This window comes from Denticeps clupeoides, chromosome 1, assembly GCF_900700375.1.
Source record: "Denticeps clupeoides chromosome 1, fDenClu1.1, whole genome shotgun sequence".
In the NCBI taxonomy this organism is placed as follows: Eukaryota; Metazoa; Chordata; class Actinopteri; order Clupeiformes; family Denticipitidae; genus Denticeps; species Denticeps clupeoides.
The window spans coordinates 35,214,935-35,359,113 of NC_041707.1; the positions used below are offsets into that span (position 1 = coordinate 35,214,935).

The 144,179-nt window shown below is 44.3% G+C and overlaps 4 protein-coding genes across 10 annotated transcripts in view; 3 read left to right on the top strand and 1 right to left on the bottom strand.

Moving 5' to 3' along the window:
• Positions 1-25,577: 25,577 nt before the first annotated feature.
• rbpjb (recombination signal binding protein for immunoglobulin kappa J region b) lies at positions 25,578-72,337 on the top strand. Of its 2 annotated transcripts, none has more exons than XM_028998859.1 (11): positions 25,578-25,683; positions 53,877-53,915; positions 62,032-62,127; positions 65,561-65,726; positions 65,939-66,113; positions 66,872-67,009; positions 67,283-67,395; positions 67,585-67,725; positions 69,823-69,978; positions 70,553-70,656; positions 71,851-72,337. In XM_028998859.1, exons 1-11 carry the CDS (start codon positions 25,664-25,666, stop codon positions 72,191-72,193), a joined length of 1,491 nt encoding a protein of 496 aa, XP_028854692.1. In that variant the 5' UTR covers positions 25,578-25,663; the 3' UTR covers positions 72,194-72,337. The 2 variants fall into 2 exon arrangements, with proteins under 2 accessions (XP_028854692.1, XP_028854698.1); XM_028998865.1 differs by lacking the exon at positions 25,578-25,683 and adding an exon at positions 38,218-38,275.
• Positions 72,338-77,754: 5,417 nt separating this feature from the next.
• On the bottom strand, positions 77,755-86,422 carry cckar (cholecystokinin A receptor). Of its 2 annotated transcripts, XM_028998882.1 has the most exons (6): positions 86,277-86,422; positions 85,793-85,863; positions 82,647-82,898; positions 80,758-81,019; positions 79,954-80,081; positions 77,755-79,763 (listed from the first exon to the last, which is right to left on the bottom strand). In XM_028998882.1, the coding sequence occupies exons 1-6, from the start codon at positions 86,318-86,320 to the stop codon at positions 79,138-79,140; spliced, it is 1,383 nt and encodes a 460-aa protein (XP_028854715.1). In that variant the 5' UTR covers positions 86,321-86,422; the 3' UTR covers positions 77,755-79,137. The 2 variants fall into 2 exon arrangements, with proteins under 2 accessions (XP_028854715.1, XP_028854709.1); XM_028998876.1 differs by lacking the exons at positions 85,793-85,863; positions 86,277-86,422 and adding an exon at positions 84,996-85,781.
• Positions 86,423-88,117: 1,695 nt separating this feature from the next.
• Positions 88,118-110,520, top strand: tbc1d19 (TBC1 domain family, member 19). Of its 2 annotated transcripts, none has more exons than XM_028998837.1 (22): positions 88,118-88,198; positions 88,583-88,759; positions 88,843-88,915; positions 88,990-89,035; positions 90,029-90,104; positions 92,137-92,211; positions 92,628-92,691; positions 93,611-93,657; positions 93,891-94,001; positions 95,451-95,523; positions 96,892-96,930; positions 99,322-99,434; positions 103,889-103,963; positions 104,584-104,646; positions 106,040-106,124; positions 106,173-106,250; positions 106,368-106,400; positions 106,937-107,046; positions 107,624-107,715; positions 108,019-108,134; positions 108,287-108,357; positions 109,227-110,520. In XM_028998837.1, exons 1-22 carry the CDS (start codon positions 88,133-88,135, stop codon positions 109,299-109,301), a joined length of 1,758 nt encoding a protein of 585 aa, XP_028854670.1. In that variant the 5' UTR covers positions 88,118-88,132; the 3' UTR covers positions 109,302-110,520. The 2 variants fall into 2 exon arrangements, with proteins under 2 accessions (XP_028854670.1, XP_028854678.1); XM_028998845.1 differs by having other exon boundaries at positions 106,206-106,250.
• A 2,310-nt stretch (positions 110,521-112,830) lies between these two features.
• Positions 112,831-144,179, top strand: part of stim2b (stromal interaction molecule 2b) — a 39,476-nt gene continuing 8,127 nt past the window's right edge. The window contains exons 1-8 of one of the 4 annotated variants that reach the window (XM_028974266.1): positions 112,831-113,965; positions 133,304-133,434; positions 137,715-137,826; positions 138,895-139,006; positions 142,272-142,387; positions 142,466-142,643; positions 143,715-143,892; positions 143,995-144,021. In XM_028974266.1, the coding sequence (XP_028830099.1) occupies positions 113,848-113,965; positions 133,304-133,434; positions 137,715-137,826; positions 138,895-139,006; positions 142,272-142,387; positions 142,466-142,643; positions 143,715-143,892; positions 143,995-144,021 (972 nt within the window). In that variant the 5' untranslated portion in view covers positions 112,831-113,847. The remainder of the gene's footprint in view (positions 113,966-133,303; positions 133,435-137,714; positions 137,827-138,894; positions 139,007-142,271; positions 142,388-142,465; positions 142,644-143,714; positions 143,893-143,994; positions 144,022-144,179) is intronic. The other 3 variants (XM_028974257.1, XM_028974286.1, XM_028974275.1) reach the window with 3 other exon arrangements.

Sequence of the window (144,179 nt, forward strand, 5' to 3'; positions counted from 1 at the left end):
CTCGGTGGAGCTCTGCAGAGGTGGTTTTAAATTTATTTACTTACTTACTTGCTTATTTTTGTACAAGTTGATGGTGGGGGTGGATTGTAGGCTGCTTTTTTGTTTCTTTTGTTTTTTTTGGGTGTAAAATCTGTATGTGTATGTATGTATCTATATATATAATAATTTTTTTTTCTCTTCTGTTTGGTTGGGTTTTTTTTTTATTGGGGTCTAGGTTTTGAGAGTTTGAGCTGCTTTCTTTTGTAACCTTTTGAGAATATTGTTATTGCCTATGCTCTAATTCTAATAAACAAAGTATAAAAAAATATATATATACATACATATACATACATATATATATATATATGTATGTATGTATATGTATATATATATATGTATATACACACTAAACTAAACCATACTAACTAAAACTAAAGCTTAAATACTGTACAGGTTTCTCTACAGGAGAAAAATAGAACTTTTCTGTACAATGAACAGGTCGAACATAACATCGTGTAGGATGCTTGTGAGTGGATATGTTGGATATTTCAAACAGGACACACAAGATGAACATGAACATGTGCAAAAAGAGCAGAGATGTGCAGAATAGAATGAGTTGAGATGTCAAAAATCAGGTGCATAAGGCTGGAAAGTGTTGTTGAGTTTAACAGTGTTCAAGTTCTTGTTAGTGCATTGAGAGCTCTTGCAGTGTCTAGCAGTTTACAGTTCTGATGCTGCAGAACCCTCTGCCAGACGGTTGTGGGAGAACAGGGGCATGTGAGGGGTGGGTAGAGGGTCCTTCATTATGTTCTGGGCTCGACGGATGAGGTGGTTCTCGTAGAGCTGCGAGATGAGTGGCAGTGGAACGATGATGCGCTCTGCTGTCTTCACTGTCCGCTGCAGGGCCTTCTGCTCAGCGGCAGTGCTGTTCCCGTATCAGACAGTGATGTAGCAGCAGAGAACACTCTCAATGGTCCCCAGGTAGAACAATGTGAGGATGGGAGGAGAGAGGTTGGCCTTCTTCAGCTTTATGAGGAAGTGCAGACGTTGCTGGGATTTCTTGGTGGTGGAGGTGGTGTTGAGGCTCCAGGAGAGGTTGTCTGTCATGTGCACACCCAGGAACCTCATGCTGCTGAAGATCTCAGCAGCTGATCCATCGATGTGCAGTGGGGTGGAGACAGTCGGTTTCTTCCTGAAGTTGACAACCATCTCTTTGGTCTTGGTGTGTTGGTCCCCTGTTGCGTCATGTGTGGGACATGCAGTGACAGGAACAGTCACATTAACAAGAGGTGCCTGTTGTAATATTGATCATCAAAACGGGGCTGATCGGATGTAAGACTTTGTGTGGGTCATGTGAGCACTGCGCATGTGTGGGTTTTTTGGGGTGGAGGGATCTTCTGATTTGTCATGTTTTCGTGTATTAAAAAAGATGCATGCATGTTATTGCTTCTGTAAATGTGTGTTTCCAGACTTTTCCAGACTTCATATGCATGTTTTTGGCAGTGGCCTAGCAGATAAGGAAGCAGCCCCGCAATCAGAAGGTTCGAATCCCAATCCTCCAATGTGCGAATGAGGTGCACAAAGCCCCGTCCCCACACACTGCTCCCTGGGCACCTGTCATGGCTGCCCACTGATCACCAAGGGTGATGGTTTAAAAGCAGAGGACATATTTCGTTGTGTCACCGTGTGCTGTGCTGCAGTGTTTCAACAATGACATTTACCTCACTTTCACATCTGACGTTTAATAAAAAAGTCCTAATCAGATAAGATTTTTTCTCATTTTTAATGGCTTTAAAAAATGTGCTCTTTCAATTCAACACGTTTTTGATTGTTCTTTTCAGCTTTGTGAAAAGCGCATTACACGTGGATTGGCCGGCAACATTTGAATGAAGTTAAAATTTGGTTTAAAGGTCACTGAAAAAATATTTGAGAGGTTTTTAATCTCCAGGGAATACAACCTATTAGTCTTCTTTTAGCTGCTTATTATGAAACCCAGTGAAATTCTGCATACTTTTATATTTTACATAGAAATGTGTGCTTGTAGTAATTGAAAATTGTGCCTGTGAGAGGACAGCTAGGCCTAGCTAATATATTGTCCTGTGGGAATATATATTCACAGATCATAATTGTTCACATTCATTTATTGTGTGTTTTATCCTGCTCTGTTTGTGAACGTGTGTTCTTTTTTATTCGCGGCCTGCCATGCCATCGCTCTGCCAGCAGGGGCGCAATAGAACCGAACCCGCCCCTCCGTTCGAATGGTTTTATTTAGCGCAGAATGGATGAACCGGCTTGGAGTGACGCTCGGCGTGTTGTTTCGGCGCGTTGATCCGTTGTCTCTTTTTTTTAGTACGCCGGCATCAATTTAAAGGAACCGGCTACGCTTGACCCTTGACCCGGAAGTTATGGGGGAAGTGCTTCCGCAACTGCCAAGGAAGAGAGCGGCTGACAGGGCGGCATGTCTCGTAATAGGAGGATAACTCTGGTGTTTGCGGGCTTCGTAACAGCAGTGGCCGCCGCCTTCTATCCATATTTTTCCACCCGCTGACGCATAAAGAAGAGTACAGTAAGTGTCCTGCGGAACTAGCTTAGCCTGTTAGCTAGTAGTTTGTCCATGCGTTTGTGGTGTGAAGGACAAATCATTAACTGGCGAACGGACAGGGGCTTTTTTGTTTAACTCCACAAGTGTTCATTCATAGTTTTGATGCCTTCAGTGAGAATGTAAATGTTCATGAAAATAAACACATTGAATGAGAAGGTGTGTCCCAAACTTTTGGCCTGTACTGTATATATAAATATATTTGGAAAGTTTTGGAATGTATGGCTTGTGTTCTGCAGCGGGCTGACATTTTCAGGGAGCTTTACACCGAAGTTTACCAATCACCAGTTGTTTACTTAACCAGAGAGCAGTTTGTGCATTTCTGGGCATCTGGTTGACCTTTCTGAACTGAACCACTCTCCCACTCCTCACAGAACTGACTCAGAAGATCAACCGAGCTGGGATCCACCAGGAGGACGTGCAGGCCTGTCGGTACTGCTTCTGCTCTTTCATCTGCCACGTCTTTAGATCAAAGCCAGCCAGTTATTCTTTTTTTTTTTTTTTTTTTTTTTTTTTTTAAAAAGTTAAAAACCATTCTGTTTCTACCTGTACTTCCCCCAAAAGGCTTGAAAGTCTGGTCCGATCCATGCAAGACAAATAGACGGAGGGTAAGGAGGGTGAAGGAGTAGAAGAAATGTCCATGTGGAGGCCATGCGTTAAACATTTGGACATGAAGATGACACGTTGTGGTACTTTGAAATCCTTTATCCCACGAATAAAGTTCATTTCATTCATGCTTTGAAAAAACTGAAAGATCCTATTGTCTCATAGTGAAGGTGCGTTTTTTTTTTTTTTTTTTTTTGTTTTTTTAAACGTTCAGATGGTAGTAACCTTTTGTCGTTCCCTTAAATCAACTTTATGATTGACTTTGGTATATTGTCACATGACATAATGCTTGAAACCAAGTAGTTATCTAAATAAAAGCCTGATTATATATTTGAACCATGTGCTTTTTCATGTTTTTACACCATATTTGAAACATGTTAAAGTTTTCACAATTTCGTGAGCCTGTGCAAAATTGCACCGTACTGCTTTTCTAACACAGGGTGGCGCGCCTGAGCTTTGCTACCCAAATACAAATTTAACAAGTTGGAACAGCCCACTGAACAACAACATTGTTCTAAGAATGCCTTGAGACGTTTGAGACACGTCCTGTGTCCGAGACCTCATCAGTATATGAAGCTGTAATGACTATAAAGCTCACTTGAACTTGAAAAGACAGACAAGGTCCTTATGCCATGATTACAGGAAACTAAATGGCGCCACCGTTAAGAACAGGCATCCCCTCCCTCTGGTCCATTCCACGTTGGAAGCACTTACCAGTACCTTGCCCTACAGCCTCGCCAACGCACCAGCCTTTTTCCCGGAGATAGGAATGAGGTCTTCCAGGACATGCTGGGCATTACGACGCGTCTGGTCTGTTTTTATAAGTGATAAAATGGGAAAGGAAAATCTGCAAACAGATTTGGGAACCATGCAACCATGTCGAACTGATAACCTTGTCATGACCTTGTCCTAAGAATAAGGTCTAAATGGGTTTTCTTTACAAGTGTTCATTGTCTCTTTATTGAGGCGTTAGGAAATGACAAAGCATCTGTTATTCAGTTATTGACATCATACTCTGCACATAGCGAAACATGTTAAATTAATGATCATGTAACAAACTTGCGCTGTATTTCGATTCTATCACATGGTGGCGCTCCTGCACTTCTGAGGGGATGAGCTTCTCTGAGGTCGTTTTCTTTCTGCCATTATTGTGTATATAAGCCACAGCAACCCTGTGCACACAGTGATGTGATGCCATCTCTTCGTGGAACCCACCCTGTAAAGGAGCAGTGGGCGGCCATGACCTGCTCAGGGCGGAGGTGGGACCTTGCTGGATGGTGCCCCCACTTCACAGGTCCCAGCTCTTCCACTTCACATGAGAAACTTATTTTAGAAATAAAAGAAAACACAAAAAAAGTAGGATGTGTGACAGTTGCCCTTTTGAATGATTGTCTATTATATTGAGAAGTTTCGTGCTGTTGCCACCATGAACATCAAACCGGACGACAGAACGGCATGACAGTGTGGTGACCTATAAGTGACAAAAATACCAACATTCCATCAACAGTGGAAACACTGACAGTGTGCTGATGTCTCAGACAGACGACATGTGGAAGTTGGAATAGCAACGTTGTTATGAAGAATGTGGTCGGAAACCTGAGACACAGGATCACCTCGGAGCGCTGTGTGTTGCATCTCCATGACAACAAGAATGGGCCTGCACCTGTGGACTTAGCCCCGCCCTCACTTTACAAGAATGCTGGGCGTCGGTCAGCCATGCATCGAAATTCTTAATACGATTAAATTTTTTTACAAGCCCAGTACCAAAAAAAATTCACATGAAACACAACGCAAACCTTGTGAGTCTTTAAATCGAGACAACATACTCCAAAAAGGTTTTGGACAGGGCCACCACGGTGTTGGAACATCTGGAAACTGGAGCTTTTGGGAGAGGAACGTCGTCAGAGGTCCTGGGCCTTGGCCGTATCGTTCGTTTCATCATGCACCAGAGGTTTTGAACTGGTGGACAATCTGCATGCAGGCAGATACAGCGCTCAGACTGCTGCTGTATTAGATGGCAGGTGGCATCGAGTTTTCTTGGAATCTTCAATGATATTATATACAGTATTATATACTGTTTATGTTGAAAGTCGCAACATAACCTCAGCCACACCGTGTGGCTCCAGGACGTTAAAATTAGTCTCAAATATTGCAGCCACAGCACACAGTAGTAGAATTCTATTCGGGTGATTTGATCCTGGTGTCTTGCCATTTGGTTCGTTTTCACATTGCTCCGCCATCAGGAGCTGCAGGGCATTACCCATGATCCAACCGGGGGTAAATAAAGACCTCATCGCCAGTCCCAGTTTTGAAGGCTTTATTATATAGTTGCTTTTGATGAGTTTGATTGCCCGATATGCTCATTCCCCTCATTGTGGTTGGTCGTGTAGCGTCGAAACACATTGAAAACTAGCTGAGCGTTCTCTCGTTCATTCTGGCATGAAAAAAGATGGGTTTACTGAGACAGAATCGCGGGCCACGGCACACAGAGCCCATCTAAAACATCCCGCTGGAGTCGGCCCGAGGCCCAGCTGCCAAAGCCAATAAGACTGAGCCAAGTGACCCCCCCCCCCCCCCAACAAACCAACACCCTCCTGGTCTCTCTGTACCCCCCCACCCTTTCTCCCCCATCAACAAACCCCATTGTTTACATGATGTTGTTATTGTTGGTCGGGGTTCAAAAAAACAATGAAAGACCCCGGAGGGCCACGGCTGGGCAGGCGAGCAACTTCCAGAGTGGAGGGGAGGGAGGAGAAGGGGGTCTAAATTATTTGGGAAGGGGTGGAGGGATGGGGGGGGGGGGGGGTGTTGAAAAATTCCTCTCGTGCCTCGCTGGTGTTTTCCAGATTCCACCTTGGTGTGTGTGAGGTAACCAGCGAGCGGCTGGACAGGAAGAGAGCGACACGCTACCTGCTTACTGCCTCTCACAACTGGTCTGAGATCAGTTTTAAATCTCGTCGTCTGTATCTACTGGTTGGAATTTTCTTTGAAGATCAAACCATATTGAACTTCATGGATGGAACATCATCCAAAGATGTCAAAACGGGGTACAAATGATCAGACTTAGTCTAAATATTTGGACTGAGTTTGCTACTTCCTCATGCAGGGTTCGCACCACCAAACTTCTGGACCAATGGACCAAGCAAAAACCCGGGCTGCAGTGGGAGCTTCTCCCAGTTTAATGTGGCTGCTGGTGCCGATTGTCAAGTCTGTAAAGCCATATTTGACGAAAAGGGAGGATCATGCTTATTGTTTAGACGAAGGAGAAAAAACAGTAAGGGAGCGTGACTCCTCATCTAAGAATGTGGTTCTGGACAATGAAGGATCTACTGACAAATGACAAAGATGATGGATTTCAATTTGCTCTTGGAAAAGGAGGGGTGACGGAGGGAAAAAATATTCTTTTCCTATGGTTTAAATAATCAATTATCTTCATGAAGGGAAGGGTTCATCACAAAAGGAACATGCCATGGTGAAACATTTAGTCCCTGATGAGTGTGTTCCAGGCTGATGATGCCTCAGTGAGTGTCACTTAATGGTTTTTGAGTGTTAGACGTATGTTCATCGTATCTCGACCCAGCTGAAAACCGATCCACCGCTATTCTTACAGCACCCCAGGGTGTCACTGAACCTGTGGAGAACCTGTGATGAGCAGTTTTTTTTCCTTTTTAGTAGATAACAAAAGGTGAACATTTTCCCGGTGACTAGAACCATTGATTGGAGGACATGGGAAAAACGAAAAAGACGAATGGTCGGGTCAGTCAATGGGGGGCTGCTGTCAAGCTGAAAGTGAGGTACCACTGTCGCTTGAAATGTGATTCAGTAATTACAGTCAAGAGGTGTTTTGTGGCCTCATGTCTATGGGGTAGAGCTGGGCCTGGGCTGAGAGCAGAAAGACATTTACAGCGGCATGGAGGCGTTGATGTGATGTGAGGGAGGCTCGAGTCCCATTTGCATATCCCTACGTGAAATATACTTGATCGGAATTGCTTTATTGTTCTTTTTTTCTGCCGCATGGCCTTGAAAGCGATCTCGGATGCAGTGCAATGGTGGCGTCCTTCGGTGACTGGTGTAGTGGAAACCGATATTAGTATTTAGCATTGTCTGGAAAAGATGATCCAGGAGGATGTCTTTCAGCCCCATGACAGTGTGGGCCGTGGTGGGTTAATGTTACAGGACCCTCACGGTGGAGCACAGGGGGAGGGTGTCTACTGAAAAAACAAATGAAGGTTTTCTTTCTTTGTTTTTTTTTGGTAAGTCATCATCTCAGAAGCATTTGGCTCCCTGGCAAGAAGTCCTTACTAAATGCGAGTATAGATGTCCGCTGCTACCAAAATTGTACTGCTGTCGCAGCCTCGTACCATCGCTGCCTGAAACATATGTCCTTGTTCTGCAAGGACAAAATTAAGAGAGACAGTTCATGCAAAGAATGAGGCACAGAGGAAGAAAAGTGGTGGTGAGCGAGAGAGATGGTTCTGCTCTGCTAACAGGTGCCCCTTTCACCCTCCTGGAGCAGCTGTCTTTTCCCCTGCATGCTGTCACCAAGTGGCCGAGATGGGGCCGGAACAATAAGAACTATTGTCTCGCACCGTCTCCTCTCCTCTACTCCTCTATCCATCTGTCCTCACTAACTAGAACCAACATCTATCTATCTATCTATCTATCTATCTATCTATCTATCTATCTATCTATCTATCTATCTATCTATCTATCTATCTATCTATCTATCTATCTATCTATCTATCTATCTATCTACATGCTTTGGGTTATACAGGGTGGGCCATTTATATGGATACACCTTAATAAAATGGGAATGGTTGGACACATTTTATAAGTGGTCAGAAACTTGTAAAAAGCTCATGAAAGAATGAGTTACGTTAAAGTTACGTTAAAACCAAGCACACCATTGGTTTTTTTTTGTGAAATTACCAATAAAATGTGTCACATGACCCTCTTCCTATTGAAAAAAACAAAAGTTGGATCCAAGATGACCGACTTCAAAATGGCCACTATGGTCACCACCCATCTTACAAAGTTTGCCCCCTCACATATACTAATTTGCCACAAACAGGATGTTAATATCACCAACCATTCCCATTTTATTAAGGTGTATCCATATAAATGGCCCACCCTGTATATAAAAATATATACTATATATATATACTATAGATATACATTATTATCAATCAGATGTTGTTTAAAACCAGTAGATGCTGACATTATATACAACAAGCATTCATAAATCGTAATCTATAAACTTTTGTATAAAGTTTTTATAAGACCAGTTTTGAGGCGATCACATTATCAAAATTGTGGGATCAGAGGCACATCAGCAGTTGATCACTATGTGTGAACGTAGTCAAAGACACTTGTCAACTCATCTTGGACTTGGACCAATTCCCAGTAAGGTAGCACCATCAAGTGGTGATTCCTTACATAGCTCTCAATTCCATTTGTCAGCACCTGTTTAACTCTTATTTGGAAAATGCTTATTGCATTGATCAGTTTTCTGATTATCAATGCATTATTCTGAGGCCTACAGCTGTCAGCCATTGATGAATTCTTTTCAGGCAATGTATCATGGTGAACGGGCTGCTTTCACACCGCGTTCCATTGCGGTGCATGCTGGGTGCACTTGCACGTCGCATTTTCTGAAGTGGAGGCCAAAGCCAGTTTTCATTTTGAAAAGAAGCCTCTTGTTCTCACATCCACCATGATCTTAGCTCTGGGCCTTATTCATCACCCCAAGAGAGAGGCGTTAATGTGCCTGTTCGGTTGGGGAAAAGAGGAACAAAAAAAAAAAGAGAACAGACATGAATGTGATTTACTGGTGAGATTAAAAGCTGACACTTTCAGTAATGAAAATTGTTCCATATCAAAGCCATCTTCCATTCTGGAATCCTAAGAGAGCCCATTGCTGGCTGTCATTTTATTGCTTTCATCACCGACTTTTATTCACATTTCCTGGCGACGACTCAGGGCACGAGCTCAAGAACAAAACAACAATAAACAGGAATCCCCCCAGGGCGACTTGTAAGAAAACGCAAGAGCGCCGCTGGGATCTGTGTGGTGTATTTGTCTAATTGCAAAAATGTACTAAGGTCTTTGTGCTAATCCAGAACCAACATCCAGAACCAAAAACTTCTCTTGACACTTCTGTGTCAATTTTGAGTTCAATATAATTTAGAGCAATGAAAAATGGAATGACAAAAGCGAAATCGAATGAATCAAATCATATATGACACACATACCACTTAAAAGCACTCATTTGGTGTTTGTGCTGAGCATGCGTACAGACAAATGCACATGTGAGCTTTCATTAGAGCTCACAGGATGACAGCACAATATATGACTTGGCCAAGCTTGAGGATTCTGGGTAAGTAATGGAACTTTGGAACTGTTGACGGAACACAGACTGTCTGCCTTTGGCTGGCTAGTTGAAGGAACCCTTTTCCCCCATGAGCACAGACCCGCACTGGTCCCTACGCTTTTGAGAAATGAACTGTGACACAACTGTGGTTTCAGGACACGGCAGGACGTGACCCTGCAAGATTACACGTCGACACAACATTTGTCGCGCTCTTTTTTTCAAAGGGGGCGTGTTGAGCTAGATACACTGTGTGATTTCCGAGCATTCTCGTTTCACTCACTCGCGCGGTCATTCCTGGAGCGAATCGCAGCCTGATTGTGCTTTGTGTAGTAGACACCACACACTTGCATCAATTCACCCCTCCTGACCAGCCAGAGAATATAGAACCTGGTTGGGCTGGTAGTGGCCTAGTGGGTAACACACTCGCCTATGAACCAGAAGACCCAGGTTCAAATCCCACTTAACCCCAAGTTGCTCCAGGGGGGGGACTGTCCCTGTAACTACTGATTGTAAGTCGCTCTGGATAAGGGCGTCTGATAAATGCCATAAATGTAAATGAAATGTAATGGTTGAAAACCGCCGCCCGTTGTGAGGTTTGTCCTCAGTGTGCATGTGTGAACACAGAACTAAAGTACAAGCAGCGGCGCTTGGAGGCCCGGCTCATTGTAGTAGCGTAGTGTAGCTGTGGCAGCAACACACACAAGGCTTTTTATTCTGGAGAAAAGTAGAGAGAAGATGTTTCTAGTGACAAGTCGAATAAATTTTTTTCCTAAAGTGAATCCATACGTGCAAACACCTATTTTGGCCAAGGCAGGGCATTTTGCTATGTTTATTCAGCATCGCTACTGATGCTTTCTTCTTCTTCCGACATGCTCATATTGCTTGCGTCAGCAGTCAGGTCACAACCAAGCATTAGACCGCATTGTACGAACATAAATAGTGAACTTTTTTTTTCTTTGCATGGCATGTGATTTAGTCGCACAATTTGAGTTGGGTGTTTACCAAAGACAAGATATTTCTCCGGCCACATTAAATAAAAAACACACACAGACAATGTGTCATTGTATGCGGAACCAGAAAACTGTCCTTCTACGCTAAAAACATTCCTATCTACAGAAAATACCTGTGGAGAAACCTGAGTAGGCAGGACTGGATGTAAGACCCAACAGAAGACCACAGCACGTTTTTTTCAAGAATAGATTTAGAAATACAGTTTTAGATGGGCACATTTGAAACATTTTTATCTTTTCATGAAATTGTTTGCCTTCACCCATTGTACAACAGATGTTTTGGTACCAGTAGAGATGTCTAGAACCAAAATATCAATTGAACAAATCAATTGAAATTTTTACAATGTTGCTCCTATGTTTGATCCTAAGACAGCTCTGAACAGATATCCTGGGCAAACTGCTTCTTAGTTGAAACATGGCAACCCATTTTCTACAATAAAATTCACCTTGCCCCTACCCCAACCCCTGTGCTTACCTTATCCCAAAGAGAAACGTTTAAATGCACTAAGTTACTGCCATACTGTTACCTAATAGCAGCCATTGCCACAGTGGGATTGTGCAGTAAAGATAGAAAAATAAAACAATGTGTGGTGTTCCACAGGGATCAAGTCTTGGTCCACTTTTTGCTACATTTGTATTTTTAAGTTGAAAAAAAAAATGTGTCAGGGCGCTCGACCTCAATGAGCTTGTACACTGTGGACTTTGATGTCATCCCTCCAGCAAGCACTTAAATCCAAATCACCCACAAAGTGTTACTCCTTCAGATGTTTTGTACAGAATGTCGTTGATGGTAGATTGTTCTGATGTTCTGAGACCGCAAGAATTACACAAAGTATAAATAAAGGTAAATGATTGTCAATGTCCAGATAACATATTTTCCTCCTGGCAACATTATGCAACACATAATGCATTAAGGTTGAGCAAATACATTACAAGTTGATGGAAAACCACGGATCCTTCACTGTTCATGTAAGAAGACCCACACGGTAGACATATTATTTCATTATTCTGTCATTTTCAGTCACCATCACATCCTGGCCTGTTATATACAGCATGGCTGTGACCACAGGTCCGGCTCAAAGATTTGACATTTTGATGTAGTCGTGCTCCAGTCTTTATTAACTCACAGCCGATGTCTCTCAGTCCCATCCAGGTTTGGGCCTGGACCAGGCCACCATCCTGCCAGGATCCTGCCACCCTGCCCCCACACCCATGAGCGCCATCACCCTTCCCTGTCCATAATTACAGGCCTGTGCTTTGGACGTGGGCTTTGTTTGAGAAAATGGTGGTGAGGGAGGAAAAGATGGAAGATTGGATGGAAGAGGGGGGAACTGAGGGGAAGGGGGAAGATGATGTCATCTCTGGTTTGGAACAGTACGGCTTGTGGTCAGAGCCCTGGTGTTGGCTTTCTACACTGTGTGGCCTGACAAAGCATAACATGCTGAGATGAACTGGGAGAGAAAGTGTGAGGGAGCGAGAGGAACGGAGGGAGCATGTCCTCAGGGTTTGTACATGCCTATTGCGGGTTTGGAGTGTGTGTGTGTGTGTGTGTGTGTGTGTGTGTGTGTGTGCGTGGGTAATTCTAAGTGAGCGCAGACAGCTCACACATGTGCGAAAAGACAAAATTCCATGCCGTATGTATTAATGTCAATTTCTGAATGTTTGTGTTTCCGTCACCATCCAAACATTTACAGCAAAACACGGAAAATGGCACAACTGTGTGCTGCAATTCCACGTTTATTATTGTTTCCTTGAACAATATTTGGCCGAATGGCCACTGAATTGGGGGCAAGTTAGAATAATAGAGATTAATGATGCTTGGGTAATCTCTCTTGTTCTTGTGGCGAGGTGCCGGTGCCCATGTAAACGCCGAAGAATGACTGGCTGGAACATTGCGGTGAAACATGAACGCCGTTTGGGGAATTGAGTTTGGGAGTGTGACCCGGTTTTCCAAAGTCTTTATCTGCAGAGCTGCGGAATGCGGGATTTGCCGATGGACGAAGTGCATCTCCGACCTGGCCCGTCCACTCTCGTGCCACAACTGCCACCGTTTCTTCCTGTCTGGTGAGGGAAGGGGACTAAGAAGAGGAGAACACTTGACTCTGTGCTTTTGAGGAAACACCCTTGACCTTGTGGAGGGTTTGGGAACGATCCTCAATTTTCCGCCTCCTTTCACTCACTCTCCCTGGGATCTCTGGTACGTCAGTGTTCAGTAAATGTCTGGGTTGTTCACCACCATTTAAAACTCTATATATTAACCTTCATTAAAAATCATTATTAAAGATGTTCCTTTATTGATCATTTTTTTTATTTCTGTAGACATTACGGTAGCAAACGAGCCCCAAAGCATGGCGTGTAGCCCTGTTCTTAGTGCCAGCTTGAAAATAGTGCCCTCAATGTACAATCTTTTGTGACTCTGAAACACACACACTTACAGTGTTTGCACATTCCTTGTGCTTGGCAAATAAAGTGGATTCAGATTCTGATCTCCCGTGTGGTTCCTAGTGCTTTTCCTGCCACCATGCTGGCGGTCAGCCCGGCCCAGCCTCCTCACCGCCACACAGCCACTGGCCAGCCACCTGTACTCCGTGTGTGTGTTTTCTATGTAAGAAACTGAGAAATGGAACAGGTTCAACGTAACCCTAACCCCATGCGCATGAATATTTTGCATGTGTGTGTGTGTATGCAAGTGGGCTTTGCGGGCAGATGAAAGTGTGTGTGTGTGTATGTGTGTGTGATGCAGGCAAGGATGTTTTCAATCAGACAACTTGATTACACAAAATGGCTTCCTCTCTGTTCGGCTTGGTTGGGGAAAACAGGAGCCAGCTCAGGAACTGAGCCTTTAACTTCATTAAGTGAAACCAGAGAGACGAAATAGCAAAGGAGGAAATTTTATCAGCTCCCCGGCTCTGTGGGGATCTCTGTGTCACTTTTTCCATGTTATGGTTAACTGCCCTGCAAGCCAACTTCCATCTCCTGCTGTATGGCGGATGTGGAAGAGCTTCGTTTTTTTTATTTATTTTTGGTTTTATGTCTTTAGGAAAACCCCAAAATGCTTTAAATGCTCCCTGACACTTGGCCGCCATCGGTCAGGGGTTTTTGACAAACAAGGCAACATTCTGAAGAGGAAAAACAGTGTCGCCGAGGACGCCCGTCGCATGCAAGCTGGGGACACCAACCCACAAAGATCCGTGGTTTTAAAAACTAAATGTGCAAAAGTGAAGGAGCCAAGGCACAATGTTTCAAAACTTTTTTTGTAGGAAGGAGGAGGAAAAATAGAACGTCGCCTGCTGAGTATTTCGGTGGTGCAGGGGACAGCGAAACTGATGGGATCTTCAGGACTCCTAAATCCGTCATCTACACACAGACACACACACCACAACGCTCATTATGCACAGGAAAGCCCAGTCCAGCAGGCCCGCCATTGCCCACGCGCTGGTGTCAGGCTGCAGCTGATCCCCAGGCGGCTGGGATGTGACCCCGAGGCTGACCCACTGTTTGGCCAAGGGACTCTGGAGGATCAGAGTGGCCTCCACAGTGGCCTCCAGTCTTTGTAGCTGTTTACATTGCCGTGCTCTGCATTCACACATCGCAAATTGCGTCGGGCAGAGTTTAAATGCATTCCCCTTGAATTTCTGGAAAATTTTTATTGTTTTTTTTCTTTTCTGCACTCTTTGCACATTTTTCATTCGCTGGATCTGTGTGTACGACCCCAGTTGTGACATCCCCCCTCCCATCCACCCGTCCAGTGCACCCCCACTCCCTCTGTCTGACCTCCCAACTGCCCAGCTGACTTGCGTACTGTTGTTTAAGATACCAGCTGGCTTTGACCTCTCGACCCTTCTGACCTCTGACCTCTCAGTCTGTTCTTGGACGGGCCAGCGCTGGAACAATCTCCTCTCATTTGGGAGAGTCGGGTTGCTGCTTATGACATTTTCTGTTTGTTTTTGTTTTCTAATAAAGACTTTTGTAGATACGTATAATGATGTTTCTAGAAATGTGTGTACACTAATGTAAAGGCAACATGCAATGTGGTAAAGTTAAGGTCTAGACATTCAAAAAGTGAGATGCGTTATCAGTACATACTCATTGTGGGTCTTTAACTCATGGGAGGTTATGTAGTAAACACAAAACATTTTTATATATATACTTTATTAAATGCATCAGGCTTTTACTGAGGTGACTGTGATGCATTTGACAATTGTTGGCTACTTCTTTCCTCCACGCATGTTAATCATCAATTCATGAAGCTGTTTATGATTATGACAATAGTGTGCCAACCAGTCATGAATGGAAAGAGCGAACCGCGCACTGATCACCACTGCTGTTATCAGCTCGAACGAAGGTAGCACAGATTTAGTGGCAATGAAAACTGTGACTAGTTTGTCCTTGTCACCCTGTGAGTGCTGCGCAAGTGTTTATTTTACGGGGGGGGGGCGTGGCGGTGGAGGCCGTCTGACAGGTTTTTTTTTTTTTCTTTTTGGGGTGGGGGTTTTGGGTCTTGTGCTCGCGTGCACAGCAGGAGAGGTTGGGGTGGTGCCGTTGGTGTGGGTGGGTGGGAGGGGGACGTGCTTGTTTCGCCCTCCAGACGAAGATTAAAAGCTTTAGCCGGGGGGCTTTACTCGTATAACCATCAAACAAATAAACTATTTATGTCGTCCGCAGGCAGCTATAAAAGAGAGAACCGGAGGGAACGCGCGGTTGTGACATTTGGCCCTGTGTGTATTTATATGATAAATCCTCCGGATGAAAGCGAAGGAAGCAACATGGACAGTGAGAGATGAGTGTCTGTCCACCGTCCTCCGTTGCTTCCTCTCCAGACAGTGAGGTCCTGAAGATCTTTTGGCTCTCTAAATAAAGGGCATTCTACTACGTGGACCAACCGCTAATTTTCTTTCTTTCTTTTGTCGTGAGATTGGAAAATTTCCTGCCATCCCTGACCACGCATGCACACAGACGTTGAGTGTGCATGTCTTTTTTTTTTTTTTTTTTTTTTTGGGGACGGGGAGGGGGGTGGGCTAAACGCAATCCAACGGCAAGCTCAAATTCACCCTGGCGGGAAGCGTGGGGCTTGCCGGTCTTTTGTAATGTATATCAAGTGCTGGGGGCTTTTCACCTGACAGGGCATTGTTCTCTGTGTGGCGGTGGAGCCCCCCCCCCGCCGGCCTCCTCCTTTCCTCCGGGAGCAGGTTGGCTGCATTGTTCGTGGAGGTGCAGCGCGCTAGGGGCTGGACGGGTGTCTGCGGTGGGGGGGTGGGGGGCGGAGGGCTTGTTACTGGGGTGGAGGGGAGGCGGAGGGTTGAGGCGTGACGCCGACCCTGGCGAGTGCTCTGACCTCAGCAGATGGGCAGGCAGGGGTGTCTGTTCAGCCAGAATTAATAGCGTGTGCCGTGTCACATTGTCTGAGCCGTACTGTCCAAAAAAAAAAAAAAAAAAAGCCCAGCCCCTCACCCCAGACCTCTGCTCCTCTGCCCCCTCACTTACTTCACCGTTTTTTTTCTCTCTCGCTGTATTCATCTGTTTTGTAGCATCTCTTACTTTCTTGAGATGGCAAATAACAAAGTAGTAACAACGTGAGTCTCTTTGCTTGACTTGACTGTTCCGTCTTTCTATTCACTAATGTTTCGCCTGATCCAGACATAAAGACCAATTTTACCCTAATTAGAGAGGATTACCGAGCTCATACAAACACGCATAGAAAAGACAATCCTATTGGTGCATCCTGACATGACAACCGAGACAAAACAAGAGAAAACAGGCGGCCGTTCCAGCCTGGTGTGTTTAGGCCTAATGTCACCATGTCCACTTTGTTTTTTTCTCTGCTTTGTTTTGTGCCGAATACACTCATCGGTTTATGTCTCTTTAGAATTGCTTCAATACTGCCCACAAGCAGTCCCATTTGATTGAGTCTTTTCTAACACAGCTCCCCACAGCTCTACGTGAGTGAAGATTGTGTGTACGCTTGCGACCTCTGTCTGAATGATGGCCGTGGTTTAGCTGCTTGACTGATCACCCGGCAGCTGCCACGTGACTCCCGCGACCCCTCCACACGTTCACCCGCTCGTCCATTCATTCAGCAGCCCCAGCTCACCCCCTGACTCAGTCTTACGCACTCGGCTTCTTACCAAACCACCTGCTAAGTCGCCATTTCCTCCCATTTCCCCAAACTGTCAGTCATCCGATGCGTCGTCTCTTTTCGCACCACTGCTCTCCACCAGACTTTCTCAATGACTGTAAAGTTTCCCCTCGTACTTCAAAAGCCCTCCATACCTGAAGCCTCATTAACCTTAAGAAAAGAAAAAAATTAACAATAATTTGTAGAACAAATCAGAGCGCGCAATGCAAATCTATTACACGTTGAGAACTCATTATTATCCTATATAAGGGACATCTCATAAAATATAAATATTGTGTAAAATCTGTCTTTCATAACTCATTTTTAAAAGGAAAACCCCTTAATAGGGTCCAAGTATTGACTATAAATGTATGTGACTATCACAGGTAATATTTTAATAATTGTAGATATCGAATTTTCTAGAAATATTGGCAAAAGATTATACTGCATAATGTTTTTTGTTTCGTTTTAGATTAACTAAGTCTATATATCTGTTCATGCATGTGTGTTAATCTTCCCAGGCAGGGGTGTGGATCTTTCCGGGGCTTCTCTGGATCTCCTGCCAAACTGCCAGTGAGGGGTCAGGAGGTCGGCCGGCGCTCTGAGCTCAAAGGCCCCTTGTAATCACCAGCGCTCTTCCTGCCTCTCTGGGTACGGGTTGTGGGGTGACGGGGTCAGGGCCCGTGTACCACGAACGATGTGTGCGTGACTGTGCCGCTGCCACGTGTGTGTGTTTTTTGTGTGTTTTGCGAGCGATAAACGGAGAGAAGAAACAAGACAGTGTGCCCTTGCACCGTGTGTGTGTGTGTGTGTGTGTGTATGTGTGTATATATATATATATATTTATCGGCTGCTGTGCATGTCAGACAGAAAGATCTGGGTCAGGGTTTTGACAAGTTCACTTGGCTGAGGTCTTCTTCCACCCACCCTCAGGCTTGGGAAGCAGCAGAATAAAAAAAAAAAATATCGCTGCAGTCAACAAATTCATGCAGTCTATGTAAACTATCTCCCACAAACAATAGCCACTGAGGACGGCCATACGGGCCATGAAATCACAATCGTTTCCACATGAAAGTGTGTTTATTTGGGGATGTTTGGACAAAATGAGCTTGTACAGTGTTGGCGGTGGGTGTCCTTGCAACTCAACAACCTTTCACTTATCTGGGCTCCGTCTGCAAAGGAGGGCAGGAATACAACTCGTTTTACATAAAAGAAGAAGGGGCTTCGTGGAGCAGTTTCAATTTTCGACACGTAAAGCTTTCACTTGGAAATAAACTGCTGTGCAAGTTATTTTTAGAACTCTGCCTCATCTGACAGTGAGTGTAATTAATAGGACGCTGCACATTTGTAATGACAGCCTATAAAACCTTGTCCCCGTCCCTCTCGACCCTGTGATTATGCTGTCAGGGTACACCACGCACCGTGGTGTAGCGTTTAAACAGGTCCGGGACAAACGCGTGTGCAGATGATGTGCCCCAAAACGGCACAGGAAGCCCCAGGCCAGAGCCTGTGGCCTTAACAGAGTGGCTGCAGTTTCTAGAATGTTCCAGAACATGCCTCCATTTGAAAAGTGGAAGTAATTTGCTGATTACACTGGTGTCCGCAGGTTGCCTTGCCCAGGTCAGGGATTACAGGAAACCAGCAATCTTGAGGCAGGACCAAACCCACAAACAGGACACCCAGTTTATTACAAGATGAACACACACACTTCAGTTCACCTGCAGGTCTTCAGATCTTGGGAAGAATCTGGAGCACCAGGAGAAATCCCACGCAAACAGACATGCGGAGAACACCCAGGCTGGGACTTTTTTTTTTGTGTTGTGCTGCATTCCATGTACCTCAGAGCTGAAAATGACGTCATGCCCACAGCACCATTATTAAAGTGCCACCAAGCTATTGTCAAATATGGCATAAGCAGATGAAACAAGAATCACTACCAAGCTGTTCTTGTTTTATCTAGGCATGTAAATTCAGAGGATGTCTGACCTTATACTTACATTTACATTTACAGCATTTATCAGACGCCCTTATCCAGAGCGACTTACAATCAGTAGTTACAGGGGACAGTCCCCCTGAAGCAACATAGGGCTAAGTGTCTTGCTCAGGGACACAATGGTACTAAGTGGGATTTGAACCCGGGTCTTCTGGTTCATCGGCGAGTGTGTTACCCACTAGGCCACTACCACCCCATACTTATACTTGCAAACAAGTGCACTGTGTTTTGCACCAGTTTGAAAATAGTGCCCCTTAGGTTGCAAGTGTACCAGTCAGAAAAACCGAAGGAAGCTGCTGACAACCTTTCCAGTTGGCTAAAACTTATCATTTCTGTCCACAGAGCACACTGATTTAAAGAGGACCAATGAGCCAGAGGTTCTAATAAACTGCACATTTACACTTGGGAACAGTTTATTTATGTGTGCATCCCCCTTGGTTTTTTGAGGTTAGGGTTTGTAAAACTGGCCCTCGGATTTGACTTTGTACAATTATCCTTTGTACATTATAGCCTGAAGAAAGTGGCTTGCCAGAGAGGGTTTACCAGGACTCTCCTTTTGCCGGCATTTTCCTGTTCTTTTGTAAGGCTGTGTTTACAGCAGCTACTTTGTTAAAAAAGATGCTGCCCGTAAGTGGCCCTCAAACCACATCACTGCTTGGTGAGATTTGAGTGATGCTAGCATAACCAAAGCCTCATGCAAACAATATGGAAATCTTAACAATTTTGGGACTTGTTCATGTTTGGGGTTTTGTGTCAACAAAATACACATTTGACTATAAAGTCAAGTCGATTCGACCCATGAAAGGAATTGCAAAAAGTGACTGGTGAAAGGATTTGACAAGGAAATCAAAGTACGCTCACTGTGTACTTTTGTCTTGGCGAAGCTTTAAACATTTCTTGCTAACACCGTATTGCAATTAGTCGACAACTGTGACCAGTTTTTTTTTTTTCCACAGTTGACCTTTGACATAATGGCACGGCATGAAAGAAATTTCTGAATCTGCCAAAAGGTTACATTTTCCTTAAAGGAAAAACAATCTTGAATCTTTGCCAGGGGCTCCTCTCGAATCTGTGAATGCTCTGTTTTGTGCTCCATCGCACCATAATCCAGTGCAGCCAGTCCTTTTTCTTTTTTAAAGGGCGCACATCCCCTTCATCTTATCTCTACGGATCAAACGGTAGTCATTTGACACAACGACTGATCCACCATGTAGGGTTTAACTCGGTTCAGTTTCGGTGAGGAGGGCCTGGACCCATCTCAAAAGTCAAAAAAATTCAAAAATTTCTTTAGTGTTCATAGGGTAATAAACAACATTACAAAAAAAAAAGAGACGGAGATGTGTATTTTACATGGCACCAAGACTGAAACAAATGAGACACAAGGGGCATGTTTGCCTCCTTCACATTAAATATATCTTATGGGTCTTTTGGGGAAAAAATTAGCTGGTCCTGTGGTGTGTTTCCCAAATCTTTCTTTAGCAACTTATATAGCTGAAGCTGCATAGTTGCAGATAAAACCCATCAAAGGGGGCACTCTAAAGTAGGACAGGATCCATAGACTAGCATTTGGTACAAAGGACAAGAATTTATTTTAAGCTTGGTGCTGATTCATCAGTCTCATATAACCATTATGCACATGTCGCCAATGTTAATTTAGATCCAGTAAAAAGACATGTCCTGTTCATGCTAAGTTAGCATTTATGCGCAAGCATTATTGGTTCAGTGTTAGAATTCTCGCCTGCCATGCAGGAGGCCTGGGTTCAATTCCCGGCCAATGCAGCCTAACTCTTCGGGCAGTGGTGGCCTAGTGGTTAAGGAAGCGACCCCGTAATATGAAGGTTGCCGGTTCGAATCCCGATCTGCCAAGGTGCCACTGAGGTGCCTCTGAGCAAAGCACTGTCCTGCTCCGCGGGCCCCTGTCATGGCTGCCCACTGCTCACTAAGGGTGATGGTTAAAAGCACATTTCACTGTGTGCTGTGCTGTATGACAATCACTTCACTTTACATAACGTTAACACTTTACATAACGTTTTTAAAACACAGAGGAATATTTCAGGCCCGTTTTATCTGCTTATCGAGTGTGATTCGTCAAATCTGTTGCTGTGATGAACACGTGAGTTCCAAGGGTGCCTTTTCATGCATCAGACTTAAACCAATGAGAAAAACACTGGAACTTTTGTTGACTAACCGCAGTGTAAATTACGGGGGAGCTCCCCTGAAAAAGGATACAAGCGCTGTTGAAAGCGTCCATTGAGACTTCTGAAATCCTCCATCGAGTTCTGAAAATAGTCTGCTTTATGTTTTCATTTTTGTACTTTACTGTTCCTTGCATAAATAAAACAGTATGAAATATGTTAGTCTTGTGTGTTCATTTCATCATTGCATTCCATTTTCTGCCGCCACTAACTAACTCAACTTTGAGTCTGTTCCTGCTGTGGCGTCCATGCATGGTAGCGTCCAAGTTTATACGCTCGCCGACTCGAATTGCTAGATTTACGTAGCAACCTGAGTGAACGCGCCCTTTGAATGGAAGGCGCGTCCCCAGGAAGCCACTGTGTAATTTGAACCCTGCTAACGACAAAACTTTGTATTTTAACGGCGGTGAATGTGGCCTGAACTAACACAGGGAGGCGTGGAGCTAACCGGTTAGCGCTTACTAGCTAGCTAGTATGTGTGTTTCAAGCTTGTTAGCTCAACACACGGTGGTAGTTTGATATTAAGCCGTAAGTGTGAGCCTCAGAACTCGTTGCTTCAGGGAGCTTGTTCCTGTGGTTAGTCGTTCAAAATGCTCACATTGGACACATTAATGAAGTGAACGCTGGATTTAATTAGACATTTTTACTCATCTGTCCTGGTTACGTGTGCTTTCGAACATTTACCGGCCTCCCCCAGTTGCACAGAAACAAAGGTCCTTTCTGATTCCCATGTTTTATATACTTTCTTGGGACCTTGTGTTCGGTTGCTCTCGAACTTTTGCCAAGGGCTCGGCCTGTTCTCTCTGATGTATTCCACAGGAGCAGCCAAACCATTCTAACAAGCCCTTGTTTTGCTTTACGACAATGTATTGCTTTTCTAGCAATACATTTACATTTATAGCATTTATCAGACGCCCTTATCCAGAGCGACTTACAATCAGTAGTAACAGGGACAGTCCCCCCCCCTGGAGCAACTTAGAGTTAAGTGTCTTGCACAGGGACACAATGGTAGTAAGTGGGATTTGAACCTGGGTCTTCTGGTTCGTTACTCACTAGGCTACAACCACCCACAAAGCCCACAAAATACAAAAATACAAAGCCCACACTGGTCAAAATCTAATCAATAAATATAATAAAATGCTACATTATAAATAAATAAATAAATAAATACACACATAAACACACACACACACACACACACACTTTATGCATTCAGATCCAATAAAAAGTGTTGATCCATGCACTCTGAATTTAAAGAAGCATGCTTTACAAGCAACAACCAGGTATGATTAAATTTAACCTAGGAATAAAACTTAAGCTTTCATCCTCTTGACTTGCTTCACCTACGTAAAACCTACCTTATCAGCCAGGTCTCTAGTATGAATAAAGTCCCTCTCCCTATAAGAGTCACATGGATGAATAGGTTGTTTTGTGCTTGGAATTTTGCTGCAAAACCAAAAACTAACACTTGAAACGATTCCTTTGTGTGCAACTGCCTTGTAAATGACTACACATTTTATAACTGTCTTTAATCAGGGAAATAAAAAAATGTAAAACATATGGTTGATTATGGAAAAGAGACGTTCGGGGCTTCCTGCAGGCTGAAGGTGCTTGCTTGCCTATTCCCTTGTTAAACCGGAGTCTTGGTTCAAGCCTGGGTCAGAGCTCGGCCCTTTGAAGACGAACTCTCTCTCCCTCTGGGTAGCACGTCCTCCCCATTAGTCAAACTGTCTGCCCCGGACTCCCCTGGGTTTCCCGAACGGGCACGGAGGGACCACGTCGCCCCCGCCGCCCTTCCACCCAGTTCACTTCCAGCACAGTGAAATGTCAGCCGCATCCCATGATGCCCTGTGGTTTTTCATTCATGCACTTAAAGGGAGGTTATCTGATTGTCATCTCTGGTGCTATGCCCGAGTGGAGGGTTATATTCATTCCGTGCACCATTTCTCCCGTCAAATATTACGAGCAAACTAAAACGGGCACTTTTTTTTACTGATTCTAAGCGCAGCACTAATCCTCCTCAGAATTTATAGAATTGACATAAGACCAATAATGATGGTTGCACGTGAGACGTACTAAAGGTCACGGGTCATGCAGAAAGAGGAAGTAGCACGTGTGAGGGATATCAATCATGCTTATCAAAACTTGTTACAAGTTTTATCATCTTCTGAGCGATAAGAAAAAAAAATTATACTCCAAAAAAAGGTTATTTCTTGTTTTATCTAGTTGATTATATAAATCCATACAATATGACCATGCAATACCGAACAAGACACACGCTTAGCATGTAGCTACATGCCTAGCGCCAGCTTGGGGGGGAAGAGAAATGGCCCTGTATCTAATTTCTGAATCAGAGACTTGTCTGGTCGCAGCCACGTCACACGGCGCACAAAGCAATTACCCCTATGTACGGTTGTATAAATATATGTCACCCAAAGCAAGCCTTAACAAGCCACCCCCTTGTTGTCCCCCCACGGGCACGAATACGCAACGCCGCACACTCCCGCCCGAGTCCGCGCTGGAGTGACAGCGAAGCATCTGGCTGGGGAGGCCAGATCAGCGCCGGTGAAACGAGACCAATCTTTCTCTTGGCAACACACGCAGGCCGTCAGCAAAGTGGATTTATGGGCCGCGCACTCGCGGCTTAGTCACGATTGCTTGAATTGGCGCCTCGCGCAGCCGTTTTATTGAGCTCGAGAGAAGGGCCGCCGCCACTGAAAATAATCGTTTTACACCTGAGAGCGCACGGGCGAAAGGAAAGTGAGGAGGGAATTGACGGATGAGAAGGAAAGGAGAGTTTGATTGAGGTAAACGTGGTGGAGTAAGGAGACTGGTGACTTGGTCCCGCCAAGTTTAAAAAAAAAAAAAAACTTCACATCCAGCCTAAAGAGTTACAGGGCAACCCGAAGGGCAACTTTAAATCACGTCTTTGAGTGGTAATAAAAATATCTAACAACCCTGAGGTCAGAGGTCAAACCCAGGGGGGGGTGTAGTACTCTTTATTTAAAATAAATTTCAGATTTATCCGAGTTCTCATAGCACTTTCTTCAGCATTTACTCTTTTTTGGAGTTTTGAAAGCCTTTTATAGTCAGGAGCAGTAAAACATTTAGGAAACTTTACACTTCCTATAAACCCAGGAGTAACTGGAGGTCCGGGCTGGATTGTAAATTGGGTGGAAAAGAGAATGGAAAAACGATTTCTGGGGGCGGGGGTTGAGGTCTTTTCGGTGTGGGCGATGGTCCAGTCGCCTTTCCCCACTCTCCTTGCGTCCCCTCTCTCTGTCTCCGTCTCACTGGCGCTAATAAAAATGAGTAACGGCGCTGAAGGACACGAAATGCATGGATTTATGCGAGAAGCGCCAAGGTGATCTGCATCTGCGGCGCTGTGGCTCATCGGACTGGAGAATGGAGACCAACTGTAGAATCAGGCTTATGGCCTGATGGCCAGAAGACCCAGGTTCAAATCCCACGAACTACCATTGTGTCCCTGAGCAAGGGGGACGACGACGGACGGACTGTCCCTGTCACTACTGATTGTCAGTCGCTCTGGATAAATGCTGTAAAAGGCTCATCCCCACTGGTCCCGAAAAGAGAGAAACTCTTTTGAGACCCTTCCTGGCCACGAATGGCTCTTTTTTTCCCCAGCGTAAGTAAACAGGATGTTTCAGACAAGCCCCATTGTTGGCCTGCAGCATATGCAAACACGCGGCCGCAGTTAATTATGCATTAGCGCATTCGCGAGGGGGGTCCTGTTTGTGGCTTTGAAGTCCGGGGAGGTACAAACGAGTTACAAAAGCCCAAAGACATTCAAATGTGTGGCGGGTCCAAAGAGCCAGGTGCAACAAACAGCGTGGAAGGCAAAAGGGACTCGTACCCCTGCCTCTCAACCCTCGCAGACCCGTGGTGTGTTGGGGAACCTTCCTCCACACGCCCCCCTTTACCCCGACATGCACGCGGAAGCGTTCGAGAGGGTGCGTGTGTGCGCGACAACGCTCCCCTCTCGGAGCCGACCTTCACGCTGCAGGACCGCCGGACACTCGGGCTTCCCCCAAAGACGTTGCGCACTGCGCATAACTGCGCTCTCGCACCAGCAAACATTGGGGCGGGGGGGACGGGGACGGGACACAACTGTCCAAGTGTGCGTCGTCGGCGTATTGAGAACGGACCGATCGCGCACGGGTCGATGCGTAAGCCCCCTCCATCTACAGCCAAACAAAAGCAACGCGACGTGTAAGAAATTCCCCGAGCGCCGTGAAATTAACATGGAGGAAAACATGCAGCCGGTTGTTCCAGGAACCACTGCGGATTTAAGACGGCCTGGGGAGAGAGAGAGAAAAAAAAAAAAGAGACTCCCGCTTCCTCGCGACATCGTGTGAAAGTTCGTGCCAGACTCCGTCTCGATCGGCGCTAGTAATTTATTACCACGTGAACACGTGGGAACGGGGCTTCGAGCCGCTGTAAGACGAGCCGACGGCGGCGTCCCGCGCAGGTCTCGCGAGACCACGGCCACGGCTCCGTTCAAGTCTATTATGAGAGTTTTTCAAGTCTCGCGTGATCTCGGAAGTTTCCCACGCCTGTTGTTGTGGTGTCTGCCCTTTTCTCTCACTCTCTCTAACCCACCCACCCTCCTCCCTCCCTCCCTCCCTCCCTCCGTCCGTCTTCCACACCCGCCCCCCTTTCTCTCTCACTCCCTCTCTCCTTCATCTCCAGTCTGCTGCTTGTTGTCTCGGCGGCTCGTTGGTTCTGGGGAGAGGAGCTCTCGCGAGCATAGGAGTTTCGGCGAGAGTTTGCGGAAGATGGCGCCTGTTGTGACAGGGTGAGTCTGAGATTCAGCGCCGCTGGCGGCGACGGGGCTGCACTTAAAGTGGGTTCCGAGCAACGGCGGCCGCGCTCGAGATGCCGCGGGAGCGGGACCGCGCGCGCGCGCCCGTTACCGAGCACTTATTTTCCGCCCGCGGCGCCCGTTCCTCCGCTATGTGTATTGTGTGCGCCTTTTTTTCCTCTCCCCTTTGAGCCCCTCTGTACTGTAGCGCCGTGTTGTGGGTCTGTGGACGGAGCTCGGCGCGGGGTTGCCAGTCTTGCGCTTTTTACGCGGCCCCCCCCCTCCCCGAGCGACGGTTGCAGTTGGGAGCGAACAAGGCGCCCGGCGACGGGAAGTGTGGCCGCGGCCGAAACGAGACGCGGATCCTGAAGAGGCTACCGAGTTTTGGGCAGAGCGCGGGGGCTCAGCGAATCTGCCGAGATTCGAGCCTAAAGTCGCACTTCACACAACTGTGCTTAGGCGCTCAAGAAAAATAAAAAAAAAACTACCACATGTACGAGCCCGGTCGCGTTCCAACATGAATGTGCGGACGCGCGGTTTGTCGTTAGAAGTCGATCCCGCGTGCGTTTTCGTTGGGAATGTTGTCGGGATTATGTGTGGCAGGACGTGGCAACACGCAGTGCTAGGCTAGCCACCAGCTACCGCGGTCTTATTGTGCGCCGCGAGACAACGATGCCAGCGCGATAGGCACGGAAAACGATAATGCGATTCGCGTTTTTTCTTCATTTAAAAAAAAAACCTCTCACACACACACACACACGTATATTTAAAGTTTCCGCTCCGATGTAAGAACCAGCCCTCGCGGTGTTATAAATGCAAACTGGCGCTTTGTTTAAGACGGTGGCTGCTTTGCCCCCCATTTCTCTGTTTGTATTGTTCACATGTGTCGTTTTTTTTGTCCCTGGACGTGTGTGTTTTTTTTGTGTGTGTGTTAAGTGTTTACCAAGCAGCCCGGCGGCTTCCCCGGTGCAGACAAATGATTTTTTTTTAATGCCGAGTGCAACAGTAAATCCCGGTTACACCAACCCGAGGAGAAAATGCAAATTTGTTAAAGGAAAAAGTCAAGGAGCCTGTTTTAATGGCCAGCAAATGAACAGCACGTTGTTGTTTGTTTTAATACGCGCGTCGGTCATTAGCCCGTGTCACTTGTCATACGATTTCCTATAAATTAAATGCAACCACTTGTCAGACCCCCGAGTATAATTAAATATGCAAGATGTGTGCATTGCCTTCTAGTGTAATTAATGACTGAAAACAAAATCCCCATTATTGCAAAATCCCCATGAACCTAAATAATCGTACAACTGTATTTTCGATATTGTTTTAATAAGGATCTGTCCCGGTCACACATTAATACCCATGAAACCTTTTAGTTCTCCTTCGTGACCTTTATTCATTTGTCATTAATGATCCAGACCAGAAACGGCAAGAGGTGAATTCCCTAAGATTCCCATCGTTGTGTTTTTTTTTTTTTTTTTTTTTAAGAAAGTGTCATCAGGCTACGGCCGCTTTGTGACTGTCTGGGTTCGGAAATGCCCCTTGCCGGCTGCTTTTATTTCTGCTGGGACGAGTGGGTAATCCTCCCAGACAGCCCAGTGGGTGACAGACACCGGATAGATTATTATTTTTTTTTCTAAGGGGAGGGGCGTCCCGTGTTTGTTTGGGGCTTTCCAGCAGCAGCAGCAGGCGGCGGGACTTGTTCGATAGGGAGGTGAGGGGCTTGCTAGACCGGCCACCTGTCCAGATGATTTTTGTGTGAGGGGGAGAGGGGAGGGCGATCGCATGATTTTGAAGGAGAGAGAGACTGGGGGGGAAATAGAGTGCCATAAGGGCCCTTTATTAGCATGTTGGAGGCCATTGCTGTGTCAACGGCCAGCGGCATGCTGGACAGAAAAAGGGTTTTCTGTGTGACAGTTGAGCGGCCGGCTCCGCGATTGGGGGGCTGCTCCACCCCCACCCCCCACACGGACCCACACACCGTCTCCCTGTCAGGGCTGGAGGGTCTTGGGCGGTGGAGGATGAGAATTAGCACGCACACAAGGAGGGGAAGGAGAGGGACTGTGACTGGGAACTCGCCCAGCGGGGAGCCAGCTGGATTTAGTCCCGGCTCGGTCCACTAGTCTGGTCACTGGGAAGCGAGCCGGCATGAATTTGCGTGGTTTAAAGAGAGGGGGGGTGACGTTTATTTAAAACCTGAGTCCAGAAAAAAAGCTCTCATATGTAGCCTGGAGGCAGAAATGTGGCTAATCCATATCAAATGAATACTAATATTTTTGTTATTCATTTTTTATTTTATTAAATTAGAAAATTTTGGATATGTGAATTGGGAAAAATCCAAGGAGACGCCACAATTGTTTCTTTCACCATACTGGATAAACAGTACAAGGACAGCTTCTTCACTTCCAGTTCAATTCTGTTTGCAATTTTTGCATTGTGTATGAAATTAATGCATCAACATAACATTTTAGCAGCCATGGTTTTGAATTCGAATTCTTTTGGGCATTAAGTTAAGAGTGGTTTTAGTTGTCCTCGGCAACCAGATTGAATCCGGTGATGCACCACTCTGAAGTTTTCTTTGGGCCCCTCCCAATTTATTTTATTTAGGGATGGACCGATCTGATATGTCTTTTGTATATCACATCAGATATCGGTAACCGTGCGCTGATTTATTAAACTGATCTATTCAGTTAAATTCTATATATTCTATTTTTAATGCAGTGTGTTGGTGTTATGTTTTGCGACGTGAAGCACGGGACGAAAGGCGAATGCAGCTGAATGAGAAGAGCGCTCTGTCTGTCCGAGGGGCCGTGCTGCAGAGTAAACCGAGTTCAGACAGTAAAACGAAGTTCGCTGTGCTCATAAGACAGCATCCCAGGAAAAACGCTACCCTCTTCTCATTGGTTGGACACATCCCTCCGCTCAAGATGATCTCGCCTTACATGTGTACAGATTTGGAGTTTTCCAAATCCCTGGTAAGGCAATAATGGGGCTTCGCAGGTCTCTGATCTTACCCAGAGACTGATAAGATCAGCTTTTCCCCCATTCCTGCTTTTTGTTTGTATCTGTGTGTTTCGAACCCTGACCATTGCGCATGCATGAGCGGAACCGATTGGGCAAGCGCTTCGGATTTGGAACTGACAGCCGCCCCTGCGCCATGTAGACCTAGAAGTTAAAGGGGTTTCAGAGCAAGTAGCAGCGCATGTCTCGTTTAGTCTGCATGTACCACCCCACGAGTCTAATCACGTTGCGCTGATATTCCTGTGTGATAGACAGTCATTCTCACCAATCAGATGTGTCCCATGTTAAAGCCACACCCACTTAAACGCAAGCAAAGATGTTTGCTCTCAACTGGGAGTTTTGTGTTTCAATGTTTAATGCATGATGTAGGCGCCAAATGTTGTATTGTTAAAGGTTGTAATATCTTAGGTGGAACACAGGGTGGCGCATGCAACTATTCAGGTTTACATTTATCAGACGCCCTTATCCGGAGCGACTTACAATTAGTATTTACACAATGGTAGTAAGTGGGATTTGAACCTGGGTCTTCTGGTTCATAGGCGAGTGTGTAACCCACTAGGCTACTACCACCCTATGCCGCCTATGTTGTTGGTAGGTGTTTGACCCGGAAGGGCAAAAAGTTTTTGACCGCTTACACAAACGCTACGGCAGCTCCTACGGGACTGCTTGCACGAGAGCTTACACCAACGCTCAGGCAACGCCTAAAGGAGGACTGTACTGCTGTACTGCCTACTATGTGCTGTATTGGAATAAATGGACATTTTGTATTTGACATCAAGACTCGTTTAATTGTGTAGCTTATAATAGTAGCAGAGAGTTTAGCAGTGTTACATGACGCGCGTCAGCCAGGCCACATCCTGTGTCAGGCGCCTCAGCAGTTCGGTAATAGACCCAACTCCTTTAATACATGATATACTGAAGTTGCAATTGCGCTGTTTGTCAAATAGCTTAAGTGATCATTTTATTCTTAAAATCGTTCAATCCTACTTGCTACACCAACGTGTTCCATGTCTACTTGCGAAATATGCAGCCCTAGTCTTCCGGGGGCGGCAGAGGCACTGCAAAGTATAAGACAACCTATTCATTTATCCATGTCTAGAAACATCCTGCAAAGCAAAAGTATTGGACAGTTCGAAGCTGTGTTTGTGTAATTATATTGTCTTACTAGGAAAAAAACTGTTTAGGTCAAGAATTAGGTCAAGTAATTCCAGTTTCCTCCACATATTAAGACAGTTTATTTGTTAAATGCTAGCATCTGTACTTGGCGATGCACACACCAGGTTTTGGTATTGGAACTGCGAAACTGCGAAAGCTGTGTTGGTGCATTACTAGTTTTATAGTACGGGATTTACTGCTGTTTATATTATATTTAGTAATGCACCATATGAAACATTTTTCATTTAATTACATGACTGATATGGTCATCGATCCTTTAAAGGTGTTGTCCCCAAACACCAGACGATGGAACATTTTAGGGCCCTTTTTACACCTACAGGCTTTAGTGCACTTGAATCAAACTCGGCGCCTGGTGTGGTTCGTTTTTACCAATGTGAACACCGCAAATGCACTCAAATGCGCATCAAAACAACACCGAAACCCACAAAAAGAGCTGGTCTCTAGTGGTGAGAGCGCGTTCTGGACCAAAATAGGACCAAACACTATCACATTGCGTATTTGAAGATTTGAAAACAGTGACGTACGGGAAAAAGTTGAGGTCGTTTTTCACAGTTCAGTATGATTAATTCGTAACCGCGTTGCATTTTCAAAATGTACGTTTTGTTTGAAGTGGTAAATGCATGTCCAGGCAACCGAATCAAGATGAAAATGATGCCACGTTCAAAACTGGCCGACCGATTCGGACCAAAGCTAACAAACTGGTGCAAAAGCGCCCTAAGATCGCCTGCTTCTATCCTGATCCCAGTAGTTCGGTTTTGTATTGTCAGTTGTAGGAACAACTGGGGGATTCTTTGTTGCCTGATGAAGCCAAGTCCTACGTTTTCAGAGACCTCGGCCCTCAGAGGACAAATGGCTATTTGATACAAATGTTTTCAGATTGTTTAATGTTAATTTTATTTATTTATTTTTTTATTCTCTCCCAGGTACAACCCCACTTTTGTGTCTTGTCCTGAGGCGGTTTCTGTGTCTTGTTTCAGATAGATTGGCTGAGCAGCAGCGCATGCTTGGATCTTTCCTCTTTTAGCACTTTGCGTTGGGGGAAAAAAAAAAAAAAAAAAAAAAGACAAGAAGAAAGAGATTATCGCAAACACGGAGCCCGAAAGAGCGTTTTGGATCTACTGACAGACAGACTGAGCCAACCTGTTGTTCCGAGTTATGTGCTGTAACTGTATCACGTATCGCAGGATGCCAGCCCGGAACGTTCCTGGGCTACAACCTGAGCTCTGAAAATGATCCTTTCTTTGCCAAGGGGGAGAAACACAACTTTATCTAGCAGGGGCACGGCATATCGGCAGCGCCTTATTTGAAATAGCCTCCGTATCGCACGCGGTGATAAAGGCCTGAATCACTTTATAACAACACATCGCAGGCGGCACAATGCTTAGCCTGAGGGGATGGGGTTTGATTTATTTTTTTGTTTCAAATAAAACTGTAGCGGTGTGCGTTACGAGCTGAAGTGAAGCTGGACTCCTCTGGGTGTGCATGATGACACCGCAAAGCCTGCTGGGTCATGATAGCGGTGTGTGTGTGTGTGTGTGTGTGTGTGTGTGTGTAAGAGAGCGAGGGGGGAAGTTCCCTGAAAAGACGAGGTGAGATGTGTTAGAGGAGAAACGCTCCCTCGGGAGTTCTCGTCTTCCCTAATGCCTCTTGTGAAAGGAAGAGCTCTGAGAGTTGGAGAGCGAGGGGGGGGGAGTCGAGCAGCAGATGTGAAGGCCGGGGCTCGCAGGTGTCGAGTTAAAAGCGAGCACAAATGCCGATTCACCTCTCGCAGCCCTCCCCCCTCACATACCTGGCCGCAGGTAAAGGGTGACTGTTTAACGCCGACAGCCGGCCACTGTGGCCTTTGCGGCATTCAGAATCGTCTCTCTTTTTTTTTTTTAGGTCATCATACAGCAGGGCAACTCTCGTAAAAACCCTGGGACTCAGGTTGTTAGACATGCGCCACCGTTCAGACGTTTTAGGGTACTGATGTCATCGCTTTCTATGAAATGGGTTTGAGTAGAAGAACCAGTTTTGAAATAATGATTTTATTGAAATAATCATTTGCTGTAATTTCAGTTTGGCAGCAATTGTTGCTGATAAAATTCCTCTCTACATGAATGCAGATGTCATCATATGACAGAGCAACTCTAGTCAACACTGGAATTCAGGGGGTTTAACGTGCACGGCGGTTTATGGTCATGCAGAAATGTCATTGCTTTCTATGAAAGGGGGAAAAAAAAACATTACACGAGTTTTAATAGAAGAAGCCGTTATTAAAGTTAAAAATAGCGATTTCATTTTTTCAAGACCAATAGTTGCTGATAAAGGTTTTGCCTACACGTCTGCAGATGTTCCATCACTAATAGACATTTCCAGCTTTTTGATCAATTTGATGTAATTGGTTTTGGTAGCTATCTTGAAGAAGGGAATCTAACTACCCTTTAAGTTTATGTGTGGTTTATTTCTGTCACTCAGAAGACGATCTTTAATGATCTTTCAATTAGCCTGTGCTTGGAGCCGGTTAGTGCCCGATACCTGTATCAGTCTGTATTTATGTCTCTGCCTAAAGTATCTATTTTACCGTAATCTGTCCTAATAAATGAGAAAATGTGGTCCAGTAACTGCTTTTTCACCTGCTGCCAGATTTGAGAGGGGAAAAAAAACCTACTGACATTTTATATTATGTTGTGGCCTCAGCTGCTCCTGTTTAGTTGTAATGTAATGTAATATTGCTGCATTGTTGTATCAGTAATACAGATCACGTTTCATTACATTTACAGCATTTATCACTTACAATCAGTAGTTACAGGGACAGTCAGGGACTGGAGACACCTAGGGTTAAGTGGTAGTAAGTGGCTTGAACCTGTGACTTTGTGCCCTTCTTTCTCATAGGTGAGTGATGATTGATTCTGTCCCTGCTCACTGAAGCCATATCAGAATGAAACAGGTCCCAAACTTAATAACCACTTTTCGGTTTGCGTGTGGTGACTTAACTTTTGGTGGAATTGAAGGATATCCGCCATGCGTCCAGATATTGCAACAGTGCTGCGTGTTGCATCAGTTTTTGACTCTTGACAGCTGCCGTTTCGACTGTACTGCAGGCGTGTGCAACCAGTTGCTCAGAAGTTGGAGTGCAGAACAGGCAGAATGTAATTTAGGCACATTTTGTATTTGAGTAAATAGTAAATCATATTTTTGTGTTTTTAAACAACTGCATCAATAGTGTGTTGACGTGAAATGGCTCTTAATATGACCTATTTTTGCTCCAGAACTAAGCCCATTTAATCAAGCTTACTGTGAAACATTTATGATGTACATGAAAAAAAAAAAACTATGAAATACATCTTCAGAAAGAAAGGTTAACCTATTTGACCTTAGTTTTTATTTAAATTTTTTTTTTATTTAATATTGGGGTATAACATATTTAATATGTTATACCCCAACTGAGTACAAAGGTAAAAAAAAAGTAAAAAGAAAATATATATATATTCAACCCGCGAAACTCAGGCTTCAGATTCCGCGAATGTCCAGGAGACTTTGCACATACACAAAAGATGCACATTTCTGCCATTTTATCAATTCCCGACAATCAATCAAGATCATAGCCCTATAACACGGGCTACAAATCAGTTAGCACCCTAAAAATACGAAACCTTGTAGATGCTCCGAGTCCACTTAGAGAAGTGCAGTCACGTGAGGATGCTTTTATTTTACTTGCTGCAACGTTTTAAGCACACCAATATCTTCGTTTTGCATCAGCAATACAGATCATGTTTCAGTGCATTAACAGATATTGATCCTCGGTGATTTAAATTTTTTGAATTTGAATACATACCAATTATGTGCTTAAGGTGTATATACCCTTGAGTGCGGAAGCTGTCCTTACACATTGCCCCCTCACGGGATGGGACAAACGCAAGGGCCACATTTTGCAGTGTGCTGTGCTGTGTTGTGTCATGTGTCACAGTGATAAATAATCACGATTTGAAACCCTTGGGTATTTAGTGCTGTGCAATTTTTTTTCAACCTGTTGTTCTTTCTAAGATACCCCCAAAGTCTTAAAAAAACACATTTCTAAGCATCATCTACTATTGTTTAATGTTATAGTGATTGTAGCAAATAACAGGGGCTTTGATTTATGATGAAGGTGATGATGAGTGGTGACTGTATTTGGTTCTGAAAATGATGTGGAGAACTAGGCCAAATGTGTTGACATTCAAGGCGCAGTAACCTTAGACGGCCTCTTCCAGCAATCTGTTTGTCCTGTTTGCAAACTGATACGGGTCCAGATGTACGATGGACAGGAATCTTACAATGAGTCACCCCAAGACTTTGAATGCGCCATTTCTGCTCTGTGGTTGGTGACTTAAAAAGTCAAGTCACATCTTTCCCAAGACAAATCGAAATGCACTCTTTCAGCACCACAGAAAAGCCTAAATCCTGAGTTCAAACACCCCATCTTTTGGGCCATTAAAATAAAAAGTTGAAATTTGGGTTGTGGTAGCATGTTCGGGGAACATGAGCCTGCCAAGTGACACCACGTCTGGTCAGGTGCTTTCCAGTGAGTCTGTCTCACAAAAGGACCTATTCCATTGTATGAATTTAATAATGATTTTTATTGGTGGAGTTTGAGTGGAGTTTTTTTTTTTTGTTTCCCCCCCAGATTCAGTCTCACCTTGGATTTGCTCAATAGGGGTTTCGAGCACCACATCTCATTCGTGATGTGCACTCAGTGCCAGTGTTTGTTTTAAGATAGGTTGATTTGCTGATATATCATCGCAACAAATCATGACCCCACGTGCCCACTGGGGACACACAATCTCTGTGGAAACGTATTGTGATATAAATGCGATGAATTATTAATTCGCTGGCATCTAGAGTCATATATATCCAAGTGTAAGTTAGATGTTTAAACATTAGAAAGAATTTATAGGACTGACATATGAAATTTTTTTACGTTCGAAATTGTATTGTTTTTCTTCAGTTCTGCATTATATAGGTTATCACGGACAATAGTATATTGTGTTGCATTGTGCACCATTGGTGGCTTGTTTACTTACTTTGAAACGCACGTTTCTGAGGGATATAAATGCCGGCGGTTCAGATCCCTCTACCACCACTGCACATTACCCCGTTGTGCTTCAGAGGGGACGGAACATGTAATTACAGGACCAAAGTCGCTCAGATAGCAGCGTTTGACAAATCGATCAAACGCCAGCGAAGATGTCTACCAGGCACCTGCCGGACAAGTGGCGCGCCGGATTAAAAAGGCAACAATTCCGCTGTCATTGGCACTCACCGCCACATGCAACATGTTTAAACATTTTTACAAAGGGCCCCGAGTGGGTTTGGGTTTGGCAACGTCCACATTTTTTCCTTCATATCCATTTTTTTTTGGTTACATTGGAGTTTTCCATAGTTAGTTTTTTTTTTTGCTTTTTTTTTTTTTAACGTGTACCGTTCTTTTATATCCACCGCCTCGGGACTAAGTTCTCCCGCCGTTTCCTTGCCAGGAAGGGGATTTGAGGTCTGCAGCAAGCTTAACCTAGTGATGTGAGAAGGCATTATATGCTTGTGTGAGCTCAATATGTTTTCAATACACTTAACTTTATCTTGCGGGCGCAAAGCGTCGACGTGATTCGGGGAATGAAGACGTGCAGCCTTTTTCTTGGAGTGGCACGGTTGGATGCATTGCCGAATTTCCTTTTTTAATTTATTGTTTTAAAACTTGGCGCAACTTGGGGAGGGATAAAGGAAAAATTGTGTTTTGTTCGTGAACTGGCAGGGCCAAAAGTGCCCCCCCCCCCTTCCCACCGGTCCCTCAACATTCAGGATGTTTCATTCAGAAAACATGAAGTGCCCGTCTGTATGTTTTCGTTCACTTTCTTTCAGCTCATTTTCAGCTAAGTGGGATGTTTTGGGAGGCTGGCGGCCACAGGAAATGAAGGCAGAAACTGCCCGAATCGGGGAAGGAAAAAAATTATTTATTTATCCTTCTTTTACTCTGAGATGAATTTCCTCAGAAAGACGAGGGTCCCCTCTCCACATAGTTTGACAGGGGTGAGGTGTTGTGATGCCGGCCTCTGCTTTTATTACAGGCCAGATGAGTGCAGGCGTGTTGGGGAACATCTAGCCGTTGTGTAAAACTCGGTTTCCCCTCATTTCTCTGGTCAGGAAAATGAGTTGTTTATTGTGGCTGGCTGTCGGGACCCTCATAGCGTGGAGCATCTGTGAGTTGGAGGTAAAACATGAGGACCCCTTTTCAGGGCCAGACCTACAGTACAGGCCAAAAGTTTGGACACACCTTCTCATTCAATGTGTTTTCTTTATTTTCGTGACCATTTACGTTGGTAGATTCTCACTGAAGGCATCAAAACTATGAATGAACACATGTGGAGTTATGTACTTAACAAAAAAAGTGGAGAAATAACTGAAAACATGTTTTATATTCTAGTTTCTTTGCTCTGATTACTGCTTTGCACACTCTTGGCATTCTCTCGATGATCTTCAAGAGGTCGTCACCTGAAATGGTTCTCCAACAGTCTTGAAGGAGTTCCCAGAGGTGTTTAGCACTTGTTGGCCCCTTTGCCTTCACTCTGCGGTCCAGCTCACCCCAAACCATCTCGATTGGGTTCAGGTCCGGTGACTGTGGAGGTCAGGTCTCCACTTTTTGTTAAGTACATAACTCCACATGTGTTCATTCATAGTTTTGATGCCTTCAGTGAAAATCTACCAATGTAAATGGACATGAAAACAAAGAGAACACATTGAAGGAGAAGGTGTGTCCAAACTTTTAGCCTGTACTGTAAATGGTGCAGCAATTCCTGTAGGTTGTACGCTAGCGACCTGACTATACAATGGGACCACATCTGTGTCAGTTGAATAAAAGCATTGATAATCTATTTGCATCAATGTGATCATCTGTCTAGACGTTCCTAAAATGACCATTGCAGAGGTTGTAATGCCTACTGACTGCACTCTGAATAACATGTATTACGAGAGTAAAACAAAGGAGGAAGGGGGCTGACAGTCAGTCTTGCCAGATTGGGTGGTTTTTGACTGATATTTTTTTTTGGGGGAAATGCTTGTTTAGACAGCAGTTAAATATTTAACACTATGTTCAGAGTTTGGTTTATTTTTTCTTTTAGTCACATATCTGGCATCGTAGGATTCCACTAATTTGTGTGAGGGTATGTTGATTTGGAGCTGGTGTAAAAGAGCAAGTGTTCTGATTCAGAAATAATAATAAGGACTGGGAGAGTAGTTAGTTCCTCCTCTCCAACATAGACACAAATAGCAAGGAGTATTTTTTTTTCCGTAAATCTCAGACATACTTGGTTTTTAAGTTAAAAGTTGTTGGAATTAAACTGTTATAAGTCTCGCCCTTCATTATGAATTGCTGTGAGGCGCACAAGGAGTCTGAGTGTGTTTTTTTTATTTTTTTTTATTATCCTATGTAAATGATATGTGTATTTACTTTTTTTTTTTTTTGTCATGGATGCAGGTTTGATTAATAAACCAGAACGACGTTCTGTGGTGAGGTAAATGTATCCTCTGAGTAATCACATGATAATTTTTGGTGTATTTTAAGTGTCGTGGTAAATACTGACAGGTGACGTGATGGTGTTCTCCAAACCACACGTGACAATGACTGAATATTCGGATAATTAAGGCGGGGAAAAAACATTTAGAGGAGGTTTGCTGGCCCAGCACTGCTGTCTCAGGGTGCCTGGGTTCTCTGAACTGCATTGTACGTCAGTCTTGTCCCGCCTCGTCCTCCTTCGCTGAAAAAGCCGTCCCTGGTCTCGGAGGGACTGAACTGGGTTGCGGACTGGAAGTCCCCACAGCGTGGAGGAGACGGCCCTCTGTAGTCTTACACTCTATAATTAGCATCGATGACAAGCAGTCGTAAGAAGCGAAGCTGGGTGGATGCACGCAAGAGAAAAGACCAAATTTTCAACTATTATTATTATTATTATTATTAGAATCATCTTGTCAGGTCATGATTAAAATATTAAACTGGGCTGATATTATTGAAAAGTCAATGTGACTTCTAACCTTTGTCTTGACCACCATACAACAAATTATTGATTAGCAGTTTCTGTTTTTTAATTAGGCCTTTAACAGGCATATAATACAAAATATTCCTTCTAACTGTAAATTCTGTTGATTCTTTTTTTTTTTTTTTTTTTTTTTTTTCCCTGTACAAACAGGTTCGATTTCAATATATATCCTGGTATAAAAGCGCTGCTGTCGTACAGAGTGCCAGAGAGGAAGGCGTGGCTCCCGCCCCATAAACAAACGTTTTCATGCCTGATCTTGCCACGGGCTTTGTCCTTTTGCAATAGTTTCTGACAGCATCAGGGCATCGTGATTGTGCCGATTATTTGGAACAATGTTCTCTGGATAGGTGAGTCGAGACCATTGAAGTGCTGCAACAAAACATTGTTTGCCTGTCGTTAACCTTTTAAAGGCTGTTTTCTTGTAGACTTGCGTGTTCCACGGTCAATAGGGAAGGTGTGAATAGAGGGTTGTGTAATAATACTCTTTCAGCACTATTCAAAAGACAGAAACTTTTTTTTTTTTACCTAATGACTTTCGCATCATTGATTTGTATTGGTAATAATCCTATTACAATGTGCAAATATCATAATTGGCAATCAAGATCATTACCTTGTTAAGACCGTTTGAAATAGTTCCGGACAATACATACAAATTTTTGCCGAGGCGGTAACGCGGTCTAATGAAGTTACAGTTGAGCTGAAATTATTGGGGAGTAAAATGTATTATTCTGTTACAGAGGCATCCACACACATTTGCACAAAAACCTTTTGTGCACCGTTTGTAAGCATCCCGGTGTGACGGGAGCCACTAGGCTACTAGGGTGGTAGTAGCCTAGTGGGTAACATACACGCCTATGAACCAGAAGACCCGGGTTCGAATCCCACTTACTACCATTGTGTCCCTGAGCAAGACACTTAACCCTAAATTGCTCCAGGGAGACTGTCCCTGTAAATACTGATTGTAAGTCGCTCTGGATAAGGGCGTCTGATAAATGCTGTAAATGTAAATGTAGATGAGGGACCCTCCCTTCTGCTCCGGTCCTGTTGCACTCTGCAGACTTTCAGACGGGTGAAAAAGGGGAACGAGGCGCAGTAGCAAGATGCCTTGTCCCACCCCCCCACCGCCCCCCTCTGCCATTACAATAACCGAAACCAGACAGTGGAGTAGAGGTGACACAGAACACATCCTTGACACCCACCCGCTTACGCCCCCGAGCCCCTGAGCTTTCGTCGGCTGCTGTGGCTGCAAGTGGACTAAAGGTCACAGAGAGGATTTTTTTAATTTTATTTTTTCCTTGTTTTCTGATCAAGGTGAAGACAGTGAAATATCAGCCCCTCCCCACTCTCCTCCCACCTCGTTGAAACGTGGGTCGCTGCGCGGGATGGTTAGAATCCGAAAGTCTGCCCGCGGAGGGAAACCGTGGTCATTTTGTGGCTCGGCGCTTTCGCAACGAGGCAGTAAGAGCGCACCAGCGGCTCGTGGGGGGTGGAGTTTTACGTTCCCAGGGCCACTAATTCGATAAGGATTCGGGGGGGGTGATTTATTTATTTATTTTTCCGGCGGGGTCTGAGGGGGTGGGCGGCAGGCGACTGAGTGCTTGCTTTACACCATGACCCCCCCAACCTCTCTCCTCAATCCATTCCGGCCTTTCTCTCCAGCATCTGTGAGTCATCGCGTTGCTCTTCGGCCAAGTGCTGAGATGGAGAGGGAAAAGAAAGAGGTCATTCAGGGTGCATGATGGGGGGGGGCAGAATTTGATACCGTGATTTATTAATTCCAGCTGTTGTGATTGCAAGTAAATGCATGACCTCACTTTACTTTGCAATTTGAAAGGCAAAACGAGTCTGAATAGAAAATATTTAAAAAAAGTGAGTTTGAAATATCGGCGTCTTTGATGACTCTGTGGGAATAGGCAGGGCAAAGCGTTGGCTTATTTCCAATTGTATTGTCATTGCAAAGAATCTTATTCTCATTACCCTCATTAAAGCGCTGTATTAATGACCTTGCAAACACATCACCTCTGGAACGAATTTCCTCTTTATATAAAACTTTATATAAAACCTCTCTACACTTTTGCAGCTATAAACAGCGGTTACAATTTTTTTGCCTTCTCAGTATGACGAGCTGGTTGGACAGCTGGGACTGGGGCTGTGGGTTTGTTGGGAGGTTATCATATTATGTTGTGTTTTATTTGTTCTAGATGTTAAAATGTACAGAAGATTTTATTGCCTCTTTAATCAGTATGAGTGTTTCAAAGGATTTTCTATTAAAAGTGAAGTGATTGTCATTGTGAAACACTGCAGCACAGCACACGGTGCACACAACGAAATGTGTCCTCTGCTTTTAACCACCACCCCTAGTGAGCAGTGGGCAGCCAACCGGCAACCTTCTGATTACTGGTCAATTTCCGTACCCGCTAGGCCACCATAATAATCAGTGAACCCTACAGTACAGCCCACACGGAACCCTACAGTCCCCCCCACAGTCCCATCTGCAAGCCACTCTTAAAGACCCACTAAGCACACCCAACGTCTCCATCACACTGTACTTTTGCTTTTTAAATGTAAGGTTCTCTGCCGTTTAATAGGTCTTGTGATTGTATGTAAATTAGCTGATAGTCTGTGTTGAACTGCAGGTATGCAGATCTAATGTGTACGCGGATCTTCCATTTCCCGCTACCATTTACATCATGAAAAATGTCCAGACAGGGTTTTTTTTTTTTACTAGTTTCATGTTTTTAATGGATAAATAAAATTTTATTTCTACATGACCCTTTACAATTGAACAGTGGTGTGTGTGTGTGTGTGTGTGTGTGTGTGTGTGTGTGTGTGTGTGTGTGTGTGTATATATATATATATATATATATATATACACACACACACCAATTTTTTCTCTATTTAATTAGCAAGGATAAGAGCATTTTTACCACCCTATGCCGTATGTTATCTAGTATTTATTTAAATCATGTGAAAGAAGAACATCAAAACAGTAATATTGCATGCACGTTATTGCCAAGCATGAGCATCTTAAACTGCTGGTTTAACTGGACACTGAGATATTAACACGGCATATGCCTGTACTGCAAAAATGCAGTTGGGGATCAGCTGATAATGTATTTAGTGTAACTGCATTACTGCATTATAAATTTCTCCTGAAAACCTTTACACTACCCTGCCATGGGGTGCATCTGAACGTTCCGTCTCCGTTTGCAGCTGGTTCACACGCAGGCTTAAAACAAACACAGAAATGTAGACCTAACCTCAGATGGCCTGGACGGGCTTCAGTGCAGCTCTCTCATGGGAAATGTTACCCAAAAGCTGCATTTTTATTTATTTTTTTTATTTTTAACATTTTTGTTAAGCATATGGGGAGGCAGGGAGCGGGGTAAGCTGTCCAGGCCATCGGGTGTCACGTGACTACAGCGAAAACCCTGCAAGGGCTCTGCCAAGTGTTTCAGCTAATGGTTCCATCATTTGTTCTGTCACAATTAAAGGCTTGTTCACCCGGTGTTCTCTGATCAGTGCCTGGTGGAGCAGGTGGTGCTGGGTAGTCACTGGCGGCGCGGTTCAGGTTGGCGAGCCCTGGCTGACTCCAGGCCAGGCGTCTGGGTCCAGCGTGCATCCAGTTCTGGTTAAATTTAGAAAATGCTGTTGCTAACTAAGGCATAACTAATGCTGCATGTAACTCGTATCTGCGCAGGCTTGCAGATTTCTTGACTCGACTTTGCAGACACCGCCACACCAAAGCATGCGGTCCTGCCCCCTTTCAGCATCCCTTAAGAGCCTAGTGTAGTGTTTTATTCACATGCTGTTTCTTGCTGGAATCTGAAATGCTTCGTATCTCAGAACATCCAGGGTGAGATTTAAAGCCTTAGTTTCAGGGCAGTGGGTCTTTACCAGCACCACTCTGTCTAATTAGCAGATTAGCACTGATCTGTGGAAAGGCTCAGATTTTTGTGTCTGTATCGAGGTTAAACACTGAGCAAAATGTAACATCCGATTCTAGTGGATGTGTTGTCGAATGGTGGGAAACACAAAGTGTCCTCTCTGTTTTTTGAACACTGTACTCATCACAAAAAGTATATACTGGTGTACTTTTGGCAATGGGCATCACGATACTAATAAGAAAATGAACGGAGAAAAAAAAAAAAGTCTGTTTTTATAACTTAATAACTTTATTTGGTTAGTTATGTCACATATTTCACGTTAAAAAACATGGGTTCATATGTAATTTTTGGTGTGCACAAACCAACCAGCCAATCAGAATTGAGTATGTTGCATTTTGTATCTTTTTTTTTTTGTATTACACAATTGTAAATTTTTGTGTCAAAGTATCTGATAACGCTTTTGATTGCACAAAGCCAGCAATGTAAGAATGAACCTCCAGCCAGATGTGACCTTGCCATGATATGTTTGTGAATCATTTACGTAAGATTAAAATCTTGACAGTTTGTGTATTTATTTAATTTCTGTTAAAGCGAGTACCCTCTTGCTACAGACCTCCCTTTGCACCCATATATCCTTTCTCTCCACCGGTCGGTCTTGCATTGTCATACTTGCTTCCCCCCCAGTAATTGTGAAGTATAAATATTTTTGACGGAAATACAGAGTCGGTTGGACACATGGATGCTTTGCCTGGTGCAGTTTTTTTTTTCTGCAGCTCCTGTGTTATTTCTCATTGTGGCTGTTCCAGAATGGCTGACTTCCTGGATTATATTTGGTCACTTTAGCTACCACAGAGTCTGCTTAGTGGATCTAGGTACATACGAAATGGGCTTCTTACACAAAAAGGCAATTTTTGGCGTTTTGTGTGGCTAGTTCTGTGTTTGAGACACAAGACCCATCCCAAAGAAATAGTTATGCTGCATTTTGCTCTTCTGAGCATTATGTGTTGGTTTGAGAAAGAACATGGGAGGAGGGAGTGTGTGTGTGTGTGTGTGTGTGTGTGTGGACCGAAAGGGATTTTGAGTGTGTTGCATACGTCTCGTGTGTTTGCGTGATTGTTTCGGGCTGGTGTCCAACTGTGAAATGGCTCTCCAGAAAGCCCCATATGGAGCTGCAAGGGCCTTCCTTGTTGTTGAAAGTGGCCAGAGAGAGAGGGAGCGAGCAGTTTTTCTTTTTTCCCTCCCAACTTTTCCCCTGTAATTAAAATCTCCCCATGTCAGAGGAGCGAGCCCTTCAGTTCTAGCCAGCACCAGATGGTCCTTGCTGGCCTGTAGTGATGCTACGCGGCCTATTCCGACCAAACAGGACCTCCTCCAATGCCTCCGTTAACCCCCCCCAACACACACACACATGCAAATACAAACATTTTTTTTCATATTGTAAAGTATGGCTAGAGATTTGTGCCGAGTACAAACTGGAATTGCATTGCATCTGACTTCCAAGAAAACTGAAATTGCATTTTACATCCCTAAAAATGTAGCACAAATTCGCTTCTCCTAATTACAAGTTCTGACAAGCCGTATTGCATGGGGAGTGTTTGAGTACATCTCCTGGATATACAGACATAAACGAATGTGATCAGCCTATAAAGGAGAACAAATTAATCACACATTTTGCTCATTTTGAAGTAGAGCTGCACAATTAATCAATTTTAATCTCAATCACGATTTTGGCTGTGTTTCAGACCTGCAAGAAAGTGGCCCTCATTTGGGGTTGAAAAAGTTGGCAACCCTACTGGATATATACACGCAGATATATACGCTAGATGTCGCATTCAGCCTGTCAGCATGAGTCAATACCGCCGTCATTTTTGGAACCGGTTCCAAGATCATTCAATCACGCTTCTCTGACCGTACGAGAGAAAATGCTGGACTTTTGCAACACGTACGCTATAATCAAAGCGAACAAAGAATCAATGCATAACATTTCAGAAGTAAGATTTTATTTTATCATCATGTGTTTTACAAATAACATTCTTCATGTTACAGACCAGAGCATTCCCACCCCATAGGAAATACACAGCTTCTGTACTGACACCTGTATATATTGTAGAGAGAGTTCAACTCGATACAAAATGCCTCTCTTTATGGACCAAATAAGGAGGTAAATGGATGTTTATCTTTCATATTAAATATAAAACAACGTTGACAGGCTGGACGTCAAAAATCTGAAAGCCTTGTTCACTTTTTGTTTAAAATAGAAAGTGCCATAAAAATGTGTTTTACCTAAAATAATTAATAATCACGATTAATAGTATATGTAGAGGTTCCTAGAACAGCACACAGGAAGTAAACAAGGGAAGTGATAAATATTGTTAATGTGTTAATGTTAGTGTTAAATATTGACCATTGATTTTTGTATCGATGAACAACAAAACAGGACTGCTTGGTGGTTGTCAGGTTTTTTTTTTTTTTTTTTTTTTTTTTTTTTGAGCCACCCCCCTCCTTTCTCATCCTTCCCCCTTTTTTTCCCCTGTCATTCTTATAGATGGGAGCCTCAGTAGACCTCAGACTTTCAGATACATTAGCAGTGCTTTTAATTCAACAATTCTGAATCTTGAGTGGGATCTTAGCAAACGCTCCCTGTGCGCTCCATCTTAAATGGCACCATGAAAATATGGCCCTTGGAGCCGTAGATTTTCTCGCCTACTTTGTTTCCTCCGAGTGTGTTTTTGCTGACATTATCCAGGTTGTCATTTTTCTTCCCAGCCTGTCTCCGGAGTAAAACACCCGCTCTGGCTCTTTTGCTCTCCACCTTCTCAACTTCTCTCTGTGTTTCCAGTGTCTGCTCCTTTCCTCATGTTCCTAATCCTCATTTCCTTTAATCCAGACTTGGCGACCACTCAGGGGTTGTGGGAATGTTTGTACTGAGTCTGTGCTGTAGGGTAATGTAGGGTTGGCAGGCGCGGTGGCACCCGTTGGCACTGGGCTTTTCTTTTTCCCTGTGTGGCTCAACGCCTCAGGATTTCAGGGGCAGAGGAACTGGCAGTGGGTTCGGCAGCGCCAAGGTCTTAAAGGGTGTATTTTAACACTGCTTGCGGCACTGACGTGTCAGCACTGGTTTGCTTTAAACATGTCTGCAGCACGTTTTTTGGATCCAAATAAAAAGTTAGTTCACTTCTTTTTGTAACTATTCCACTGCTTGTTATTGTGGAGTACAGAACAATTTTAAAATTTACATTTACAGCATTTATCAGACGCCCTTATCCAGAGCTACTTACAATCAGTATTTACAGGGACAGTCCCCCCCCCCGGAGCAATTTAGGTTTAAGTGTCTTGCTCAGGGACACAATGGTAGTCAGTGGGGTTTGAACCTGGATCTTCTGGTTCACAGGTGAGTGTGTTACCCACTAGCCATGAATGGGTTGGTAACCACGGCTAGCGTTCATATACAAGATCAGTTTAATCTCCACGCATTGTACCAGGTGTAATTATTATTTCTTAAATGAAACGGCACCCTATAAAGCGGGGCTTTAATAACCACCCTGTGATTGACTCATCTTATGACCTTTTGACCTGTACCATATATATTTATTTTTTCTTCATATTTATTCACAGGATAAGCTTGCGTGGCTCTGTCTTTGTGGTATGGCTAATTTAGCATAGACCACAGCTTGCCAAGTGTAGCCGCAGGTGGTGTGTAACTGTGGGTGTGAGTGCTTGTCTGGTGGGGGCGCGATGCTGTTGGGTGAGTGATATCAGCCGGCTGGTATTTCTCGGTGTGCCGCCGCATTCATTTGGCTGTGCCGCGGCAGAGATGTCTGAGGTCGCGGATCGAGAACACAGCGTGTGCGCACAGTCATACCTTTCCGTCAGCCCCGCACGCACGCATTCGCTGATTTTTCCACCGAGGGCCGCGGCGACACTCCAAATGACATCATCATCTACATCAAAGAAGGAAACCGAACGTTCCCCTCTTGTCCCTCCACGCTCTTCTAAACACACGTATGCGTCCGGCTCCTGACTTTTACCATTTTTTTTTTTTGTCCTTTGTCACCTTGTCACTCTCTCTTCACTGCAGCGCGAAATATTTCGCATGCGAGCGTTGCCGTGTACGTTAACAATGCAAACACCCCCGAACACTCAGGTAATTATAGTTCTGCAGGAGCGGCGTCCGTATCCCGTGTCCACCCCCTGGGGCTCCTGAAATGGTAGACCCTGCTGCCTCAACACTCTCACCCCCGGTGTTGGTATCCCCCATCTCGTCGCTGTCACTGGACCCAACCCCCCCACCGTCCCTGCTGGGGTGGCCGGGTCCCTTGTGCAAAAGTGCCCATCGTCCTGCACGTCTCGTTTATTTGTCGCCTTGTTTCAACAGCCCAAAAAAAAAAAAAAAAAAGACGATTTTTTTTTACCCATAACCCTGTGCGACGCACCATATGGGGTTTCCTTATTCATTCAAGCTGCTCGTCGTCAACCCCAAAAATCTGACCGCAGTTTCCATAAACTAGACAGCGCTGTCAGGTGAAATAAGGGAGCCCGGGACAGTTGAGGACATTTTGAGTAATTTGGGGTTTTTCCGAGGCGGCTCGCGTTTGCCAGGCATCCTGGGGACTTTTTTTTTTTTTTTTTTTTTCCTATCGGAGGTCGAAAGGCAGCAGCCGGGCACACAACATGTGACCTTTGACACTATCAAAATTGGGGTGGCCATACGAAGCCTTGGCCTGTTGTTGCCATCTGTGAATGAAAGGGGACACCAGAGTTACAGCTAAAAGGTGGTGGTGGGACGGAATTATGCTGGACTGCTTTACAATTTGAATTTAGAACTAAGGTTGGACATTGAATCTCTATATTGTGGTTGTTTGTTTTTGGTGATAGATTATTTCTTCACGTTTATTTCACAGTATTGCAATATTTTTTCCCATTGTGCTCTAAATATTTACCTGTATTTTACTGTGACTATCGGCAACTCCCTGCAATTCAATTTTCGCAACGAGCCAATCATTTGTGAGTTCATGGTGTGTTATGTCCGGACTTGAAATCGCTCTTAACCAGGGTTCTCCGACCCAAGGTCCAGGTACTGCTCAGTTTCGCTCTTTCCCCTCTACATGTGAATCAGTGGCCAGTCAGAAAACAGGGCCTGGATTTGGATTCAAGGTCCAGAGGTAAAAAAAAAAGCACCCCTAACTGAAACCGAAGCTGCTGAGGGTCACCAGCCATCTAGCCTGACTTCCCAGAGAACCATCTCAGCAGAACACAGTTGAGGCGAGAAATGATGAGGTGGTGGAAGAGTTTGCATCATTGTTCCAGTCACTCTCTCCCTTCCCTTTTTTTTTAAAAAATTTTTTATAAACGCTTCTCAGAAAATGGCAATCGCGTGCATATCTGGCTCTCTCATCTCGCTCCTTTTTGGGCTTGTATGGCCTCACTCATGTGGCTTTCTGTCTGTCACTCGTTGTGTCATGTGGCATGAAGTGACTCTCAGTCTCCGCAGATAGGCTGTATTGTACTGTACTGGATTGGCAAGCGTTTCATCAGCATGATGTGCCGGGATTTTTGTACAGTTTTGCCAAAATGACTCATTTAGTTGAAGGTTGACACTTTTTTTGGCAAACGTTGTCAAAGGTCTTAAATGAATCTAAAGGTGACCTATATTGTATCAGCTATTATGGACTTTGAGAACTGCTTGGTAGTTCTATGTATCTTCACAAAGAGAGCTTAACTGGCCTTTTTGTTGCCGTGTAATTATTTGTCAACCAGATATTTTAATATATTTTTTTTGTTAATTTGAAATAGGAGACTGATACCTGCTGTTTGATCTGATGTCGTAGTTCCCGCCCATCAGATATCTTGCATGTGCATGTACGACAAAACGCATTTAACGGTCAGGTACCTGAGAAACCCCAATGATTTGCAAGACCATCTGATTAATTTTGAAGGTCGTGTGGTAAAGATGTAGGTCACAGATCTCCGGCTGGCTGGTGTGCTGAGGTTTTTGTTTGTCAGGACGTAGACCCTGCTATTCTTTTGGTAGATGTCAGGAGGCCAGACGGCAACAGAAAAAGCTGGCCATCAGGGTTGAGGATCTTTAGTCGCCGAACCTTGGTTCCTGGCTCCAAACGAATGGAAATGACCTCTTGTACACGTTCCGGAAAGCACCATTCTTCGGACAATCACGTCGCTAGAGCTGTAGTATTTGTGACCGACGTCAGGCCTATTTGCTTCTCTCTCTCTTTTTTCCATAGAAACAGTCTCTCATTCACACCGACACCCCCCCCCCCCCCCCCCCCCCCCAAACACAGATCTGAATCTGGACTCGTCCTTGAAACTTGTGTTGGTACAGACGTGGCTCTTTTTGGATTGTGAAACTGTCATTGTCACTTCCCCTTGAAATGACACAGTGCATGTTTTTCCTGCACTGTTTTACTGAATATGTTAGCAGTTAAATCTGTAACCATTCTTAATTATTGAAATTGAAATGAAACCTCAGATGTTTCAAGATTTAGTCTATATAACAGTAATAATGCCATATTTAAAGGTCCCCTGACATGAGAGTTTCGCTTTGTGGGATTATTTAACATTTAATACGAATTCCCCCAGCCAGTCTGTGGTCCTGCAGTGGCTAGAAATGGCGATAGGTGTAAAGAGCACTTTGCCCATTCTGCTTCGCAGCTCATACGGTCGAATCTGGAATTTATCCCCTTATGTCCTCATAAGGGGACAGGTTACACAACTTCCTGTCTGCGCCAAACATTATGGTTGGTGAATGGTGTTGACTATGTCATTTCCGCGAATGTCCCCTCACTTCTATTGACTGCTCTCCTCCTCGTCCTGCCTTTCTCCTCCTCATTAGCATTTAAAGCTACAGACACCAAAACGGCGTATCCCGGGGAAATCTCATTGTGTGACTGGATAACAGTGGCTGTAATTCTGCACCAAGGCTGGGACACTAAGGAGACACTAACACCAATATATAAAAGCCAAAAAATATATACATATATGTTCATGCGAGGGTACCTTTAAATCCTATTCACATGCAGGTTATTGCTCAGGCTGATGTGCCATACGTTACACAACTCAAATTCTGTATAGAATTATTATTCATTTTCAAATGTGTCCCCACAATAAGGGGAAATGCATTGTCCCTTGCATATTTTGCCATTTTTAACATTTGACTGATCCAATCATAAAACAAACTGGTAAATGGTGTGTGTTAAATTAATGCAAAGTAAATGTGATTTACCAGTGTCCGGTGATTCTGGGGTCAACCCCTGGGTCATGTCCTTTACATACAGCCACAGTCACAGGGCTGTAACGCGGAGTCAGCGTTAATTCCAACGCGAACGACTTCCGCTCTTCTGCTCAACCCTCGAGCCCGTCTGCACGCTTCGGCCCGGGACTTGTTCCACTTTCCTCTGAAGACGGGATCAAGCGAGAGGGCAGAGTGGAGGAGGGAGGAAGGAAGGAAGAAAAGGGATAATGGCCGAGAAAAACAGATTGAGAAACAGTTCCGACAGGACTTCCTTTTCCTTTATTGAGTTCCCCTCGCCGGCGTTCAAAAGACGGAACGGCGGCGGCTGCTGACACTTCACTCCGGATTGAGTGTTTTCCCTCTCTTTGTTCTACTCCCTCCCTCTCTCTCTCTCTCTCTCTCTGTCTCTCTCTCACAGTTGTGTTCTTTTGTTATATTTTTTTTTTGTGATTTTAATATTTGCCGAATGATCCATAGCTTGTAATGCTTTGCAGCCGCCGCACATATTCATGCAAATCTTTGCATTCTATTAATTAAAATTGTGTAAGCGATCAGCTAAGCCTTTAAAAAAATCTACATAAGATATGTTTAATATCAAGACATTTTTGAATTGCGCCATGTGCATGAAATTTAATTGATTTGGTTGTATAATTTTTTTTTTAAATAATTTAAATAAATTAAAATTGAGTGGCTATCCCAATGTTTCATTTAACTTTTTTAAATCACATTTTATGTAGGAGGTAGAAAATCCGAATGAACAAAACCGGTTCGACCTTTCACCGGTGTGTGATCCACGTGCGTTTGTCACTCCAGTGTGGCACGGCGTCACCCGCTGACTGTAAACGTCTCCCCTGTGCTCAGCCATCGTCACACCAATTGAGGGAACGTCTTTAAGTCTGGTAGTAGAGGCTGGAGAACGCCTCGGTAACAGGTTCTGGTTTCCATCACTGTGACCTCTGGTGGCTTTGTGTGATGGTGGCATCTGTTTGTTGACTTGCTTAGCTGTAGAACCCTGCTGTCTTTTTTTCTTTTTTTTATTATTTTCTTTTAGTTTGTTTGAGGACGAGAATAAACAGTGTTGTCTGGTGGAGGTGTGAGGTCTCTGCGTTCCTCTATGTGGTCAGTTTTCTAGGAACTCATGGTGGCTTTTTCTTCACGGGGATTTTTTCTTTGTGTCTTGCTTGCTGTTAGAGGAAAGAAAGGTGATTGGCCATTTAACTAAAAGACTGGGCTGGTTTTGTATCTCACACACACACACACACACACACACACACACACACACACACACACACACATACATGTTGCAGTTTGAAATGATGTGGTCTCGTAACTGAAGGGCTGCAGGCTCAAGTCCTCGTTGTGCGTTTCACACTGACAAAAACAACCGTTTCACTCACGCTGTAACTGCTTGGTTTGTTGCTTCTGTCCAAAATCTGGACGTACGACTTTGAATTTTGTTCAGTTGATGTGGAAGAATTTTTTACTAAATGGCTTAAAAAAAACGAGTGGGTGAAATTTGCTTAAGTGGTATCGCATATTCATGACTATTATCCAAATGCTGAAAACTGTGATGGATGGCACGTGCTTTTGGTTTTCTTCTGATTGTTATAATCTAATTGTTGTGCTAATAATTCTGGATCATCTGAGACAATTATATCAACAGACCTGGATGGAATGAGTGTAAAATACACTGTTTATTTATAATGTAACTGTAAAAAAAAAATATATATATATAAAATATTAAATATAAACATGCTGAATACCTGAATACTACTAACATATTTGGTAGTAAATATATTTAATACAGGAAATAAAACCTGTAAGTCTTGACGTTTAAGGCCCACACATCTAATTCTGCTGCCCCATTACCAGTGCAGGCAGCTGATTGGCTGTCCACCTCCATCTGAAGTCCTCATTTATTGGCTCAAGAAAAGGTGATTCCAAAATATCCTTCTTCCATGATTTCAGACTGTGTTCCTGATCTTTTTGGTTTTTTTGTTTTGTTTTTGGGCTCTATGTCTGCTTGTAGATTCAGGGTATGGGCTTCTCGGCTGAAGGCTTCACCCCCAGCCGGCTTCAGACGTGGGGCTGAGCTGAGCTGCATGTGCCTGGAGCCCATTATCCTCTCCAGGATCAGTGTCTCACTGTGGGAACTCTATTGATCTCCACTCCTCTGTAATTATTCTTTTGACGTGATCCACTTTTCTCCTTTTTCCCATCCTTTATTTTTTCCCCAGTGCTTCATTTAGAAAAAAAAAAAAAAAAAGTTACATAAATTCTCATGCACATCCTCAGTCACTCAGTCATATTATTTTCTGCCTGTCTCAACGTCATTTTCACACTCTCCCTCACACAAAAAAAAAGTACAGTTAATCTTTCTTTTCCTTTAAACAATCTTTTTATTTGGATCTGAACTGCACCAGGATGGGGGTTTTCGCCGACGTTTGATGTGCAGTCAGTATGTAGAGCTCCAGGCTGTGTTGAGGTGGAAGAGGAGAGAAGATGACCTAAAACAAGCTCTCCATGCCATTCAGGCCACGTAGCTTTTCGTGGCCTGGGAGCGTTTCTGGAGGAGGAGGAGGAGGAGGAGGCATTGATTTTTTTTTTCTCTCGTCTCTCTCTAATCTGCCTTATTTGAACTATTGGGAGATGCTGTTCAGGGGGAAGGGGTGCTGAAGGTTGTGCAAGGTGGGGGACAATCTTTAAACATGTCGCCCTAACTAACCACAGCAAAAGGCCGGCATGTCAAGTGTGGGTATTAGAGTAGAGTAGAGGCCACTTTTCATACTTTTACATTTACGTTCACGGCATTCATCGGATACCCTTATCCAACGAGTATTTACGGGGGACAGTCCCCGTGGAGACACTCAGGGTCAAGTGTCTTGCACAGAGACACAATGGTAGTAAGTGCCGTTTGAACCTGGATCTTCTGGTTCATAGACGAGCGTCTTACCCACTAGGCTACTACCACCACCACCACTACAGTGAATTCATTCCTTTGTACTCTGTAGGAGTCCAGTTCCGCAGCACAGCACACGGTGACACACAACATATGTGTCCTCTGCATGTAGCTCACCACCCTTACTGACCTTTCAGTTATGAGTCCACTTCCTTGAGTGCTACGTGTTGAGTTTCTAATAGGGTGCGAATGAATGGATCATTTATTTAGTTTCCATTTCAGTCAAAATCAGAAGTGTGTGAAAGATTGATGTGACTGTACAATATGTTAACAAGCTTGAAGCATATGTGGTTGTGCTGCCCAGCACTTTTATGGGTGTACTGGCAAGAAGCTCACGATACGATACACATCACGATACACGGGTCAGGAAATGCAAGATGCTGTGATCATTCTGTCATGTTTTGCGATTTCACTCTGCCTGAAATGCCAATCAGTAAGTACTGTACCCCACTGTACAGCGCCATCTACAGGAGAGGAGGCTGTAGGCACACGCAGATTCTCATCTCTGCTGACCTCACTAAAAAGTCGCTTGACAGCACCCCCCAGTAGACTAAATTTGAATAAGTAAATATCGATATTTGATGTTCCTGTAACGATACAATAAAATCAGTATATATATTGCTGTATCGATGTTTTCTAACACCCCTTCTTCTTTCTGTCTTGTTAGCGGGAATTTTCCTTACTCAGTCACGTCTGGCTGCTATTGAATTCCCGTGTTGATGATTTCCACAAAAATTTTTATTGTGCTCAAGCATTAGCAATGAATTTATTCAGTCTTTCCCCCAACCGAATGGCAGTGCATTTTAACGAGAAGACGTCTGCATACACTTGTCAGTAGTTGTCTGCATACAGTACTCTACTAAAATCGCAATTTTAATTATTGTATTCAAAATTCAAGATCTGCCAAGCCATACCGGTCTGAACATGCTCTCTACATCCAGCATCAGAAATGAACAACTAGACCCCCTCCAAAATGTTTTTAAGGACCAAAAATGTATTTATTTATCTGTACAGATGTTTTCTACAATATAAAATACAATAGAGTACAGTACAAAATATGCAGCAACCAACGTGCTTATATTTGTATATAATTAAATGTACATTGGGTGACAGGAGTGATATAAATGATAATGTGGCATTATTATAGTAGTAGTAATTAAAATGATATAATGACATAAACAAAGCAACACACACACACACACACACATACACATTATTCCATGAAGAGGTTGTATGGAGGTTTGTGTGTGTATTTTATAAATGTTATATTAGTGCTTTTTCTGCATCCTTTAAGAAATAATTTCATTAAATATGTAGGTAACTACAGACTTGGGCAAAGGTAATCTCATTAGAACGTCATGTTTGGACCTTAATTTGATTTTTTTTTTTTTGTTGCATATTTTTTTTCATGCAGAAGTTGCCACATTACATTTGTTATTGTTAATATTTTGGATATTTTTTTTTTGAGCAGTGGTCTCACTGCTGCCGTTACTCATGTCTCCGTGTTGCATCAGTCCCACTGCTCTGCAGTGGGGTCGCACGGAGTTCAAGGTGAGCTTGTCGCCACCTCCTGCTAGACAACCTAGCCCGAATCAAAACAGGAAGATAAACCTCGCTCCGCCGCCTGCCTTCCTTCTGTACACACAGTCACATGACCCGACTCGGCCTGGCCCGAAGGTCTTCATGGCAGCAGCGGGAGCGGTCCTGCACATCAAAGAGTTACTTGGGGCGTGGGTGGGGGGCACGTGCGGCGCAGGTGTGTCGTGTGTGTGTGTGTGGTTGTTCAGTAACAGCGCGAAGTTAATAATATATTTATGTTTCTGTAACCCATCCCCCTCTGTTTCTGTTCACAGGAAGTTTGGGGAGCACCCGCAGCCGCTGCGCCTGACTAGGTAAGATGCTTATCGATGTCTGTCACTTGTCTCGCACGGACCATGTGACCCTTGTTATTGATTGCAGCGCCTTGCTATGCACCCATTTCGATTCAGCAGCATGAAAAACAGTCAGGAGGAAGGAATGAATTGCGATATTTTGGTCTTTGGATACTGAGGTCTAAGGCTTAAAAACATTTAAAATGCAGATGCCGTATAAATCAACGTGCTCTTCAGAAAGATGTGTGCGTGTCATGCATGTCTTGTGGTAACGGAGGGCACATGGTCAGGGTTGCTGTATTTTTTTTTTTTTTACTTCTTTTTAGCCACTGGTCCTTCCACTGGGGGGGTGAAAATTCCCGTCGGGCTCTATTTTTGATGTGGTGCTAGCCTAAGGATTTTAATTCATGCCCGTCAATGCGTCACGTCATTAAAGTTTGTTTCGTTTCTCTCACTATTTATGTAAATCCTGAGGAAGTCTTGACCTTACGCTAGAGAGACGTGCTCTGCGCTTTGCGCCAGTCGTCTCACGTATTTGGTTATTTTCTGTCCTCTCTCCTGCTTTGCGGCGGTCGGTGAGGCCATGGACGCTCTGTCTGCTCTGGACCTTTGTGCTGGTCGCTCTCCAGCCTTGCCCAGCATCTGCTGGAGCACTCAGCCCAGTTTGTGTTCCCCTCCACTAAATCACGGATCAGAGGGACCACTGTTTATGCTGGATCTCCGAATGTGGCGCGCGACGAGCCCAAGCCTTGATCAGACCACGTCGGGCAAAGTATTCTGAGAGGGGACTTGGATGGGGATTAAATTGTGTTTATAATTTAAAGCAAATTCATGGTTTTATATGCTTTGCTACAAATAGTTTTATTTATAGACTGCCCTGCCGAAAAAATTTAATTGGATTCAAACAAGCAAGTAGACAAGTAAGCGAGTTTGATTGGTTTATCACTTCAGCGGCGTTTCAACCACATGATTATGACACATCCCATGGCCGTGGAAAAGGTGTCACATTTCCACACATACCACAAAGCCGCAACTCTGAGGATTGGGACTTAATATCTGCGTGGCCATAAGAAAGACTACTGTTTGTTGGGCTGATTGTAAAATGCTTCAGTTTGCTTGGAAGCACAAAGATTGGAAAAGGGTCATGTGGTCCGATTCCAGATTGATCCTGTTCTAGAATGATGTGGGTGCGTCAGGGTCATGAAGAGAAGCATGTGAATAGTAGAGATGTGAACCTTGACTGGTGTCTCCGTTCGCTTACAATTATGATCATCATCGCCCCGATTATCGATGAATCGCGGTGCGTCCCGACAGTTAAGGTGTCGTTGACTCGTGTGGACGCTATGATTTGCTGCAAAGAGCCGAAACACCGTCGACGTTCAGTCCGCGCTCACCTGATGCCGTCTGGTTCGGTCGACTGTGGCACCAGGTGAGCTTCGAATGCGCTTCAGTCCACGTCTGCATCGCGATGCATCGATTATAAGATTCATTTCGACAGCTCTGATGAATAGATGCACTCATCATGTGTAGTCCCGGCTGTACAAGCCTGGGGTTCTCTCAGTTGGTCTGGTTTGGGCAACAGTACGTGGCTTCAAAAGGAATCAATTTTGCATCATTTGATATATAGACACACACACATACAGTATCAGACCTACCTAAAGACCTATAGCTGTTATGGAGACTAAGACGGAGCCATTTTTAAGACTCCAATGCATGAAACACATTTAGTATTTTTTCTAACAGGATAAAGTGAAGTATGTTTGAATCAATTTTTTTGCCCCAGAGTCGCCTCGTTTTACCTTCATGGCTTCTTTGTTCACTATTGTCACCAAAAGCCGCTTCGTGAGATGCTCATTAACACGAGTAAATTATAAGAAAGTGTTCAGTGTAAAGCTTCAGGACTATTTTCAGGACCCCGTTATCTAAATTGGTGGAGAGAAACCTTTTTTTTTTTTTGGTTCATTACATAACCACACATCATCTTTATACACTGATTGGGCTCCACCGAGTCCTAGAAACCTGAAAAAAAGCATTGCATGAATTTTTTTTCAACACAACGCCACAGCCAATTTTCGCTGTAATCAAAGCTAAAGGCGGTACAACTAAATGCCAAATACAGAGCACTGAAATTGTACTTTGTACTAGAACTTTGTAGAACTTTGTTAGGCTGTGTGGGGGGGGGGTGACGTGTGATGTGAGTGTAGTGCTGTGACAGATGCTTCGGACAGGTGCCACCTGACTCACAGCTTCTATTTGCCCAAAGGTCCCACCCTCTTTCTGTCTCTGGAAGTTATTTAGGAGGCACATGGACCTCACGCTACCCCAACATGCTTCCGTAGCCCCCCCCCCCCCCCCCCCCCCCCCCCCCCCCCCCCCCCCCCCGATTGACCGGCAGGTGTGTACTGATGTTATTGACCCGCCTCAGATGTGTCAGTGAGTTGGGAGACCCTGACAGCAGGTGTGCAAACAGCCATATCAGACAACAGCTCCCCCCTCCCCTCACTACTCACACACTTCGGGGAAATTTTTAGTCATTAAGAACTTGTGTTCTAATTCTAATTGTTGGTAGATAATAGCAACACATGCTTCATGATGGTGATGTAGGGTGCTACTTGCCTAGGTCCAAAACCCAAATTAGAACGTGTTAAAACTAAGTCTATGAGATTATGTATAATCTGCTATGATATCTGAAACAATGTGCGAATTGAACTGATGGAGTATAACAAGAGTCCACGCATTCTCGGCCACATGTAACCGAGCAGTATAGACCACCGCGTGTGAGTGGGTATCTGCACGGTCAGCGCATTGCAGGTTTAGTTAGAGTAGCTAGAAACGGATCCTCTCGGCCCGCGCTAGGGCTGGCGTTATCGACTGTTAACGCATGTTTTTGGTTGCGTTGTGTAACGTTTCGGGCATTAAAAACCAAACAGGCGCACGCAGCGGTGGGATACGAACCACAACGTGCAGGTCTGAAGGAAACTGAAACCACGCTGGGTTTCCTCATGAGAACGACGTCCACTGTACGTTTACCTGCCGTTTGTGGGAACACAAACACACGATAAGAAAGTTAAATGGGAAAGACTAACTGGCCGTGGACAGGCTACAGCAGTTTTATACGATTTTCCTTGGTAATTCATTGGCCTTGATAATTTATTATCTAGCTATCCCAGTTTCATAAACATCTGATTTGTTGAACATCTAAACGTCAACTGTTAAATTCATCTTGATGCTCTTTGCATTCCTATTGGTGATTTAGTATGTTCTTTAAATGCGGCTTACTTTCGTGACTGGCTGTGTTTCACGGTTTCTTTGTCTGAATTACATTTGAGCAGTGCTATAAATGTAATTAATTTGCACCCATCTTCCCTGGTGGTACCAGTCACGTTTTCACAGTTTCATGAATGAGTGAGAAATTCACGAAGGCCTTCAGCCGCAGTGCTTGGAAGTAGAAGCGTTCATCTGTTGTTTCCTGTGTCACATCAGATAATTCAGCATCTTTTTCTCCATCGTGAATCCATTTTTGTGTGTGTGTGTGTGTGTGTGTGTGTGTGTGTGTGTGTGTGTGTGTGCAGACTTGTACGGCTTGCAACTGAACCATTGTCTCACTTCTCCTTCATCACAAGGTTCACACTCGCATGTAACCTTTTTTTTTTGTGTGTGTGTGTGTGTGTGTGTGTGTGTGTGTGTGTGTATTTTGGTTACCACATTTTCAGATCCTTTCCCTGGTCATTTCCCCCCCTCCCTTCTAAACATCACGAGCTCGCTCCGTAACCTTTGTGGCGATAGCCAGAGGGGTGGTGCGGTTCACCCTTCACATCCGAGATCCTCTGAGCGCCTTCTTCAGAACGTTTTAGAGTGGGAAGCTGGACTTTGCCACGGTAGCCAGGGTCTGAATTTTTTTTTTTTTTTTTTTTTTTATTGTGCACAATTTTTTTTTTTTTAATTCCGTACCAACTTTTGTCATCAGAATCTATGCAACGTGGCTTCATCTTCCTTGTCTAAGAACATGGCTGGCTGCAAAACGGGGTCACGTTTGTACTGGGCTTTTGAGTTTGTGGGCAAGTCGCAGTTGAAAACACCGGCCCTTAATGCTGATGTAACACACACACACACACAGACAGAACCTGAGGCAGGTCACTGGCAGTACCAGCCATATCAGACAACTGGGGTTACTTGAGAGTGACATCGTGCTGTGCGGAGGCTGCTTTCGTCTTCCGGATTTTAATCAGCTCACATTTGGCACTTGCATGTAGGAATGAAGCACCGTAGATAAGACTGAGGAGAACGTGAATACTGTATCAGTGTAATTGTTGTTTTTTTTTTTTTCTGCTACAGTACCAGTTGGGCTAAGTTGTGGGCCGTCAGCTCCCGTATTTCCTGAGCATCCTGTGCTTTCCACTCATTTGCCAAACGATAACATGATACTCACTTTAATGCAGGGACACGAAATTCCTGGCATTGGCCGGAGATTTGGATTTTTCCTAAGGATTTAAGGAAATGCATGGGGAAGAGGGTTGACTCATTTTGATTGTGACTTACATAAACCTCACAGTGCACCTGTCTGTGTGTATGTCCACGATTGCAATGCTATCATGTAAACAACTTTCTCTTAATTATTATTGTTTTTTGCAAAATCAGTTGCATCTGACTTGCCATTAATGTTTTTTTCCCTAATTGAACTATTCCCTAATTGAACTATTTAAATATTTAACGAACAAACATAGCCACACAAAGTAAAATAATAAAAAAGGAGAATAAAATTTTATAAATAAACCATTGCACATGCAAGACTCATGTTCCAGACTCTAATTTGTGTTGTCATGTTGTAGATACATTAAGATAAAAACAGTCCCTTTGTTTTGTTCAGGGTTTCCTCGGATCCGCAAAAAGTCTAAGATTGGATTTTCCAAATTGTAAGGCCTTACATTTCTTTAAGACTAGTTTATCCTAGAGTTTAAAGGTCTTAAAAATACAGAATACTACAAACAAATAAAACAAGCCTTCAATCTGTCAGTAGTCTGCCAGTCACTACCCACTGTGCACTTCCGGGTTTACTAAGCACATGAATGAGTGATCTGACTATATATCTGAGAGATACAGGACTAGCAATGCAACACACACCTCACGTTAGACCATGTAAATCTGGGCAGGTTCAAGCTCACTTTGTATCACTGGTTTTAGTCAGGGTCGAGCTAAATTTTGTATCGTACCAGCTGCTTAATATTACTGTATTTTGAGAAAAATGATTGTACACACGCAATTTCCGTTCTGAAGTTGCTCAGAAAATCTGCTTCAGTAACACATATTATCATAGACTGTGAATGTTATAGATTGTAAAGCGTTAGTGTTAGTGCTAGTTACAGGCTTTAACCACCCAGTAAAACTTTCTGTAAGCTTGATGGCGATGTTGTATATGCATAATCTTTCTTTCGTAACTGCATCTCACCGATGCAAGTCAAGGCTTTGTTTAGTTTTTGCATCACCATGTGTTAAATCGTACATTGTTTGGCCGTAAAGGAATAAGAGAGAACTGCGCATAAGTATGTCAGATGAAAACTGAGACCTTGTCTATACCTTGTCCTGCTAAGGAAATAACTTAAGGGGTAAAATTGTCGTTTTGGACAATTTGGAATGATTGTACAAACACAATAATTATTGGATGTCTGGCAACATTGCCAGTCAGCAATCACAAACTTCCGGTCTATATAATACCTGTAGTATACCTATCTTTTATGTTTTGGTGATGGTTTTAATTAAATGTTAAATAATAACATATTCTTTATCAGATTATAACTAAAAACATTACCTTAATTGGATGGCCTATATCAAATATATTCAAACCCAACAATAGCACTTCTTACTATTGCAATATTAAATGTGAGCTATCTTGTTATACACAGCATCTTGCCAGAGATTTAAAAATGTCTGTATGAGAAGCTAAAGTACACTATTTTTCAGTTTTCTCTTTTGTATTTACATTTGTTTAGTTATTTAATAGCAAATTGTTTTAAATGTCCTTAGTGTCCTTAAGTCCCTGGCTACTAATCAATTCTTAGTTTACTTTGGAGTACTATAATTGGCACCTACTGAACTTTCTTGTTATGGCTGTAGTATCTCAGTATGTCTCATTATGCTATACAAGCAGTAGAACTCTGGTGCTCTGACAAAAGATGCTACGGAAAATACAGGCTTATACTGGGTTTGTTCATTTAATGCCTCAATGTGGATATTTTGTTTGCACAAAATTCACCAGAATTGGCCATTTAAGGGTCTACTTTAAAACGTTGACCTTGCTTGACTTTCATTATTTTGTATATCAGGCATTTTATATATCTGGGCCCAGGGGCCAACAAGTGTGTTGTTGCTCACTTCCCGAGCATGGAAAGTTTAGGCTCAGACCCTGAACTGCACATTTTTTTGGCAACAGTCCATGTTACCTGAATCAAAAACTGCCCGAAATAACAAACCAAAAATATTGCAGTTGCCCCAGAGTGGCTTGCAACAGTACAGGTAATATGAGCCTGATAAAACTGACAAAAGCTAAAAAGTTTATAGGAATTTGGAATATATCAAATAATAATGTATTAATATATATTAATAATATACTGAGGAAAATCTCTGGCCCTTGGACAAATGTAGTTGATGACCCCGATGCAAGGTCTTAAACTAGTGAAAGTGGCCTTAAAAAAGGTTTTTAAAAGGCTTCCTTAAACCTGTCTGTGTTTTGCTGTTTAACCAGCATTTTGTCACATGCTGCATTTTCAGTCATTCTCTCGTCCCACATTTCCCCACAGCTGGAGTATTAGGTTCTTTCTAATGTCAGAATAAAACGGGCAAGGGTCACAAGGACTTTATCTAACTGTGGCTCTTCACCCCTGTTCCCAAGTAAACACAATCTTGATTATTTAAACAGCACTCGATGTCTTCAAAAAAAACCAACAATGGACATTTCCACAAAGCATGCAATAGGGTGCCTTCTGCTTCTTTGCATTTCCAACACAATTCATCTTCACTAATTCCCATTTTATTACTTGTTGTTGGTGTATAGTAGTACCTATTGACCATTTTATATAGTAGATAATTTTTCCTCTTGTCAACCAATGATTGACTAGCGAAGTACATTTTTGACATAATTCAGTGCGCTTGTCAACTTTCCACAGCAGCTATGGACCACAGACCATTCCCATCGATTTGGTCTTTTTTCCAATGCCCTTCTTAACCTGATTCTACCTTCACCCTTTACCCCCTTCCCATTCCCACCCCCACCACCATTCCACCGTTTTTTTTTTACTCCTCATGATACTGTGTGTGTGTGTGTGTGTGTGTGTGTGTGTGTGTGTGTGTTCTTTCGCTAAGTCTCTCTTCCCCTCCTTCTTCAGGGGACCCTCTGGCTCTCCATAACAAAGGGCTAACTTGTGCATGTGCTGGACGTTTGCATGGCAGAGTGAAGCAGACTGGGACTGTGTGTGTGTGTGTGTGTGTGTGTGTGTGCAGACGTTCACGGAGTGCTCAGAATGTACTGGTGTGTGCAGTCGAAACAGCCTGAAATGCGGCTGACTTGAGCGCAAGTGAAGACAGCGAATTTTTTACAGCGACATTTTCCCTTTATTAACTGCAGTTAATTGGAACACTGAACTCGCAAAATTTCACACGAAATTGGAATTCCTGGGAAGTGAGCTAAGAGAGGGGTCCCCCCCCTCCTTCCTTTCACTTCTTTTTCTCTCCCCTCTCCTTTTCTGTCTGTCCTCAACAGCACCCCATGTTATTTGCTGCTGTCCCTTCGCTGCGTTTAACACAACCACTCTCTCTTTCTCTCTCTCTCTCTCTCTCTCTCTCTCACTCACACACACACACACACACACACACACAATGGGGAGTAAGAGAGAAAAAAAGAAATGAAATGCAGCCCCCCCACCACCAGATGGAACTTTTGAGGTTTTTGGCCGGAATGATGTGTGCTCTCGGCGAGCAACGCATACTTTCGCACACCAGAGAATTGGCTAATCAGCCTCGGGCCTCTGTTTGGAGAGGAGCTCTCCACAAGATTTTCTAACCACCCCCCAACAGATTGTATTTAATTTGAACCCCCCCCGCCCGCCCGACAGAGATGACTTCATGCTTTTCTCTCTCTCCGCAGAGAAGCGATGCGGAATTACCTGAAGGAGCGAGGGGACCAGACTGTCCTCATCCTGCACGCGAAGGTGGCCCAGAAGTCCTACGGCAATGAAAAAAGGTACTGTCTCGTTCCGAGCGGCACAGCGTTTCAGCGCATCACATTTTTCTTTGATTGCAGATTTGCACAATGAATTGTCTACGTTCACGGCTACTTTGAAATATGTCCCTTTGCTATTGACACATTACCCTTTCAAGAACAGTCATTTAAAATTGCAATATATACAGTGTGTGCGTGTATGTGTATATATATGATATATACACACACACACACACACACACACACACACACACGCACGTAATATATTCAGTCTATGGAACCGAATAGTCCATGCCAGGAAGGACACTTTGCCTGCATTTACACAGTCAGACCAATTCTGAATTTTTCACTGGATGACAATTTTTAACAGAAAAGAACTGCATTGATTAAAAAAAGAAAATCCAGATTGGAATCAGGTCCCAATCATTTGTGGAAATTAATTAGAAGTGACGCATTGACAGATTACGCAATGGGGCGTCATACGTGCCTCTTGCTCCTAAACCACACATGCAACAATTGCAGCGTACCCTCAAGCAGTTATGGCACTGGGTTAATCCAGGGCCATGTCAAAAACTTTTACAGAATGCCCACTGGATGTCTGAAAAACACCCATCAGCATTTACGTTTACTGTTTAGACAGGTTTACGTCTGAACGATTTTAAGAAAATATACAATTGTGATTTGATTTGCAATTTTTGGTCTGATCTGTATTGACTATACATTGTGTGTTTTTAAAAACTTGTAGCATAATCGTACATTGAAATATGAACTGCTATATACTGAACAGCATCAATACAGTCTTGGGGTGCAAAATGTCAGTCACTGCGATCCTCAAATCAGGGATTTGGTTCAAATTCGATTAATCGATCAGACCTGGTCAGCTACACAAGGGAGATTTGGCTCCACCCCCAGCCTTTCAAAGGGTATACACACACACACACACACACACACACACACACACACACAAGAAAAGGTTAAAAATATAGTAAACAAATGTTAACAGGTTTTCGGTGTGACATGAACGCTACAGGCCTCAAACTGTTGGTTGTTGAAAAGACGTGTCAGGCGTGTGTTTCAGTGCGCCGATATTCACTCTGCGGGATTTGGAGGCGAGTTTCGTTATTTTCCGGTAATAAGATGTAGAAAGAACAGCGGCCCGCGTATTTGTTCAGGTTTGCCCCCAGAGACTGGCCCGTAGTGTATAGATGGTGAAATCTGCGGCGGCGAGGACGGCGAGATGAAGAGAGAGAGTGGCGGCGTGTTGCCCTGGGAACACGGCGGCTGGCTCAGAGCCGCTAAGCGGAGGGGAGGCGTCAGCACTGATCACCTCATCTTTATCGGCCTGTCAATCTCCGTCTCGCAGCCAAAACACACACAGAAACCTCACATCTCTGGCCACTTTAGACAGTCCTTTTTTTTATTTAGGGGGATTAAGGTCGAATGAAGTCCGCCTTGGAAGGGCGCTCGACAGCAGTGCACTGTGGGATGTTTGAGGGTGTGTGTGTCGGGCGGGGGTGCAGAGCAGCGCTTCCTCCCAAACTTTACAGTTTTCGGGGTTTGGAGGTGAGAGGGACGTTGTACAGACGTCTCTGCGCAAAGAGCCAAACTTTCACTCGGTCTAGAAATAGTCCAGCATGAAATGTGTGCCCAGACTGGCACAAAGGCCCGGCCACACACACATACGGGCACGCGTACACACCCTCGCTCGTTCATACACTGAGACGCTGTATTGTCCTCTGGCGTACGATACACACATACACACGTTCATACACAATGTCCAACTGTTATACACAAGCTCTGCCAAGCTGTTCCACTGCAATGGTTTAAATTCTCTTTAAGATCAGTTCTCTTTCAGAAGAAGGGTCACAGGGCAGTAAACTTGTGTGTGTGAGTGTCTGTCTTGTCTGCTTTAAGGATGTGAAAGTAGACTCTCAACCCAGCAGACCACGCCCACCCGCCCCATCCACAACATGCTAACCAACTTGAAAGTCAAGTGTTTGTCGTTGTGAAACACAACAACACAACCGATCGCCTGGTGAGCAGTGGGCAGCCGTGACAGGCGCCCGGAGAGCAGTGTGTGGGGACGGTACCTTGCTCAAGGGGACCTCAGTGGGATTTTTTTTTTCTTTCTTTTTCTTCCCTTTTTTTTTTTTTTTTTCCAATATGAAAGTGAAGTGATTGTCATTGTGAAACACTGCAGCACAGCACACGGTGACTCAACAAAACGTGTCCTCTGCTTTTAACCCTTGGGGAGCAGTGTGTGGGGATGCTACCTTGCTCAATGGCACCTTGACAACCTTCTGATTACGGGTCCGCTTCCTTACCCGCAAGGCCACCTGCACTCCTCTGCCCCGCTCTGTCCGCATACTGAAAACAACTCGTCTATGCCTTTGTTAAGGTTGAGGGTGGGTCACCCAGGTTTTTTTTCAGTCTAGTGATCATAATCAATCGCATCATGATTTCGTTTCTGTAGTTGTTTGGGGGAAAAACCTATCAGTTCCGCAGTTCCTACTGGGCCGATCAGTAAAGTAAAGTAAAGTGAAGTGATTGTCACATGTGATACACAGCAGCACAGCACACGGTGCACACAGTGAAATTTGTCCTCTGCATTTAACCCATCACCCTGAGTGAGCAGTGGGCGGCCATGACAGGCGCCCGGGGAGCAGTGTGTGGGGACGGTGCTTTTGCTCAGTGGCACCTCAGTGGCAACTTGGTGGATCGGGATTCGAACCGGCAACCTTCTGATTACGGGGCCGCTTCCATAACCGCTAGGCCACCACTGCCCAGAGATGCCTGGGTCTTTTCCCTCATGTCAGGATTCTTTTTCAGGACGTGTAGACTATTAAACAGGAATGGGGTGTCAATTTCATCCTGCTTCATAAAAAAAATCATTCATAAGTTGCTGAAACCAAGGCAGATTTTCACACCAGGACGCACAGAGCACACCAGCAGGGTCAAAGCGGGTTTGGTGGCATGAGGTTCTCGTAACATTGGGCATGTGATTTTAATGTTGTGGCTGATTGGTGTAGATATAACTGTCTATTGGAAGTAAAACGTATTCTGAGAACCACTGTTTTTTCGTTTGTCTAAACACAAAATAATTCTTCTGACAGGCCCTTCAGCCAGGGTTGGGGGAGCTGATTGGTTTAGACTTATTGTGGTGGACAGCTTGTATTAATTTTGATTGTTTTTGACATTTTTGGGGTGTGTTTGAAGGGTTTCCCCATTGTTGCGTTTTGTTAGCTTTAGTAGATATATCTAATACTGCCCTGCCCCCTAGTGGTGAAAACATAAACGCAGCAAAACATGGGCCTTTGGGACTTTAGCATCAGTGAGTTGTTTGCATTGTGTGTGTGTGTGTGTGTGTGCTGTAACTCTGCTGATCTGTTGGTTGTGTGTATGTGTCCACTTTGTGTCCTCTTTGTTTTAACCAAGCTTTATTATGTGTGTGCAGGTTTTTCTGTCCCCCTCCGTGTGTGTATCTAATGGGGAGCGGCTGGAAGAAAAAGAAGGAGCTGATGGAGAGGGATGGCTGCTCGGAGCCGGAGTCTCAACCATGTGCCTTCATCGGCATTGGCAACAGCGAACAGGAGATGCAGCAGCTCAACCTGGAGGGGAAGGTACAGCAAACACACACACACACACGCACGCGCCCGCACACGCAAACACGTGTTTGTATTTATATTTAGTGCCCAAGCCAATAAGTCTAGATTCTAGAGAAAACTTCTCAGCCAGCAGGTAGCCCCCAGCTCAATCTAGGTTATAAATAAAATCCATAGTGTCCAATTTATTCATTAATTCATACATATCATCTTTTTTTTTTCTTTTGCAGAACTATTGCACGGCCAAAACCCTGTACATATCCGACTCGGACAAGAGAAAGCACTTCATGCTGTCGGTGAAGATGTTCTACGGCAACAGCACTGACATCGGCGTCTTCCTCAGCAAGAGGATCAAAGTCATTTCCAAACCCTCCAAAAAGAAACAGTCGCTCAAAAACGCAGACCGTGAGTGCCATGCCCGTTTCATTTAAATGAAAAAAATTCTAACCATAGATTGGTTTGATATATGCTGATAGGAAATGATTGTTGAGAGGCCATTAAAATGTAGAAGTACATTTAAATTTAAAAACTTGTTTTAATTCTCATTACTTTTTGAAAATGTATTTCATGTACGCTACCAGTTAAAAGTTTGGACACACCTACTCATTTATGGGTCTTGCATTGTTTTACATTATAGAACAAAACTGAAGACACAGGACTATGAAATGTATATGTAATAAAAGAAGAATAGAATAGGAAATTTTTATTACAAATCAAGGAGCTTTTGCTGTAATGGCTGCATATATACTGAACACTTTCTTATCACTCACTTATGTTAATGAGCATCTCATGAAGCAGCTTTTGATGATAGCAATAGTGAACAAAGCAGCCATAAAGGTAAAAAGAGGCGACTCTGATCGACTTTCTCCTGCTACAAAAATTCTAAATGTGCTTCTTACATTGGATTCTTCAAATTGGCTCCATCTTCAAATTGGCCTCCTAACCACCACAGAGCAGGTGCATTCAAACCTTTGATGGTATGTATGTACAGATGATGGCTAGTTCTTTAGTGGAGTGTATGATGATTATTACATTTCTCCATCAGAGGGTGTTGCCCATGGTTTTCAGTTTTTCTCAGTTTCAACCTCACTGATTGACAAACTCTTTCTTTATCTCTCTCTCTCTCTCTCTCTCTCTCTCTCTCTCTCTCTCTCTCTGTGCAGTGTGTATAGCATCAGGCACTAAGGTGGCACTGTTTAACAGGCTGAGGTCTCAGACGGTCAGCACACGTTACCTGCACGTGGAGGGAGGCAACTTTCACGCCAGCTCTCAGCAGTGGGGAGCCTTTTACATCCACCTTTGTAAGACACATTCACTCTCTCTCTCTGCGCGCACACACACACACACACACACACACACACAGAAGTTTCCCCTCTAATGCTTACTGGGGACTCTTAATAATTACTCTATAATGACTCTGTGTTTTTAGAAAAATTCAAATGTTCTCTTGTGTAAGAATAAATACACACGTGCATACACATAGCAGATTATAGTATGACTAACTCTGTCTGAAATATAGACACTCAACTCTGAACTCTGTGTGTGTGCGGCCGTCTATTATTGTATGTCTACAGTGGACGATGAGGAGTCGGAGGGGGAAGAGTTCACAGTGCGGGACGGTTACATCCACTACGGCCAGACAGTCAAACTCGTCTGTTCGGTCACAGGGATGGCCCTGCCACGATTGGTACAGTACTTTTCTCCCGCTCCTGCTTATGTAATCATGATTTACACAGCAGGCATCTCACTAAATGTTACTTGAAGAAAAAAATTGTATAATTTTTTTTGTTTAATTGAATCTTCTGACGCCATTAAAAGATTAGTCGCTCATAAGACTCTTAGTCATATTTTCCTCCTCTTCCCTTTGTTCTCACAGATCATTCGCAAGGTGGACAAGCAGACAGCCCTGTTGGATGCGGACGACCCCGTGTCTCAGCTCCATAAGTGTGCCTTCTACCTGAAGGATACGGAACGCATGTACCTGTGCCTTTCTCAAGAGAGGATCATCCAGTTCCAAGTGAGCTCTCCTCTTAATGAGTACGCAGTATATGGGTACAAACAATATTATACATTGCGGTCTGAATCACAGTGAATCCCATGATGCACTTACTACATTGATGCATAGCCTATAATGACAGTGATATTGCAATATTGTTTGTTCAGTAAAACTTGCATTGAATTGCATTGGAGGTCAGTTGTCTTTGAAATGTATTTGTAACGGTAGGAAGACCAACAAAGTACAATAAACATTTTAAAACCCATAGTTTTTCTTACATTATTAAATGTGGAATATAAGTGGGTTTAAATTACTTAAAACACACAGGGTTGAGTATAACTTTGATTCCAGGTTCGATTAGAATCTGTACAGACAGTCTCACGATACATTGCTAGAAGCAGCATTTATCATGCGCCCCTATCCACAACAGTGGTGGCCTAGCGGTTAATGAAGCGGCCCCGTAATCAGAAGGTTGCCGGTTCGAATCCCGATCCGCCAAGGTGACACTGAGGTGCCACTGAGCAAAGCACCGTCCCCACACACTGCTCCCCGGGCGCCTGTCATGGCTGCCCACTGCTCACCAAGGGTGATGGGATAAATGCAGAGGACAAATTTCACTGTGTGGTTTACAATAAGTAGTCCCCCTGGAGACACTGAGGGATAAGTGTCTTTCTAAGGGACGCAATGGTAGTGAACCAGGGTCTCTAACACTGTATGTTGCAAATTTACCATGTAGCGATGTGCCAAACAAACGTAAATAGCACAGGCTGGCCTAAAGCTGCTGAACTCTGATTGGTTGGAAATCTTGGATACATTTTGTTTCAATCTCAATAATAGTAGGTGTGGAGAATGAGGCAACAAAGAAGTGACTGTAATCGCATTGAGCAAATAATAGCACTTTCTACCAGGTGTTGTCAGCTAGCTATAGGCCAACAGTGTTCTCTGATCAGTGTCGTGGCTGAATTATGAATCAATTGTGCCACCTAGTGTTCATAAATTGCATTATTTGAAAGTAATTTTTTTCATCCATGTCTGCATCTGATGCTACAAACTCAATCCCGCAGTCCTCATTCAGTGTTGGTCCTCATGAGCGGCACTCTGAATTATGGGAGTTTCTGTGTCTTTGTTGGATTCAAATTGGTTCGTATAATGCAGAAACACTCGGGGGGAAACGCGGCTCTGCGCTTTCAGAGCGGCTGCTTTGCTTTAGCGCCGTTGATTGATGGTCATGATGACTTGTCCGGAATAAGAAACCAAATGGCTTTTCGATGCCAGATAAACACCATGCTGTCAATCATCTGGTTGCATAACATGCTTAGCCGTGGTCTTCGCAATCAGAAACCCGTTCGCCTTGTTAATGTCAGCCGGCGTTACCGCAGCAACCGAGCGGCGCTATCTCCGTGCTCAGATGCACATGAGGGGGGACATATTGGATTAAGCGTAGAAAAGTCGACTGCGGCTTCCTGGAGTCGATGTGTTTTAAAGCAGTTGATGAGCATGTTTATGTCCTATCTGTGTCTGTATCTGCCCATTTGTCATGAGGTCTGGGACTTATCATTGACTTATCAAATGTCTACGAAAAACAATCCACAAAACCGTTTCTGCTGGAAAGTTGCAGATGTTTATAATAAACCTGACATGTTTCAGGCTCCATCTGCATTTGAAATAAAACATGGTTTTAGGTTCACTTGGTCCAATTTTAGTGACACTATATACTTCGAATATCGAAAATTGCTCACCACAGGAAGTATAAACCTGTATAAGGTCTGTCAAAATGAATATGTTAATCACTGCAATTCTTAAATATTAACAGTATTAATGTAGCTGTATTTAGTTTACTTCCTGTGTCTAGTTAGACCGATGAAACAGAGGCAGAATTCATCATAGCCATGAATTATTAAGAAGCATTACCATTAATTGCAATTACATAACTACAAAATTTTTTAAACGATTGACGGACAGTTTTTAATAATTTAAAATATGAAGACCCCATAGGGGTGATTGACAGTTCTCACACATCCTGAAAAAGCAAATAGGACATTAGCAAACATTAGTGAATATGCTGTTTGGGTCATTGTGTGTAATTAGAAGTGAATTTGTATGTTTTTGCTTTATTAGGCCACTCCATGCCCAAAAGAACCAAACAAGGAGATGATTAACGACGGAGCCTCCTGGACAATCATCAGCACAGACAAAGCCGAATACACGTTTTACGAGGGCATGGGGCCGGTCCACACCCCTGTCACGCCCGTTCCTGTGGTGGAGAGCTTACAGGTAATAAATACGATTAAATGAATGAAATACTCACCAAGCACAAACTGAATTTAAGAACCCGTCGAGAAAAGTTAGTCCCTTATGTAATAACGTGTGTATGAATGTTCCGTTTATATACGCGTTTTGTTAGAGGTGTGATCACGATCCGATTATCGATGCATCCCATCAATTTTTCTAGCTTACTTAACGTAGACAGTTACAGCCTTGTTTACATGGACGTCTGAACCAGGCATTTTTCTGCCGTTTGTGCGGTCAGTTGAACTCAGACCATTTTTCCTCTCATTGGTGCAAATCAAAGCGGCCACACCAATTAAACACAACTACAAAATGCAGCAAAAACAGGTGTGCCATTCATAGTCAGTCTCATGTCGGCCGAACGGTAACTACCGACACTACTCTTTCACTTAATTTTTATGCCGTTGCCAGGAAAAACCAAGCAACATCATTATGATATTATTGATTATGCTCTGCACTGTATTGATGCAGAATCATCCATACCTGCATCGTGATGCATCAATTATAAGATTCATTTCCACAGCCCTGGCATTTATGCATTTTTTCCCCCCATTTACAGCTAAATGGAGGTGGGGATGTAGCCATGCTGGAGCTGACGGGCCAGAATTTCACTCCTAATCTGAGGGTGTGGTTCGGCGATGTGGAGGCGGAGACCATGTACAGGTACCACTCCCACTCCAGTGCCCTTTCGCATCACTCTGTCCGTCCCGACTCTTTATAAGCTTCTTGTCTCTTTCATGTCTCTATGGAAGGCATCTCTCAGGTGTTAACGGCTCCTCAGCCTGGTTACGGGCTCGTGCGGTGAAAAGGACGAGATAAAAACCCCGACTGGTGTATTTATAAAGCCCCTTTATTGCACAGCTGTGACTGAAATGTTAGGATAGCCGTTCACTCTTAAGTGCATCTGCGACTTTGACTAATATAAATGTGAGTTTATCGTGACCGGCTTTAGGGGCTCTCGGGGCGTCTAATTGGCTCTAGCTTGGGTTTGCCTGTCGTCTTTCAAACGAAGGTGGCCTTAATGGACACGGTTCATATAGGTCTTTGCCCTTGGCTAGAGGAGCAGTTTCCGTTTGAAATTGCATGCTTTTTTCAGACCTTCACCAGCTGCTTGTGGATGTACAGAAAACAGCTGGGCTGTACAGTTTGTACACGTACAGTTTCTGACATGACTGCAATATAAAGAATGCACTGTAAGGGGTTGGGGGTGCGGCTTGAATATTATTACACACACATCATTTCGCCATAATCACAGTCCTCTCATGCCCCTTGGTCACAATTTGTATTAACCATTAGTGTCCATAGTTCTAACTGTCGGTCGAGAAGATAAATGTGACTGTAAATTTGGAAAAAATATGCTTGTTAAACATTTGACAGGTTACCTAAAATATTCTGTAAAAACATAAATACATATCACAGGTTTTAGCACAATAACTATTTAGTAAAGTATTCATTCTTAGAGTAAAATAATGGAAAAAAAAAACTCCTTGCATATTACCGTGGTCTGTTTATACGTCTTTATTGTGTCTATCCAATTGAATTCCACCCCACTGAAGCAGCTGCTTTTTTGGGAACTTCGCTTCTGGCCATCACAGTCACAACACTGTGCTGCACATGCACATAATAACGTCATTACACAATGAAATTAGCCAATTGTGATCTTTTTTTTTTACCGGTTTTATCATGGATAATGATCAAATCCCGCCAATGTGCCACTGAGCAAAAGCACTGCTCGAAAAGCCGATGGCCGGTTACCGGACAGGAAGGAACGTTCTGTAGTCCAGACCCTGGTAGGCGGGCAATGAAGTCCGTAAATAAAATGTGTCGGATGAAGAGGCCGCATTCCCTGTCCTGCAGATGTGCGGAGAGTATGCTGTGTGTGGTTCCCGACATCTCGGCGTTCCGGGAGGGATGGCGGTGGGTGCGGCAGCCGGTCCAGGTTCCAGTGACGTTGGTACGGAACGACGGCATCATCTACTCCACTACACTCACCTTCACCTACACACCAGAACCGGGACCACGGCCTCACTGCAGCGCCGCCGGCGCCATCCTCCGGGCCGGCAGCTCCAGCCTGATCTCGTCATCGGGCACCATCATGGGGGGTCCTGGGGCCAACAGCGGTGAAACGGGCCCCTATGGGTCCAACAGCAGCAGCGGGGTACCGGCATCCGCATCGTCTGCGGCGGCAGTGGTGTCTTAATATACCGCAGACCGCCACACCTACTCATACACACACATACACACAAAAAACTCTCAAAAAAAACTAAGTTACAAAACTGACTTCTGAAACAAGTGCTGCATATTGATTTTGAATTAAAAAAAAAAAAAAAAAACTAAAATTTGGGGAAACCGTTAATTAATTAAGGAAGGAAGACAAAGGAAGAGCATGGATGGACCCGTCGAGTCAACAAAGAAGGATATAGGCTTCAGTTGCCTCGGCAACAAGTTGTCTTGGGTTCAGCGCCCTCTGGAGGCTTCGCAAGGGACACGTCTGTCTGGTGCTGGCAGTGGACTCCGCCCCCTATGGGGCAACCGATTGGTGGAGAGTATCAGTGCCTGTGATAGGCTGTGAGAAGCGTTGCCATAGCAGTGATACATCAGCCAATGTACAATTCTTTCAAAGAAAGTTTTCTTTTATTTGTTTTTTTTGATACGTAACCTGTTGGTATGAGTTTTGTAAAGGGGTGAGATGTATTACTTGGCAACAGGGGGCAGTCCTTAAAAAGAACATGTGTAAAATGGTGGTAATAACATAGTTTTTATGGACCAAGGATATTCTATAAGCTTTAGTAAAGGTACAGTTTCTCCATACCTTTTTTTGTATTAAACATATAGTACACTTTTGTTACCAAATAGTTTCTATTCTTCCTCTGAGCTCCCATCTCAACATTTCTCCCTCCTTCCTCCTTCCTTTCCATTTTACTTGGGATCGCAATCCTCTCTTAGGCTTCTGTATAGCTATCCCATGCTCTGACAAACGCCTGCTGTTTTTATTTTCTTGGTCTTTGGACATTTTTAGTGGTTTTGATACTGAGATTTATTTTTTTTTTGTTTTTTTTTGCATTTGGGAGAATCTCCAAAAGCCTGTTTTTAAGAAAAAAAATGAAAAAGTTTTTATGAAAAAAAAAAGGACAAAAAAAGCTTTAAGCAACGCCTCTGCCTTGCCTGCAATATCCTGTGCGCCACATTTCCTTTAAACCGTCGACGTGTCTGCATATCAATCTGTAGGAGCCAGGACAGCTTCCACAACTGCTGGATTTAATGCGACCGCCTCCCGTTCGGCCCAGAGGCCCTTTCAGCCTGGGTCCTCAGATCACAAGGTGGGCAGCGTACACGTTTATACATGCACACTTACATAAAGATACAAAAAATTCCTCCCTCAACACGGTCTTCCTCAACACGTTTTTTCACTCGTTGAGCTTCCTTAAAGGTTCTCTTTGACTTAAGAAGTGCGTGTTTTTTTAGGTGCGGTCCGAGGCAGACTCTTCCATTTGATGTGGCCTTATTGCGGTCGGGTGTCCAGGACACGGCCGCCCCCTTGAAAAGGTTGTCTGTGTGACCACGTCCTCGTGCGCTCTCGTCTTCCTTCTGTTCGTACACGACGCTCCAGTTTCTACGTGTTTCTGTAGCGCTGTCCCATTTCCGGGCCTTTTGACTTCCAATGCGGGGCCTTTGTACGCTTGTAGCCTCTTAATTGTAGAACAATGAATCTTGGAATAAGTTGGCCTGTGATTGGGATTCATATCAAGGACCCTTCCAGGAGGACACAATTGGGACAAAGCTATTGGCTTTCATGGTGTTTTTTTTGGTATACAAGTGTCAGAAGCATTGCAAAGCGTGTAGCACACACATACTGCACAACTTCATACCACAAAGCAGCTGTCCTGCTTCCTAGGGCCTCCAGTCCCACCTGAGTGGGCTGAAATATACCAAAGGCAGACAGAATCCCAGCATGCATCGTGAGCGCAGCGGATTGTCCAGGGGACGTCTGGTTACGAAATGTACGTGCCGTGTCTCTCGCTGGCTGCGTTTGTGCTACAATTTCGTTTAGCTTTGAAGTGGAGTAGGAACACTGTTCTTGGAGCCGACTCGCAGTACGACCTTTTCCAAGAGTTCGTCTTGCCGGTGAAACGTACCTGGAGTTCTCCAGCATTTTAGCAAACGGTTATCCTTCCCGATTCCGTTGACTGTAGCTTGGATGGTTACTGTGCTATCGTTGTGTATCGTTGATTTCTTTTAGTTCGGAACCTGTGTGTGTGTGTGTGTGCGCGGCCCTTGCCCTAGCCTAGAAACAGTCCTGTGGTTCTCCTGTTGAAGCAGTTCGGTGTGAACGTGTCCCCCGTTGTCCGGAAGGCGCTAGCTGTCCAGCCATTTCTCTGTCTTCACCGTTTTAGCCGTGCGTGTTTTGGAAAGTATACAGTGAACAATAGAAGTGAAAAACAGGGCTTTTTATGTGCTTTTGGATTTTCAAAGATGTCAGCGAACAGCAATATTTATAGGCCACGTTTTTACTTTCTTTACTTTCTTTCCTTCCTTGGTTTTCATTTTATTTATTATTATTCATTCCCCCCCTTCCCATTTCCATGTTTGCTCCACATTCATCTGGTCTTTTCACACCCTTTCGTACACTGGCAATACGAATAATATGAATGGTGTGATCGGCTCTTTTGAGGTAAAATAGCTTGAATGTTGACTCCTTTTTTGTGTCTGGAAGAACAAAACAAGGACTTTTTTTTTTTTTGCCCAAATTATGATATTTCTTTTATCCCTCTTTTGCCCTTCTCCTCTTTCTAACCATTGATCGGAGTATACAGTGTGACCTTCTTTTTTTTTAATTATTATAAAAAAGTAAATATATATATTCATGATATTAAATGTCCCGTCTTGTGTCCAAAATAATTAAATTAAGTGCATTTACACCCAAGCTGCCTCTTCCTGGCTTGGGAGTGGGTCTCTAAGGAGACAAACTGGGCCTAAGCCTGGGCCTTTTCTTTTTAACTTTTAATTAAAAAGTGTGATCCGTACAACAATTGATATCAAACTGAAATTTTATGTTGCTTTTACATATATCCGCTTGTCTGATCATTTGGGACAACTTGGTCAAATTTGTATGTTTTTTTTTTTTTTTTTTTTTTTTATGTTTGCCTTCCATATGAGTTGCACCAGATGAATGCAGGTGCAGCACTGATGCATAATCTGAGCTTCTCAGAGCATTGAAGTCCCGGGTATGAAAACGTCTGTGTCCATCGGGGGAATGTGACGTGACCAACGATGCACTAAAGAAACCTATGTGTCAACAAGACTGTCCCTGCTGTAAGTCAAAACCCCTTTAGGCTCAGCAGTGTGGAGCAAAAAAAAGAAAACAAAAAGAAAAGAAGTCCACTTCCTTGTCGCCCTGTAGTCCTCTCCCCGAGCGGCTCTGCGGTCTTCTGTTTTTTTTTTTTTTTTTTTTTTTGTGTCTGGTTATTGGACGATCTCCAGTTAGCTGTCGTGGCCCGCAGGACGTAGAACAAGTCGGGTCGCGGTTACGCTGTGGATCTGGTTCGGTGAGACTGGATGGAACAAGACCACAGAGTCCCAGGGGGAGGATGGATTTTTTTTTTTTTTTTTTTTTTAAATCATTATTGTTATTATTTCTTGCCTTCATCTCTCGCTCTGAAGGAGATCAGATTGATGGATGTCAGCAATATTTTGTTATCGTTTTTAATTACTGGCTCGGGTCACAATTCAAATCACTTTGACGTGTGGGGTTTTATATTACAGCCTGTTACAAGTCATTTTATAAACATTATTTTTCTTTTGTAATATGGTTTTCTTACCAACTGTTTTTAACCCAATATGCACATTCTGTTCTTCCAAAAGCAGCTTTTGTTGTCCTTAAATATGAACTCTGATCAATGTGTGTCCTCTAATATGCCAAATGTCTTTTTGTGCACTGCTATTAAAACAGAGGACCGAGTGAGAGGCAGCTTTAAACAAAAAAAAAAAGAGAGAGAGAGAGAACAGAAGACTAATGAAGCTCTTCTGATGACATTGTTATGCTCACGGCCTTATAAACTCATTACTACAGGCTACATAATGCCTCTTATTTTTTATCTTTGTCACAATTTCTCATTGCATTGAGTCTGCCCCCCCCCCCTGAATCACTTGTACTCTTATCAGTGTTAGCTTATCCTCTAACGTTTTGCACTTATTTAGAGTAAAGTCTGTCACTGGCTCCACTCATTAAAACACACCCTTTCTGTTTTTTTTAATAAACTCTTCCCCGCTGGTCGCTTGGCTTTGCCAGAGCTTCCCAGACTCTCCTCCTTTCGTTTCTATATCTGTTTTTCTGTGTCTATATTTTTGTAATTCTGTGTCTTCCAGCTATGTCTCTCTGACTTTCTCTCTCTCACACACACACACGCACACACACACACACCCTTCCCCATTCTCTGAGTGTGTTCTAGTTATAAGCAGAGCTGTTGGTGTGGTAGTATTCTCTGTGGTCAGAGGGTCTCTTTGACAGTAGAACCTGTGCTGTTTGTAACTTAGCAATAACGTGAAAACAAAGGGGACAGTTTTTTTGATAACATGATAGTTGTTTTGTTTGTCTTTTTTTGTACATATTGCACCTGCGCAGTTCCATATGTCATTAAAGGAAAAAAAACTTGCAATATTGGCATAAAATGAAATAAAAAAAAAAGTGAAACTTAACATGCAAGTTGTGACTTTTTTTATATATTTTTTTTCTTCCTCCCATCACCAGTAGCTCCTTCCTCTACAGGTTTACGGCACAAGACGTGTGCTACATAACTGGCAATTTTACTAAGCAATTAACAGTCTTTTTTTTTTTTAATTGCACGTACCATGGGTCAGACACACAGGAAGTAATCATACTTAGTAGCTCATTGTGCACCCAAAACTGAAACTAGATGGAAGCTATTATTAGAAGCCCTGTCGTTCTCGAACGTAAAAGCAGAGCAGAGAAATGGCAGAGCTGCGCATGTGGCTTCACGGCTGCAGGTGGTAGGTTTGACTCACCATGACCCAAGAAAGCCATTAGCGCCTCCAAAGCCGCGAGTCCTGGGTGAGGTCGCGGTTCCCCCAATCATCGGCTCAGAACCCTAATCCTTGTTCTCGAGGCCCTCTTTGCGGAGAGGCTTTTAACAGCCCTGAGGTTGGCTGGGAAAGGGCGCAGGCCGCTCAATTAAGTGTACACACGCGCGCAATGGGTGTCCATTTATCCACGCAAATGTTATACAGGATTATCACGAGGGGCTATAATCGATGTCCAACCAGGTGCTTAAAAGTCTTGTCTAATCATTTATATTCCTGACGTTTTCCTTACTGCCAGACGTGCCTGTTTATTCCAGTCGACAGATGAGATTTAAACAAAAGTGCAGACTGGGACCCCAATATTGGTGTTTAGCTATACACACACTTAAACGTTTACTTTCGCCTACGTTTTTTTTTTTTTTTTTTTTTCTTTAATCGAAAGCTGTAGGCACAGAGGCCAATGAAAAACGTCCTCGTCTGTACGGCTCTTCTTACAGACTTGTTATATGTGTAGAGACCTGAAAAAGACAATGAAACCGCACATGATTAGGTTTCATAAAACCTATCCAAAGCTCAGCTTCGAACTTCTCGTGCGTTGCACTGTTAAATATTGATTGGTTAAAACTGTTAAACGTTCAATGATTATCGTTTTTGGCTGTCGAGAAGCGGTCAGGTAAGAATTTCATCGTTCCTTCAACATTACAAATGAACACACTCGCTGTATTTTTTCACAAGATTACAACTGAACACAGTAACGTGGTTTATTTTCAGTAATTACGCTCATGGCAATCAAAAGTTTTGACAGCGGTTCACTGTGAAATCTCTTATGAAGCGTGTAGCTTGCCACAAAAAAATGTATTGATGTATAGAAGACTCCGTTAACTGCTGTAACAATGTAAAAAATATAAATGCATTACACTTTATTATGAATGTTTTACTAATATTAGCTTTGTCTAAGCATGTAATAACTTGATTCGTAGGAAATAAATGCCTCGATGTATGGAAATGACTTTTTTTTTTTTTTTTTTCCCCACACAATAACACAACGGCAACAACACAAGTGCAACTTTGAACTTTGGAGCTAAAACAAGCAAAACCCAGATGCATCGGACACATTTGTCTGTGAACGCGTTCTTTGAACTGCGGCTCAGCAGCTGCAGAAAGTCCCACCGGGAGATAACAGTTGCCCGGCAGAAAGGGCGCAGTTCCGCGAACATGAGGTGGGCCGGTTCAAGGCCGTGCAGCAATGGCTGCTTTTGGGTGCCGCATGGCTCGGAAGGGTCTGAAAAAGGTCGTCCTCCCAACGTAGTTACACACTTCAGCCGTGGCACCGGCAGCACAACGTTGAGCCCAGTACGTTGCGCGACCGCCGCCTTTCCACAGTCCGGAAAGAACGCGCCGCGGCGTGCCGCATGAAAAATAACACGCCAATACCTGACCCCGAGCCCCCGCCTCCAGAACACAAACTTGCCACCAAGTACCATCCAGCCAGTGCCAGAACCTGGTGCGCTCTCTCCTTAATGCCCGCTGGAGAGCCTAAAAGGATTTGAAAGCACGAGCGGTGCATTTTCCGGAGGTGCCTGGACACCGTCAGTATCGCAGCTTCTCCTTTAACAGTTAAGGCAGAGGGGGGGTCGGCGATCTAATGACTTTCTCCCGTCTAGAGAGAGCTAGACAGGGGTGACACGTGTTGAAAGAAGCTAATGCGTCTTATGCAAGTCGGCGGGCTCGGGGTTCGTGCTTTCGGAGGTGCGGTCGGAGACCCTCGCCAGTCTTTCGAGGCGACAAGAGCCCAACGGGAGAGCTAAAGACGATGAGTCGGGTCTTGTTCTCGGCCCCGCCGTTGTTCAAGCTAACTAGAGCATTGGTTGTTCACAATTACAGCAGCCAAAGTGAATTAGCCAAGATCTGGATTCGGAGCTGTCCAGAGTGTTGCGTTCCAGCCGCTCACCCGGTGAAACGATTAGGGCTGAGTAATGGCGCACTGGGGGGCACGGAAGGCCTGGCTCACCCCAGACGGAAAAAGCCATGAACACTGGGACCTAAAAACGGACATGTATAAATGGGGGGTTTCGATTGGCTTATTGGTCGCCGTGGGGCGTGGTTTCACGCCTGCGCTGAGCCCCGGAGGCTGGTGTAGCTGAACCGGGTCAAGACGCCGCCGCTTGACTGCGAGACGCCGTTGTCCTCCAGGCTGCGGTGGAAACCTCCTCCCCCTCCGCCGCCCCCGCCCGCGGTAGTCAGGACGCTCCTGCGGCTCCCAGAGCGCCGGTCGTCGGCGCGCTGGCAGCTGAAGGTGGCCAGGACACCCTGGCGGAAGCGTTTGTTCATGAAGCAGTAGATGATGGGGTTGACACAGGCGGAGGTGTACGACAGGAGGTGGATGAAGGAGATTGGCGCTCCCGAGAGCAGGCGGCTGGCCGTGCGGCGGTCGAAGGAGCGCCAGGCGTTGACGGCGAAGACCGGCGTCCAGCAGAGGAAGAACAAGCCCACGATGACCAGCAGCATTCGAATGACGCGCTTCTTGGCCATCAGGTTGGCCGTGGGGCTGTTGCTGCACACACGGGTCAGCTTGGACTTGTTCCCGCCCGCAGCGCTCCCGTTACCGCCGATGGGCGGAGTCATCGGCATCACCTGGTGCTGTGAGGGGTCGGAACGCCGCTTCCTGGAGGGCTGGAGGTAGCAGCCGTCACTGTCGTTCTGTCTCAGGCTGCCGGTGCTGGGCTGCCGCTCTGAACGAGAGACCGTCACACAGACAGAAATGCAGATTAATGTGCGCAACGGGGCCAAGAGCAGCGAAGTGAAACCCCGCAGTATTCAATATGTCGGGTCCTAGCAGCTGTTCCACGTAAAAAAAAAAAGAAGTGTTTTTGTTCCTACGATACATTCCACGCGAGGGAATAAAGCTGATACTACTGATACCTCTGCTGGTCTTCCTGTTGCTCATCTCGAACTTGATTCCTCTGTAGAGCTCCATGGAGATGAGGCCGTAGGCCAGCATCATGATGATTCCCGGAACCAGGAAGAGAATCAACAATAGAAACACATACCTGCGGGAGGGCATTGAAGGGGTGAGAAAATATGCACCGCCAGAGGGTGAAAGAAGGGGCGCACCAGTATTGGCCGACTTGGTTGGACATTATGCCACCGCGCAACTTTGAGGGGGAATTCCCTTTCAGTGGCTGCTAATTTTACGACCATCGATTGAGCAATTTCCTTGTGTCCTCATGCTGACTAACTAACTTGACTCATGATTTATGAGACCATAAAGTACACTTGTACCAAGATCCATCTTATTCGTCCCTTAAAAAAAGTCTTTTGGCGAACTATATGGGTCCGGAAACTCACTTGTTGGGATTATGCTGTTGGTGAAAAGGTCACTGCAAGTCTAGGGGGGTGGGGGTGCTCTAACAAACAATCTATGAGCATATTTAATTTGCCAGCTTCTGTTTTGCTGACAAATGATGTGAATAAAGAAAATCAACAAGTAATTAGCGCAAGATCATTCATATATTTATTATATAATATTTATTACATAAATGTGTCATTATATTGGGGGGAGGGGGCGTTTACATGGGCTGGATCTGATTTTTGCGGAGTCACCATTATCGTGACCACTGGAATACGGAATTGAATGCTGATTTGGTGCTCTGGTTTTGGGAGACTAATTTTAACTGCGGTTTGCCAATCCCAAGATTCCATGCAAAGTCAAGTCCCAAACCTTACCAGGACTGTTCGACAGCCCGGCTGGGCCACACCAGGCGGCACATGTTGCCCGTGCTGTTGTTATTGCGGGTGAACGGCACCAGGGTGCTGGAGATTGGGTAGGGCAGCATCAACAGGAAGGACACCAACCAAGTGGCTGTGATGACCTTGGCAGCATGGGACTTGGTCTGCCAGGTGCGGGACGTCAGCGGGTTGCAGATGGCACTGTAGCGCTCCAGAGAGATGGCCACCAGGTTAAAGGTCGAAACGCTCACTGAAATCCCTGGCAGGGGAGACAGAAGGCAGTGACCCTTTAATCGGAAATTGACCGTTGGGGTAAAAGGCCTGTAGTGGCATTGTAACGGATGTGTGTAGTGGATGAAGCACCTCGCGCCGCTGCTGGGGTTTCCATCACACTCTCTATTTCTTTGGCTTACAGCACCTCAGTACTGCCACCGGCAGGTAAATGTTGGTAAATCAAAAACTGTAAAGCACCGTTAGTAAGCCAACTAAGCAAAACACTGACTTTGCACCTGCAAAGGTGAGGTTGCAAAACCGCAGTTCTAGATGTTGTTATTATTCAGAGGTCTGCTTCGGGCGACACATTCAAAAACCCTCACACCTAAAAGACAGGGGCACATGGCCTATGGCGTATTGCTATTATCATGTTGTGTTTACCGGTTTCGCCCGAGGGGTGGTGCGCCACTGTGTGCTTTATATCTATGTATTCATGTAAATTAAGTGATAAAATAAAATAAAAAACCTGAACCAGGTACGTATAAGGTGTCTTTATCTTTTTTTTTTCTTCTTCTTCTTTTTTCAAATAAAGAGTAGAATGAAAACAACTAAAAGTGTCCTTTGGCTACACCAGAATCAAATCCACAGCCCAGCCCAACGGCAGGAGCAGACAATGGTAAAGTGGCCTGTTACGAGGACAGACTAGACAATCCTGTAGCGCAAGGTGGTGGCAGTAGGCTTGCATAAAAGGCCCGGTTGCATTCTACACCAAGTTATTAAATCAAATAACAAAAATTCATGCTTTATTTGAAAGACTCTGTGTATAAACGAGCAACACGCCGCTAGAAATCCGCAACATTATAAAAGTAGAAAAAAAAACGCACCGTAGCTCACCAAAACACGTCCACCCATGTTCCATCCACCCGTACCTACAACATTAACTTAGCAGATACTTGGCATGAGTACTTATGGCTACTGGCACTTTAACTGTGTGGCACTTGGTGCTTTATGGCCACTCGGGGACAGAGCTAAGATCCAGTGCTTCTTCACGATGGTACCATCTGTTCCATGTAAATGCTAACAAATCAGGAGGCAATAACAATGGCGTAATGTAAACCCGTCGACATCATATTGGGGCGGGACTTTGCGGACGGACGTGTAAACACGTTCGGTGCTGGGGCGGCGGTTGTGGCTCCTTTCGGACTGCCATTCAGTTCTGCTTCTGATTTGATGGCGGTTGAAATTAGGCGGCTGAATTTCTAGTACCGATTTTTCGCTGTGGATTTCAACGCAAATCTATATCAGACGGCTGCCAGGCCGCACACAGCCGCAAATTGCACTCGACTTCATTTGGTGTGTGACCCCACCCCCTCACCAGTGCTTGACACCAGACTGTTCACTGTCTAATTGGAGGAAGGACCCCACCAAGGGTTGAGGAAGTGATTCAGCTTGTTGGGTCATTTGTTTGCAATGCACCACCTGGAATGCTGGATCCAAATGAAGACCGATAAAAGACTCCTCCAGGCCTCGCACACCTAAATTCTCATAAAATTTCTACCTTTGGAGGTAATGAAATCCAGGACAATGTGGTCCTGGAGACCAATCTCACAGTGGCGTCTTCATTTTGCAAATGCCTGCTGGAGCCCGTCTCTCCACCGGCCATTAAGACTCACCCATGAAGTACTGGGCCACCTTGCACATGCCGATGCCGAAGATGAAGTTCTTCATCAGGTTGGGGATGAGGGTGAAGGGCATGCAGAAGAGAATCAGCATCAGGTCGCTGGCCGCCAGAGACAGAAGGAAGAGGTTGGTGACGGTGCGCATTCGCCGGTTCCGCACCAGCACGCCGATGATCAGGCTGTTGCCGAGGACGCTGAGGAGGAAGATGACGCTGTAGAGCACAATCCGCACCGTCTCGTTCATGTCTGTCGAGGGTCGGAGAAAATCTGGGTCACCTTTATTGTGAGCGATTTTTGGACCCCAGACTCACCAAGCCCCCATTAACATTATTACTATAATAATTATATCCCATAATTATCTTCCTAAGACTGGGCTCCAGCATCCCTGAGCTGGACGAGTGCCTGTAAAAATGGACAGATAAATAGATGGATGGTAGCTTTTTATACATTTATTAAATGCCTGTATATAAGTATAGCATTTGAATTTTATTGTGACATTACAAAACATTTTTATATATATATATATATATATATATATATATATATATGTGTGTGTGTGTGTGTGTGACCTTATCTGTTAGACCCTAAATGCTGTTTGGCGCACATGTTGGACATGCAAGTTTTCAGATTTCTATAATAATGAACATCGCGTTTTGACAGATTCCGTGTGCATAAGTCTAATATCGTCAATGAGGCTCTTCCAATGTCACAAAATAAAAAATCCTCAGATTATATTCATCTTTGGTCTAATTCGATTCATCTGCACAACTCTCCGGCAAATGCAGCAGCATAGAAACAACTGCATCAACTCATTTTTATGACTGCTAAAAAGCACCCATAGACTAAACTGTAGCTGGGAGTGTGATTTTAATAAGGCCTTACATAATCTGATGGTTTATGCTTTGTATGTGTTGTACCATGCAGCGATTTACGGTCCGCATTCAGGGTGATAAGTCAACGTGTTTAGCATCTGCATCGTTTCAAAAATAGTTTTTTATTGGAATTAAATCAAGATTCTTTCCCTGACTCCCCATCTGGGACCCGGAGGTTCCTATTCTGGCTCCTATAAGCATTTTATCAGGTAACTTCTATTGCAGGTTCTGTATTAATATTAATATCTGTATTAATACCCAAATGTATACACAGTAATGCACTACTTCATTTAGGGTAGAGTAACAAAGAATATTTAATATTTACTACTTAGAATGAAATTAATCAATTAAAATATAAATGTATACGCATGCAGAAGAGAGTGACTTTTCTTTAAGCAAAATTACTTGTGCCCATGGAAATTGTATACCGTTCCAAGTTCAACTTCAGTTTATTTGTCACATATATGCATAGTTATGCAGGGTACAACACACAGCCCATATTGGACTGTGCAACTTTATCTATGCCCAAATCAGATTAGTTTTGCCTAGGTTTCAACCTTGATTTGAATAAATAATATAGAAAATGAGCAAAGTGCAAAAATACAACATAATCCAAAAATACATATATCATTGGGTAGTGGAAATAAGGTAGAAGTATATAAACTAAAGCATGACTTACAGAACTTCTAGAATTTTGCTAGAACCTGATGAACAGCTGCTGGTGTCTGATTCTAGATGTTTGGAAGTCAGGCCTGATGAAGACCACCGGTTGCATTTTAACAGCTCATCACAGAATGGCTATAAAATCAGCGGCCACGGTGAAAAGCATCATAAAAAGTACAAGAGGTTCAACACTCAGGGTGTGGTGGGAGCCCTGCACGGCCAGGAAGAACCCGAGGAACATCACCACAGCCATGAACACGGTGAACGTCTCAGGGCGATAAACACTCCATGGAACCACTACTTCACACACATTTTGCAAAACCATATGTGGCGCGAATGTGTTTTTCAGCTTGACATTTTGGAGGTAAACTTCATGCACTTGACCTTGAGCAGCATCTGATCTTGCAACAGAAAAAATGCGTTCTAAAGGGTTAATATGTGGTGAAACACTTCACATTAAAAAAAAAAAAAAGTATGTGAAGCGAACAATTGCAGATCAGCATCTCAAATATCTCCAATGCAAATGATTTTGATACTAAGGTTTATTATTATTTTTTAATTAAACTTTTCATTACACTGTCACTTGTCGTTTTATTTTTTCTTGAATATAAGTACTGCAAAAAGAGTTCGCATTTTATTTTACATAGATGGCATTGTGAAGTTGCACTGTTCAATGTTGGAAACACTTTAGTAGTTAATTGTGTTTGATTCGAACTAATACGACTAATTTGGTGCTTAATCGTTGGTCATAAACATTGCATTTTGAAAACCGATAAGAAAAGTGATTTGAAAAGTGACAGCATCTTACCTTTCGGCTCCGGTGGCGGGTCTGGTTCAATTTCGCACTCTGAGAAATTTCTGTATCCTAATCCGCACAGCACTTTATAAATATCAGTAGAATTAATGAGCATGTCGTGCAGGCTCACTGTAAACGTCTCCATTTTTTCTTTTCGTTTCTTTCCTTTTCTAATTACTCCCCCTCTCCACGACCTCTCTCGCCGCAACTCAACTTAAATCGTCATCAGCCGTCATTGCAGATGAACAGACGAACGGCGTCAAAACACGCGGCTTGAACCCGCGCTGCCGCGTGTGCGGAGTGGCGCGCCGGGGCGCGCTCCCGCGCAACAAGCGCGCTTCGGAACGGGAGCCGGCGTGTTGCCAGGTGCGGGCCGAATCGCGCAAGGAAAAGGCGGCGGTTTGCATTGAGAAGCAAACAACGTAGATTGTTCTTCACATTGGACAATGAATGTTCATCGCTTTCATTTAATTCTTTGCCCTGGAACTTTGCTTAAAAAAGAAAAAAAAAGTTCAATAGTTTAAGGTAAAAAAGGCGAACATGGCAACAGCAGCAACACCCGCCTTCCACTCACTTGCTGTTCCCGAGTACTTTTGATATTACGTCATATTATATATTTAACATAGAAACAACGTATACAACGGCACACCGACGGTTGAGAATCCTTCATAACAAATGAAATTTGACATTTGAACTGAATCTATGTCCAATGTTGGATATTGTTTGCTGTACTGCATGGGCAACACGTGACATCACGTTTACAACTCAACCCTTCCTCACAATTCAGCCGTAAAAGTAATAAGTCTTACCCATTGACTTTGAAGAATAATTCCTCATGGAAGCGTCAGATCCTAAGCGAGGCGAAGGAGAGCCCTGTGGCCTGTACAGAAAATGCACATCTGTGACGTTCCTTATGTCACCCTGCTGTCAAACAAGCCTGTGCTCCTATCCTGCACACTGAGTACAGGCCTGCATTGGAATGAGAGGTATGCTTGATATGGAAGTGTCAAAGACAGTCCTGTGGATCGCTCCGGAAAGCTCGGAATTGCTGAATTGCCGACACAAATAATAACTGCAGACACATCTATGCACTCGTCAAATTTCATTTTTATCATCGGTCAGCTCATCAACTATACCTGAAATATTCAACACGTCCAATTTTTGGTCAACTTTAATTGGGATTAATTGTACAAGAATGTCACTTTAGCATATTTGTATTTTCTTTTTTTTAATCTGTCTGTCAAATGAACATTAAATTCAAGATTAGATTATATTAGGCTTCATTGCACTTACCTTTTAGGAAGTGCAGAGCAGTATAGTTTGCAAGTAAAGTGCATGACAGAAAAGAGAGTGAACACACACCGTGTGTTTCCCCCTTACTCCTATGCAAATGACAAAAAGAAAGCGCCTGTGTCAGCACACGATCATGCTTGTCAGAGGAAAACTGCTTTCTGAGGAATGAGCACCTACACCAATGCGGTTTTTCTGGTTCCTGCTGTCCTGCATGGAGGCAAACAGCCCTGTTTGTATTACCTCGCTGATGCATTCTAATCAATGACCTCTTTACAGTTTTCTACAGGATGATGATGATGATTATGATGATGAATACATTAATGAGTTCTTTAGCAGTAAATTAACAGTAAGTTCTACAGGCATTATTGACATGGCTGAGGTTTGATTTGATTTCCTGAAATCCAACAAGTTGCAACAAGAAGCGAGGAGAAGTAGACGGCATGTCTGCCGAGCCGCCTCCCTTTTTCGGGAATGACGCTCATGCTGAACCTCCCACTCATCAATCTCCCTTCCCAGTCCTCTACTCCGTGGTTCCCCTTGGTCTGACCTCGGTGGCTCTAAGTGGCTCTCGGCATCTAATAGAGCAATTTGGGTTCGTCACCCTCATGGGCTCATTCAGAGTCAGAGCTACTACCAGACTGCCTGTCCACACTTCAGAAGAACAGGACATTGGTGGGCTGGTACTTAGGACACTTGAAATGACTCAAGCGATTAACATTACTCAAACAAATCCGTCGGTTTTAGATTATAATCTCTTAATAATCAAGCACTTCATCTGATTACTACAACTACAATAGTGTTAAACACTGTAAGCCACATAACTGGTGACCCTAAAGCGTATAAAAACAGCCCCCACCTAAACTTAAGGGTTTCTTCATTATTGCAAGTCATTATTTCAATAATCAAGATTTAATTATAAAAAACTGACTTAAAGCGCATTCGTGGCTCACACTTGAGTGGACATGTTTCAGATTTTATTTTAGCAACCATGCATGGGAAATTGCTGTGACCAATGCTAAAAATGAACAAACTGTACACTGGTCAGTGGTGCTTCTATGATGTTCACTCCTGTAATAGTTAAATCAAATTTTGGGCTGTAGCTGCCCAGACGTATTGTTCATGACCACTTATTTGAACATTTTAATTTCATGAGTGTATTATAAAATTATCAAACAAACAAATATATACACACACACACTACTCACAATAAGTTAAGGATATTGTGAGAGACTTAGTGGATATCATACATACACTGTTTGTTTCACTTCAGACATTTTTAGGGAGGCAATTTTATTGGGGTGATAGACACACCTCATTTTGTGTTTTCCATGTAATGGTCTCATTGTGTACAGATACAGGGCCTAAATCAGCAGAAAACCTTTCTCAATGTGGCATAAGATTCAAAAACCTGATATTGTCAGTAAGTCACTCCAACTTCATCATTCAAACAGCCATGAACACACAACGTCACTTAACGTCAACGGACGAGCAGAGTCACCTGGCCATGGCACGCCTTGGGGTCGGTGGCAGTCAGATGTTGCTCGTGAACTTGGTGTCTCAAAGTGTCATCAGCAGACTTGCATGAAGACACAGAACTACTGGCAGAGTTCATGACAGGCCCAGGAGTGACAGACAGCAATGATGACCAGAACCTAAGGACCTATGTACTCAGACATCGTTATGCAACTGCCTCAAGTTTACGGGATGCGAGGGGTACTAGGGTTTCCAGACAAACCATTCGCACCCGACTCCACCGCTTTGTCTTGAATGCCAGACGACCGTTGCAGGTGACTCCACTGAAACCAAGACTCCACTGTGAACGTTTGCAGTGGGCGCAAGACCACGTGGCCTGGACAATGAAGCAGTGGTCTACCGTCCTGTTCACTGATGAGTGTCGCGTCAGCGTTGCTGGAGAAGGCGAGGTGAGCGATACGCTGAGGTCAATATTTTGGAGTAATAAATATTAAACTAATGAGAATGTTTCTTCTCATACATTATTAGTAATATCAAAGGGAACTTGAACCTATTTCATTAAAATTCAGAGCGACTAGGAAAAGGACTCATGTAAATAACTATCCCTAACTTCTTGTGAGTAGTGTATGTATATATTATATGTAAGGGTTTGAATGATTTCCTTAATAACCCATTATATAAGAATAGCTTTGTAAGGTTGTCAATCAAAACATGTCTGGACACTGTACGCTTAATAAAAGTACGAAACTAGCAAGTTGAGACGGATTTGCTTTACAATTTTGTAAAATTGTGCGTGGGTAGGAACCAAAGTTCCCGGTCCCTGTTTCCCGTAGGCGCCGGCGCCTCGGTTGCCAAGTTACGGAGGCAGGCGGCGCACCTGCGGACGTCCAGGCGTCCGCGTCCCGGCCGAAGTGATGGACGAGGGCGCGGGGCTGTCGCTCGCCATCGCCCAGGTGGTCCGGCGGCTGAAGGCGACGCGTCTACACTCCCAGCTGGAGAGGGAGGCCAAAGTGAGCGTCCCTCCCCGCCGCGCCGCCGCGCCGCACCGCGCCGCGCCGCGCCGCTCGTCCCTGACGCGCTCTCCTTGTTGCAGGAGGGCCTGCGCCGTCCGGACATCGCGGTCGGATCGCTGAGAGACGACGTGCGGCGCTTCCTGGCGGCGTCAGGTGCGGCGCCCCGCAAATGCATGGATGCGGGAACCGCCATCCGTCTGTAACACTGATCTCTTGTCTGCGTGCAGGTTGGGAGAGAAAACTGCAGAATGCCGTCTACAGAGAATTACACGTGTACGTAGAAAAAAAAAAAACGATATTGTTGTTCAGGCACAGACAACGCACAAGATTTCCATTCTGTGACGCTGGTATGAACTGGAATTTATGGTATAAATTCGACACTGCAAATCCTGCATGGCCAGGAATGAAATCCTATTTTTTTAGGGGTTTGTTTAGGCACACGATTATATCAGGTATATTTGATATTTGTACGACATTCTAAGGTTCACCGGAAATGTAAAAACAGAGCTGAGATGCAAGATGCCGTGTACGGTCTGTGTGGACAACATTACATTAATAATTCAGCCAAAACAGCTTAACGCAGAACTGAATTTTGGACTAAATTTATATACAGCCGAGCCGATGCAATAAATCACAGTATATTGCTGACACCCCTACTGTTGTTAGTAACGGCAACGGACTTCTTATTCTGTTGCTATCAGGCAACTTGGATGTTTAGTGCCCGTTTATGGCCTGAAAGCATTTAGCCCGAAGGGCAGCATTATGACTTACCTCTCCGCAGGCTTCTGGAAAAGTCACAAACGGTCCCGCCCGGGGGCTTAAATACGTGAAATGATGCCTTCCTTCCTATAGCATGAGCCACCTGGGCGCCGCGTGTTTAGGTGGGAGCTGGGTGAGGTGTTTTCGTTTTGTTTCTTTTGTTTTTTTGCGAGACAGACGGACTGGATCTTTGAGTTGGATGTTAAGTGGGACAAGGACAGGAGACACGCTGCAGCTGGCGAGCGTGTGTGTGTGTGTGAGAAGGAAGTCCGGATCTTGTCAACCTGCTCTCGACTGTGATGCTTCTCATTTGTCGCTGGATGCTGACCCATTTATCCTGATGTGCGGAGCGCCTGTCCGTTGTTGAGTTTAAGTTCCGGAGACATGAGGAGTAAACAGAGTCTTTAAGCCCCCAGGAAGGCCGCATATTCTGTCTTATATCTGCACTTAATTTCAGTGTGTTTGCGCGCGCGTGTGTGTGTGTGTGTGTGTGTGTGTTTCTTGCAGTCTGCCGCCACCCGGGCATCCTGCTGCCTCCCCTGAACACGCTAAAGAGCCGCTGGCATACATGCGTGAGGCCCAGGTGGGTCTGTCTCTCTGCATCCATCTCCACCAGCTCTGTGTCAGTCGTTGTGTGTGATTTTCCTTGAATATTCTATTGGTGTTTTTTTTTATTTTATTTCCTCGCAACTCCCACCTTTTATATTTGTGTCTGGATTGGAAGAAGCTGCAAAATAATTTTTATTGTAGTGTTTTTTTGTTTTTTTTTTACACACAGGTGTATATGGCACATATAGGCGATGCATCTTCAATAAGGCGTTATAGTGTAATTGATCTAGACATAAATGTATTATTATAGCTGGAAAGAAGCACAGTAAACATCACTGTACACACATACGTGTTGTCTGTTTTAAAGGTCCACTGACTTTTTTTCCTTCATATGGGTCTTCGTGGTCCACTAATACTGTATCTGAAGTCTCTTTGCAGAATTACTGCCACTTTGAGCCAGTCCCACAATGAGATTTCCCCAGGAAGTGAAGTTTTGGTGTGTGTAGCCTTAAATGCTAATTAGGAGTAGAGCGGCCTATAAGTGAGCGGGCCTAGTCAACAACACTCACCAAACACATTGTTTGGCACAGACAATATATAAATCCTCTTATGACAACATAAGGGGACAAATTCCAAATTCCAAAATTTCTAGCCATTTCTGTCCACGCCCTAGACAGGCTTGGGGAACTCATATTAATGTTAAATAATCTCACAAAGTGACATTTCCATGTTAGAGGACCTTTAAAACAAGTTGTCTCCCATGTGTCTACATGTGCAGTTAGTTGCTCTATTATGGCATTGTGATCCTTCTGCAGGAATTACTGTGGAAATGTGTATTAGATTGTTGCTTGTGTGTGTTTGTGTGCATGTTTTTGAGTGTATAATGATATACAGTACAGGCCAAAAGTTTGGACGCACCTTCTCATTCAATGTGTTTTCTTTATTTTCATGACCATTTACGTTGGTAGATTCTCACTGAGGGCACCAAAACTATGAATTAACACATGTGGAGTTATGTACTTAACAAAAAGTGGAGACCTGGCCTCCACAGTCACCGGACCTGAACCCAATCCAGATGGTTTGGGGTGAGCTGGACCGCAGAGTGAAGGCAAAGGGGCCAACAAGAGCTAAACACCTCTGGGAACTCCTTCAAGACTGTTGGAGAACCATTTCAGGTGACGACCTCTTGAAGCTCATCGAGAGAATGCCAAGAATGTGCAAAGCAGTAATCAGAGCAAAGAAACTAGAATATAAAACATGTTTTCAGTTATTTCACCTTTTTTGTTAAGTACATAACTCCACATGTGTTGAATGAAAAGGTGTGTCCAAACTTTTGGCTGTATGTCTGTACCATCTGTATTTTTCACTTCATACATGTGTAGATACAGGGTGGGCCATTTATATGGATACACCTTAATAAAATGGGAATGGTTGGTGACATTGGTGAAACTTGTAAATAACTCATGAAAGAATAAAGTTGCCAAGCACACCATTGTTTTTCTTGTGAATTTACCAATACATTTGATGTCACATGACCCTCTTGCTATTGAAAAAACAAAAGTTGGATCCAATGGCCGACTTCAAAATGGCCACTATGGTCACCACCCATCTTGAAAAGTTTGCCCCCTCACATATATTAATGTGCCACAAACAGGACGTTTAAATCACCAGCCATTCCCATTTTATTAAGGTGTATCCATATAAATGGCCCAACCTGTATATATTTTGCATATATATAACACAGTGTGTTACAGTGTTTGTGCACACTATCACATTTGTCTGTGTAACATTTATTGCACATGTGGAAAGTGAAGTGATTGTCATTGTGATACACAGCAAGCACAGCATTTAACCATCACCCTTGGTGAGCAGTGGGCGGCCATGAAAGCCGCCCGGGGAGCAGTGTGTGGGGACGGTACCTTGCTCAGTGGCATTCTGACATTCTGATTAGTCACCCGCTAGTCCAACCACTGTGTACTACTTACACTTGTACTAGTTTTATATACCGCGTGCACCATTATTGCGGATAGGACCGAGCGTGTGTGTGTGTGTGTCTGTTGCTGCAGGCTGGCTGGGAGAGGAGAATCCTGAAGAGTCTCAACAGCATGTCTACTGAGCTGGGAGTGCCTCTGGCACGGAAGGTGAGATGAGGGGCGGTGCCTGTGCGCTGTCTCGTTTGTTTCTTTTGAGGATCAACTTCACTCGTTTTGGCTCCTGGACTGAACGTGCGCTAGTTTTTGAGCCGACTCGCATGCTGCTTTTATGGTTTTTGCAGCTCCCTTCTGCAAAAGATACTTTCACAAACACTTTATCCCAAATCTCCTTAGATGAGCTTCTGTCCAAGTTTACAGCCAGGCCTAAATAATTATGACAGGGGAAGCTAAACATATTTATGGTCAGGATCAGGGAACTCCCACGACAAGAGCTGTCATCTGAGCATGCGTTGTGTGTCACTTGTACATAGTTTTGTTAGTTTTTTTTCCTGCATATATTTTTTTCAGTACAAATATACTTGTGGCTTGTGTATGTTCATATACTCATTCATTTTGCTTTTTAGAGACCTGCTCCTGAACAAAAAGAGCTGTCTAACAAATGGAACGAGATGGGAACAGATGAGCCAGGTCATCTCTATGCACACACACACACACACACACAGAAAATATAAATCTTTGTATGGACCGTGATTTATGACCCTTGATGGGACAGAGGCTGCTACGGTTACCTGCATGCCCAGTGGCCGGGTTCTCTTATTGCGTTTCTAAATAAGATTTTTTTTTCTGCAATGAGCACTAGCAAAAATAAATAAATAAACAAAACGTCAAAGTTTTCAAGTACACACAAACCCATTGACATTTGCCTCCAAACTGAGACTCATTAGCTTCAGTCAGTAGGAATGCAAATAGTCACAAATGATCTTAAAGCCCTCCAAACATCCTCATATGTTCCCTTTATAAAGGTGCATCTTGTACTGTTCTCAGTGTATATTGACAAAAGCTCACATATTGGCATCTAATATCTATTTGCATAAGGTGTATATGTGCATGTGTGTGTGTGTGTGTGTGTGTGTGTGTGTGTCTGCCTGCTCCTGGTTTACACAGTGGGACCTTTGCTGGTACACAATTTCCTGCGTAACATAACAGCTCCCCTAACAATGCTATCTGCGCTCGGACGCTAAGATAACATTTATAAGTGTGCGCTGGACTGCCGCATAAACAGGCCCTCTCTTTTAACAAAAGCAGGAGTGCGTCCAGACCTCTGGGTTCTGTCTCGATAATGAGCGGAACCCTCCGGAACAGTCAAAATCCCGCTCTTAACAACGCACGCTTGGGATTCGCCTCGGAAGAGCGCGCCGGTAGCCTTTCCAAATGCCCAGCCGTATTTAAGAGGGGACCGTAGATGTTTACTAGACAGGGCTGTGGTTCCTTTATCCGAAGGGGATCACATACGTGCGCTATAACGTCTCGTGAAAAGATAAATGTCACATGAATGAATGCATTGAGGGGCTCCAGTAATAACACGCCTGCTTTCTGTCTCCTGCAGACCTCAGTCAGTTCAGGCCTGTGTACGCCCCTAAAGACTTTCTGGAGGTTAGTCTTGCTGACCTTTCCAAGTCTCTTTCCCAGGTTCCAGAATTGGTGGCCAGTCGGACGTACGGTATATTCCGCATTCGACCAGCGTGGCATGCGCCTCTTGTTTTTTTTTACTACCAGTATTATATAAAGAGGATTTGTGATGGGATTTTTGGGACCTGGTGTAGGAGGGGTCGGAGCATTGCTAGCTTCAAGGAGGACGTGTGCATCCTGTGCTGTGTTCCTCCCAGGTTCTTATCAGTTTGCGGAACCCGAATCATGACCGCAGCGAGGAGGTGGGAGCGCAGAGCCAATGGGGTTTGATCCAGGTGCCTCTCAATGTCCAAGATGTCGCCCAGATGGTGAGCATTAGGGCTGTCAAGATTGGTAGTGGGGGTGGTGGTAGGGATGGTAGTAGCCTAGTGGGTAACACGCTCGCCTATGAACCAGAAGACCCAGGTTCAAATCCCACTTACTACCATTGTGTCCCTGAGCAAGACACTTAACCCTGAGTGTCTCCAGGGGGGGACTGTCCCTGTAACTACTGATGTAAGTCGCTCTGGATAAGGGCGTCTGGTAAATGCTGTAAATGTAAGATTGATATGTTAATCGCTGCAAATCATTTTTAAGTAAATAATTTCTACTGCAAGCACTGCATGCAACAGAAAGAGACCGACCCATAATTCAGTCTGGCAGTGCATGACTTCACTCATTTCAAGGTAACACCTTTGCATATATTTGACGAGTTTACCGTTACGACATTAGACGCTTTCCCACGTGTCCTTCTGTAGTATTTTTATATAGTATTGCAAGCTTTAGTCTTACAAAATTAGTTTCGATTTATCGCAATTGGATTAACATAGAATTAAAAAGTGATTAATTAGTTAAACGTTTGTAGTCAATTATAAATGTGTGATGTTATTATAATGATATGTGCTGACAGTGGCAGCAGTGTAGTGGGTATGAAGTAGACGACCACAGGTTCAGACCCCACATCCTACCACTTTACCCAGAGTTCTCTGCATTTTATATTTGATATTCCAACTTTTCGCCGTCGTCCACCTTCTTCTGCTCTTTATTTGTTTTACCATTTTGTCTTGTGAAGAGCTTCATTTTACAATCCTATAGTGTTTTAGCTTACAAAATTTACAACCAGAACCAGAATCATATTCTGCTTTAATACTATCAACTGCCCCACTGCAACTTGCAAATGGCCGATCATTTTACTTTTTATTTTTTGTCTCCTTCGACAATCCAGGAAGTCTAGTATTAGTGCATTTAGTGCATCAGTTATGAAAACAGAACAGGCCTGAAATGCAAACGCAAACTAAAACATTTTCTTACAAGGAAATACTTTGATTAAAAAGGCTTCTTATGAATATTTATTAAAAGTTGGGTTCAGACTTATTAAGCTAATGTTATTTACAGATCATATTTTCTCTGATCATTTAAAAGCCGTTATGTCATTCTGGATAAATGTAAATGTGGCCATAAATAAAATGTGTAAATGAGTGCAATGTTGGGATCAGAACAGAGATGGCCAGACATTGGGATTCACTTGATAAAGTTCAGTTTATTGTTAATGCCGCTTTGGAACTGCTGTAAAGATTTGTTGAGTACATGTTTGTCTGCAGGTTTTTTAACACGAACCTATTAATATAAACAAAGCTTGTCCGCTCTGCGGAAATTGTTAACTGATTCCAGTTAAAGGTCCCGTAGCAGTCTGGCACTTCAATGATCCAAGAACTTGACTCCTGAAAGTGGGTAAAATTGCATATAAAGTATACATTTGTGTACATACTCCTCCATAGAGAGAAGCTTTCGCCGATCTGGCACTGAACATCGGCCAACTTGGCATTGACGACCACACACATGTCCCAGCAGGTATGGAGCTTTCTGATTTTCTTTTTCATCAGCACTTTTACACACTCACCACAGTCTGGAGTTATGAGGCCAAACCCCATTCAATGTGCTGCTTTTTCACAGTGTCATCACAGGGAAATGGTTATACGGTCTGTAGTGTCACGTACCTAGGTCTAGGGGTCTAAGAAACACAAATAGGGTGTGGAGAGGAGGACGTCCACTGTTACATACAGGACCGAACAAAGCGTACAAACGGTGCTTTTATTTACGGTGAGCTAACAGGTACAAGTAACAGCGGACTCACAGCACAGCTAACAAACATTAGTACAGCCTAAAGGAAGGGATGGTCCAGCGGGGACAACTCAAACACGCAAAAAAAGTAAACAAAAAGGTCACATAGAGCTAACAGGCTGACACAGTCTAACAACTAAGGAGTCTATCACACAAAGCAACAAGAAAGGTCTCTGTGGACCCTGGGGACCTCCCAAAAGAGTAAGGGCCTAGCATACCCTGGGGACCTCCTGAACACCATCCGATGTCTCTTTATATAGGTGGAGGTGACCAATAGGCAGATGGTAGGCGGAGCTGGTAGGCTTCAACTCCTCCCACGAAGTCAACCTAAACGAGACAGGACACAAAAACACAGCCAGACACACAGAACACGTGGGAGCATACGCATACAGTAGTAAGACATTATTAACACATTATGTCAGGTGTTTTTGGTACATTGACATTCACGTTGCGTTGAAAAAAAAGGTGCTTGTAGGGCGGTAATGAATCTTTTATGCTGAGATGAAGGCATATGATTTCACATACAACATTAAATTACACTTACAGTGTATTTGTTTTATTACCTCAAAAGCCATTTTCTAGTAATGTTTTGAGAGAGCTGTGGTGTGTGGTGAGCATGTGGTTTATTCAATGTACCGATATTTATGTATTATTTATGCAAGAGCCATAACGAAATGAAAATGAAAAACTTTCCCTGCAAATTCTGTTCCATAGGAATATTATGACCAAGTTAATTTAATGATGTGTGCAGTGTTTATAGTGCGTTTCACCGCCAGTAAAAGGTCAGGAAGTTTTTTTATTTTATTTTACCATTGCATTCCACTGATATTATCCTTTATCCAGCCTTTTTTACGAGCACAATTTATTGCTTTGCCCATTACTAGTTATTCTAAATATTCCGGTGTTGCGCAGGCCATAATTTTAAATAGTAACATGCCGCTGCTCTATTGATAACTTATCAGTGTTGAGCCATACACTGGTCGTCTGACCACTGGTGCTGTTTGTCATTCAGCTAAAATTGTAACACACACACACACACTCATGCACACGTACAATCTCGGACTATAAATCTCTATTCTCTTTTCTTTTCCTCCCCAGATCTATTTGAAAGCGAACATGTTCGCCTTGGAAAGAGAGGTAAGGGATTTATTTAGTTTCACTGGCAAGCATCAGTGATAAAATTCTAACGCTTTCCGGTGGTGAGGGGGAAAGGTTTTGTGGATGTCAAGGACAAATGTGCTCAGTTTGCTTTGGGGGGGAAAAGAAAAAAAAAAACTCACACACATAAAAAGACGCACAAATATTTTGGGCCATTCGTCAGCCCTCCAGTCCCAAGTCAGGCTGTCAGAATCCCCCCGTTGCATCCTCCTGTCCTCCTACCGTCCTCGAAAAATCCCCCTCCTTCACACACTAGAGAGTGTTAGCGCTTGCACTCGGGACAGTGGCACGGCGTGTTTGCAGTTTTACGCCGGCGGAGGGTAAACACTCCTGAGGGATGTGCACCTAATGAAGAGCCGTCTGACTCCTGGGGACGATATTCAACCGCTTTGGGCTCGAGGGCCGTGGGCGGAATGTGTTTACACACAAAGCGGCCGAATTAAAAACCACACGTGAGCCCGGAGAGACAGGGCATAAGGACCCGGCTGTTTATTTTTTAGAAAGGTTATAACGGAGCGATGCCAGGTCCTGGAGAGCAACGTGTTTGGAATAAAAGAGACATTAAAGGCGTTCGCCATAATTCTGATATTCATCTCTTCTTCTCATGGTGTCTTTTTCTGCCTCCGCAGTAACAATGTGCACACAGTAATTACCTTGAATAACCGGATTAATGTGATTAGTTTGATGGAGGTGTTTACATGTGTTATTCGGCCACTCTCTGCCACGCTCTTCTTAATATTCAGTACATGGGAAAAGAGGTTCAAAAAGTCTGAAATTTCACCCGAAAATTTAGTTCTCGCACCTTGATTAATTCAACACTGAGTTATGGACAAACAGGTTGAAGCAAAAATGTTCTACTTAGAACCAACATTTTTACAGCAAACACAATTTATGTTGTGTTACAAAAGTGCCGCTGACTCAATCTCAGATATGAATCCACTGAAGAACCAAAATGTGATCAATGATGTAATCAACCCTGCCAGCGTTCCCATTAGTTCAATGTAAACCAGTGTGGTTTCAGAATCAGACGTCAGTGTTCATTCAGTGCTTCTCCATCACGATAGGATGGTGGTAGCCTAGTGGGTAACAAACCTGCATTCAAACGTGCCGCAAAGTCACCCCGCAACCTTGGGGTAACAATAGACAACCAACTCTCCTTCTCAACTCACATCAGCAATCTTTCCCGCTCATGTAGATTCCTTCTCTACAATATCAGACGAATTCGCCCTTATCTGTCAACCCAGGCCACCCAACTACTGGTTCAGTCCTTAGTAATCTCACGACTGGACTACTGTAACTCCCTTCTAGCTGGTCTACCACTATGTACCATCCGACCTTTTCAACTCATACAAAATGCAGCAGCACGACTGATCTTCAACCTCCCCAAATTCTCCCATACCACCCCTCTGTTACGTTCCCTTCACTGGCTCCCAGTAGCTGCACGCATCAGGTTCAAAATACTGATGCTGGCCTACAAAGCCAAACATGGAGTAGCACCATCCTACCTCACAGCCCTTATTACACCTCGCACTGCACCTCGTATACTCCGAGCCTCCAGTACTGCTCGCCTGGTCCCTCCATCTCTGAAGGTAAAAGGAAGACATTCATCTAGACTCTTCTCCGTCTTGGCCCCTCGGTGGTGGAATGAACTTCCCCTCGAGGTCAGAACAGCTCAGTCACTGAGCACCTTCAAACGACAGCTCAAGACCTTCCTCTTTAAAGAATATTTAGATTAAATTGTAATTTTCTTGTTGTCGAACTTTGTGTACAGAATCTACAACAGAGTGAACTAAATAGATGTATTCATAGTTGGGGTCCTAGTGAACCGGAATTGATCTCTTCATCGATGGTAACTTGAAAGCACGTTGTAAGTCGCTCTGGATAAGGGCGTCTGCCAAATGCCGTAAATGTAAATGTAAATGTAAATGTCACCCACTAAGTACCATTGTGTCCCTGAGTAAGACTCTTAAAACCCTGTAACTACTGAACTACTGTAAGTCCCTATCCAGGAAGAGCACTTTCTTCATGGTTGCCCATTTTCTCACCAAGTATAAATGAGACAACAGTGACCTGGCCAAGTTCAAACTGACTAAGAAGATATTGCATTTATGTTATGCATGTTATGTTGTCCATCCTTGAGGACCTTGAAAAAGCACTCGGGTGCAAAGATTCGGGTGCAGTTCAGCTAATCTAATCCAATTAATGTGTGTACATGGCTGCTGCAATAATCGCGGCGATTTCTCAAATTCATTGTAATAGAATTGTTAATGTGTGGGTAAATCCGCAGCATCCGTCTGTCTCCTTTGTCTTCCTTCCCCTGCCTCCGTCAGCGTCTCACCTCCCTCTCTGTCTTGTCTCTTCCCCGCTCAGTGGTGAGCGAGCAGGACAGCGCAGCCGCGCAGCAGTACAGCCGGCAGGGCTGCCCGACGGGCCTACGGGCGGAGCTCTGGGCCCTGATCCTCAACTCCACCAATGAGCCGGAGGTACCGTCAACGTGCAGAGACTGCAGTACAGTATTAAGTATTCACAGTGCAAAACTGAAAGGTACAAATAAGTATTCCAATACTAAATGAAAATTTAAATACAACTTATTGGTGGTGCAGTGGTGGAAGCGAATCCATAATCGGAACGTTGCGGGTTCGAATCCCGAACCGCCAAGGTGCCACTGAGCAAAGCACTGTCCCCACACCTCTCCCGGGCACCTTTCATGGCTGACCACTGCTCACTAAGGGTGGTGGGTTAAATGCAGAGGACACATTCCGTTGTGTCACCGTATGCTGTGCTTGCTGTGCATCACACTGACAATCACTTCACTTTCAAATGTGAACAGTTGGGGGCAGCTGAGAGAGTAAAACACTAAGAAGATGCCCCAATCATATCGAACAGGCATGTTATGATACCACTTTAATCATAGTGATTGATTTTTATTTTCATTTGATATTAAATCTAGTCTTTTGTTTTACCAGATGTATTGGAACACTAAATTACAGTCTCATTGGGACATATATTATTTTGTTTAGGGCTAGAGAGTCCTGCATCATTCATGCTCTTAATCCTGCAGGAGAAAGTGGAGCAGTGTCTGCGTCACAGCAATAAGCATCTTTCCCTGCTCATGTCGATATAAAGCCTGAAAAGCACTAACTTGCTGACAACAATAGCACATTTTTGTGCAGTAACTGGCTGCACAGTTCTGACTGAACAGACCAACATCACGTTAAAGTATTTGGGGTATTTGGTCAAGTTCAAGTACCAACCTGATATTGGGCAGAAAATATCGGTATAATAATAATATCAGCATGACTGAGGCTCTTCTGAATCTTTCGATAGTTGGCCTGAACATCTGGTAAAAATGCCACAGTCTTTGCAATCCGTACCCCGCTTATGAAATTGTTTTATTCTAGTGGGTCTTCATCATGAATGCCAAGGCAGTCAAAAAGGCTACAAGCTATACCCTCAAAACAGCAGTTTGTTTTCTGATGCATCTTCCTTTATTCATCAGAAAAAGTCGATATTGCATATTTCAGAATAATAACATTTTGTACCACATCCACTCATACACTGAATGTAAATGGGGGCAAAATGGAAAATTTGACCCATCAACATTTTCCCTGGTGGCCCAGTGATAAGTGGCAATCACCTGAAGAATTTGAACCTGCTTGAAATTAAGAATGTGTAGCCCGTGCTATTTTCTCAAACAAATAGAATAAAAAAAAAGGCTTTTTTTTTTTTTTTAAAGGTGTGATTCGGCTTTCACGCCCAACTATTGCACACATACTGACCCTATGCACACAGATGCCTAGTTCCCAGGCAGAATTCGGTGTTTTTAGGTGTCAAGCCAAGTTAATGATTGATGCTATTTTAACTTCCACAAGGCTGGTTAGGGGGCTTGTTTATTGCACTCAAACTGTCCCTCCCCTGTGGCTCTGTGTGCACGTGGTTTATTCGTGCGGTGGTCTCAGATTTGTATAAATCCCACGCTGTAAACATTTTAGCTCACTCTTACAGGTACTGGCCCAGGCGTCGACACACAAACACACTTATATGTTCATATTACGCATATGAATAATCTCATGAAGGCTTATGGAATTTACCAAACATTCATATCAGGTGAAGTGTTTTGCTGGCCAACAACACTTTATATAGGCCAGTTAACGGCAATAGACTGTGATCCGGTCTGAGGTTTGTTCCAGACTTGCAAATGATGGTTGCTGGCATGGGCTCCAGCAACCCTGGGCACGCTTACAGAAGATAGATGGGGTGGACAGAGTTATTATAATAAATCTAATTCATATGAAATATAGAATTTTGCATTCATTTTTTTTTTAATAACAACAAAGGCTCAGTGGCTCCATGCATTCAATGCAATTATACAATGTTGCACACGTAGATTCAATTATTATCTATGGCTACGCAAAAATACAGCTTAAAAACATTCTCATTGAGACAGTGAGACATGGCAATATCAATCAAAAAAATCAATAAAGTTTACAACTGTACATACACAAAGACACATGAATATTAGTGCTTTCAGTGGATTACACAGCCAGGCTCGTACGGCTCCATAACATGAACGGTAGACGATACGTGGATTTGAAAAGAATCCGTTTTTTTATTAAAGAATAATATGCAAAAAAAAAAAAAAAGCAAAAGTAGAAACCGAAAAAGAAATGATTAGCATTAGAAATGCATTGTCCTGCCAGCCAGAGAGAAGGAACACCCCCGTCTGATCATCGGGTTCTTATAATTCCCTATGGACCAGTTAGGCGATTGGTCCAAGATTGATCACTAGCCACTCCCCTAAACCAGAATATTTGCCACTATTCTGTTTAATGTATATTAAACAGTAAATTTAATATCAATACAATACAAACAGCTCATTCACAGAACTTTTTTCAACTAATAAAAATGTTGTAAAAGTGAGAAAAACCTTGAATATTTAATTTTGCTGTGCGAGACTGCAACCCCCCTGCTTTGAGTACTGGATATGAGGACACCCTCCCTGCTCAGTAAATCAGTCTCATGTTTACTGCTGAACAAGTCACAGCCCAGCCATTTATCTCAACTTATCTCAAACACAGTCGCCCGCCAAGCTCCATGTGTGGCATCACCCGCCCAGAGTCTCCTCAGCCTCCTCCCCTGGCATGTCTGTTTGAGTCGGGTGTCCGCTGCCAGCTCTGAGATGATGGAGCCCCCTCATGTGTCATTATGGGGACCAGAGGGCAGGTCTGGATAGTGTTGCATGCCTGTGGTGGCGTCGGGAGAACAAACATGACCGCGTCGATTTTTTTTTTTTTTAATTGAGGACGGCAGCCCCATGCAGTCGGTCTACTGTCTCATGCTTGTTTGTGTCCTTAGTGTCCTTACAATGCATATACAATCACAATAACCATTTCAACATCCAAAATGAAAATGGCTATTGGCCACGTTAAAAACATTGGGTGCCACTCACGGTCTCTGTTTAAACTGCCGTTGACTTTTTAGCTCCCAGATTGCTTGGCAATGAGTTACGCGCACAATCCAGCAGTGTAAATGTCTGACAGGCGGCGTTCGGACAAGGCTCGGGCTGCTCGAGCTCGGGGTACTTTTTACGAGATTAAGGAATGCATTTTTGGGACCAGGTCTCCTCCTTCCTCTTTTGTTTTCATTACAGTTAAATGTTGTAAAAATATTTGTCGGAGGATTTTATGCTGCAAAACCATTTCCCAAAAGGTAGTAGGCCTATCTATCTTGGCAATCAGATTATAGGGCTCGGATGGTTGAGATCTGTCTATTCTCCATTGACATAAAAATCAACAGGGACCGGGCAGTTAAATCATCCTACGGTCTGAGCCCTTTTCCTGGCCTACTTCAGTGTGGCGGGTAATAAACAGCAGGCTCAGCTGACTGCTCTTCACGCCAATAAACCACTGCTGTAACCTTAGCTGACCCTGGAGACCTGGAAGACAGATAGCTGTGCATTTTACTACAGACTATGGCTACTATGGGCTGATTTAATAGAAACACATACCTTGCACTCAGTCTCTTTTGACAGCTTTACTATTTACGCCAGTTAGTTACACTGGCTGGGTGGCCACGAGGCAGCGTTTATATCAAAGTACTCCTTTAAAAAGAGTGCTTTCAAAATGAATGCATTAATTTGGATATCTATTTCTACAGGGTAGTAGTAGAGTAGCCTAGTGGGTAACACACGCACCCAGGTTCAAACCCCACTCACTACCACTGTGTCCCTGAGCAAGACATTTAACCCTAAGTTGCTCTGGATAAGGGCATCTGATAAATGCTGTAAATGTAATTCAAAGATATTTCACGTTAATTATTCCAGTTAACTTTTTATGACCCCAGCGAAAGATTAATCCTAGCCACATACCCCGTACCTATATAAAGATGGAGACAGACAGTGAAGGAGTTGTAGGGACAATTTGTATGATGCATTTTTGTTCCATGGACATTTATTTATTTATTTATTTTAAACAGACGAGTAGAAATAGTAACAGCGCTTTTCATCATCTGAATCAGACCTTAGACAGACATTTTAAAATTAAATAGTTGTCTGTGTTTTTTTTTTATTGAAAGACCAGATAATCTCCCCATCTGAGCAGCTTTCCCACCCTTGCCTCTGCCATTGGTCTACATATGCATGTGTTATACCACGAAAGATTTGTTACAAATTTGGAATTGATCTACCTACCTATTTAAAATAGATTTCATGTGCATGCTTTTTGCACTATGCACATGAAATGTTTCTTCCTGCAGGGTAGTCCTTTGAGCAGTTTTATTCCTATTCTAAGTGGTCAAAATAAACATTTTTTATTAAAACATATGGGAACAGTATTGATGAGGCCTCAATATTCAATATTGTATTGAAAAAGCCAAACGTAGCATTGCGTAATGGTGGTATTGTGGTCTCCTCATGAATATCTTCTGTGTCTTCTGTCAGGATATCCTGAACTATGACCAGCTAAAAGCAGGAGTCATTCAGTATGACCTGCTGGTGGACAACCTGATCTACAAGGTGCGCAGACTATCACACTTTCATTCTCTAAGTGCGCTTTTTATTTAAAATCGCTTTCACAAAGATTTATTACCTGCCATTGTCCATCTGATTCCAAAAAGCTTTCATTCAGATTTGCTTTGTGTGCTAAACTTCTATGCAGGCTCCCTCATTTCAGCTTAATTGCATTTACCCATATAAACTATTGTGGAAGTACACCATATTTAATAAATATCGATTTCTGCTTTATCTGATTAATAATTACCAATTTGTTGGGGTTTTTTATAGCAGAGAGGAATGAGTGGCGTCAGCCGCCTTAGGCCATGTTTTCTTGAGTTGCTGGTAATTCTATTTAGACGTAGACCTAGATTGCAGCAGAAGTACACTGGAATTAGATGAAAGATAAATATCGTAAAGCTTCCACAAATGTGTACCATTTCTCCTGGGGCTGTATTCTTTTAGCCCATGTACTTTGTGGCCAAGGTGCTTTTATCCCTTGAAGATCATGATGAGGAAGGGTTATTGTGAGGGGGGTTATTGTGAGAAATAGGAGAAATTCTTCTTCTTATGATGATGATGATAATTATTATTATTACTTTAACCCTAAAGTAGCCTTAATTTGTGTGTGTGTGTGTCATCAGGATGTGAAACTCACTGCCAGCAATGACGACTACTACTTTGTGTTTGAAGATTTTCTCTATCAGGTGAGTTTTATCAGAGTAACACATAGAGACAGACTAGCAAGACAGCGACTACAGCAGCCTTAACACAAGTCAAATTTCAGAGATGTCATTCCTCTGGAAGGGTGAGGTCGCTGTGTATGTGTATTTTAGTAATCAGACACACACACAATGATTAGTAATAAGCAGTAATGGACTGTGCAAAAATTTTAGGGATCATTTTTTCTTGAGCCGATCAGCCCGATACTGTCAGAAAAGCATTTTGTAGTATCTCTATACATATATTTCTTTAAAAATCTTGATTGCTGATTTTTTTTATAGTACATAACAGCCAGGGGCAAGAGCATAAGCACTAAACACACATTAAACAGTCACCAAGGTGCTGATCAACAATGCAAATATAGTACAGGATCTCTCACATGCACACACACAAACACACACACACACGCATATGCATGATTTCTAAATATTGATTCTGGGTGATCTCCCTAGGTGGTAAAACTATCTGCCTGACACACATCTTCAAACATATCTTCAGTAAATGTTTCACAATGTGGCTTGAGCTCTGTCACTCTGTTTATATATGCAGTAATGGTTACAAAACAAGAAACGAATGTCAATGTCCATTATTACCATGCAGGGCCGGCCCGTGGCATAGGCAATATAGGCAAATGCTATCCATCCAAGGGGGGGTGCCACAAACGGAGGGAGAAAAAAAAAAGTGTTTCTAACAAGCCCACATGAATTTACCTGTTTAGCAAAGCCTATTAAGTTGTAGTAGTAATAATAATAATGATACTTAACTTTCCTATGAGGCCAACACTATGGCAAGCCGACAAGGCCATCAATCTCCAAGTTTACGAAGTGTTTTAAAGTTAATAAAGTAAAAAACAGCATTTTTGTTGCAGGAAAACAGCAAAAAACGCTGTTCAATCCTCCACGAAGACGTTTTTGCATCGCTTAGTGGTAAAACACAGTTTAAAGCACCTGTCACCCAGGACCCAGGCATAAAAAAATGCCTTTCTAGCTGTGTTCTCGAGGCGACACATAAAATCTTGCCTAGAGATCCAAATTTGTTAGAGCTGGACCTGTTTCCACAAACTGTTAAATAAAGCATATTCCATATTGAGCAATTTAAATGAGGTATTGGACAAATTGGTTGCTTATGAATCAGGACATTGTGTCAAAGTGCATTTCTGTACATTTTTGCCCGTTCATTTATTCACATGGTAGAGAGAGTTGGGCACATGTCTTAAATCTTTAGATTTTATAAAATTGTAACTGCCACACATTTGGTAAATTTTGCAGATTGCATCGTTCTATTGAGTATATTGTGAAGAATTTCAGGAAATGTAACACATTTTCCACGACAAAGCTACGCCCTTGGTTACACCCTGTGTTACATGTGCCTTCATAGGTTTTGTTGTGCTTCTCTCGCGACACAACGGTATTGGAGCATTTCAGCTACAACAGTGCCACGCCTCCGAAATCATACATTCAAGGTGGGTCGCTTCTTCACCCTGACTTACTCGCTCCGTTTTTTAATTCTGGGTTGTATGGCGTTATGTGCTTGTGTGTTCCAGGTAAAGCAGGAGAGGAAGATTATGTCGTCGTTTACCCACCCAATGGTGAGAGAGCCTCTCAGAACCGTCTTTTCCATATGACATATGGGCTTGTAGTTTCATGTGAGATAAATGCGTAGAATGTGCGACTCTGATATGCTCTACCTTTTTTATATTTGGTAGGCGTTATTCCATTTCACGGCTTTTCTATGTATGGTGAGTGAGAAACAGCATCACTATTACATTTCTCTTCAGACGTTTCCATATTTGGGTTTGAGTGGATGTACGTTATGTCTAGACCCTATGATGTTGTATAAAACGCCTTAGTACAGTTTACATAAAACAACGATGTTATGCCTCAAACACACACATGAACACATGTTCCACACACTTTTTTGGTATGCAAAAAAAAAATTACAAATAAATGCTGCTCTTTGATGAGCTGATTCTCTGTTGTGTTGTGTCTAGTTCAAACTTCACCCCCCTTCAGACTCCTTCAGCTTTTTTTACGGTAGATTTCTGATACGAAATCTGTAGCGAATGAGGTTCTCCCCGCTGGCTTACAATGATAAAGATAATATTTCAGAATTGATGGGTGTCCTGCTTAGGATCCAGAGGAAAAACAAGGCCGACACCTTCCTTCAGTGGGATCTGTGAACTTAAATGATGTGCTTTTAAACAGTGCGCCAGTTTATGTTCCACTTTTATGTGCATTTATGAGGCAGTAATGCGGCGTTGTGTGTGTCCTGCAGTGGCCCCCCTGTGCTTCCTGTACAACGAGCCCTGCAAGCTGTACAGCGTCTTCAAGGAGATGTACATTCGCTACTTCTTCAGACTGCACTCCATCTCCTCCTCGCCCTCTGTCAGTGTAACACCCGCGCACACCGCCCATGTACTACACACCTTAAATCCTCTATGTGTGTGTCCGCGCTTCAAATAGCCTGTTGTAGATTTTATGCAAGGTTCATATTTATGTTACATACCAATGGGGTCCAAAAAACTGAGACCACATTTTAACCTGGACGTAAACAGAAAAGCCTCAGGAATCAGAAAAATGTAAAGCAACGAGAGGTTATGACATGTAAGATGAAGGAGTATTTAAGATTCTGCTCTATTTCTAGGTCTCTAATCATTTTTAAACAAATGTGTGACTGGTAACAAAAGGTCAATTTTTGTGCTCAGTGTCATGCGAGCATGAGTCTTTGGAACATTCTAAAACGAGGTTTTGGAATTTGAGTGCACACTATTGTGGATGTATAAAGAGGATGTAAATCATGTTTTCATAATGATAAAAGATAAGATGATCCTTTATTAATCCCACAAGTGGGAAATTTACAACAAGTGGTTAATTGAAAAATATATATGAACATTTTTAATGGACTTTTTGGTAGCGCGTTTGATTGCAGGCATTTGACATAAAGTGTGTGTTTGCGTTGCAGGGCATAGTGTCGCTCTGTTTGCAGTTTGAGCGGCTCCTGCAGACACACCTTCCCCAGCTCTTCTACCACCTCCGAGAGATAGGAGCCCAGCCGTGCGTTCACCACACAAAGTCTCGAAATTACAGCACCACACTGACAACTGATACACAAAACATCTGGATGAGATATATAGAGAAAAATATATATGAGAAAATATAGTACACAGCGGTGACACGTCAGACCAGGACTGCAAACAACCAGGTCCTTTTTTTTTTTTTTTTTTTTAAACATGCAGCGCCATCTAGTGACAAAATGTTTCAACACACAATCATTTCTCATTTAGAGCTTTTGAGATGGTTTGAATGCTGATTTCTGAATATGCCTTATGGCTTTTTGGTGTTGTGCGTTTATTCTAGCCTGCGGATTGCGTTTAAATGGATGGTGCGTGCTTTCTCTGGGTACCTTTCCACCGATCAGCTCCTGTTACTGTGGGACCGCATCCTGGGATATGACTCCCTGGAAATTGTGGCAGGTGAACAATATGTATCTGCTATAAAGTCACTTTACATTACACATTATTCCCACTGCATTTTGAGTGTATGTTTGGGGTTAAGGGTCACCTTCTTTGGGACTAAAAGGAATAGAAGCTTCATGTGAGGAAGGCTGGTCTGATCTTCTCCACAGTTCTGGCTGCGGCAGTGTTTGCCTTCCGGGCCGAGAACCTGATGGAGGTGACATCACTGTCCTCTGCTGAGGTAAGTCTGTGCGTGTGTATGGGTGTGTAGGAGTTGGTCTGAAGAAGAAGACACAAATAGCACCTCTTTGAGCAGTGGCCAGCACCAGTAACTTAGTCATATGGCACATCACTAAACCGCTTGTGGGGGTCTTTTTTTTTTTTTTTGAAAGCCCACCCCGAAGAAACCAGAAAGTTCCAGATCTCCAGATCTCCACTTTTGCTTGATCATGATTTTAAATACTGCAGTATTAGGATTCAGGTCCATCTGCACGCACTAAATCCCATGACTTCTTAATGCATGCTGGCTTGCTGGCTCTATTCCACCGAAGGCAGCGTGGCATCAGCTGCATCTGACTTTCTGACTGACAGCTGTAGTAAACGTTCACATGAACTCGCTCTACACCCACGCCACCCCCCCCGCTTCTCTGGGACTAATCCGCTGTGACGCACAGGCGCCCAGTTATGAGACTAAGTGAAGATGCTGGCTGGCGGTATTTGCTTGCTCATCTACCAACCTGGTACACTGGAGAAGGTATCATAACAGCGAATATTAATAGCACAGGGCCTCAGTCTGAAATTTTAGAGGCTTTCTGTAAACACGATAGGCTCTGCCTAAATTTAACCTGCACCCTACAATCCCAAAAGGCCAGATTCGACTGTGGGGGGAGCATGAGGGGAGGTCTGGTCGCCATCCCACCCCTTCCTGCTGCCCTTCTTATGGATGGCGTGGAGAAACCAATATGGCTTTGGTCTGAAAAACGGCCTGGTGGGATTCAACTTTACCTCCCTTCTCCATTTTTGCTCCCTTCCTGTCCCGTCTGGCTAGATCCCAACCTCAACCATTTACTGCTTGCACCAGCGTACTGAATGTCACTTTTGTGCCCTCAGGCCGTCCTCGCCGACCTCTCAACCCTAAAGGTCATGCCCCTGCTGCAGATCTTCCTCTTTGCTACAGTCATCTGAACCAGTGTTCCTCAAAGGATGGTGGGGGGCGGCAGGGGTGAGAAACAAGGCTGTTTCCATGTCGACATCATCACCCCTCGGAAGAAGATGAACAGACAAATAAAAAAACTGAAGAAAAAGAAGAAGTGCAGATATAAAAAAAAAAAAAGGAACCATGCACTGCTGCTAACTTCCTGCTCATCTGTGCCTGCATGTGACCCCGTGCACTTACAAGGAAAAGCCATTACCACCTATCCCATTACAGCCTTTATGCCATGTGTCATAGTGCGTATTTTAGGGGAGCTTCATATTAGTTTTGTTGTAGAAGCACATTTTGAGCAGTTTCACCCCGGCCAGACTCGTCCACGTGAAGCCCTCCGCACATTTGCCAGCGGGACCTGGGCGGCTCATTAGGAACCCACCTGAAGAGTGTGTTATTACAGTCGCACAGGATGGATACATAACACCCTTGCCTGCGCTCTTCTGGCTTTTATCGGGGTCGCGGTGGCTTGTAGGAGACACAGGTTCCACAGAATTGCTGCTTTGTCCCAAAATTGCCAAATGCTTACTGCAATGTGATACAGAAGCACGTGTTTCCACCATGCCTCCAAGAAACAAAATGCCTTTAGCTCCTTGACGTTTTTCGTACGCGTTTCCGCTACATTATTTTAAAATGTGAGACGTCTCCGAATGCGGGCGCTTTTAAAATCCCCGCATGCCTCATAGTGATATAGATAGGATGCGATATGTGTATATGTTTGTCTGAAGCATGCTCGGGCATCTGTTTTACAGCACTGCAGTCAGTCAGAGATTACAGCCTGGGGGGGATTTCTCTGTGCAGAACCTCTCTGTTAATTAGCGCGGCCTACTAATTAAGTGCTGATAGGCAGCAAACCGCTGTCTATGTAGAGGGGTTCCTATGTAAAATAAATATATAAATAAATAAATTCTTTCCGGGTTGAAGCCTGTCGATGTACGTAAGGTCAGGAAACCGAAAAACTCTTCAGTCCTGCAAAGCCTTAGCCCATCGGAACAGGTTTTGCACCTTGAATGCACGCTTTATCCACGGTGACTGTGACTGTGTTTTGTCAGTATTATTTTACCTGTGCCAGTTTCATGTCGTTCCTCACTGCCCTGTACTGTACAGCCAGCGTTGACATTTATTCAACGTTTGCTAGATCGCTGGCCGTAGCTTTACATCTAAACGTGAGAAAAATAAATGTAATGCTGTATAAACTGATTTATATGTTCGCACGTTTATTTATTTTTTTTACATTTCGGTTCAATTTAATAAGGGTGCAAATGTTGTTCTGTTCTAATGTGACACTAATATGATGAATCGCCTTGCCTAGTCAGGAGCATTAGTTTTGGCGTAATGGCTGCCAACTCAGCAGGGCTCGAACAGCTTGATCAGGTACATTTTTGGACCGGGTGCGAGGCTCTGCGCTGTGGCTGCGCCCTGCGTGTCATCATCGAGAACCATGGCTGCTCTTTTCCTGCCTTTCCCAGCACGCACCGGCTGACTCCCCCCCCGTATTCCTTCTGCAGGCCGGGCGTATCGAATTCTGCAGCTCCTGGTTTTTCGTGCCCCCCGTTCCTCGCGCTGGTCCCCGCGGCCCGACCAGGCCGGGTGCATCTGCCACCTGTTTGCCCTGGCTCCCACGCCCTGCCCTGCTTATCGTCTGGCAGCATTTCTTCCGCCCTCTGGCCGCTAGCAGATACATGCCCCTCGTGGCAAATAATTGGAGTGGCAGGGTTAGCGTGCCCCCTGCCCATCATTCATGATCTGTTGTTATTAACTGTGCAGCCGAGATGCATATCCATATTCCTTCCTTAAGGAATGCTTTTATAATATTCCACAAATGCATTCATATCCTATAATAAATCTGGTATGTTGTATTAAAGTAGCCAATGCAGCTTGTAATCACAGTCAGAATATTATGAAGATACTAAAAATTACAGAAGCATAAATGCATTTTGGGAGCTGACATGATGACTCATTTGTGAATTAAATGGTGATTAAGTCTACATATGTTACAGTGATCATAATGTAACATACATGCTGTCATAAAAAAAAAATTCAGCACATTAAAAGGCTTTAGAAGCTCACAGAAGCTGTTACTATAACTAGAAATAACTATAAATAAATGCGCTGAGCTGTCAAAAGGCCGTTCAGATCGTTTTTACACTTGTATGCCACGTATATCGCAGACGTCAAGCCTTCATCCAAACTCATTAGAGTGTTGAAAGTGTAAAGTGCCTTTTAAATGTCCAGTTTTAGTTCGGGGGATAGTGAGGGATTAGACCAGGCGGTATTCGTGTGTCTGGTGCATTATTGTCGGACATGCTTTTAAGACTTTATCGCTGCTCCTGGCCCGGAGCCTATATTAGGACACGTCGTGTCCAGACTGTACACCACAGTATATCATCTTTTACATTCCGACATTAAAAAAGATGCTACTTGCACACGTGCTGTGTGGAACTGTACATTTAACCCGTTCCTCTTGAGTGTAGCAGACTAATCTTCATGACAGAACCTAGCAACCATGGAACTAGAGTACTAGTTTATGCCCTTATCCAGATAAGTAGCGCAATGTTTGTAGGCAACCGTGTGGCCAGTTATCCTGGAGTTTTCTGCGGCCTCGTACAGTTCTAAGAGCGACTTAAAATCAGTAGTTACCGGGACAGTCTCCCCCCTGGAGACACTCAGGGTTAAGTGTCTCGCTCAGGGACACAATGGTAATGAACCTGTGACTTGGTGGTCGTCTGGGTCACAGTTGAGTGTGTTACCCACTAGGCTACTACCACCCTACTAGTGCGAAGAAGTGAAAGTGAAGTGATTGTCATTGTGAAACAATGCAGCACAGCACACGGTGACTCAATGAAATGTGTCCTCTGCTTTTAACCACCACCCTCGGTGAGCCATGACAGGCGCCCCGGGGGATTACGGGGCCGCTTCCTTAACCGCTGCCCCCAAGGCCAGTTTTATTGCTTCTTTAATCAGTGTACTAATATAATAATAAAGGGGTTTTCAAATAATGAATGAAGATTTTAAAGTGGCAGGCTTGGGTTAAGGTACCCAGCATTCCACTGGAACAGCATTTACGCCCTTATCCAGAGTGACAGGGACAGTCCCCCCCCTGGAGACACTCAGGGTAAAGTGTCTTGCTCAGGGACACGTTGGTAGTAAGTGGGGTTTAAACCTGGGTATTCTGGTTCATAGGCGAGTGTGTTACCCACTAGGCTACTACCACCCCTATAGTTAGTTAATAGTTAATAGATATTCCATCATTATCAGACATTTCCAGCCACCGGGGTTGCTTACAAGATCAACAAAAAAAGTTTTCACCAAGTTAATGTCTCCCTGATGCACTTTATTTTTGGCGCGTTAATAACCCGCAGTCACTAATCGCTGCAGTAATTAACCAGGCGAGGACGCGCGGCCTGCAACTTTCCCGCGCCGAGCGGCCAATCACGTCCCGCCATGTTGGGAGCGTCCGACCAATGGGCGAGCGCGGATTCCTCCCCCGCGCCCGGGCATTGTGTCGCCACGCTGGGCGGGGGGACGGACGCCGAACAATAGAGCAGAGGTGTTCTCCGCGTCACCGAGGGGACACCCCCCGTCCCCCGGACACGGCGCATTCCGACGGGCACCCCGCCCTCCGCGGCGCGGGTCTCCGCGTCCGGTGCGCAGCGGCGGCGGCGGCGACAGTCACAACAGCGACGACGACGACGCGCACGGCGGCGTTTCACCACGGGCGACAGTAACGGGTGTCCCCGCACACGCGTGCGCGCCGTGATGTCAGGGGCGAATTTGCATGCCGACTTCCGGCCCGCCACTTTAGTTCTGCAGCAGCCGGGCGCCGGCGGGGAGGCGGCGGATCCCTTACAGATGTGGCACGGGTTCCCCCGCTGAAATCCGGAATTAAAAAAAAACTATTATATATATATTTAAATATATCTCTATATTCTCTCTCTCTCTGGCTTTTTTTTCCCCTCTCGGACCGGATTCGGCGCTGAATCACCATGCCGGAGGGCTGAGCGCTGTTGTTCTCCAAGCCGCCCGTGGACGTCCGGACTCGGCGCGACCCCGGGACCGGGATTTATGGCACTTTAAACGGCGGGATACAACAAAACAACAAAGAAAAAAAAAACCCCAATATATATACATCTATATATACATAAATAACAAAAAAAAACGCCAGGTTTTCGGTGCGATGGTTCTCAGCCCGGTGGATTCCCGGCGTCCGTTCGCACCGCTTCTCCCTGTCGTCCTCGTCCGGGGGAACTTGACTTTTTCCGGCTTCTACTAAAACTCCTGGCTCGCGGAGCCTGAGCTGCACTGGAATATTCTTCTCTCCTTCCTGTGGAATTTCAGCCTCCAGAGCTTTATTTACAGTTTTTCTTCTTCTTCTTCTTCTTTTTTTTTTAATAAAATAAAATATGACATAAACGGCGTGTTACGTGCGCGAAAGTGCGACTGGGTGCCTGCGGAGTTTCCTCCGGCGGCCCGGACACTTTCTTTTTTTTCGGAGCCCGGACTGCTCGGTTCTGAGCCGGAACCGCCATGACTCTCTGCTCCTGCGCGGCGCTGCTGCTGCTGCGCGGACTCGTCATCACTGCGGTGCTGGGCTTCGAGAGGAGCTTCACCGGCGACTTCACCGCCGCCGAGGGGCCGAGGGCAGGTAGGAGAGCCCCCCCCCCGTCCTCCGCCGGCTGCTGGGGGGCTTTATGATGGAATGTCGGGGTTACCTTGAAATGGGACGGGGGGAGGTGTCGTCTGGGGTCACAGACATCATGGACGTCGACTCGTTCACCACGAAGGGTTGCTAGTAGCCTAGTGGGTTGTGTCCCTGAGTGTGTCCAGGGGGACTGTCCCTGTAACCACTGATAAGGATAAGGGCGTCTGGTAAATGTCGTAACCTAGCAGGTAAGGAAATGGACCCGTAATCAGAAGGTTGTGGGTTCGAATCCCGAATGAAATCCCTTTTCGTGGCCGCCCGCTGCTCCCCAAGGGTGACGGGTGTCACAATGACGGTCACTTCAAGCTGCTGCAGGTCACTGAAGCCCCCACCATCACGTCAGTAGTTACGGTTTGCGGGGACAGTCCCACTGGAGACACCAGGCTCGGTTTTTAGCCCTTAATAAAGGAGCCTGTGATTTACTTCTGCCTCGGGCCTGTATCTGCCCCGCGCTCGACAGCTGTTTCCCCAATAACGCCGGGGTGTTTGATGACCGGGTACCATTTCTGATGAGCAGCAGTCTCGCCAGGAGGCCACGGACCCCTTCCACCGCGCGGCCCGGAATGCTGGGAGTGCTGAACCCACAGAAAGCTCAAGGCCAAATCCCCCCCTGTGACCAGCGTCTTTCTCTCGAGCTGTCCCCCAAGTAGGCTGCAGTGACTGGTGGATAGAAATAAAGTGCAAAGACCTGGGACACATGCCGTTTCTGTGTGGTCTAGCTCTAGACCGCATTCGTAGAAACCCAGTTCTCAAATGTCCTGACCAGAAAAGGAAAAGGCCCCTTTTCTGGAAAGAATGGCGCGTTGCTGTGACGTGTCCTGTCCCCTTTGTGTCCGTGTAAAGGTGAGATCCTGTATCCACCGCGTCGGTGTCACTCACACTTGGTGTGCTCTGCTGACTTTTTCGACGCTTGGTCAGTATTTGGCCCGTCGAGAAGATACATTTACATTTACAGCATTTATCCAGAGCGACTTACAATCAGTAGTTACAGGGACAGTCCCCCCCTGGAGACACTCAGGGTTAAGTGTCTTGCTCAGGGACACGATGGTACTAAGTGGGATTTGAACCTGGGTTCTTTAAAGCTCTTTAAACCGGAAAGGTCCGAAGTTCCTCGCCGGCTGAACCTGAACAGGTGCTCGTGTCGTGAAATTCCAGCTCCGACACAGACCAGGAGGTGGCCCGGGCATCTCCAGTTGCGGAGTGAACGTCGCAAAAAGGTCCATGTGTTCGTCTTGTGGTGAAAAAGTGGTAAATGGTACAAAACGGCAGAACAGTTTTACGTTTGAAGGGTCTTCAGTGAGGTAATTCATGTAAAACTCTTGATTGGTCGGGACGTTGTCACAGGCGCCGTGCCCAACGTCGCTGGTTCTGAATTCCCCTCATCAGGTGCTGCAGCCGTAACAACCACCTTAAACAGTTTCACTTATTAATACACAGGACGCATCATAATTAGTCCAGGCGGAGCATTTCAGCGTGTAAGAACACGCAGGAGCTCTTCTTGCCACAGCGTAATAGCACGTGGGTGTGTCCTCTCATCACGCCTTACATTTACAGCATTTACCAGACGGCCTTATCCAGAGCGACTTACAATCAGTAGTTACAGGGACAGTCCCCCCCCCTGGAGCAACTTAGGGTTAAGTGTCTTGCACAGGGACACAATGGTAGTAAGTGGGATTTGAACCTGGGTCTTCTGGTTCATAGGCGAGTGTGGTACCCACCAGGCGACTACCACCCTTCACGCCTTTCATTCCAGATGTGATAGGAGCAGCGTTGCGTCACGGCCTGTGGGATGTGACCGAGGGAATCCCGTCCACGCCTGGCCCGGTGGGAGACCCATTTCCCCCCTGACGCGCGGCACGCGGGTCAGAGGGCGCCGTTGAATGCGCTCGCGGGAACGGGCTCCCGTCCTCCCAACTTCCTGTCCAGTCTGGACAAAAGGTCACCGCTCTGCCATTTTGCAGGATGCGGGGGTCAGGGGTCAGTTTAGGATCGCCGTTGGTGGGTGGGCGGCAGGACAAAAGGGGTCACTGTCGTGTGACTGCCCTGTGTTCGGCCCCAGCTGGCTATGTTCGAGAGAGTTTCCAGGTCATGTGGTTCGAATGTCATTGTTGTCATGTAAACTACGGGTGGGAATCACGGACCTTTCATCATAATAACTGTATGAAGTAGGATGTAGTCTTTTAAAGAGCAGAATTGTGCATTTTCGTACAAATGTAATGGTTGTTTTTAATCAGTCGTTGCTACTTTACGATAAACATGACATGAAGTACAGGCCATGGTTTCCTCCCGCTCTATTCCGAGCGTAAAATGCATAAATACCTGACGCTAGAAGATGTCAGTCATGTTTCACGTGAGGAGGTGTTGCCATATATTGCCATTGATTAATTGTCCAACCGCTAATTAACTATTGACTAATCGACTAATTAAGTATTTTGAAAGGCTGTCAAGAAAGGAGGAGATGCAGATGCTAAAAAAAAAAAAAAAAATCTGAAATAAATGATTGATATCGGTTGTCATCCTTGGCACACATGTCCCTACAGTCTCCACTTGTGTAGGTATTTTTTGATATTAATCATCTGGGAGGGGGCGTGGGGGCTGTGAGTCACCCCTGTTTTAAACTTTGTTTGCAAAAGTTCATCTTCTGGTGGTTCTAGATAACTGCACACCGACAAAAAGTGCCGTGTGGGTCGTTTGATGGTCCTCTCCAAGGTGCAGAGAACTAGCAGACACCCAAGTGCGATGTAGGGCCGAGAGACGTCGTAGTTTTGTGAGATTGTGCTTTAGGGCACGTTGCACGGCCTTATCCTGTTCTTGTCGCACATACGCAGAGACCAGCAATCGACGTTTCTGTTTCTGAGGAACTGCCGCCGGCCTCTCCTCGCGGTAGGAGGTTACCGCCATTCGGGGGGATGTTTAGCTGAAGGCACGTGTCCAGAAGCAGGGGGGGGGGACTCTGATTACAGGCACCTATTAAAAAACCTGCATGTGTGCTATTGAATTATTCGCGTATGAATCAGATACGTACCACGGCCATGGCAGGGATGGCAGAGATGATCGAACGTGTTGGCCGTGCGGGAACATGGACTTCCTTCCCTCCTAATGCCTCTGTGTACTTATCCCGTTTAGTGTTTAAACAAAGCAAAGTGTTCCCTGCCTCTAAGAGGGACACTTACTCCCGAGGACAATCGCCTGAGAAATGATGGCCCTCGGAGGATCCCAAAGACAACCGGAGTTTTTTTTTTTTAGAAGGGTCCATCAGGCTGGAATGCTGAGGTCTTCACTCTTTGCAAATGTTGAATCTTGCCTTTGTTTCTTTACACAGTTCAGAACATTTTGGTTGGATCTTTTTCTTCCTTATTTGACCACTTTGATAATAAATTTGATAAAATGCACAGTGCAATCTTTTTGCTATTTTGAGTAGACTTATATTGACACTGGCCGGAAATTGGTCAGTAAGGTTGATAGATCACCTGACTTGTCATGACTTGTGGTGAAAGTGGCAGAGGAAACATATAGATAGTAGTAGATATTATCTTTGTACGAAGAAATTGTTGGGAAGAAAATGAATTTGTCCATAATAATATGGAACTGTTAATCATGTACTAGATTGAACAATCCCACGGAGAAAAGATTGTGGATTGCTTGGAGACGACTTGTGTCCCGGAATCTTTATCAGAAGAAAGAGAGAGACCAGTTCTTTTGTGTTTCCCAAGTCATCCTAAATTATTCCTAAAATATATTTGGTGCTATTATTTTTATTAAGGGCTGTGCTGTTATCAGAGGTTTCATTCAAGCACAGCAGTGGGTGAACTAGCGACTTACAGTTGTCACCACGCCCCATGCGCTACGCATTATTCAGTGTATAGAAATAGGGCCCCTACTGTTTTTTTAATAAAGCTTTTGCTGAAGGCCTGTACAGATGTTCCTCGCCGTAACGGAGGTCATTTTTTTGCTTCTTGAGCTGTTTGTCTCAATTGTCTGTCTTGCTTTGGTTTAACCCAAACATCATCATTAGTGGAGTAATGCCATAGATATTTAGTCTAAAATCAGTTATGGACGTGTATGGAATTTGTTGATATATCTGTGGATATATCCGAAGTAACGATTTAAAAGCAGGATTTGTCGCGATTAAGATCAAAGTCATACCGTCTGATGTCACCCTGTGTCCGATATGTCACTGAAGCTTTGAGTACCGGCCATTCCCTCCAGAGACGGTATGTGAGGGTCTTTGGAGAGAGCGCAGAGAGGGGTTAGCAGACAACAGCTGCATCCGATTCCGGAGAAGGGATCTGGGGACGTGAAGAGCCCTAATAGGGAGAGTCACGGAAGAGTGGGGCCGGTGTATTTTTAAAAGCTCTGTTAATGTTTTCCGATAAGATCTGGTGGCGTGTAATCACAATCTGGGACCATGATGACCCTGTGGTGACACTGTTTCTGAGTGCGGCGTGTTCTTCATAGCTTTTGCCTGGCATCATCGTGTGTCCAGACTCTGGAAGCCAATTGGATTTGCAATGGCATCCGTGACTATTTCTTCGTATTCATGGTGGGATGCAGTGGTCCAGTGAGAACTGGTGTCACAGCACTGGAACCTGGGCTTTGGTCCACTGACCAGTGAAAGTGAAGTGATTGCCATTGTGATACACTGCAGCACAGCACACGTGCACACAACGAAATGTTTCCGCTGCTTTTAACCATCGCCTCAGTGGCACCTTGGCGGATCGGGATTCGAACCGGCAACCTTCTGATTACGAATAATCCACCACTGCCCCAGTCTAATAATACATATATTTTTAAGGTGTGCTGACCAGCCTTAATTTATTTAAATTGTCAGAAGAATTCAGTGCAAGTGACCAAAAGGAAGCATAATGATACGGTGGTTATTACACAATGATGTCCTTTAAATCACTGTATGCAGGCCGATTTAGATCATTATCCGGTAGACGTATCACAAGCAAACTAATGATGTCATTCAGCCATGAACATCATTGAAATAATCTTGCTGATCAGGTGATGTGAAACGCAATATTGACTTACAACATTTAAAGTGTTTATTGCAAATTCGTCATACGGATTGACCACACTAACAGTAGACTTTACCAGCGACCGTTGCAAGTGACGCCTTATATGTTTGTTAAATGGACAGGATCTGGAGGTGGATTTATAGGCTTCTGAAAGGAGGTCATGCCACCCGGAATAAAGGGTGGCCGCCCTCGTCGTGTTTGCATTGCGCCGACCGCCTGTGTGAGTCACATGCTGGACCCAGGCAATGGACCGAAATTTATTTATCGTCCACTTTAGGGACACCAGAAAAGAGTGTGCGCTTTGCTTTCCTGTGCTGGGAACTGGCAAATGGTCTCGGGGGGCCTAGCGGTTAAGGAAGCGGTCCCGGAATCAGAAGGTCCCCCCACACTGCTCCCCGGGTTAAAAGCAGAGGACTCGTTTTGTTGTGTCACCGTGTGCTGTGCTACAATCACTTCACTGTCCGCTGGCTGTGTGATTCCTTTTTTTATCCAAAATGAGGAGGAGCACAGAAAAGAGTCGCTGAGTTAAGTGTTGAAGTCTTTTTACGTGTCCTCTCGTGGATTAAATGGTCATCCCTTTAACTGGCCCGCATCTTCAAACTGGTGGCTCCGGAGGGCAACAGGGGAAAACTGGGCCACCGCACTCACCTCCTCGGCTGTTTCTGGTGCAATTAGCTCCGCCTCCTGGGTCTTTTGTCGTCCTGGAGGTCCTGTCGTGGCGACTTTGTAGCGATTTTTCAAGGCCGGTGTGCCCTGCTTGCAGATCGCTCTGTAGATGTCATGAATACGGCGGGGTCACGTTAATCAGCGGCAGAATGCCTCTGGGCTCTCCGTCCTCAGCTGATATCAGTGGTGCATCAGGCGGCCACTTCCGCCGGGAGGTCACCGGGTAGCCCACTGCCCCGGGGCTAAAAGAAGGAGAGGATCTGCGGCGTTAATTCACTTATGACAATAGCAGCGGCTGGTCACTGGCAGCTGTGACATGCCCTTCAATGAGGAGCACACACACACACACACACTGCTGTACTGTAGTCTTCATTCATTACTTTTTCACAGCTTTTGCTCAAAATGCCTGTTAGGTCACAGGCCTGTGGCTTCAGAACAAGACACGTTTCTCAATCTGTCATTCTAAAGTACAGTACAGGCCAAAAGTTTGGACACACCTTCTCATTCAATGTGTTTTATTTATTTTCATGACCATTTACATTGGTAGATTCTCACCGAAGGCATCAAAACTATGAATGAACACATGTGGAGTTACCTGACCTCCACAGTCACCGGACCTGAACCCAATTGAGATGGTTTGGCGTGAGCTGGACCCCAACAAATGCTAAACACCTCTGGGAACTCCAAGAGTGAATGCCAAGAGTGTACAAAGCAGTAACCAAAGCAAAGGGCGGCTATTTAGAAGAAACTAGAGTATAAAACATGTTTTCAGGTATTCCACTTTTTTTTGTACGGAAGGGCAGTGGAGCCACAGTGTCCGGGTTAGTTTTACAGACTCATGGCGACTCATGGCAATCTGACATTTGACACGAACTGTCCAAAATACTCTCCTCCAACTGTGTCCTTGGTTACACTTTTCTCAGATATCGTTTAAAAGTCATGTAAATTACAGATGACGATCTACACCCGAACCTGATGGAGGCCATTTTACTCGGCCTCGGGCTACCAAGAACTTGGAGGAAGAAGCACTGTTGTTTAAGTTAAGCTTTTCTGGGTTGTCATAAATTTAGTTTAACAATATTTTGGTAAATTTGAGTTTTTGTGAATCCCTCCTCCTGCTCATCGGTTTTGCTGGCTCCTGGTTATAATATTAGAGTGAAGCAGGAGTGGGGGCGTCCTGTGCTGCGGACCCCCGCCTGCGAGTGCGACAGTGGGGGGGGACGGAGTTTGATTTCTCACATGACTGGACCAGGACGAAGGGGGATATTTTGGACTGGGACAGCGATGCCCTCTGATTTCAGGGACTTTCCCTTCTCGTGTGCCGATTCTTGGGGGTGGCGGTAGGAGGTTGGGTCGAGTCTTGGCTGCCCGGATGGGTGGGGGTGCATTTCTGTAGTTTTCTGTCGCTGTCACACACGGCCTGATCCGATTTTGCTCAACTGGAGGCTGGGCTCATCATTTGAGTAGAGAAGGAGCTGAAATGTAGTATTCGAACTGGGGACTGTTGGGTATGCAGAGCATCTTGCCTTTCATACAATTCATACCGGTACAGGCTGGTGTGAAATTTGGTGTCAATCTCATAGTAGGGCTGCGCGGTATAAATGGTACAAACGGTATAAACAGTATAAACAGTATGCGAAATAAAGTTGGCCAACGGGAGAGATCTATCGCCATGTGTCTGTCTGTGACTTAGAGCGACGGCTCGGATGAGAAATGTGACATGACAAATCACTTGTTTTGTCACTAAAACCCATAGGGGGGGATGGAGCTGAAAAATTCTACTGGAGCCCAAGACCTTTTTAGAATCAATACTATGAAATAGGGTTGTACGAGGAATTTAACGGTAGACGGTATATACAGGGTGGGCCATTTATATGGATACACCTTAATAAAATGAGAATTGTTGGTGACATTGAACACATTTTATAAGTGGTCAGAAACTTGTAAATAACTCATGAAAGAAAAAAATGTTATGTTAAAACCAAGCACACTATTGTTTTTCTTGTGAAATTACCAATAAATTTGATGTGTCGATTTTTGTGTGTATTCTCCTTCGGCTCTATCTTCGATGTTCCGGTTGTTCTTGTTAAATAGATCATGTTTGGGTCTATTGCCCCAAAAAGATCTAAATGACGGACTCGATGTGGTATATTTTGGACATGTTCAGGAATGTCGGATTCAGGATTATTTATTAAAAAAGCTGATAATGTATCTTCATGTTTGGTTTGGTAGCAGCGGTGGTTCCAAGATGTCTCTTAAAGAGACATCAAGTTTGTGACGTTTGCTGACAGCGCCAAACTGGGTGTAGCTGGAAATAAAAAAGTTGTGGTCTACAAAATGAATAATAATATAAGTTTTGGGAGATTTCTTTATGATGCATGTATTTGTGCCATGAACTCTTCCAGTTTTAATCTCTGTATATAAATACATCATTAAAGGTTAATAAAGGTTAATAAAAATATTCACACACAAAAAAGAGGTACCAACAGCCCTTTCTAATTTACATGAATTTATTTGCGTAAATCTCAAGGACGAACTTGAGATACAGTAGAAAATCATTCACAAGTCACAGATCCGTGCAACGCTCATGAGCGCTGTGAATAATGCGGCCGTCGTGCTCAGGGGGACCAGGAGGTGTTCGGCTGCCTTGTCACCAAGGCCGACACCCTCAAACCCGCACAGACATGCACTTTCATCAACTTCCTGACTGACGGCCGCCGTCAAACGCTTCTGGAGGGACGACAGCAGTGCTTCCAAATGGACGGTGCAGGATTGCACGGATGTCCTCTCTTGGACCCTTTCAGGTTAAGGGAAGAACCCATGATGCTCTTCTCTGCCGCTGGAGAGGAAGTCCTAACAGTTAAACAGGAAGGTCACGTGAGGTGAAGGGTGGAGAAGATCCGCCTCTCCTCTGCCCGTTTCTGAGCGATTGTCTACATTCCATTCATGTCCCAGTCGGGACGTTTGAGGGTGCGTAGGCAGGCTGAGTGTGTGTAGGAAAGCTAAGAATAGTAACGATTGATGTTTATCATGCGTTTGCCTGGTCCAAAAATAAGCTTCGCAGCAATCGGCGTGCTGAACGAACGTCTGCTGTGGGGCCTGAGCGGGAAGGGACGCTGTGATCTGTGTGTGTTCTGGCTGACCCTGCTGGTCAAATGGCCTCGGCCGATGTCCGCCGGGGTCCGGCTGTATCATCCCAGTCCAGCTCTCGGGCTGCGTCGTGCACATTTTTTCATGCGCTGAAGCCGCGCTGGTAGGGGGAAGTGGATCATTAATCAGAGGGTTGCAGAGCCCCTCAGGACCTCAGACGACCTCGGCTTATCGTCGTACAAACTGTGAAGCTCTGCCTGTGATTCGTACAGCTTGTTCATGGCAAAACCCATTACTGTTCGGAGACTCCAGGAAAGCAGCCCCATCGACTTTATTTTTTCATGGAATTAAAGCATGGGTGCCGCCAGCAAGTCCTGGAAACTTTGTTTGCTTTTATATCGGTCTAAGTTGTCCTCTAATACCCTAATACCCTCAAACCGATCCAGTCCCACAGTGAAATTTCCCCAGGACATATTGTTTTGGTGTGTGTAGCTTTAAATGCTAATGAGGAGGAGAGAGGCGGGACGAGGAGGAGAGCAGCCTATAGAAGTTGAGGGGGCAAATTACAGCATCAACATCATTCACCGACCACAGTGTTTGGTGCAAAACAGGAAGTCGTGACTGCGCTGTGACATAAGTAACACATCTATTGTATCTCAAGGAGCATATTAGTCCTCAGGAGCATGAGGAGGGGACGACATAAGGGGGACAAATTCCAGATCCGACCTGCCGCTCTCTGAACGGCGAAGCAGAACGGCCAAAGCACACTTTACACCTATCGCCATTTGTAGCCACTGCAGGACCATAGACAGGCTGGGGGAACTCGTATTAATGTTAAATAATCCCACAAAGGGACATTTTCACTTTAACCTTTGGGGCAGTGGTTGGCCTAGCGGGTAAAGAAACTGACCCGTAATCAGAAGGTTATTGTTTCGAATCCCGATCCACCACGGTGCCACTAAGGTCCCCTTGATCAAAGCACCGTCCCCACACACTGCTCCCTGGGCACCTGTCATGGCTGCCCACTGCTCACCAAGGGTGATGGTAAAAAGCAGAGGACACGTTTCGTTGTGTGTAGTGTTTCACAATGACAATCACTTCACTTTCACTTTTGCAATGTGTATGATTTTTTCCGGCTAGGGGGCAGTATTTAACCCAAAAATGGCTCACCACTGTCTTAATAAATATTCATTGACAGGATATTGGCCTGAACTGTGCTTGTGCCTAACAGGGACATTGTTGCACAGGCACAATTGTTGGTCCGTGATTCATAAACCACCCAATCCTGCAAATGTACAAAAGGACAATAACAAGCAATCAGGATAGATTGGGTTCCAACAGGATTCACTGGGATACGGTTTCATTTTCCCACTGTTCTCTCCTCTAATAATTTAATAGTGCGACTTCTACTTAGAACTTGTCACTTACTCCCCTTTTTAGGTGCACAGTCAGCAAATACGGCCTTCACTTAACATAATGTTGGAAGCATTATTTGATTTTTTTCTACGCAGTTTTGATAATTTTTGATAATGAACTTATAATGAACTAATGATTATGTTTCAATTCACGCTATTCATGTTTTGTCATCAACTTTGATGATTTGATTTGTCCTATAGAGGTGATGGGGCATTCGGGGAAATGATGTCATCAACACCATTCACCAGTCACAGATCGACATTTTCACCAATCACAGACAGGCTTTTTCAAGATAGGGGGCCTTTAAAGAGCACGTCCTAGGGGTCACTTTTGTGTTACTTGTGCACTATTACTTTTATGCACTATCGACCAACGAAAACCACCCACAAGCTGCTGTGCTTCCTCCCTCTGACTCTTGAGGGGGACGGGGGAGTGGCATCAAGGGCAACAACGTGCAATGTGATAGGCCGAGACAAGGAAGGTTTCGGTGCCCTTTTCCATCACGGTGACGTTTCACGCGGGTCAGTGGCAAGAAACGTGAGGCCCGCCTGTCGGGGACCACATCCTTTTCCTCTAGGGCCCTGTGTGTACACATAAGGAAATGTTCACACACAACTTCATCCGGTCATCCAGGCCATCCTGCTTCCTGCTGAGGAGCTCAAATACATCAAAACCTTCAAACATCTGCTGCCAGTTTACATAATGGTCACCATTTCATCTCAGACCTAAAGTTAAAGCTTTTTTAAAGTGATTGTTTTTATCATTGTGATAGCGAAAAGAGCGCACGGTGACACAATGAAATGTGTCCTCTGAATCGAACCCATCGCCCTTGGTGAGCAGTGGGCAGCCATGAAAGGCGGGAAGCAGTGCGTGGGGACAGTACCTTGCTTAAGGGGACCTCGGTGTCACCTAGCGGATCGAGATTTGAACCCGCAACCCTTCGTTTACGAGTCCGCTTCCTTATCTGCTAGTTCAGAACCGTACTGCAAGCAAGAACACTAGATTATCGGATATCGTTTGGTAGAACAGAAAAAACGTTCACCACAGCCGTGCACCATTTACTGGTTGGTGCTGGGTCAGTGGGAGCCGTGGAGTGGGGTGAGTTTCTGTGCCACGACCCACTGTCGTTTTGTGGTTGACGCTGGGGTGGTTGTGGAATAGCATTTTTTTTCTTCAATCGAGTCCAAACCACGCGTCTTCACTAGTCTGCGGCGGACCGGTATCCAGGACAGGAAGTGGCCGCCGCCCGATAGTCTGTTAACACTGTAAACAAGACATGAGCATGCATGAGACTATCGCTCGTATTTACATTTAGACTGTGTGCTGTGTGACATTACGCAGGACGCAATCTTCCGCCTGTCCATACGTCGGTTCCAGTTCTGAAGAAGGGAACTGCCCCTTCGGGAGAGTCGCAAATTTTAATACAGGAATGTTTAGTCGTTATTTTAGTTAATATTCTACATACGCACAGGGGAAAATGTGTTAGTATTTGCATTAATGACTCTTTTCCCTTTTTTTAATGTGAATTTTTGTGTCAAGGCTGTGATGTAATATCTGTTTGCATTGGAGCATGGCAAAAGAGTAGCAAGCCTGTGTCTCCATCTTGATCAAATTCAAGGTGAACCGTCAAGGTCAGCGCATTCACTTTTGTAATAAACATGTTTCAGCCAATGAGAAGGGGGTATTCGGTAAGACCATGATGTAAGCAGGGATTAAAAATCATTTAATGTAGTTCAGGACAGGAAGGTCATTTTTTGTCTCTTGTCTCATTAATAACCGGTTAGAGTGATATCGAAGTATTGCTAATAACATTATTTTACCAGGCCAGGTGCTTATAAAAAAAAAAATATATATATATATATATTTCAATGGCCACATTGGCATCATACCAGCAACATAACTGGTACAAATGTTTGCCAGACATGAAATAATGTAAATGTACCACTTCATTGGAGGGGTATCTGTGATGAATGGGATTTCACTTCCATGTTGTTTTGCCTGTTTTTTTCCCCCTTCTCATTATTATCAATAATATTGCAAGAGTTATTTGGAAAAATTAATAATGTTATTTAATGATTATCTAGAATTGAAAATGAAATTGTTACCCTGGATCAGCTAAAACCAAGTTTTCAATTACGTTCTTCCCAAAATTAGGTTTTGTTTATATAGTTTTTGTCTTTCTGGTACTACTTTTAACAATTTTTAGATCTAAAAAATAAATAAATAAATAAAATATATACACACACACACACACACACACACATATATATATACATACATACATATATACATATATATATTGGATTTAAACCTTTAAACTGAGGTTATCGTATGAATAAGTGTTAGTTTAGATGATATCGTCGGAGTGGCCGGGCAATCCCGCGGTGTACACCTCGTGTTCCGGCCTTGATCCGTGCATTCCTGGGGCAATGAGGCGCTCGCCACCTCTCCTTTTCTGGAAGATAGTGGCCCGTGTGCCTCCTCGGAGCTTTGCCTGCTTTCGGCCCATTCTGCCTCACCTCCCTCCAGTGTGCCCCACGCCGGGGATTATGGGTACGCGGGAGGTGCGCGGTCGGTTTGTTCTGCCTTTTTTTGGTGGTGCACGAAGGAAAAGCCGAAAGGTCCATTTGGATGAGTGCAGTCAATCGTCAATCGGGTCAGTTCTTCAGGCCTTAAATGACTCTTCCTAACAACCTCTTTATTCGAAACACCTCCCCGCCATTTTAATCAGGCGCCATGTACGTTCCAACAGGGTTTGGGCGTAGCAACGTTTTCAGCACTACTGTCGTACGTGGATGTTGTCGGTGTTGACCATCAGAAGCTCCTCTGCTGGGTAGAAAACGGTCCGCCACGCGTGAAAATCCCCACAGTCTGACCTCATCCAAAAGTGGCGTTGTGAAGAGAGATTTGGGGTATTTTGGGGCGTAAGGTACGTTCATCTATTGCCTGTTGGCTCGTTTGATGTGGAAGTGTCGTAAAGTCTCGATGAAATGAAAAGAGGGTGCGCTGACCTGGTCTTGCTGACTTTAGGACATCTTTTATTTAAACATTTACGTTACATTTACGGCATTTACCAGACGCCCTGATCCAGTGTGACTTACAATCAGTAGTTACAGGGACAGTCCCCCACCCCTGGAGCAAATTTTAGGGTTAAGTGTCTTGCTCAGGGACACAAAGTAAGTGGGACTTTAACCCGGGTCTTCTGGTTCATAGGCGAGTGTGTTACCCACTACTACCACCCTAAACGTGAGGATCTGATGAGTTACCGTAGCACCGTACTTGTTACCTAGTACAAGTTGTGCCTTGTTGACGTAGGGAAGGGGAAAAAAGCCCCCGAAGTGGGTTCGCATGTTAGCCCGCGACCCTTTAAACTGCTGGTGCCGCTGCTGGTGTAGTTTACCTTAGAGGTGGTTCTGTGGATTTAACTTGTGTGCGTGTGTGTGTGTGTGTACACACACTTGACCTTGCACACATGCGTGTGTGTGTGTGTGTGTGTACTGTAGCGCTTTGGCCTTTTTTCATGTGTAATTAAGCATTAAGCAATTACGTAAGTGGCTGTGTGTACTGATGTGCGTGACAAAAATGTATCATGACATACGGCATATTAATGAAACTAAGACACCGGGTCGAGAATACAGAAAAAATAGGTTTTGTGTGTGTGTGTGTGTGTGTGTGTATCACTCCCTCCTCCTATAGCTGCTGGTTAAGGGATAATGATATTTGTGTCTTAATAGCTGCTGATGAGTTGTAATACTAGACCCTTGAGAACGTGGGTTTTTTTTAGCCCTTTTTTTTCCTCGCCAGATGGATTCGCGTGAGTTACGGCGCCGGTATCGGCCCGAGCTCTGAGCACTATTAATCCCATCAGACTGCGACTCCACTGCAAAGCTGTTTAAAGGAACTGAGCCACATGGACTTCGATGGAATGCCCGCGAAGTTTGTTTCATTAAGGGTTTCAGTCGAGAAGCTGCCTGTTGACCTGTGAATGAATATGTGTGAACTCAATCGGACGAGAACTAAAAAAAAATAATAAAATATACATTAATGAAAGTAATTTTATTTCTTTATGATACAGCATGGCAGGACACACGGTGACACAACGAAACGTGTCCTCTGCTGTTAACCATCACCCTTGGGGAGCATTGGGCAGCCATGACAGGCGCCCGGCACCTTGGCGATTCGGGATTTGAGCCGGCAACCCTTCGGTTAAGAGTCCACTTGCTTAACTGCGAGGCCAGTGCAAAAGTTTTAGGCAGGCATGGAAAAAATGCTGTAAACTAATAAACAAATTCTACACATGCATAAAGGCAGGGGTTTTATAGTAATTTTGCCAGTTTCATGAATAGTGGACCTTTTATGAAAATAATATTCCCATTCTTGTTTCATTGAATTTGTGTAAGCGCGTTGAGAAATACTGTACGTGATTATGGGCTATATAAGAAATAAATGCTGCTGTTGTTGTCGAAATGGTTAACTTTGCTTGTTTTTCCAGTTGGCATTAGACATTTGATGTAAATTGGAATAGGTTTCTTTTAGCATCAATTAGCAGCTGGTGGTGTTTGGTTGGTTGATAGTAAACCTGGGCTGTCCGACCTGCTATGAAGATATTTTTGTCATCTTGTAGCAATGTCTTTAAACCCCTAACAAAACAAAACCCTATGACACACACACACACACACACACACACACAACTATTAACACAGGACCCGTATAGTATTTAGGGCACACCATGCCAATGTGGGTGCTGTGCCCCTCCCTGCACACGGTAAAGCCTCTCAGGATCTATTGGCATTACTGTACACTTGTAATTATAGCAAATTCATTCTGAACCACACACACACACACACACACTCTGTAATGAGTTTTATTTGGCAAAATGGCCCCTCCCCTAAAAAAATATATAGGTTAATTCTGTCCAGCCACCCAAACGGCTATTTGAACCCGTATCATCTTACCCTCCCCTGAGACACAGCGTTCTGCACAGGGTGTAAGGTGTGTGTGTGTGTGTGTGCGTGCGTGTGTATTTTCGTGTGAAGTAAAGACACTGTAAGCCCCCCTCATGAAAAAAACCTCACCCACCGGCTCCCCTCTGTCTATCTATAAAACCCATATATCCATCTCTCCTGCTGGTATCTCCTTACAGGCCGCTGCCAGTATCGGTGGCCATGTTCTCTGCATTCTGTGGAACATCGCTGGAATTATGCAACACATGCTCGTTCCGAGTAATCGAAACAGCAAAGATTGCCGCCGACGTCCGCAGGGACGTGTCTTTAACGGGACGGCAAGCAGCCTTCCGATGGGGATTTGATGTGATTTGAGCCTAGTTTTATTTTACAGTGTGATAAGGATTCTGGGAAGTGAAGGCAATTGGATGGTCGGAGTGCGGAAGCCTGATGCCGAGTGTGGCGGAGAGGTGTCAAGAACACACAGCGTCTCAGTACAGTACAGAACGTTATGTACAGAAAGAGGAAGAGGGCGTGCGTGTGTGTGTGTGTACGTGTGTGTACGTGTGTGTGCGTACTGACCGAATTCAATACTTGTTTTGCCGGCTTTCAATAGAAATAGTTTTCTAGATTTCTTCCAGTATTTCATGTTGCGTCTTCCGTCATTCTTTAACACTTCTGTGCCTTTGCTGTACGGACTTCCGAATTTCTGATGCTGGCGTCGTTCCCTCCTTTCGGTGACATCTGTATGCTAATTCCGCGGTTCTCAAACTTTTCATGTCAAGCACCACCTCCAAAAAATATTTGAGTACCAGCGCTGCGACCCGCATTGAAAACCAGCAGCACAGGGCCTGAGGATATGATTTGTGCTAAACTTGAGAATAATAGCTGCACAGTAATTTAACACAACGGGCACTTTTTTGTTAATCTCAGCATGTAGCGAAGAGCCAGTTCGGCGCCAGTTCAAAAATAATGTCCGCTTCCTGGGGTTTAAACAGTTTGAGAAACAGGGCGTTAATTCATACGAGATCCTCTCGGCTTTTTCACTTTCAGCTTTGGCCATCCAGCTGAATAATTACGAAGCTGAGTGCACGTTTCCTGTGAGCACGACAGGCGCGGAAGTGCGCTGAATTTTTTGGGGATGTCTCTTGAGGTGTTGTTAATGTTACGCCGATTTCACAGGAAACTGGACACAAAAGCGTGCCAAAAAGAGGCCGTCTCGCCACCTTTTGTCATGGCAGCCACCCATACAGTACAGGCCAAAAACTTGGACACACCTTCTCATTCAATGTGTTTTCTTTATTTTAATGACCATTTACGTTGGTAGATTCTCACTGAAGGCATCAAAACTATGAATGAACTCATGTGGAGTTATGTACTTAACAAAAAAAGGTGAAATTACTGAAAACATGTTTTATATTCTAGTTTCTTTGCTCTGGTTACTGCTTTGCACACTCTTGGCATTCTCTCGATGAGCTTCAAGAGGTCGTCACCTGAAATGGTTCTCCTTCCCAGAGGTGTTTAGCACTTGTTGGCCCCTTTGCCTTTTCCCATAGACAAATAGCAGCAAATGCATAGATGTAGAATAACATATTCATATTTCCAATGACGCGTCTCACAATCTAGTGATGTTGTGTGATTTTTTTTCTCCCTTTCCTGTGATCTGCTGCAGGACAATGTCATTTACAAATTAAGATGTGTGTGTGTGTGTGGCTTCTTTGTACTGTGGCTGCTTGGTTTATGCAAAACCAATAATCACTATTACATTGGCAATTTCTTTTTTTTTTTTAAAGATCAAGGATTGAACATTGGATAAATGTTATCTCATGTTGGTTTTTTTTAATCGTTAAAATAGAAATGCCACTTTTTTTGAGCATGGGACTTGTTCGCTAGTGTTAGGCCAAAGGCACCCTCAGGATTTGCATGGAGGATTTCCTTCACCTTAAAAAGGAGAAACGATCCAGCCGCAACACACGGCGCTGCACTCAGCGGCAGTATGAAAAATCCGGCCTTTTTTTGACTCCGCCCCGCTGTGAGCGACGGAGCCGAGTTCATCAGCAGGCCTCGACGCCACTTCATTCATCCCTCCCGGTCCCTCCGTTCGTCCAGGCCCAGGACGTTTCCTGCCGCTCCCGCGTCCCGCCCGGCGCTTTTCAGCGTGTTAGTGGAAGTGAGAGGAGATGTTGGGAAGAAGCCTAATGTAAGCAGAGGGAGACGCATGATCGCTCTTCTCCTCAAGTGCAGCTTCATAGCAACTCAAAAGAGTTCCGATCCTTCCCTCTGATATCATCGCCGGGGGGTGTGAGCCTTTTCCTTTTTCCACAGATGAGAGGGGACAAGAGAACTGTGGCATTCTGGGGGATTGTGCACTCCTGTGGACATATACAAAAAATAAAGTCTGTTTATTTGCATTTTACATTTACAGCATTTACCAGACGCCCTTATCCAGAACGACTTACAATCAGTAGTTACAGGGACAGTCCCCCCCCCTGGAGACACTCAGGGTTAAGTGTCTTGCTCAGGGACACAATGCTAGTAAGTGGGATTTGAACCTGGGTCTTCTGGTTCATAGGCGAGTGTTTTACCCACTAGGCTACTATACGATACACTTTCCTCCGTTCTAGTGAACTTGACTTTGTTGGTTCAGGATCCTTCTTTATATTCTATACTTCTGACGGTATTTGATTCCGCTGAAATGGTCACAAATAATTTCTGTAAGCGTGTCCCATTCGCCCTGTCTCATGTCCCCTTGCAACAAACACTCATTGACCGTCCCGGGACACTGGGCGCAGTATTAGAACACCTTGCACCTGCTATTGTACCTGTTAATGTGTCAGTTCTTACCCATCAGCTGACACCACCGAGAATCTCACCTGGTCAATGCTGCACAAAAGCAGCCGGCGTCAATCTCGCAACCGAATACCTTTCAATTGCGCATATGAAGTGCCTACAGTATCTGAGCACGGTGTCACAGATATTCCGCAAGAATCAGAACGTTCGAGTGTGTCCTGCCTCGTCATCACAGGGCCGTCCTCCCCTTCCCTCCTATCCCACAGTGCACTGCTTCAGGCCTCTTTCAGAGTAAAACCCCTGCGTTGTTTGATCTGATTGTCCGCGGTTCCAGGATAAATAGCATGTAAAGTGCAGCTCATGTAAAATTGGTCGGGGCAGGGAAGGCAAATCAGTTACAGCAGAAGCCAGTCGGTGATTTGACAGGCAAAGCGATGTTTCGGTCAAGTGGTGTGGTATGAAATTGAATAAATGTAAATGAAAGTTTAAGACCTTCAGTCACACGTCTCATTGGCATCTGGCTCACAGAGAAGTGGGGGGGGGGGGACATCTAGCGCCTTCTTAACTGAAATCTGTCCAGGTCTGCCGTCCAATGAAATAACAGCAGCCGTCGCCATATCGGCAACCTGAAACCCGATGAGTGTGTCGAGACGCACTGCAGTAAACAGGTGTTATATCAACACACAACACACATATATAAATACGTGTATGTGTATAGTGTTTATAGTATGTAAATTTATATATATATATGTATGTATGTATGTATATATGTGTGTGTGTGTGTGTGTACAGTATATACATATAGTCATACACACCAACCCTAAAAATGATACACTCCTCACGCTATTGTACAAGCAGTACATGTACACACACACACACACACACACACACATTCAACTCGTCCACTTCTTTGTGCACAGTGAGTACGCAGATTAATTCTGGATTGAAGTCTGCATGTTCAGAGTCGTTACAGGTTGTGCTTGTCATAACTTGCCAACAGCGTGTGTGTGTTTCCAGAGGCTGGTTTCGTTGGTCTGTGTTGATGTGCCTTCATGATTATTACTGCTGGGATCGGCAATATCAGAGAAGAAAGACAGATTTTGTTTACATTCATTAGAGACGCATCGTGGATATTTAATGGATATTTACCCAAGTTGACTGTCTGAACATTGATTTTAATACAATAAAAACAGTACATTAATTCTATTATACAGTAGTAATAATACAATTTTGTCATAATAATAATATTGTTTCAGCAGGATCAGTGCATGTGGCTGTTATTGTGTAGAATTTGCAATGAAATCGAAGGGAATGAAAGTCCCTCCTGACCTCTGACCTTCCTGTGTGCTCCGCAGACCCGTGTCTGACCGTGATCCCGCCATGCATGAGTGAGGCGGACCGCTTCAGCTTGGACGCCCTTCGACACATCCACAAGCAGCTGGACGACGACAACGATGGCGGCATCGAAGTCAACGAGAGCGTGGAGGTGAGGGGGGCGTCGCTGTAGCCTGGTTTTAATGGTGTATTTACTTTTTTGCAATTATTTATGTGATTTTGGCATAAAGTGTTGCTCAGTTATGTATTGCTCTGGGACGCAGTGGTTCTCACCCCTATATTTACTCATATTACTGAGGGATTCAGTAGCCTAGAGGGAAAAACACTCGCCTGCGAACCATAAGACCACAAAAACACAGGTAGTACTGTGCGGTATAATACTGACCCACCGCAGAAATATCCGCTCCTCTGGAAAACGACAAAGTAGCATCACCTGCAAGAAGCCACGCCCAGCCGCAGCAGGACCCTCCCATTAAAAAAAGCCCTTAAAAATCATGACTAAATGACTAATAATCCTTAAGTGCCGCGTTTAAATGTCTTAAAAATACTGCCAAGCCAATAAATCAAATGAAACATTCCTTCAGTCTTTCACCACTTCACCGGTCACTGTGCACTACGCAAGTGCAGCGTATGCATGGAAATGACCAGGGGTCGTCCTAGCCCAGGGGCTACATTGACATATGCATTCATATCAGACGTGAACGTATAAAGTCAATACAGTGTTCATATTTAACGCCGAAATCGTCAAGGACTGATCTCGTATACCCCAAAAAACGACTGCGCCCAAGTAATCATCCTTTTGTACTTAAAATATTTGAGAAACATGCATTTTGTGTTTTGAAGTGTGCATGTTTAATGATTTCATCTGTTCCCTTATATCTAGCCAATTTAATGTGAGATTTTGTCCGGTGGACGTATGAGGGCAGGCTGGTGCCATACTGCTCTTCGTTGAGCCACATGAAGTGCAAGCAGCAGTCACATGACCTCCAGGTCCTGTTGCATTGCCGCCCACACTCAGAGGTTGGCTCGACAAGGAAAACATCCTCCTGGATTACTTTACACAAGTCGGGTCATTATGAGGGTCACATCTGTACCCGCCCTGCCCTATTTCTCCTGCCTAGTGACAGCCATTCAGGTGCTAATGGAAGGCGGAAGGTCCAGCCTCATCTGAAAGCCGAAACCCGCCCTGTCTTCCTGTGTGTGAGACCTACACACACTCTCCTGGGTCGACGCCTTCTGCTGTGCCCATTATCTGCTTGAATAGTTCTTCTTTACATGTTAGATCAGGTGTTGGTTTGGTGTCTTTTCTGAACGTCTCAACTGTATCTGTTTATCTACACAGTGAGCAATATATCCTTATATGTTATATATGATCTGGTTAATTGTCACAAAGTCACGTGACCTGCTGCTCCTAAAAAATGTTTCACAGAAACACCTGGATCAGAGATTGAAGATTTCAATAACTGCAGATAAATCTAAAAGATTCTCCAATATTTTTTTGTAGCAACAGCCTGAAATAAATATAAACCACAGTGTACCTAGCCACTCTCTCGTGGTGTAGCGCCATCTCATATCCTCATATTAATTTGACTATGGACATAATTACACTAAAAACACACAAATCAAACTTACACCAGTTCAACGCCTCCTGCATTGGTTGCGTCTGAAGATTTCTGACCAAATGACAGTTCTGTTTTCTTAATTTTGGTGCCAAGATATTATCGACAGAACTGTCCATCAGAAGGAATCGGAGAGAGAGAGAGAGAGAGAGAGAGAGAAGACCCAACCTAAGGAAAGGCCAAACATTTTCTGCTTCTCACAGGGAGGGTGGATCAGGCGGGATGGAGGTGTCCTCTTTCAGACCACAGCAGATTCCTCTCTGTGTGCGCCTCTGTGTGTGTGTGTGTGTGTGTGTGTGTGTTGTGGGAGCGGGTACATGTGTTGCTAAGTAAACCCACAACCCTTTGAAGATGTCTGAGACGTCTACGAAGGCACTCATTAGTGGAAAATGAGCATGTAAGCGGTTCAACACACACACACACACATTAGTATTAATAGATCAATCAGGGAAAGACTCAAGTGCAGCCTGCTGTAGCTCAAGAACTGGGCCTTCGAACGCAGTCGCCGAAGACCTTACTGTCCCGGATCCAGAGAGCCTGAGAGAAGTGGGAGGGGCTTAGGGATTGGGGCACTTTATTAAATATGGCAACCTATTTACACCCTAAAGGTGTCCAGTTACAGCCATGAACCATTCATCAATGTGTCTGGCCACAGGAGACCACTGCTGTTCAGGTTTGACATATACTTACTAAAGTACTTATATGTATTTAAAGTACTATAATCTTGAAGTACATAATTTTTTGTTTTATACTGACAAATATGTCAGAAATGAAGCAATTATTTGAATATTACCTTCAATCAATCAAATAAGGTTTCTTTTTAAAGAAATGTCCATATATATATTTGTAAAGTTCTTTTCATTTATACAGTGGCTGAAAGGTTTATAACTAAATTCGGTGTTATCAGTGATATTTGTGCCATGGTCTCTGAACCTGGACGTTAGGGGGTAGCCATTAAAGTGGCCAGGGAGTCAAACGCTGAAAAATGCAGCGCAAGAATGAAGCAGAAAGCGGACGGACGGGGATATGGCGATAGTGATCATTGTTCATACCAAATTCTCCTGCCATCCGGGATCTGATCAGAACAGGAATCTTGCTGCTCACGATCTATCACCGACAGTCCTGTGTGTGTGGTTGTTCGTGCTGACAAGCTGAATCGGTAATTACGGCTTTGTTTATTGAGGTAATTGCATTTCGGTAATGACCCGACCCTGACCACCACCTGTCCCCCCCACCTGATGCCTGTGGCACCAAGCGGTTCCATCCCAGCACAGCCGCTGTTTATGGCCTCTTCATTATCACCCAAACCCACAAAACACACAGGGGCCACATGGCATATTGACCTTATCTTCGCGGAGTTGCTGGATTATCGGACACAACGGCCGCGTTTTACTGCACAATAGTTTAATATGCAAATACGGAGATTCATCTGGACACGAAGCAGACAGCTGATTATACTGATCGCAGTCCTGTGAAAATAGTCTGAACATTTCCCGTAGCCAATAATTTGACCTGAAATTGACATTGTAAGTTATGGCTGGTTCATGTATATTCTTGAGATCAAACTAACAGCAATTAACACATTAAAGGTCCCATTATGTGAACATTTTTTTGCTTTTTATATCGGTCTTAGCGTTCCCCTAATACTGTATCTGAAGTCTCTTTACAACATTTTGCCTTGGTGCAGAATTACAGCCACTTTTAGCCAGTGTCTGTAGCTTTAAATGCTAATGAGTTGGAGAGAGGCGGGACGATGAGCAGAGCGGCCTATAGAAATGCGCGGAAATTACATCATCAACATCATTCACAAACCAATGTTTGGCACGGACAGGAAGTCGTGTTGGCTCTCGCGTTTACATTTGTGCTCATTTTTACATTGAGCATGTTTTAGTGGGAAACTCCCCGGGGGGAAAAGCATGAGAAAGGGGAGGTAACCTTTTGCCTCATGATGTCATAAGGGGACAAATTCCAGATCTGACCATCCGAGCTGCTGCTCTCTGAATGGCGAAGCCGAATGGCCAAAGCGCTCTTTAATGCATATCGCCATTTCTAGCCACTGCAGGACCATAGACGGGGTAGGGGAACAAATATTAATGTTAAAAAAATAATAATGTTCATAATAAGGGACCTTTAATTTTGACCTTTAATCTCAATATCACCCATCCTTAATATTGTGTAAAAAAATAAGCCCAGTCATTAAGACGTGCCAGACAGTACATTAGCATCTAATCTCCGTATATCCCTTCATTACACCACGGTTCCCAGCTTAGAATGTAAATGATGTTGCTTGGTTTTTCTCATTCATAAACGTGACAAACGTGGTCAGCAACAGCAACAATGCAACCAGCATCTCCAACATGTAAATGTGGCGACCTGAATGTGTTGTGCCCCGCCCTGAAACCAGTGTCCTGGGATGGGCCCTTGCAGCTCAGGGGTAGCTTTAAGGCGGTTTGCAGGGAACGCCGCTCCCTTTGTAATCATGTAGGTGCTCGCCAGTGTTTGTATGATCTGGGCAACTCTTCTCTCTCGATGTATATATTAAGGGGCTAGTTCTTATCTCATGAGAACACATTTATTCCACATAAATAATTGACATAGATGTATTTGCAGAGAAGTGGCATCGAAGTGCTTAAAAGCAGGAGAAAAGTATAAGAGTAGCAGCTAACAATAGATCAGATGTGGAAAAAATATTTCTAATTCTACTCAAGCAGTCCCACAAGAGACAAGAAGCTTGGTGTCTCGGTGGCTGAGGCTGCTGTCATGCTGTCAGGCATTAATATCATAAAACATGTTTTGGTTTGATGTTTTGCAGTTCATCATAGAAGACATGAAGCAGCAGCAGACGAACAAGCACAGTCACCTCCACCGGGAGGATCAGCACATCACTGTGGAGGAGCTGTGGAAGGGCTGGAAGAGCTCGGAAGGTGCGAGGAGGAGGGTGAAGCAGTAGCGGAACTTTAATGCTTCAAATGGGTTTGAAGTGTCGGGATGGGATGGGGACGTGAACGTGCATTGTGACTTGTTTTGTCACTTGTCAGGGAAAGTAGGTTTAAGAAAGCTGAAATTGTGCTCTTTGATTTTCGGGATTGAACGTTCTGCCTGGTTCTGATGACAGCAGAAGGAAAAAGCCCTTCAACGCTGCAGTGGGAGACGGGAGGAGGGACGTGGGGGACAGCTGCTCAGTGAGGATGGGACGTCTTTTCACCACTGAATAAATTCTGTGGTGAAAATAGCACCAAACATGTAACACAAAGGAAGTTACAGAGTGATCACTGTCATGGGAAAAAATGGCATTTCCTGCTGCGAAGCTTGATAAAACCCAGCAAAACAGCAATTCACGTAACAATGAACGAAAATGTCACCTGTCCCATGGTTCTTAATTTACATTTACAGCATTTATCAGACATTCAGTAGTTATAGGGACACTCTGGGTTAAGTGTCTAGCTCAGGTACACAATGGTAGTGAGTGGGGTTTTGAACCTGGGACTTTGTGCTGTTACCCACTAGGCTACTGTCACCCCGTGTTCTTCTAATTCTGGAATAGTTCATCTCGCATTGTAAGTTTTTGTGTCTTTATTAGTAGCCAAATTCGTTTTATTTGTCTGATCCTATTGAGACACATCATGCGATCCAGTATTTATGCAAAGACACACACCCTCCCACACACACACACACACACACACACACACACCCCGGGAAGAACAGGGAACAGTTCAGGAGATGGTGCGAGCTCAGCTCGGGGGTTACGTCACCAGCTGAGCACTGTTGTGTTAGAGAGACGTCGCCTGTGTGACCCAGTTGTAAACTGGGGCCTTTTGTGTCGTGGCGTCGCACGGCTTGCTGGCTACGTGTAAAACGGTGAGACGCGGAGAAACTGTCTCCCTGTCACCGTTCTCCTGCCTGTCTACTGTAAATGTCTCATCATGGGGCAGATTTTACTAAAAGGTCAAATTCTTTGTGACTCCCCCTCCCCCTCCCTCCCTCCCTCGCAGTCCACAACTGGACGATAGAGCACGCAGTGGAGTGGCTGAAGGAGTCGGTGGAGCTTCCACAGTACGAGCAGAACTTCAGAGAGTTCAGAGTGGATGGAAACACGCTGCCGCGGTGAGTGGACTTGCGCAACAAACAACACGTCACAACCATCTCAAAGCAACGCACCACACACAGTGGAATACACATGCGGCATACACACCGGGGCAGTGGTGGCCTAGCGGTTAAGGAACCGGCCCCGCAATCAGAAGGTTGCTGCTTCGAATCCATCGAGGTGCCACTGAGCAAAGCACCGTCCCCACACACTGCTCCTCGGGCGCCTGTCATGGCTGCCCACTGCTCACTCAGGGTGATGGGTTAAATGCAGAGGACACATTTCACTGTGTGCACCGTGTGCTGTGCTGCTGTGTATCACATGACAATCACTTCACTTAATCACTTTATCACATGTTACACACTCCAGCCATAATAAGGTACAGAGTGGAAAAAAAGAGGTCACAAAGCAGTATAAATTAAAAACACAGAATGATGTATCACGCGAACGGAATGTCTTTGTGTTCAATTTATTGGATGGAGCCAAATCAGTAGCCAGACCACCTGTCTCCTACACCAGCGGTCGTGAGTTCGAACCTCGCTGAAGCCTTCAGATGTTATCATCACTTTTGTTTTTGGGCCAGTGGTGGCCTAGCGGGTAAGGGAGGCTGCCCACTGCTCACCAAGGGTTAAAGGCAGAGGACACATATTTGCTGTGTATCACAATGACAAAAACAATCACTTTCAAATGTCCTGCTGTAAATATGTTGATTGTTTTTGGACCTGTAATATCATGCCGAATATGATATAGTTAGATACAGTGCAGGCCAAAAGTTTGGACACAACTTCTCTTCTGTGTTTTCTTTATTTTCATGACCATTTACGTTGGTAGATTCTCACTGAAGGCATCAAAACTATGAATGAACACATGTGGAGTTATGTACTTAATAAAAAGTGGAGACCCGACCTCCACAGTCACCGGACCTGAACCCAATCCAGATGGTTTGGGGTGAGCTGGACCGCAGAGTGAAGGCAAAGGGGCCAACAAGTGCTAAACACCTCTGGGAACTCCTTCAAGACTGTTGGAGAACCATTTCAGGTGACGACCTCTTGAAGCTCATCGAGAGAATGCCGAGAGTGTGTAAAGCAGTAATCAGAGCAAAGAATATAATATAAAACATGTTTTCAGTTATTTCACCTTTTTATGTTAAGTACATAACTCCACATGTGTTCATTCATAGTTTTGATGCCTTCAGTGAGAATCTACCAATGTAAATGGTCATGAAAATAAAGAAAACACATTGAACAAGAAGGCGTGTCCAAACTTTTGGCTTGCTCGGTGAGCATAGGAATGTTGATATGAACCAAAACTTCGATGATGACTTGCTGTGGTGTAATTAAATGAGAATGGTGTTTGTTAATAACCAGTTCTTAAACAAGCATAATCTCACAAATTGTCAAATACAATGCAGAGCGACTTACAATAAGTAAATACAGGGACAGTCCCCCTGGGGACACTCAGGGTTAAGTGTCTTGCTCAGGGGCACAATGGTAGTAGGAATTAGGTAGTAGTAATAGTAGGAATTTGAACCTGGGTCCTCTGGCTCACTAGGCTACTACCACACACATTAATAATGATTAAATAAGTGGGCCCGATAATAATATAATTTCATCATTCGGAATGTAACAAAAAAATATCAAAGCCTGCAAAAACAGAACAATGTGTTTTTCCATACCTGTAAACACTTTTATTAAAATTCACTGTACATTTCCGCTTTTTGATGGGACTTGTTAGTTTCAGCCAACACCCATCAGATCACTGTTCCATGCACCTGCTAAACATGTTCCAGCGAACTCCGGCAAACACGCCACTGCCCCGCTGTCATCCACAAACACCGCATGACAAGATAATTAGCTGGATTTCAGGCGCCTCATCTGTCTGGATGCACCTGTTTTGGGTGGAACCCGTAAGTCACGAAGTGTCATTCGTCAGCAGTTTAGCGGACTTCGGTGGAGTCACACAACCTCTTGCTGTTCTTTAGTTCTCTGATGCCATCTGCTGGCCAAGGAGGGAGCACTGCGATTTACTGAAATACTCAGGGTGCAGATTCAGGTTCTTGGGACCCTTTATTGAAGGATTCGTTCATGACGCCTCTATTGGTATTAAGTTCGGTATCTTATTGGCTTATGTTGAATTACTAACATTTTAATGAATGTTCTATAGACTGGAGATGTGAAGAAACCAAGTTTTTTTTTGTTTTATTTATTGGTTTGTGCATAATTCTTATTCTATAAGTTGTTAAAAATGGAACGCTTTGTTAAATAACTGTTTGGTCTGGTAAGCAACCAGAAGACCCAGTAAGGAACTGAAATGAAAAACAGTCCTAATGATGAGTGGTTAATTACATCTGCCTCTGTTAGAGAGTGAGTTTGAATTCGTAATACAATAGTCGCACATGTATGTACATATGTTCAGCCGCATGTGTGTTTGTGCAAGCGTGTGTGCCTCTGTGTGTGTGCGAAGGGGTTTTTGTTTCATTGCCATACCTTCAGCTGCTGACTCATAAAGTGATGTCACAGCACGATATCCCATATCCACCTCTGGCATGCACACACACACACACACACACACACACACGCACACAGACCTATTAATACACACATACACACACACACACATGGACACACTCATAAGCACATATACCCACATACTGTACACACAGACACCAACAGGTCAGCATTGTGGAGAGAGGAAATTATAATTTGTGAAATTATAATTTACCAAATGCTCCGAGCTGGTTCAACCTTTGTTAAAATTTCCGATAAATGTCAATCATGTCACTGAAAAATGGAAACAATTTTACTATAGTTCGGATAGCAAGCCTGGGGGTCTGCCATAAAATGCGCTCACTCACATTTAAATGTATAGCATTTACCAGACGCCCTGATCCTTCTCAGTAGTTACAGGGACAGTCCCCCCCTGGACACACTCAGGGTTAAGTGTCTTGCTCAGGGACACAATGGTAGTAAGTGGGGTTTGAACCTGTGACTTCTGGTTCATAGGCAGGTGTTTTACCCACTAGGCTACTACCACCCACCCACTCACTCATTCACTCGCTACCCATGACCTCTGAATCCAGATCAGGGTCAGGATAAGTCATAGACATGCAAATAAAACACCTACAATCTGAAACACATGAAAACACATGAACACGTGAGATATAAACAATTTAAGAATATTAGAAATGCAGTTTTACCAGATAAACATATACACATATTGCAAGGTTTAACACATGCTCATGCCCTGTCAGTAAAAGTTTAATAGTTTTCTAATTTTCTCTTTCAGAATAGCAGCAAATGAACCGTCGTTTATGTCGACTCAGTTAAAAATACTGGACCAACGACATAAACAGAAATTGAATCTTAAAGCTTTGGACGCGGTGCTGTTCGGCCCTCCGCTGCGTAAGCATCATACGTTTATCACCACTGTTCTTGTCGAAAGCATCGGCCCTCATATCTCCCTCTCTCGCTCTCCGTCAGGTCCACAGCATAATTGGATGAAAGACTTCATCCTGATGGTCTCCATCCTGATCGGCGTGGGGGGCTGCTGGTTCGCTTACGTCCAGAACAAATCGTCCAAGATCCACATCTCCCAGATGATGAAGGACCTGGAGAGTCTCCAGACGGCAGAACAGAGCTTGCTGGAGCTGCAAGGCAGGTGAGATAAGAGACTCGAGAGGGAGGGATGATAGTGAGATGTTGAAAGAGGAAAAAAACTATGGGAAGAACAAGGGAGCCTGTAAAAAGTGGAAGAAGGGAAGACCAAAAAAATGATCCAAAAAAATTGGATCATTCAAGAATGACAGTTCTGTATCATCAAAAGCTGAATTAACAAACATGCAATTTGCAATGCTTGTTTGATATTTGATATGCATTTTATGCGTGTGTTGAGGAGCTGAAAGTGTTACTACATTTCCCCACCAGTTGCTGAATGACTTGAAATCATTTAATTACTTAGTTGGTAAAAGGTACATAATAATTATCACAAAATATAGGGAAGTCTGTTAATATGGCTGATTTTGAATAAAATAATTAGATATAAAAGCCTATTAAAAATGCGTGGCTAGGGGCTCCCTCTAGTGGAAGGCCAGGGGAATAATATTCACAGCTGATATGTGTTTAAATGATGTGTAGTTATTATTCTTCATATGTGTCGCAATGTACAATACTTAATATCCTTACCTGCTATTTGTTTGCAGTATTGACAGGGTTAACAACAAATAATATAAATATACTGTGCAAACTAGTTAAATAGGCCCACGATACTTTTCATGACAGTAAAAATGGTGCTGTCTGTGTTCTGGGTACGTTTGGGGACCACTGCTTATTGATCTCAAACACGGTGAAATGTTGCTTCTGTCACATCATCTAATCGTGTCTCATGTCATTTTACATCCGAAGGAAACATTGAAATAGAGTTAACAATACGCTACGGTACTTTGCCTGCATTCAGTGTGACCGCAACTCATTGACCTGTTAAAATTGATTAATTTCATAAATGTCCCAAAACTACACATGCAACACGTTTTAGTCAGCGATGGCACTATTCAAATTGTATGTGTATATTTGGATATTTCTCTGATCTGTAAGTGTGCTATGACTGTGCAGCTTTTGACTGCATTGACGATACAAAACTAATCTGTAACTTGCTCCAACAAGTTACAATTGGATCTGGGGCTTCTGATGGACTGTGAAGAAATAGAAATGAACGGTCTTCCATGTCTCTCAGGCTGGAGAAGGCCCAGGAGGAGAACCGGACGGTGGCAGTGGAGAAGCAGAACCTGGAGCAGAAGATGAGAGATGAGATCACTGGCGCCAAGAAGGAGGCCTACCGTCTCCGCGAGCTGAGAGAGGGAGCCGAATGTGAGCTCAGCCGACTGAAGTACGCCGAGGAGGAGCTGGTGCAGGTGGGTCATGCCCCCCCCCCCACCATCTCCATTTCCCACCCCACTAAACGTATAGACCGAGTGCATACTTGCTGGCCATTTCTACCTTCTATCTCGTAACAGGTGTCAGAAGATAGACCCTGCCTGCTGGTACGTTTGCCCCGTGTATTAAGAAGTTACTCGCTTACTTCCGTAGTAGTAGCTCTTCCTGGTGTCTTCCAGGGAAGCGTGATCTCATCCCGGGATCCCAGCTTTATGGTGTGGGTGCAGTCAGTTTAGCGATGCTTCGTATCTAGTTATCTGTTCAT

What these genes read in the sequence shown, in the direction of transcription:
- rbpjb (XM_028998859.1), top strand. Translation starts at nt 25,664, where the DNA reads ATGGCGCCTGTTGTGACAGG. An exon ending in CAGCCGCTGCGCCTGACTAG is followed by an intron (nt 53,916 to 62,031) that starts GTAAGATGCTTA and finishes CTCTCTCCGCAG; the next exon opens with AGAAGCGATGCGGAATTACC. An exon ending in GTCGCTCAAAAACGCAGACC is followed by an intron (nt 66,114 to 66,871) that starts GTGAGTGCCATG and finishes CTCTCTGTGCAG; the next exon opens with TGTGTATAGCATCAGGCACT.
- cckar (XM_028998876.1), bottom strand. Translation starts at nt 85,128, where the DNA reads ATGGAGACGTTTACAGTGAGCCTGCACGACATGCTCATTAATTCTACT. An exon ending in GGTGGCCCAGTACTTCATGG is followed by an intron (nt 81,020 to 82,646) that starts GTGAGTCTTAAT and finishes CTCCCCTGCCAG; the next exon opens with GGATTTCAGTGAGCGTTTCG. An exon ending in CAACAGGAAGACCAGCAGAG is followed by an intron (nt 79,764 to 79,953) that starts GTATCAGTAGTA and finishes TCTCTCGTTCAG; the next exon opens with AGCGGCAGCCCAGCACCGGC.
- tbc1d19 (XM_028998837.1), top strand. Translation starts at nt 88,133, where the DNA reads ATGAAGCAGTGGTCTACCGTCCTGTTCACTGATGAGTGTCGCGTCAGC. An exon ending in CATACATGCGTGAGGCCCAG is followed by an intron (nt 90,105 to 92,136) that starts GTGGGTCTGTCT and finishes CTGTTGCTGCAG; the next exon opens with GCTGGCTGGGAGAGGAGAAT. An exon ending in TTGAAGATTTTCTCTATCAG is followed by an intron (nt 104,647 to 106,039) that starts GTGAGTTTTATC and finishes GTGCCTTCATAG; the next exon opens with GTTTTGTTGTGCTTCTCTCG.